Genomic DNA, 128,867 nt, shown 5'->3' with positions numbered 1-128,867 from the left:
GTAGTTGTTACCAGATTGGAAACCACAATTTGGAGTCTTACAAAAACAGTCTGTTTGGGGGGTATAAACTTTTCATTAAAAAACTGGCTTTTATTGGAAAGCAAATGTCGTTGCTGAAATGAAAACACTATTGACAGCGTCTTCCAAAGCCCTTTGAGAAAAGGTGGACAATGGATTGGTCTTTGTAGATGATATGTTTGTTTCAATAATTAATTCAAAATACAATACTCTGGCAAGAACAAAGCACAGGCTGAGTTTGCATGAGCTTTAACATTTAAGCAATTTGAGATCAGGGAATATTAAAACTGTCCTCTTTGGTCTGTTTTTGAAAGAGCTATCTACATCTGAACCCTTTACTACCTAAAGGGGTACTAGATAAAAATTATACCCTTCAGTTTTATTAAACTCGGTCAAGTTTTCTTTTTAGAATTTTTGTGCTATACAATGGCACCAACTATGCTTATGTACAAAATAAAATGTCTGAAGCTGTGTTTATAAGACAGAGACCAACACAACCTCCCAGACTGTTTGGAAGTGGGTAGGCACCTCACATCTTTACAAATCAAAATTGTCCATTTTAAATATACTTAAAAATTTTTTTAAACAAGTTACAGGTCTTACTACTAAATGTTTATGGGTGTTTTTTTCTTTACTGTTTTGCTTGAAGACCCGTAAAGTAAAGAAGTTGCCTATCTGCGTTGCCTGTTGCAGGCTGCGAGATTGTATTTTAAAGTGAGAGACGTATAGCACCTGCAGGTCTGTCTCTTTTCTGTTACAGGACAAAAGCAAAATTATTGGAAGTGCTCTGAGTACCTGTGGGAATTACTGTTTACAGTTTGGTAGTCTTAACTAATGATCATGAGTAAAGCAATTTAAATTGAGAAAAACTTCACAAGAATGTGGCCTGACCAGCTTACTGCAGAGTTTAGAAAGTGTTAAATCACTTCTAACTTGAAAAACTGACATACCACAGAAATTGATACTGCTTTCTTGGCAAGCTTTGAAAAATCTGTCTTCCTTTTCTCAGGCAAGTATTGTTAAATTCATGGTTTCCATTTGCATAATTCAACGTCTCCTATTTTCTCCCATACTTAAGTTCTGCTGTTGTGAGGATAGGCAATGTTCATGGCAGTTGTTCAATTTCATGGTTATAAAGGTATGTCTTGTATTGTTTTTTCTCTTCTTATTTCCAACAGTGTGTCCAGATAATGTGGTTTTTTTTTTTTTTTTTTTTGGTTTTGTTTTTTTTGTTGATCCAGATACCTCTTTCATTACATTTCCTTTTTAGCAGATAGGTCCATGTTAGGACACTTAAGATGAGTGACACAGAGACTTTTTTTGGTCCATTAAGATGCTAGCTTCTGGAGTTCTGAACTATAATCCTGGGCGTGGTCACAGGTGAAAATGAATTGGCCTCTGTGTAAAGGAGACTGGTTCACATCAGAAAAGCATGGCACAAGTTCATATGATAGCGATTGCTCGAGAGTGGTTTATAATTGGTAGCAGTGATGTTGCAGGTCAGGTTGCGTAGTACTACTTGAATCAGGCTTTGCTCTGTGTAGTCCTGTTAGTCTCTCGAATTCATGAGCGTGAGATTAGCATACATTTAAAAAATGTAACTTCAGCCTGTCTTAGCAGCTCATTCTATAACTGCCTATTCTAAAGCATTTACATCCACTTGCAATTATAGTTGATCCGTTTCCTAATCAAAATGAATTGCCTCTGTTCACTCAACAAATGTGAGGTGCTTAAATCTTGCACATAAATTACGTTTGACCACGTATTTTGGCCTAAAAGTTCTCCAGCTATATATATTGTACCAAATTCTGCCATTAAATCCATACATCCTCATTGTCTCCACTTGGATTGAAGTAGAGCAGAATTTGGTATATAGGCATGTCGCAGAGTATGTGTAAAACGGTATTTATTCTTTACCTATGCTTAGAATACAAAGCTTTTTTTAGATATACTAAATATCTTGTGACATAACGCCGATAGTACATTGTGCCTTTAGAAATGAAGGAAGAAAAACTATCCGTTGTAATGATGGATTAATATAAATCTCAAATAATCCAATTTGGTAGTCTTATTATAAGCAGAATGATGATTTCAGAACAGAGACATTGCCTGCATTAGTAGAAGAGCATTGTTTAGTTTTGATTTGAAAGGAAGCTAGGTCTTTTTCAACTCTGTTTGGTTATCAGTCCACATCCCTACCAGTACAGGACTACTATATTTTCTGAGATTTTTGCTCAGTCTAGTGTTAAATGACCCAAAACTGGTATGTACCATTTATGCTTTAGAATAATTTCCTCGTTGATTTTACTGTCCGGGACTCTTTCCTTACTGTCTGGGTGGGCTTTTTAGGGATGGTTTTTGTTGTGCCTCCCATCCTCCCCCAAAGTGATTGGTTGCTGGTGTTATGAAGAGGTAACTAAGGGATCTTACATTGTCACTCTGATCAAATAATAGCCTCTGAGGGCTACGCGATTATGCACAGTTTCCGTGGAAGCCATGAGAGGGACTTTGGCTCCTTGTTGGTAGACCATGGGGGTGTCAAACTCTTCTATGTAAATTCTCCTCTATTTAGTTCTTATGGATAGAATGTAACAGTAAAGGAGGCACTGGCTTGCAGAATCAAGCATACAGTTTTGGACAGCAATTTCAGAATGAGAAACAAAAAACCAAATTTCTCTTTGATAAAGCCAATCACTGATAAAATAGCATTATCTAAATCTTGATAGAGTCCAGATTCCTCAATTGTGATTGAAGTCGTGTTGCAGTAGGCACTGTACAAACACACAGAATGCAGTCCCTGCCCATAACTAGTGATCTAAGAAAGGACAAGCCAAGTAAAGGTTGGTCAGCGATATAAACCCAGTTAAAGTAGTTGTTAAAATGAATTTAAATGAGGCCCTTTTGGGAAAGTTACATTTCACCCTATTCTGAAGCATCTTGGGGATGTGGTGGATGCAGCAATTAAGAATAAAAAAGCAAGATTCAGCTAAACATGCTGTCAGTCCTCCCGCAGCTGGATTGGGGATAGAAAAGAAACTGGTTTATAAGATGGGAGGGGTGGGGCTGTGAGCCAAAGTCATGAACAGCTTGTTTGGAAGGAGTTTAATAACCTGTAATCTTATGGGCACTTGCTATTTGCAGAACATACAGGTAACTGTGTAATCTGCCGTAGTGCAGCAATGTCAGGATTAGAACACAGCACACAGTGCCATCTTGACTCACATTTATATATCTATTCGAAGGCCATAACCTATAAGGGTGAGGGTTGCACCATTTATGCATATACCCAAAGTCGGAAGTGTGTCCCATATTCATCATTTCATTTAACATAATGGGCAAAAGTTATCCCTGCTATAAGCCCCCTAAAATCAATGGAGATACCAAGATGAATTTGGCTGTGTTTTTTGTTCCTGATTGTAGTGAAATTTAAAATTTAACAATCCATAAATGTCAGAAACATTTCCTGGGGTTTTTTCTTTGAAGTATTTGTCCAGTCCAAGCAGAAATTGTGGATATGTTTTTTGTTTTTTTTTCTTGTTTAAAACAGCTGGCGAAATTATAACAGTATTTTATTGGTTGTTTTCACCAACAATTTTAGGAAAGATGAAACTACTTTTCTTTGTATATTGTAAAAACTACCTTGGGACTTACTGGTTTTATGTATCAAAGTGCATTTATTTATAAGTAGTGTAACTATATTTATAAAAGACTTTATATCTTTTCCAAATGATGTTTTAAAGAAGACTTTAATCATGGTTTTTTAAAATTAATGAACATTTGGAGACACAAGAATCCTAATTATTTCAATACTACAAAACAGAATCAATGTTTCCTTTGAATTGGAAAATACTTTAATTTGCTTTGTTTTCTGTACATGAGAAAATTATCTGAGCTGAAATTCTGTATAGTACACTGTGAAATTGCATCACAAGGTTAATCCAGAGAGAAATTGATTTAACAAAATGTTTACAGATTTAAAGGGATGCTGTCAAGTTTAAAATTACATTTGCCTGGAAATTGTGCCTACTGTAGTTACTTGTGAGACCCAAGATTACAGTAACTGAAAAGTTAGCAAAAAAAATTCTGCATTTGACAGTACTTTGTGTATAGTCATTTTCACTGTTTCCCCTATGTTGTCTCAATTTTACTTAAAAGACCCTTTTACTGGGAAACAGAATGCATCTTTCCCCACCCCACACACACTTTTTAAAAAAAAAAAAAATTCTGAACATACTGTTTAAGGGGGCTGGGATTTAAAAACGAGTCAATTTTTTTGAAAAAAGCAGACCCAATTCTTTTAATGGTGTATGGTGTGAAAAATTCACCATCATTTTGTGTTTATTTTAGAAGTTTTCACACACACTGTTTGAATTAAGACTGTAGCGCATGATAGATGCCCAACATTCGAAAAGACAGTTTCTAACTTTTGTATGCCCTTCTCCGTGGCAGTTATATGATGAATGCTGACTTTTGAACTGAGAGGCAGTGCTATGTTCTAGTTAACACAAGGCCAGGTATGGCTATGTAGATCTGTTACAGGCTGTTCTTAAATAAGGGAGAAGGGGAAAAAAAGTAGACAATTGTCCAAGGCCCAGATCTGTGAGCCCTTATTAATGTGAGTAATGTTACGCATGTGAATAGTACTATTCATTATACCTTTGTATGTGTGTGTAGGATCAAGGTCTGCATTAGCTCATTTCCTCTAAATCGTACAGATTTTTAATTGAGCAATAAAGGATTATGCAAAGTTTAAAAGCCTAAAATAAACCCTTCATTTTAACCAATGTGTGAAAAAAGGTAGCTATCTGCACATCGCACTTATTTTTTAAAAAACCCAATCGCCGCGCCCCCCCCCCTCCCCCCACTCCCACTCCACACACACACACACACTCTCTCTTTCTCTCTCTCTGCCTGAATTTCCAAGGACTCAAGAGACCAATTTACAAGTTTTGTCTTATTTTTGGATTTGCGTTTTTGGGTGGGGGAGAGAGAAATTTGACTGGCTAAAGTGCTATTTTTAACTTAATTGGTTTCTCCCCTTTTATGTTAAGATACTTTTAGGTGATTGAACAGCTATCCTAAAGGAAAAGAATTCCAGAATAGAAACAATTTAATGGGTCTGGACCCACTTACTCAAGTAGAACTCATTGAAATCATGAGATTTGCCTGAGTCCTGACTATGACCTAGGTTTCCACCTGCAATCTAGTTTAATTCGCATCTATTTAACATATTTATCATATGAAGTGAATGTGATCTGGTTGTAACTGGGATAGAAGTTGAATTGTGCCCCGATGTCTATTTCTATACTTTGGTAATTGCAAATCATTATCAATGGTTCCATTATTCTATACAGTGACTTAAACTTCACAAAACTTTTCCAAGGGAGAGGAAAAGAATGTTAATCATGTCTTGTAAACTTTAACCAACCTCTCTGTTAAAGATTCATTTAGATTTAAATAAATGCCCAATAAAAAGCTCTAAGTAATGGGAATTTTCCAGTTATAGCTATAGGGGAGTAATTGCAGCTATTCTGGTATAACTGTCCTGTGTGGACACATTTTTATTGCAGAATAGTGTCCTTGAAGGGAATTATACCAGAATAATTATTCCACTGCAGCTAAGCTGGGAAATTTCCCCATGTAGATAAGCCCTTAGGTTATGTCTACACTGTAGAGAAAGACCTGCAGCATGGCCATGGCTGACCCAGGTCAACCGACTTCGGGCTCAGGCTTCAGGGCTAAAAATTGTTGGGTATGCACCCTGGGCTGCAGCCTGAACCAAACATCTACAGGGCAGTTTTTAGCCCTACACCAAGTCCCATAAGTCTGAGTCAATTGACCCGGCTCTGACATTTGATGCTGTGGGTTTTTTGATTGCAGTGTAGACATGGCCTCAGTCACCTAAGAAAGAGCTCTTTGACTTTTCCTTTACTCTGCAACACGTTTAATGACCTGTGCAATCTGACCAGTGTTCCCAGGTTTGAGGCTTGCAGTACTCTAGATAGAAATGCTCAGATTCTGCAATCTTGCCCATATCAGATCAGAATTTCTAACATCCTAGGGGTTGTGTATATTTGTTATCAGTAAAGACAGAATCCTATTTGCCACTTCATTATAAAAACTCCATTACAAATCCAATTAGCACTGTGATTAAGCATTTGAGTGCCCAGAATTGTAAAAGATTCTTAATAGCTTTATGTACAGGATGCCTTTAGAAAGCGTAAGTATTCTTTTTATATTTAGGATAACGTTTTCAAATGTTAAATTTAAACGTGTGTGTATATATATATATATATATATATATATATATATATATATATATATATATATATATATATATATATATACACATTTTTTGTACTGTTTGTTTCTTAATAAAATGCCAAAGTCATACATACGCTTGCCTTTTTCTTTCTTACATTCAGTATGGGTCACTGTAACATTGTGTCTGCATTTGAGATTTTATCCAGCACTTTGATGATGTGATTAAAAATCCCATAGGACTTTCCCTCCTACCCTCCCCCCCCCCCCCCCCCCGGAAGTGTATTTCTGAATGTTCAGTAGAAAATGTAGTGTTGCTGTGTGCTGTTAAACAGTGTTTGTTCTACCCAAGAGGTGGCTGTATTTTCATAATGAGTAAAGCGATCCCAGATCTCTACATTCCTCTTGGACTTTCAAAGAGGAAGAAAGGGATCAAGAATCTCTGCAGTATTAAAATACACAGTCACGTGGCCACATTCTGTCCCCAGAAGGATTACAGTGCAGTGGTCAGAACTAGTGTCCTTACTGGTTGCACAAAAGGGTTGTACTTCCATGCTCCAGTCAGTGCTGGGAGAAGAGACTTATTCCATTTACCCTACCACAAAATAATCATGGTGCTACAGTCCTTTTAGGGCAGGAGTCAAGTCTTGATCCCTATTCCCTGCTCCCCCAGGGACTTGCTCGGTAAGTTTGGACTAAGTTTTTAGCCTTGTATAGAACGGGTATCTCTCACAGCTGTGCCACAAGTCTTAATTATCTGATCTCTTTATTTCTTCAAATTTTTAAAATCTTTAGCCCTCACCTTCCTCAATGGCCTTGACAAAGAATGAGGAAAGGTGGCTTGTGAAGCAGGTCAACAAATCTGGCCTCTGGGGAGACCGAAGCAGGGGAGGGGAATGAGTTACAAAATCGAGGCCCCCTCCCAGAGAATGCCTGCTCAGGTCTCTGCAGAGCTAAACTGTGGCAGTGTGCCATGTGACGAGAGGCAATCTCTCGGGACTCTCTCTTGCACCTTTTGGCTGCAGATCTAAGTATGTTCCTTACATGTGAATTTCTACATGTCCAGTGGGTGATTAACTTAAGTATGAAACTTCTGTTACATAGGTGTCAAGCTGCTAACTTTAGAGGAGTTACTCCTTGTGTTACACGGTTGTAAATTTGCAAGATCGGGCCCTGAGCTTTTCTGCGTTGGGAGGTTTATAGAAAGCAGCGACTGATCAAGAACTACTGCATCCACACAACTAACTGCCTTGCGAGGAAAGACTTCACAGAAGAGGCTGTGTAGCAGCTGGTGTGTTTTGTTTTGTTAAGAAATAGACTTCTGTGCCTCTCATTTTTCATGCACTTCCTGCTAAATGTCTGCTGATTCTCAGCGGATGGATCCATGTTGCAGAAAATAAATCTATCCCTGAAGTTCTAAATGGTGGCTTTGAGCTGATGGAGATGATTTGTTTAGTTCAGAAGAATTTAAACCCTGGGGAACCGCCTGTAGCTAGAATGCCCACATCTCTGTATTTGTTTTGGTTTCAGAGAGGCCATTTGTCAATAAGAGAACAAGAAATAATCTTTAAAATTCCAGGTGTATTCTCACTTGCAGTGAAGCATTGACTAACAACCCACATTTTCCTCATAGTTATGATGTGTTTTGCTTCTGCTGCAATCTTGATTTTATAATAGCTTAGCAGCCTCGAGTGAGAAATAATTATTTTTTCCTGAGAAACCACTGTTGAGTAGCAGATTGCTGCCAGAAAATGAAAAGCACGGGGTGGCTTATCAAGGCATTGCCTGCCTCCTCCACCATCAGTACACAGGTTAGATTACAAGGAAACAGGGCTCGCTCAGACCACTAAAATAGCCAGGACTGGACTCCATTATAGGCACCCTCAAGCAAAAAGGCTTTTGGCTTCCTGCTACCGTAGGTCTGTATACCTCTCCTCCCCAGCTGATTCATGTGGTGAAGGGAGGAGGTGGAGGAGAAGCAGGTCTGAGCCTCCTCATTTGTCACCTATAGAAAATGAGAGAAACTCAGAAAAAGGGCTACTGGACCTGCCTTTGTCCCAGCGTGCGGATTGCTACTGTTGGAGCCTGCATGGCTCTTTACCTTGGGAGAGAACCTCAGATGGGGACAGGTCCCACCCCAAACAAGCGTGAAATGGTTCCTAAAATTTTGGTCTTAACCCGTTTTTCTTCTGCAGTTCAAACGTCCATTCAACCAGAATCTGAGACCAGTCGCTAAATACAACAGGGGAGGGGAACCAAGGGACAGGGGCAGATCATCTAAAAGCTCAGGCCTGCTCCTCTTCGGCAGGGGGGCGGATTTGAAGACTTAAGTCATTTCCTGTCCCTCCTTGGACTCAGTGCAGCTGTGGAAGGGGAAAGGGATAAGGAGCCCCCTTGCCCACCCACCCAAGGCAGCCAGAATGGTGTGCTGGCAGTGGGGTGTGAACTAACTACATCTACTCCTCCCTTCCTTGGCGTGTACCTCGAAAAGGAGGGGTAAGTAGTGCTGCTGGGCCTGTTTCCCCCAGAATGCTTGGGGAGAGGAGGGGGCGTCTGCACTTCCCCAATCCCTCCCCTTTTACAAGCTACGATCACGGACTGAATGTGAATCACAGCCTACGGCAGACATCCTTTATCTTCGGGCCGGGAAGGGGAACTATTCTCCACTACTCAAACGATGACGAGGCTCCTCTGGACAGAGACAAATGCTGCCAGCTTTTAAAGGCAGCAGCCTGTGCACGATGATGAACTTGGCTGGCTCAGGTGACTGGTAATTTGTTGGGGAACCTTTCGCCTCTAAGACGTGGGTTGTATCTAAACAGTCACTGCAACAGCGTTTCCATCCCCATGCTTTCGAGAACCAGGCGTAAGGCCCTCTGCAATCATCTGTTTGGCTTTAAAATAAGATGTTAAATAACACAGAGTGGGTTCTTTTTATTTGCCTTGTGTTTTTTGTGCATGTAGGGCTCAACTTGTCCAGCATTTCTCCTGAACAAGGAGTGCTAGAAACTTCCCTTTAAAAATAAATAAATAAATAAAGCTGAGATTCCCACATAATCATCTGACTCCAGAAGCTGGGGCTTTAAGAAAAATCTCAAGAGTCATGAGAGTTTAGCATCCCAGAAAGAAATCCAGCCGTGCCATTTTCTGGGTCTAAAGCAATGTTTATTTTCCAGGGCATACTGAGATTCATACTGTAAGAGGATTGCAAATGTTGCCCACCCGTGTGCTAAGAAGCAGTTGGGGGAAATGATTGACTCAAGGGGAAAAAATAATCCCACAAATATTCAGTCATTCAGTGATTGCTCCACCAAGCCGAGTGGTTTTCAGAAATGCAAGGTAAGCAAAAATGTATTGATACCGACCAGTGATTCGGCTAGCCAGCCCCAGCCCTGCAATAGGACCCCTGCACTTGCACATGTATAACTGAGGGCACAAGATTGAAAACCATCCCTCCTCCTCTTACCCTTTATGGTATGTAATTTGTAAACCCAGAACTGGGAGCCAGGAGATCTAGGTTCAAAGCCCAGCTCTCTCTCACCGCCTGACCTGGGGCACCTCACTTTCAATCTGCGTCTCGGCTTCCCCATCCGTGAAATAACACATCACCGTGGCAGTGGAGATCCTCCTCGGAAGGGAGCTGAAACGTGTTGTTTAGAAACCAGGAAGTTCAGGGCAGCCTTACAACAGTCAGCAATGTATTGATTAAACCAGCCTTTTCGGTTTTTTAAGCATCTGGATTTGACTTTTGGTTTCAGATTTTTTTTAAAGAAAGAAAAGAGTTAAACCAGTGAGACTCAGAAAGGCAATGTTAGTCGCTGCTGACTTTCACCTGTGGTCGATAAACATCAAAAACTTGCCTTTAATTAAAAAATAACGATAAAGCATTTCACCGTGACTAGTTGGAAAAGCAAAGGTGACACCCCCTCCCCTCCCCAAGAGCAAAACACACATCACTGGGAAGAGGAAAACCAAGCCCCATTTTCTCCTGCCAGTGCAGCATGGACCCAACCTGTGGACAGAAGAAAAGGCGTCGCCTTTGGTAGTACTTTGTGGATCACCTGGGAGTGAATCGTCAAGTTACAGTGCGCAGGCGAGTGTTGCTGGTTAGCAAAGGGCGCTGCTGGGAATTTAAATGCAGAGTTGCTCCGAGACTTGCAACGAGATTGTAAACCAAATCTAGACCTTGATGACCTCAGTAGGTACCTCTGTCAGCAAGTCTGGAACCCGCTGTCTGGTTTGACTTGCTGATTCCTAGCCAATTTCTTCATCCCCGTCCATTTGATTCTGGTACAAAGACAGAGGCGGTAGGACAGAGCGTGTCTGAACTGGATGAGGTTCAAGCCTACTGGCAATCATCCCACAAGGAGGTGAGGAGTCGAGGTGACTTCTTGCTAACTGGCCAACTCCCCCATCCAGATTCCTCCACTTCTAAGATGCAGGACTGTTGGCAGGTCCCTACCTAACCTTGCACAGGACAGTGAGACTCTGCCAATGCAGCTGGCGTCCATCACGCCCCCTCAGCGCTGCGAGAGCGGCTGCCGTCACAGCCGGCACTGGGAAGGAGAAGGCAATGAGCGTGTAATGATCTCTGTAACCCGGATGGGGCCTGGAGTTCAAGCACTGTCCTGACTGAAGGACAAAGCTTCCCCTGCGCCCTGATGAGGCTTGACCAGAGCTTGCATCAGTGGTCAGAGAGCTGCTGGTCAGTGCGTGTGGCCGCATCCTTCCAGCCACTGGCACATACCTAAGGGCTTCCTTTGACCTCAGGCCAGGCACCAGTGGGGCGGGTTCCCACGGGCAGGTAGCTTGTTGCCATGGAAGGGAGAGTCCTAGCAAGCTATACAAGCTGGGACGCCTGGCTCATGGGAATCCCTCCTCTGCCCTTGCTAAAATAAGAGCCTTCAGCCCCAGCCCCGCACTCAGCTGAGGCGGTAATCAAGAGTGTCTTTCTCTATGTAGTCCGTCCAGGTGGAGGGGGGCATGCTCCGGTACGGGTCCAGCAGGATCCGGAAGCAGCGGATAATCAAGAGGCCCAGGAAGATGAAGAGGAAGAAGATGAAGACAAAGGCTGCCTTCTGCTCCAGGGTCAGGGCCAGGCCAGGCAGGGCAGCTCCCGGCATGGACAGGGTGGTGCTGATGACATCCTCTGCCATGGTGAGGAGTGATGGGCCTGGAGGGTCGACACTGGCTACTTTCTGGACCTGCAATCAGAACACCGCTTCATACCGTTAGATCCGCAGGGCTCTATGCCCAGCAACACCAGAGCAGCCTCAGCAGGTCCCCCCCAGCCAGGAGCCAGGGCAGGACTGCTGCCACCAGTCTAGTCCCCCGGCCTTTCCTCAGCCTGGTTTCAAGCATCCCATGCACTCAGGCACCCACCTTTTCCTCTGCCACCACTACCACGGGTGCGTAGCAGCCCTGAACCCAGCTCTAAGGATCACTGGCGTGGAGGGAGCCTGGCAGGGGCATCAGGACCGCTGTGCTACCTCCAATCCCAGCAGCTGGTGCAGGAGGTAGGGCTGAAGAGAGGAAATTGGGCATGGGTGGGGTTTCCTCCAGGCTCCCTCACACATCCACCCCACTGGGGTAACAACTCATCCTGGCCGTTCAGCTGGGGTCATTCAGAGCTGCCTTTGTACTCCCTCAGTTATTATCCCCAGCTCTTACCGGGCACCTTTCAGCAGCAAATTGCAAAGCACTTTGCAAGGAAGGTCAATATCATTATCCCTGTTTTTCAGGTGGGGAAACTGAGGCACAGAGAAGGGGCGTGGCAAGCCCAAGATCACCCCGGGGGCAAGAACAGAACCCAGCTCTCCCGATTCCTTGCCACCGTTCTGTCCATTAGGCCATACAGCCACCTTCTCAGCAGCGGGAGAGCACTCAGGTCTCCGAGGAGTTATGTGGCCCATTGCTGTTAATTTTATTACGTTTTGGAATGGGGGGGAAATTCCCGAAGCCTGGGAGAGTGCCGCTGTTGGAATGACCCATCTAGGCCAGTTGTTTAACCTGGCTTCAGGCCCGGGCAAAATAATGGAAAAGCTGCTAGAGGGTTCAAATGATAACAGGTTAGAGAGGATAGCCGTGCAATTAACGCCAGTCAGCGTGGCTTTATGGCAAACCGGTCATGCCAAACAAACCTGATTTCATCCTTTGTGGAGCACACGGGCTCGGCTGCTGCGAGTACCTGCGGCGACGTGATGGGCCGACTTTTGTAAGGTGATGGACTCGGTGCAGCACCACATCCTGAGTACGGAACAAGCCCCGTCCACTGTAAATCGGGCAAAAGTTCAATGGATGAAGAACTGACTCACTGACGGATCTCCAAGTCCTTGTCAAGGGGGAATCTTCATCGAATTGAGGGGGCTCTGCGGGAGGCAGCACAAGGCCCAGTGCTATTCAACAGCTTCATCAATGAGCTGGAAGCAAATATAAAATCACGGCTGATAAAATCTGCAGGACACAAAGGGCGGTGGATACTGACGAGGATGGGGCAGTCACACAGAGCAATCTGGGTCCTGGGGTAAGCTGGGCCCTTTCTAACAAGCTGTGTTTTAATACAGCCAAAGACAAAGGTATCCAGCGAGGACCAAGGAAGGCTGGCCAGGCCTTCAGAAGTGGCGGGGTGGGGGGAGGCTGTCTGTTGGAAAGGAGAGTCTGAAAGGGATCCAGGGGACGCAATGGACAAGCAACTGACTGTGTGCTCTCTCTCTCTGTCATGCTGAGGCAAAAGACGAATGCCATCCTTGGATGTATAAATGGGAGAAGTGACCAGACACAGGGAGGTCATTTTACCTCTGTACATGGCCTTAAACTGTATGAAAAAGCCCCCACCCCCTATATCTTCCGAGCTAAAGATGTTAACCCCTTATGCAGAACAGAGCTTGTCTCACACACACAGACACACTTCTCTGCACAGCTGTCGCCTGCACCCTGCATGCTAGCCCAGCCCACTGTCGCTGAGACTAAAGGAGCCTAAAGTAGTTATGCGCCCACCTCTCATGGAAATTCAGTGGATATGAGGCATGTCTCGCTCAGCTTCCTTTGACACTCTCAGTTTGTAGCTACATATCATAGACCCGCACATACACTAAACCTCTATTTTACACACACACACACACACACACACACACATCTATTACACACTCTGCATAGACACACCCTCCTAGGGCTTAAATTCTCACTCAGCATTTCCCGGGGCTTGGGGCTTCTGCCCCGTGGGTTTGAAAATATTCATTGGAGCGTGGGAATTTCTCTCCCTCACACTCACGCACAGCACACCCTGGAAGTTGGGAGGCTCGGTGCCCCTGTCCCACTCCAGAGCAGCTCTGTGCATGAATGTCTCTTAAGATTGTGCATCCAGGTCCTGCTCCATCCCGCCCCCCTGCACAAGAACCGAGTGGGGTCAGGGCTCAGGAGAGAGCCCCAGGCCCCAGAAAGAACCAGTCGCGGTCACCACTGGTACGTACCGCCGGTGCGCAGAGCTCCGTGTGTAGCACAGCCCCTCGCTGCCCCGGCCCGGGGTCCTGCATTGGCGGTGATGCCCCCCGGGGATACTCAGGAACGGTGACGGCCTGCCAGGCAGTTCCCTCTTCTACTTGTTGGTGCCTGAGCTGTGGTGTGCGGCTCCGAGACGCCCCTCACTGCTCAACCGGGGAGGGGTTTGATTCTTAGATTCACAGATTCCAAGGCCAGAAGGGCCCGTTGTGATCGTCCAGTCTCATCTCCTGCTTAGCACAGGCCAGAGAAGGTCCCCAAAGTTTAACCCTTCCCTTGGTGGACACCGGACCCCGAGTCCCCTCTGCCCATTCCTCAGAGACCATGCTTGATCGCCTCCGATCTTGTGCGCACAGCGACACCTGGGATGCTTCGAAGCAGTTGCCCGTGGCAACCAGTAGCTAGAGCAACGCAGGAGGTAACTCATTCGCTAGTAATCCAGTGATGCCTGAGCCCGGGTGCTGCCCGGCATCCCTGCCCACGCGCTGCACCAAGCGGCCAGTGCTGGAGGGAAGGGGGTGTCCTGGGCTGAGCTGAGACCTGCCAACGCCCGGGGGGTGCCGAGTGGCTGAACGTACGCAGGGCTCCAGCAGGGAATGCTGTCACACTGTACTGGTCCAGGCCATCCCCGGCTCTGCCAGCCATTGTGCAGGCTGGCACGGAGCCTCTGGCAGCATTGTCTGGGCTGGGAATATGTGGAGAGAGGGCTGGGGGTGTGGGGGGGGAGGCTGAGGACATAGGGGAGAGCCTCTGGGGAGGGGCTATTTGCGCAACAAACACACACAGCACCACAACCTCCTCACTCAAAGCCTGGCCAGCGCACACCCGCTGACAACCCCCACACGCATCCTGACCAACCCCTGGAGCTCCAGAGCCCAGCAAGTGGGGAATGCGGGGAATCCAGGGCCAGGGAGACTGGCAAATTGAAACCTGCGTTTAGCCTGACAGGGAGACCAGATTTTTAGCTCTTTGGGGCAGAGGGGGTCTCGTGGAGCTGTGTTTGTACAGCTCCTGGCACACTTGGGCCGGGACTGGGGAAGGTGCTACCCAAGTACAGCTGGTAAAAAACAACAACAGCATTCATACGAATGTATAGCTAGCTACTGCTCCGACAGCAAGATTCAAACTCGGGGTCTTCAGAACTAAGCACACGAGCCTCTACTGGTTTGTGCTGGAAGATCAGCATCTAGGAAGTGTAGGAGGCCCATCATGTGAGCAGATCAGTACTGGCCTGGCCGAGCCCTACACTATATTTTGGCTGGAGCGCCAATACAGCCTGGCTGGGGGCTACCGATTAAATGAGACCAACAGGAACAGGCTTTTCCCCAATATGAATTTTGAGCAGCAGCCTGGGCCCGCTGAGAACCCGCGGGCTGGGAGTCTTTTCCTGGCGCTGCCTGTGGCAAACCCGTCGCACCCTTTGTCTGTTTATCCTGGGAGCACGTCAGGCCAGGAGCCAGCCCTCACTCCGTGTCTGTGCAGCACCTGACACCACGGGCTCCTGAACTCGGTTCGGGGCTGGAGGGGCTACCTTAGCACTAACAAACACTGGCGAGTCCAAGCTCCGATGAGCATGTACTGAGCTCAGCTGGCCACGAGGGGGGCCTGTTGGCTTGTCCAATTCTCCCGCTAGCCGGAAAAAGTGACTGGCGTGGATTGCAGACGGGGTTTGAAGCTTCCAGCAATATCACCGGGGTGGTGAACCCTTCAGAGTCCCTCAGGGCCGTGGAGAACCCACACAGCATTAATGGGGAAGGCCCAACCACCAGGGTTAGTGTTAATCAAATACAACCGCCTCCAGAGGTGCCAAGGTGCTAGGTGCTGTACATACATACTTTCTGCGTTCACAGATCATGCCTGCCCTAAAGAGCTCACAGAATAAAGAGACAACTGGGGCACAGAGACTCACACGGTGACAGAGCTCGGATTAGAACCCAGGTGTCCTGGCGCCCAGTTGGTTGCCCTTTGGGCTAAAGCACGCTGACGCCAGCTGGCACTGTGGATGGTTTCCATCACTGCTCTCTGAACCCCTAGTTCTGTTTTTTCTAAGACAGGGGTGCGTAATAATAATGAATAAATTATCATTCACATGGGGCTGCCAGAACCCCACACAGCACTGCAGGGCGCAGCGATCCGCTGATTTCCATAATGGCATGAGACTATTGTCCTCATTTTAATCCTTCTACCGTCTAAGGCTTGGTGGCTGGACAGGGCTGGGCAGAGGTTTACATTATGCTGTCCGTAGTAACCCCCAGGTCTTTCTTCTACATCCACAGCGCATTGAAAATCCGGGATGCCACATGTCTCACTCAGCTGGTTCCTTCCAGCCGCCAGCACCGGCCGACGTGCAGTTTCGTTTGCCATCGCGCCGCCCGTTCGCCTGACCTGGGCAGGTCCCTCGGCAGTTCCGCTAGCCAGGAGGAAGCCGAATCATTTGGCAGCAGCTGTACGATTTGCCGCTTTGCCGCTCGCCCCCTGACCTAGATCATCAGCAGGTAGATGAGCCGGCGGTGGCCCTAATTCCCCAGGGGTTTCCTGTGCGGGTCCCACAGGCTGCCGCAAGTGGACGGGGAATCCAGCACATCTGGACATGGCTGTACTTCTGTGATAGGGTCTACAACGTCCTGTTCTGATCCGGGCCTCCTTCTTCCAAGCAAGGCTCCTCTAGCAGAGTCGGGAGCCCAGGACCAGGTGTTACCATAATACACCCCACTGTTAGTATTAAGTGCATTATGGAAGCACAGGCATGGACCGGGCCTCCATTGCGCTAGGTGCTGTACAGACAGAGAACAAAGAGACAGGCACGGCCCCAGACAGTTTGCAATAACTGTTCCCATATTTACATGCGCGCACACACACATGAATATAATTGTACACACAAATATGCGCACACAAACAAATATAAATGCGTGCACACCCACAAAGGCACAACCACACACACCGGCACACACAAAGGTGGACACAAACCCAAATGCACACACACACACAAATGCACGCCTCCACACACACACAAACACCTCCCTCCCCCAACATTTCCCCAAGCAGCAGTACAGATCTGCCCTCCTTCCCAGAGCCGAGCCACCTGCCCTCGCTGGCAGTGGACCGGTTGAGGAACCACAGAAAACAGACAGGAAACACGGGCAGTGAAACGTTCCAAGTCGATGCAGGGACATTCACACGGTGCACGATCGATTGATCAATAACTAAACCAGGGGTGATGAGGGCAGGGGGAGGGCCGCTCCAGCCCCTCAGGGATAATCCACACGCAGAAAAAAATCCATCCCCCATTGCCATGGTGCAACGGCTCGAATCCCCACTTGCTCAGCCAGGTTTCGCCACAAGGAGAGGCTTGTTGGCACAAGGCCGTTGCTCCTTTTCAGGCAAAACTAATTCCCAGGGCTCTGGCTCCCCTTCAGAAGTTCCCGGGTGATTCTGGCACAGCTCCCCCGCCCCTGAATGTGGTGCTGCCCCTGCATGACCCTGTGGGTGCAGAGCGGAGGCCTGGCTGCGTGAGGAACACGTGTGCGACACAAAGGGATTTGTGCGTGTGCAGGTGTACACTTGTGCGGGTGGGGGGGCCGTGCAGTTGTGTATGCAGGTGACACATAGCGACCATCGCAGGGGTCTTGCCTGAAGGGATGGCTGTATCTCGCCGGGGGGCGTGATAGGGGACAGAAGGGAGGACGGGGGAATCCAGGCAGCGGACTCCTGCCTTGGGCCCCAGGTGGCGTTTGGGGGGCAGGAAAGCAGGGGCTGCCTGAGCTAAGCTCCTGCTGTCAGATCTGTTGAGTCAGTGCCCATCAGCCCGTATCCCGGCCCAGTCCCGCAGGGACTCGGGGAGCCGGGGCAGCCACGGGCCGGGACGCCAGCCACGGTGTAATGCGGCTGAAGGCTGGCGTCACTCCAGCCGGGCGCGTGTAATACGCAGGACTCACAAACGTTTCAGTACTTCCAAAAGCATTAAAAAGAAAATGAGCCTTCGTGCTAGGAGAGGGGACCCACAAGCTTCCCCAGGCTGAAACCCAGGCTAGCCCTTCTCCCCCTCCCCCACATTGTGGCGTTACGAAGGAGCCAACAAGACAGTTCGCTGGTGCAGCCTAGGGGGTAGGGTCCTAGGACCTGGGTGGGCTGGGCTCTAATTCCTGGTTCCGGCTTGTTGGGTGACCTTGGACGAGTCATGGCCCCTCTCTGTGCCTCAGTTTCCCCAGCTGTAAAATGGCAATACACGCTGCCAAGGTAAAGCGCTTTGAGATCTATGGAGGAAGAGCCCTGTGTAAAGGGTAGGGACGGGGGCCGATGACTGTATCTATCGCTGAACGTGCCAGGCTGAGTTACACCGCTGCTCCGGCTGCTGTGAGCGCGGCCAGAGGGCTGGCAGGCTAGTTAAAGGGACACTGTCCTATTTCTCTGCATGCCATCCCTGCCCCTGCAGTCTCAGCAGGGCGCAGTATTTGTCACTTCCTGGTGTCCGTTTGTTCTCAGACACGCCTGGTTGCCGGAGGGTGGTTAGCGAGGATGCCAATAATGCTGCCCGCTTTGCATCACAGTGGGGGTTGCGCAAAGCCACCCATCCTGGTGCAACGGGCCTGACAGCGGGCCCCAGAGATCCACACCCAGCTCCGCACACACACCCCACCAACTCACACACCCCCTCTGCATCCCAGCTCCACATGCACACACAGACACACACATCCCTGCCATGTCTTCGCTGCTGTGTGCACCCGTGTGTGCAAACCTGCATGAGGAATCCTGTAGCTCCACTCCCAGACCCACCAGCATGCCTGGGAGTGGGCGTGTCTGGGTTTGTGGGTGTGAAGGGCCTGTTACACACACACACATGCACATGAATGCCTAGCTCTGCGCGGGAAGCGGATGGTTCCCATCCCACCCCATGTAACACAGCTGATGGCTGAGCCAACCCTCAGTGTATTCAGTGCATGGGGTCCAGGCACGCTGCAGCTGCATGCATCTGGGTACAGGGCTATCCCAGGCTCCCCCCACATATTCCCATTTCTCCCAGATCAGCTCTGACAATGGAGCTCAGCCTGGCCGCCCAGTGCCAGGGTCCCATTCATTGTTCCCCGTCTGGATGCATTGTTTGGAGTAGTTCCTTCCCCGGCTGGTGAATGAATGGGCCATGCCGTTCTAAATAGCTGCATTCACAAGAGAGCTTCCTGAAGGGCAGGTGGTGGCAGGGTGGGGGTCACAGGATGCTGGAGGCGGAGGGAGTTGCACAATGGCGAGTTAATGCTATTTCATCTGGGCCAGGGAGTTCATCTAGCCAGGCCATTCTCCTCTGCACTGGCATCTCTGCCGGCTGGAGGCCTCTGCTTATCCCCAGGCAGCAGCTGGGTCAGCTGCCCCACATGCTGGACCCCCTTAGTGAGGCACGAGAACAGCTAGTCTCTGGGGCCTGTTGGATCCTTGGCCTCTCTGCTGGGGCTGCCAGGGAGGGAGCCAAGTGGAGCCACCTGGAGTGACAGCCGGGCGCCATTGGCATGCATTCACCCGGAACTGGGCTGAGACCTAACAAACTCATCACAGCAGCAAGCTCATGAAGGGCCCGGTTCTCCCCTGCCCTGCGCAGTGCAATGTGGACAGCCATCTACTGGCTCTGGTGGCCTTCGCCCCCCACTAGGCTCTGGTGTAAATGACTGCACGAGCAACAGGCTGCTGGGGAATCGGGCCCCGCAGCAGAGAATCGGGCCTGGTGACTTCAAATCAAATCCAGGCCAGATTGGAAAAGCAGTGGCATAAAACTCCACACCTCATTCCCTAGGATCCTCAGGCCCTGGGAAACTCCTTGGATTTCTCCAGACAAGTATTTTACTGCTGTCGATTCTTAAAAATATAAAGGAAATGTGTATCATCCGCCCAGCCCTCCAGAGAAAAAAATGAGATGTATTACGGTAGTGCCAACTGAGATCAGGCTCCCATTGTCTCAGGCACGGCTCAGACACAGAGGGAGAGACAAAACACGTATGCCCACAGCCTCAAAGGTACATGGGAGCTAGGCACCTAAATACCTTTGAGGATCTGGGCCTTACAAGGTAAATAAAGGGTAGGAGGGGAAACAGAGGCACAGAGAAAGCAAGTGCCCGTGGTCACCCAACAGGCCAGTGGCACAGCCAGTTGTGCTACTGGAAATAAATCCCCCTGCAAGATTTTCCCACTGGAAAACACCCCTTTATTGGGGCCATTTGGAAAAGGAACATTTCACAATGTCCATTTGATACGAAGGGAGACATTTTTGGTTTTGTTTCGTCTTTAAAATGTTTCTTTTTGGGAAATCAAAAAATGCCGGTTTCCATTTTGGTTTGGGGCTTTGAGGGGGTTATACCCCCTTCTCTCTTACTTCCATGGGCAAAAGGCTGGGCGAAGTTATAAAAATGAAGAAACTAGCCCCCTCATTGGCCCTCTTACGCTCCAGGAATTATTTGTGGGTAAGTTCTCTGGCCTGTGTTACACAGGAACGTCACAGTGGGCTCTTCTGACCTTGGAATCGCTTCTTCTTCCTCATACTTTTTTCAGTTCAAAAAGGTGAAAAAGTGTAAAAAAGTGTTTCCTCTCCCCACTTTACCCTCCCCCGCCTTCCACTGGAAAAAGCAGATTAAAAAAACCCTAAAGCACCCCCAAGCGATAGGGTTAAGCCAACATTTTTCCACTTCCAAAGAGCAGAACGACGTGCCGTTTGAACGCAAAACCAAAGCAAACTGTGGTTGGACGTGTCGATTCACTACGACGCTGCTCAGGCGCCGTCTCCCCGATTGGAAAATTGAACATTTGCATTCAAATGGCTTGGGGATGATCTCGAGTTTGATGGACCCACATTTCCAGTGACAAACTGTTGGTCAGCCACGATCAGAACCCAGGCGTCCTAGTCACTAGCCTGGGTAACATTTTCCAAAGTGCCGAAGACCCGTTTTCAAAAATAACGCAGGCCAAGTTCCTCCACGGCATTTCGATGTCTATCTCTGTGTCGTTAGGTGCTCGACACCCAGCGAAATCAGTGGGAAGGAGGCGTCTGTGGGCCTTGGAGCATCCTGGCCTTAGTTACTTTTAAAACGAGGCTTGGGCACATTGGACAATTTTTACCAGACTGATCAGGTGCCAGGACCCAGGTTTATCTAGCCCCGGTTGCGCTGATGGGCTGGTTTCTTGTTTGGCAGCTGTTCCTTTGCAGACCCCTCTGAATCCCGCGCCGGGGGATCTGAATCCAGTTCGGTTATTTGAAGCGCCATTAAGTACAGAATTATGCAAGGAGCACTTAAACCGCCTTCGGAAAAACGCTGCTTAAAATATTTAAGAAGGAGCAGCGAGTCCCGGATTATTTATGAACTCGGGACGCCCCCAGGCCAGCCCTCCCGAGCCCGCTTGTTCCACTCGCAGTCCTCAGCTGTGACAGCCAGGCCTCTCGGAATAGTAATCAGCTGCGCTGGCAGAGGCGAAGGTGACGCAGAGTGAGTTGGCGCTCGGCTTTGAAACAGAACTCCAGCGAGGGAGCGGCAAAGATAGCGCTGCTGGCTGTAGTGCGTACCCTCCCGTAACAAACTGGTGCAACACTGATGACCCTACAATAACAACCCAGCATGCCCAGCCCCTGCACCGATGGACCCTACAATAACAGCCCGGCATGCCCAGCCCCTGCACCGATGGACCCTACAATAACAACCCGGCATGCCCAGCCCCTGCACCGATGGACCCTACAATAACAGCCCGGCATGCCCAGCCCCTGCACCGACGGACCCTACAATAACAGCCCAGCCTGTGCAGCGTAGCTGGTGGTACAGCTCCCCATTTAGCAGTTAGAGAACAACCCGTGCAGATACGCGCAGGAGGTTCTAGGCCAGATCTCAGCTGGCGTAACTCAGCGTGGCTCCGTGGCGGGGGGGCTGTCCTCCTTTCCACCAGCCGAGGAGCTAGCCCTCTATTCTGGCCCTGGCGGCAGGAAAGGAGAGGGGAAATTGGCGAGGCTCGCTGAGTTCCTGGCCTTATTTGGCTGCAATCCGTCCAGCAGGAACACCTGCTTTCGATTGTCGTGGCCTGGCTAATCGCCAGCGAGTCGCACTGCTGTGGATATACATTCCTCTTATTATTTTGAACTAAGCCATACAAAATCTAAGCGCGTTGGGGGGGAGGAGGGGCTCTTTATAAATAGCAGAGCTGGGAAAACAAATCAAAGCAGATCGAGGGGGGAGCTGAGTGGGGGGGGGGTTGGGAAGGAAAATACAGCCACATGCAGCCGTGTTTCACCCTCTGCTCCCCAGCCCGGGTCATGTCCTGGTGTAAGTTACAGGGGGCACGGCCAGTGTTTAGAACCGAGTGGTCCCCAGCAGCTCGCCCCTGAGAACGTGGAGGGGGAGACGCCATCCCCTGAACTCCGTGTGAGCCGGGCCCTCTGGAAAACCTGGTCCCGTGGGCCACCCTGAGCCACTGGAAACAACGTGATGCAGCAGAGACTGGGGCAGACCTGGGGGTGGCACAGCGTAGCACGTGGGGGTGATGTCAGTTGGGGTGCGAGGTGCTGATCAAACCGGATGCATGTAGGAAAAAGTCTGATGATTAGAGACGAAAAGTGTGTCACTCCTCCCTTGCAATCTGGCACATTTGTCTAGTCAGCGTCACCAGGACGATCCATGATTTCCCCCTTCTGCATGGGTCTTTGCCCAGATAGTCTGCTTTTGTGTTCCAGGTGTGCGACTTTGTGTTGGGAGGTGTGATTATGGGGGATGGGTCATGATTATGAACTAGGATCAGTGTTCTGGGGTGTGATTGTGTATTGGGAGGTCTGAGGGTCAGGCGTGTTTGGGGTGTTGTGTGTCTGTATATCAATCATGATTGTGTGTCAGTAGTGTGTGTGGACTTTGGGTTGTGATTGTGTGATGGGAGATGTGTGTGGGTTGGGATGTTTGGTGTGCATGTGTGTGCGCACGCTGGGATGTTGTGACTGTGTATCAGTTGTGATTGTGTGTCAGAGGTGTGTGTGTGACTGTATATCAATTGTGAATATGTGTCGGGGTGTGTGCTTGTGTGTGGAGAGGGTGTGTGATTGGGTCTTGGGTGTGACTGTGTGTCAGGGTGTGTGTGATTATGGAGGGGATATGGATTTGGGGGTGTGTGTGTGTGTGTATATTGGTTGTGAATACGTGTTGGGGGTGTGTGATTGTGTAGCGAGGCAGATGATTCATCTCTCACCTTTGCCCATGGGGGCTGCCCATCTCTATTGGCACTGAGTCAGACACTGCTTCTGCTACACCTGCCTGAGGCCATGGGGAAGGTGGGGCCTAGCGTGTAGCAGGAGACTGGGAAGCAGGACGTCTGGGTTCTGTTTCTGGCTCTTACTTGTCAAGTGAATCATTTCTCTGTGCTGTGCCTCAGTTTCCCATTTCCGAAAACAGGGAGACTTCCCACTCTCAGATTTGTATGGGAGGCCTGTATTATGCAGGGGGTCAGATTCCTGGCCTTAAAGCCATGAAAATATATCCCAGAGCAGACTGGATTGATCAGCTGAGAACCACACCCAGCTCACATGTCTAACCAGAGAGGAGAGAAAACAGGTTAGGAACATTTCTTCCTGACCTCCTGCTGGGGATCAGCTGATGCCCTGAAGCCTGGGATGGATGAGAGGCTTACTTGTAGTACATTATTCAGCCACTAGAGGACTCAGTATGCTGTAGAGGGTGTGAGCCCTGGTAAACAAAGGAGACAGGGTTGGAACCTGAGCTGCACAGAACCCCTTGATGTCTGTAGTTTGTATAATAGCCACGGCCTGTTCAGACTGGCTGCAAATTCCCTAGCCCATGACCATGTCTATCAGCCTAGCCAGCATCACTGCTGTTTCTTTGGATATGCCTCTCACTCCTTTCTTTTTAAACCTCGCTCGGTGATTTGTTTGTTTTATCCTGTCGCAGTGAGTTCCACAGGTTATTTATGGGCTCGCAGAAGAAGAGCTAGCTGCCTTTCCAAGTGCTCTGTCTGTAGATGGTGGCGTGGGAAGCCCACGTGCTTAGCAACATGGCTGGCATTTATGTTCATGTTAGCATAGCAGCTAGTGACCCCAGCTGAGAGCAAGGCCCCACTGCACAGTATGTTGCACAGACACAGCATGAGAGCCAGTCCCTGCCCTGAAGAGCGCACAGTCTAAGCAGACAAGGGTGGGAGGGGAAACTGAGGCACAGAGCCAGGCAGTGACTAGCCCAAGCCCACCAGCAGAGCTAGGAAGGGCGCTATCCACTAGGCCGCGCTGCCTGTTCGCTGACCCGAGGAGCATGTTCCCTGGGCTGACTCCCAGGTGCTGGAGTGTTGCTGGCAGCTGCGGTGTGGCCTAGGCTCTGTGGGTTGCAGGGGGTGTGTGTGGTCTGACTGCAGCCAGCCAGGTTTGGGAATGTGCCGGCCCTCCCCACCAGCCTGTGCCCCTCAGAGCATTCCCCTTCCCAAAGCATCACGCCTGCCCCGCTGCTCTGCTTCCACCAAGGTCACCCTGCAGCCGGGCCCGCTGCCCCCCCCACACCATCGGCACTCCCCCCCAGAGGAGATGGGCTGCTCATTTGCCATTGATTTGCGCTGCCCCGGCGGGCGTGGGCTGTGCCACGTGGAGAGGCGGGACGGCTCATGAGTGGGGCACTCGCCTGACCCTGGGTCAGTTCCCTGATCTGCTAGAGACCTGGGCATGTCGCTCCAGGCGTCTCCACTCTGCCTGGGGGGCTGCAGGTCTGTTGGTGTTTCCAAGCCTGCGCTGAGAGTCCACGCAGCAGGGTTAACCCAGGCTTCCACATGCTGCGCCTGGGTCTCCTGGCCCCGCTAACGCCTCCGTACTGCACCACGCAGTCCTTCTGCCACGGGGCTGCGTCCGCCCTGCGCTAGGCGAGGGCCTGGAATCCAGCTGCAGCAGGACGGGGGAAGCCAAGGGCCAAGGGCTGGGGCATGCTGACACCGGTCAGACTGATTTGGGTGTGGACGGACATGGGGCCGGGGCTCAAACCCGAGTCAGAGGCTAGGCTTAGTGCGCAGTGTGGACATGGCCTTCGCAGCTCTGTGCCTTAGTTTCCCCACCTGTCCCGGGCGGACAACAGCCCTGCCTCACCGGGGGGGGGGGACTGTGAGGATGAACACAGAAAAGACTGCGAGGGACCCAGATGCGACGGTGATGGGGCCGAGCGAGCCGGAATGGCCGGAGTGCTCAGAGCATAGTGCTGTGATTAGCGGAGGAAGCTGTACGATGCCTGTCAGAGCTGGCTGTGGAAGAGATCTCCCAGGATAACACTGGCCAGACAGGAAAGCCGGGGGGTGGGGGCCCTGCTCCTGTGTCTGCCAGACAGCAGAGCTGCTCTTTGCTGTGCCATGGATTCTCCACAGGATCAGGCCCTAACAGGAAGCTGCCCTGGGGCACAGAGAGATGCTGGGACAGAGCCTCAGCCAGGGTGAATTGCCGTGAAGTGCTCTCGTGGATGCCCAGGAAACATACCTTGCGTGCGACTGACGCCTGCCTGAGTCTGCAGCCAGCCTGACATGACAGCTCCCAGCGGTGTGACCTGCTGCTGAACTGCCCCCTCCTGCCCCGGAAGGGTGGGGCCACGGCCTGAAGGCAGGGCTATCGAGGGGTACTCAGTGGGGACTAAAGCCCGCTCCTCCCTGCTGTGTGCGTGTGCTGCCTCAATTCAGCCTTCTCGATGGAAACCATCAACAGCCTGCTGGAAAATTAAATCGCTGGGGCAAATGAGCTTGGCTGCCGCTGCAGTATATAATTCACTGCCTGAACAAATCTCTACCACTCTGGCTCAGTAATTTCCAGCTAACTCATTCGGCCAAGCCCAGCCAATTACGTATTCCGTGTCTCTCTCTCTCTCACACACACACACGCTTGTTTTTTTTTAAATGGCTCTGCTCTTGGAAGTAATTTCAGGTAAGAACGCTGGCGTCCCATCCGGCTTGTGCTACGTGCCCCGTATCATCGTGTAATGGGACTGGCGAATCACCCGACAACCCACTGCTGGGGAGAGCAATTGCAGGCAGCCAGGCAGGCTGCCCTCTTCGGCGAACAGCGGGGTCAAAAGGGCAAAAGGCGCCCAGCCTGACCGTGGGCTGGGAAGGTGACGTCACTGCCCCATTCCTTCCCGCACCCCATCCCGGGCAAAAACCTCTCGCTAGGGCAGGCTGTGATCACAACAAGCAGCACTCGTAGCGCTCTCTCCATGTGGCTTGTGCTACCACGATCCCCATTCTCCAGAGAGGGAAACTGAGGCACGGAGTGGCTTGCCTATGGTCACGTGGCAATTTTCCAGCAAAGCCAGGCTTAGACCCCAGCGCTACTGGCTCCCAGTCCTGCACCTCACCTGCTCGGATGGAGGAAAACTGCCCAGCAAGCTAACTGCCCCCCTTAACCCCTGCCTGCCCCCTGTAGGGTTGGGAATGCCTTCCCCCGCTGCAGCTCATTTAGCCATAATCCAAATCTCATCTGGTCTGCTTTCTCTATGGCATTGGAGCACTTTCTGGGCTTGCCCGGCCAGCATCTGCTGTGGCCACCCACTGGAGACCAGGCTGAGACCCAGCCCCCTCGTTTCACCCAGGGGCCTCCATCAGCGGGGCGTGGCTTTTAGATAAGACCAAGTGTGGCAGTACTCAAAGCAGCCACCTACCACGGTGTCTTTGTGATGCCAAGCCAGGGAGACAGGGTGGGGGTCCGACTGCGTGGTCAGCTTGGATAAGTCTTGGGTCTTGTTCCCTGCTCTGCCTTCCCCACTTGGCACCTCAGTTTCCCCTCCCAGCCATGTCTGCGGGGGTCTAGTTAACATGTGAGCGCTTTGGGGCAGGGAATGTCTCTGTGTCTGCGCAGCACCTGGCAGAACGGGGCCACAATCACAGCTGGGCCTCTAGGAGCGACCCTAATCCAGCTGTTAGTGAAGGATGTGAACACCCAAGCAGGAGCAGCAGCCTGGGCGCCCACAGGGCCGTGCTAGGAGGACGGGCATGGGAAAATGGAGCAGAACCGCAGAGAAATCTTCCTGCCCATGCTCGCTGCAGGATCATCTCCTGGGGTCGCAGTGGGAGCCCCATGGCTTGGGATGCTGATGAGGCTGGATGTGAACCAGACGATGGGAAATGCTCCTGCTCTGCCCAAGGGGGATGGAATAGATGGTGTCTTATGGGGGCTAGTCCGCCCCCTAATTCCTCTGATTCACCCTCTGGCCAGGCCCAGCACCCTCCTATGTGCCTGTGTCCGCTGGCGGGCGGTGGGATGGCAGAGACAGAAACCCTCTCGAATTCAGTGGTGCTCCTCTGAGCCCACGATGCTGGTTAACTGCCAGTCTGCACCGGGCTGATCAAACTGGTTTCACTCCGGTTCTGAGATGAGGACCACAGGTTTCTGTTTAACCTAACCCTGCTCCCAGCTGACTTCAGCCAAAACTAGAGTGTGCACCCGGCTCGCGATTGAAACTGGGCTGTGCCGAGGCCCCCCCCAGCCTGGTTCTTGCGCCGTCCTCTTCTCCGTTATTCCCAGTGGGAGCCCCCGATGTTCCCTGCGGGCAGGGAAGGGATGATCTGTTGTTTTCGACCGCGGTGTGTGTGTGTGCGATTCTCCATTGTCCTCAGTGGGGGGGGGAGGGTTCTCTGTTGGTCTCAATGGCGGGTTGCTGGGTGTCTTTGATCTTCTGGCTTTTGGGGCCTGATCCAAAGCAGGCTGAAGGTGATGGGAAACCTCTCATTGACTTCAGCGGGCTTTGGATCAGGTCCGGGTCCCAGTGCGAGGGTGGGGTCAGATGGATCAGACCTGTCTCCAAGTGGAGCATCGTGCCGCCCCTCTCCCTCCACCCCCTCCCCGCTTATACTGATGATCAGTCCAAACACCGGCTCTCATGGCGGGTGCCCCTCCTTTTTCTTTTTTAACGCTCTGGTGCAAAACGCCTTTGAGGGTAATTGACCTCCGCCCCGGACCTCCCCCCCCCCAAAAAAATGACCCACCACACTTTGGGCATGACGACATTATATAATTCAGGCATCAACGCGGGCTGTGTTTGTCCTGCCACCGCATGTACATAGCTGTGGCACGCGTGGCCTGGGCATGGTTCGCTGTCCTACACAGTAGGATAAATTTGACTTCTCTTATGCGAAGTTATGTTGAAATATATATATATATATTTATAGCTATGTACAGTATTTATAGGTATGTTCCACAAGGCTCGTAGTGCGGTCTGTCTGCGGCGTCCCAGCCCTCTGCGAGGCTGTCGAGTCGCTGGCTGGGTTAGGATCTCTCTGATCCCACCCCCCACGCCTCCCCAAGATGGTTTTTGCACCCAAGATGGGCTGTCCCAGGATGATGCTTTCACCTGCCTCTGAGAGCTCTGAAATCTTCTTGACCGGCGTGCTGGTATGCAGGCGGCCGGGATCCAGCGTGGGATGCTGCTACAGTGCGGCTTTTCCTTTTAAATTAAAAAGCAGTTTAGTCTAATAAATAAAAAACCGTGAGAGGCAGGTTACTGGGGCCTTAAATGGAGCTGGGGGGAGGCGAGACAAGGAAGAAACTGAGGCGTGATCCCCTCTTTAACCCCTTTCTCTCCCCACTCTGGCTGGTCATTGGAGTCGTTTGGAACCAAAAATCACATTGGGCATGGAAGGCTGGCCTGGCTTCCGTTCCCTCTGGCTCTGGGAAGCCACAGGCACCCATACGATGGCACAGAGGCGCGCGTGTCTCTCGGGGCTCCACCAGCCCTGCCTCCCCACAAAGCAGAACAGGTCGAGCAAGAAAGGAGGCGGCTTGTTGCGAGCGTCGTCCCCACAGCTTTTTACGCGGGGTGGATGCGGTGGCAGTGGGGGGGGGCTCGGTGCCACGTTCTCCTCCCAGGAGGGTGCCCGCTGCATGGTCTGGAAGCCGCTTTGCTCGGGCGTTAGGAGGGGATGGAGGGAGAGGACAGATGCTGAATGCCTGTTCTTTAAAAAAACGCTCTTTTAGCTGCAAAATTAAAAATCCATGGGGCAGAGGTTTTCTTTTTTTGCCTGGCTGCTGCTGATTGTTCTCCCGGCCCGCCTCCCAGAGCCACGGATGGGGCCACAGGGGAAGCCGGTAACACTGGCGGCACTGCCCCTCCACCCCCACTGATGCTGGCGAAGTCAGTACTTGAACTGGGCGGCCGGCTTGACGGGGGACGAGGGCAGGAAGAGCGGCTTGGGCGGCACGTCGGGCTTCATGGAGGCCGATCTCTTGATGCCGCCGTTCCTGGGCAGCGAGCCCTGGTCGACGAAGCCGTGCTGCCGCGGGAGGAAGACGCCGGGCCCATCCAGGGGCACCTGCGTGCCCGTGGAGTGCATGCGGGTCAGGAGCGTGGGGGGCGGGTGCTGCCGGACCACCTGGTTCAGGCTGTGCTGCCGGGAGATCAGCGCCCCGCCCACGGCTATGTTCATGAGCTTCTGTGCCGAGGACAGCGAGTGTCTCTGCGACGGGTGCCTGGGCGGCGGCTGCTTCCCTAGGCTGGACTGCGGCGTGACGTCGGGCGGTACATCCAGCCTGCGGGGCAAGCTGTCCCTGGGGAGGGTGGAGGAGCTGTAGTAGGGGGCGCTTTCGGTGTCCGGGATCTTGGGCTGCACCCTGTTGGCGAAGGACATGGGGCTGATGGCCGGCTGATGGCCGGGCGCCCCATTCAGCAGCTTCTTCGGGGAGCCGCTGGCCTCGTGGAGGTGTTTCAGCAGCTCCTCCAGTGTGGTCACCTCCGCCCCCTTGGGCAGGTAGCATTGGGAGTGGCGCACCAGCACCCGCTCCACATTGGGAATCTTCTTCTCATCCGGGTAGCCGGCCAGCGATGGGTCGTAACCTTGGAAGTTGCTAGGCAGCACCATGGCGCCGGGGAACTGGAAGACCTGGGCGCCGGAGACGGGGCTGTGGAACAGGTGGCCCTTGGCCTGCGACTCCTTGGCGTTGTTGCAATTCTGGTTCTTTTCCCATTGGTTCCTGATGGCCTTCATGTTCTTCAAGGGCAACTCCGGGGTGGACTCAGGCGTGGGCAAACCGGACAGCTCCGGGTGCTCCTTCACGCCGGCCTTGGTCATCCTGTTGTGCGGCTCCTTCTCACTGGGCAGCAGCGTGGTGTAAAGTTTCGGCGAGGAGGTCTCCATCAGCCCGTCCTTGGATGGGTTGTCCAGTAGCCCATTCATCTTGGCCAAGCTCCGGAGGGACAGGGGGCGCTGGATTGTGTTCTCGGGGTCCTTGCTGACGTGCTTGGTCTTTTGGAACATGTGGCTGCAGTAGCAGGAGACGAACAAGCCGGAAAAGAAGGCCCCCAGGACAAACGCCACAAAGACGCAGCCAATGAGGAAGGTGAAATGGACGCTCTTGGAGCTGTCTTTGCCTTCAGATTCCTGCCGCACGCCTACAAACACAACACACACGCACAAAAATTAATCAATCCGTCCATCAACATCATCAATAGCTTCCGAGGAACTGGCTGGGGGCAGGAACGTCCCTTTCGTGGGCTGGATCTGAGTTAAATACCCTTCCCAGGTTGGGACCCATTTTGGAAGGGCCAGAGACTTTAGCTCACAGCTTCTTTTCTCTCCTGTTTTCTGTTCAGAATGAAACAGGGAAAAGTCAAGGAAATGCCAGAATTTTTGCTCTTGCTGACTGATTTCTGGAACTGCAGACAGGGAACTGCACGGCACTGACATGGAATGGAGAATGGAACATGGGAGATGGAATCTGATGGCCAGTATGGAGTCAATGAAGATGCAACATGGAAGATTCACACCTGAACTATCTCCTTTGATCTAGCCCAGGGGTAAAATTGGGCCCAGTGGCTACTGTCTCTGCATGGAAAGCGATGTCAGTTCTGCGGAGCCAGTGCGAAACTGCAAGGATGCCCCGGGGTGGGTGTGTTATTTCTAGCACTGGGCAAGCCAAGAAGGCCCCGTTGGGAAGCAACTTCTTTAAAGTCAATAGAGTCTCAGGCCTTGTTTACTTATGACGGCAAAACGTTTGTCGCTCAGGGGTGTGAAAAAACCACCCCCCTGAGGGACATCAATTCTGCCGGCATAAGCGCTTGTGTGGACAGCGCTATGTGGGCAGGAGACGCTCTCCTCCTGACATAGCTACCGCTGCTCGTTTAGGTGGTTTTATTAGGTCGGCGGGAGAACTCTCTCCCCTCGACATAACGTGGCTACACAAGCGCTCTTACAGCAGCCCGCTTGCACCGATACTGCTGTGCCGCTGTAAATTTTAAGTGTAGACCAGCCCACAGGGATGTAATAAAGAGGAGATTCAGGCTGGGGGTCAGATGGAGCATCTGAAGACAGATTCAGAGATGTTCAGAGCAGAAGGGACCATTAGATCATGCAGCCTGACCTCCTGTATGATTACAGGCTGGACAATTTCACCCCATTACCCCTGCATGAGCCAAAAATGTACGCTTCACTAAAGGTTTGGATGTTGATCCAAGTCTTAGCTGTTGCTTTGAACGAACGGAACCTCTTGGGATCACAAACAATGGAGGAGGAAGTCTTAGGAGAACACAGAGGATGTTGAACAATGCCTGCTTCTGGTTGAGGCAGAAATCCTGCCGAGAGAAAATGAAAAACAGAAGCGGGGAGAGGCAGGAAGAACCCCAGTGGGTTCTGCTGGAAGTTGGGGTGACTGGTCCTAACCAGTTTACCCAGTTACTCCAGTCAGGAAATGCGACGTGTCAGTTTCCTCTGGGAAAATCCCTTGAAATTCAATCATCCCGTTAGCCAGGGAGTGCAGCTGTTTCTGCTCTTTATTCTTTTTCTCCCCTTTGCGAGCCGCTCAGGCATTATCCTAATGACACTGTGTGGAGGGAGCCTGATTGATTTCAAAGCTGCGTGCTGCAAACACGGAATGGAGCAGCGGAGCGCAAGGCTGCCAGAAGGCAGGCGGCTGTGAAGAGCAGGGCACAAGCCCTCCTTTCTAGAGCACAGAGCGGCAGGTAAAGCAATCAGGCCTGCCTGATGGCTAATTGTGGAAGCTCACAGCAGAGGGCGAGAAGAGGAGAGAAAGAGACAAAGACCAGACAGAGGGATGGAAAACTGGAGACAAGAGAGAGCTGGAAACATGGACGTGGAGAGAGAGACAAAGGACTCTCTTCCACCCCACTCGAGGCCTTTGAGGGGGGACTCAGGAGTGGGTCGCCACTGAGCCCCAAGAAAACATGGAGCTAAGAGAAAAAGGCAAGGCGATAAAGGGCCAGAAAAAGAGAGACGAGATTAGCCAGCTAGCCAGACGGGGAGGATGAGATTAGATAGATAGATAGATAGATAATGTTGCCCTTTGGGACTTTCCAAATTCTACATCTGCTCCCTAGCCTGTTACAGTCAACGGGAGTTTGTCCATTGGCTCGGGCCGCTCTGCGTAACTTGCCCTGAGCCCCTGGGGCTGGCTGGGTGGCCAATGCGCATCTTTGCTGATCTAGCTCTTTCTCTGGGTGCGGGGCAGCGAAGGGCGATGGCGAGCGGGGCAGCAGGGAGGGACCTGCAGGATTCAACTGGAGGAGCCGCCACTGGACCCTGCCCATCCGTGCAGCAGTGTGGAGAGCCCCAAGCAGGCCCTGCTGGGGAGACGGGTGCAGGGAAGGGAGGAGTCAGGACACAGAAGCAGGAGAAAGCCTCCAGCTTCAGAGCATGATCCAGCCGCTCACTCCTGGGGTCAGGAGGGAACATGCCCTGGGGCCAGGTTCTCCCATCACTGCAGGAACCTGGCTTGTCACTGACGCAGCTGGTAGCAGCCCCCTGCGTGCGAGGAGGTTGCAGCTAGACGGCGCCCTGTTCTGACTCCCTCTGGAGAGTCCCATGGGAAGGCAGTAGGGGAACGGAGCCCGGAGACCCAGCTGGTGCTGATGAGACGGCAGGGGGCTCTGAGAGTCAGTGGCAGGTTGTTTTGCAGTTATCCCAAAGGGCATGTGATGAGCACAGGCCTGTCCCGAGATGGCACAAGACACGACAGCCAGGCTGAGGGCACGGACACAGCATGCTGCCCAGACAGACGCCCCTCCCTTCCCGCCCTCCCGACTGGGGTTAGCCACCAGGGATTAATCACGCGCCGTGCAGTTAGTGATGAAGTGAGAAGCAATTGTGCCGTTGGGGGGAACTGAAGCTGCAGGGGGATCTGCTCAGCCGGCCACGGCAGTAAAGCGTGTGTGGTTGACAGCGACAAGCAATGCGTTCCATGCACCGGCACCGGCTGTGCTGGGGGGATGATGCCCACGTGGAAGGGCTGTAGTGCCAGGGGCAGGGGTGGCGCATGCCACAGGATCGGGGGGAGCTGCCCCCAGAACTCACACTCACCCAACAGCTGGTCAGTCGACCAAGGAAACAAAGGGCCATGAGCCATGTTTCCTCCTCCTAAAAATACCCTCTTTTCCTCCCCAGACCACACACACTCCAGAGCCACCAGTGGAAGCCAGGAGTCCTGGATTCCAGACCCCCACACTAACCATGAGGCCACATGCCTTCCCAGAGCCAGGAAAGGAACCCAGGAGTCCTGCCTTCTATTCCCTTGCTCTTACAACTAGGGAACACTTCCTCTCAGCGCCACAAACAGAACCTCGGGTCCTGCCTTCCATTCCCCCAAGCCTCGAAGCGGGGAACAGAACCTAGGTGTCCTGATTCCATGGCTCTGCCTCCCAAGCTCCAGCTGGGTTCAGATGAACCTCGGGTGGATCTTGACGCTAAGTCACGTGGTCGTCCGTGGTCCCCCACAGCTCGGCCAGACAATTGGCATTTTATGTTATCCGCAGGGCTCAGGCAAAAAGGCACCGTCTTCCCATTCATGCCTTGAATTTTTCACACACGGCGTGAGCAATGAAAGAGCCGGGAGGGGGCTGATTATTGTGACCGGGTACAAAACCCTATTACTCAGTCAAGGGGAAAAAAGGGCTTTTTTTCCATGCAAAAGAAAAAGGGTAATAAAGTATCCATGGAAACGGGCCATTTCTTTCTACTCAGACCGGGAGAGTTGGACATCTGTGGTTCTTTCATCCAAGCGACTGGGAGGGAAGGGGGACTGGAACTGGGTCAGTCCAGAATCTGCCAAAAGCAAACTTCGCCTCAGAGCAAAGCCATCAGAATAACTCCTGTGCACCCTAGTTTTGGGGAGTTAAAACGCCCAACCCAGCCCCTCTTGAAATCAGCCTTTCCACTGGAGTGAGGCTGAAAACTTAACCATCCCAGACGAGGGGGAAGGGGGAAGCGGCTGGAAGAAAATTGGATTTTTTCCCTCTTCTTCTTTTCAGCTCCACAGAGCAGGAATTTGCTCCCTGGCTGGGAAAACACTAGAGCACCACATCACAGGCTGGAACCAGTCCACATTCAACCCCACAGCCCCTTAGCCACAGACTTTTAACCCACTGGTACCTCGGCGCCCTGTCGCTGCAACGCCTTTCATTTTGGGGGCTTTGAGTTTATTGTTTGCTTTGTGCTTCCGTCATTTAACCGCCCCCCCCCCCTCCCAGCACTGAAAGGAGGAGACACGGGGGGGTCACAGTTGTTAACTAAACTGGGTCATTGTTGGGCTCACGTTAATCCCTCTTACCATACCTGCAGCTCCCAGATTATGAGAGACACCCCGCCCGCCCCCGCCAGATACTTTTTTCACGCTGCGTTGAGCGCTGCCCTCCACCCTGGCTGTGTGCGGCTCACTTTACAAAAGCCAAGCCATGCTAGGCCTTTAAAAAAAAAGCCCGTGTATATATTAAATCCGCTATGTTTCATCGCAGGGAGCACGGCACAGGGCCGCTGGACGCAGGGACCCTCTTAATATTTTTTTTAATGGCGCTTGACTAATGACACAGAAAACCCACGTCTGTGCAGAACAAATCTGTTATTCAGCTAACGTTCAAGGGAATCTGCACTTTAAAATTCCCTTGAGGTCTGATTACCCCCCCTCCCCTTCCCCCGGCTGTTCAGAAGTCCAGCCCTGCAGCTGGGGGGAGCGTAATTTACGAGCGAAAGGTCTTTTTTATGAGCCTTGCGAGCGTCTCTCCGGCCTGCTGGCGACAGGCTGGAAGGGGCCAAGCTTGTCTCCCTGTGCTCCACAGGGCCAGATCCTCAGCTGGTGTAACGGGGTGTTGCTCCATCGGAATCCACAGTGCTATGTAAACTGAGAATCTGGCCTCTTGATTCCAATGGAGCGATGCCCATTCAGACCTGAAAATCTGGCCCATTGACGTGTCCCGTAGGGCGGAGGCATGGGAGTGGGGGGCAGGATACCATGGTAACCATAGATGCTCTAGGATGTTACAGCCCCCACATGGGCATCAGGCTAATGTCTAAGCTCCCCCAGCCCCGATAAACTCCATGCTGCTGTGAGCGGTGCAGGGGGCACATAAAGCGCTCTGGGGCGCCCATGTTTCTCAGAAGGGTGGCGGGGGAGCTCAGCGCCCGTCCCTTTCCCTCCTCTCACAGCTCAAGGCAGAGCAATGCGAAATCCTGGGCGGTGGAAGCAAGGCAGCGAGAGCGCTGCTGATGGAAAGTCTCTGGCTCATCTGGGGGGCCGGGGCTGGCACAGGCTGCAGGCAGCTGGGCCGCCTGGCGCTGGGGTCTCCTGCAGGGATTGCCGGCTCCGCAGGGCTGGGGCACTTGGTGCTTGGAGAGGAGCCCCCCAAGGCAAAGAGCCTGGTGGATACACTGAAGGCGCTGATCCCAGCGTCCAAGGGAGCTGAGATATGCCAGGGGAGGCTTAACCCCTTGTGGCTGGTGACGAGCCTGAGGCGCTTTCTGTGAGTGTCAGGGGTTTAGCCTCCCTCTCCAGGCTGAAGTCGAACCTGCGTAATTAGCCTCTACCCTCCCACTGCACTTTCGCTTCTCCCTCACAGCCTGGTCTGCCTAGCTGTTAAACAGCTGCCACGGTCCAAGCAGTGAGTACATGGGCCCTATATAAACGGCTGCTGCGTTCCACCCCAGAGGTGGCTGCATGTTAGTGGTGAGTGAATGAGCCCTATATAAACAGCTGTTGTGTTCCACCCCAGATGTGACTATATGTCAGCGTTCAGTGAATTAGCCCTATTTAAACAGCTGCTGTGTTCCACCCCAGAGGCTGCTGCATGTCAGAGCGGTCAGAAGTAAAAAGAGATGTAGGAGTAAAGTCACTCTTGGAGATTTCGAGAGCACTGGGTTTGGTTATTAATAATACTGGGCTCTGCTCAGACTCCCTAGAATGACACCAAACACCCTCCTACTTTTGCTCTGCACTTGGCTTGGGGATGGGCCCCATGCTGGGGAAAGCTCACTGGGAGCCATGTTATGTGCCTGGCTTGGGGAGCAGTGATTGATCCTGGACTGGCTCCTGGTTACAACGGCACATTAGCAACAATACACCCGGGAACCACACACACACACACACACACCCCAGAGCTCCTCACCCCGCTGCTCTGGCCCTGCCAGCCCCTGTTCATGTGAATTCAGCCTCATGGGCTGACCTGCGAGGCAGAGGCGTGCAGGGTCACAGTCAGATCTCCGCTCGCTCCATCGCTTACACCTGGGACAGAGTCGGCCCAGTCTCCTCACTCGGCGGCCGGAGAAGCAAAAGTGTGGAGGGCGGCAGGGACCTGGCCACACACGGAGTCAGGGCTGCGTCACATGGGATAGTTATCCGGGGGTTGGGGCTTGTCCACAGGACGGGTGCTAGCGTGGCCCAGCAGTGGTGCTGTAGCTCTGACACTGTAGCCCCGCAGTGTGGACATTTCCTACACCTGCGTCCCTGAGCGGCGGTAGCCAGTCGACTGACGCACCCTGCCATCGACTGGCCCTGGGTACACGGGGCGAGGTTAGCACAGCTGCAGAGCTCAGGACTGTGAATTTTTCACACCCCTGAGCAATGAAGCTACGGCGACCTGCATTTTACGTGCAGCCCAGGCCTGATCTAAGGTGTGAATTCAAACCTCTCTAGCTATCGTGGTATAACCCCCGGGGGGACACTTTATTCCAGGGCAAGAGGGGCTTTTTTTGGGTTTAGCATAAACTTTTTTCAAAGTGATATATGCTAAGCCTAAAGAAACCCTCTGGACAGGGATACAGTGTTCTCCCCGAGGTTATCCTAGTATAACTAGCGTGGTTTCAATTCTCATCTTCGCCTATACTGGTATAACCGTCCCATGCAGACAAGCCCTTCGCAGCAGTCAGGAAGAGAATCCAGGAGTCCTGACTCCCTGCTCTAATCACTAGACCACACTCCCCTCCCAGAACCAAGACGAGACCCCCAGGAGTCTGGACTCCCAGCGCTTTCTGCTCTAACCATTACAGACCACTGCCTCCTCCTCACGCCAGTTGGGAACAGAACCCAGGACTCCTTACCACCATTTCTCTGCTCTAACCACTAGAGAACACTCCCCTCCTAGAACCAACGAGTCTCACATCCTAGTCCCGGGCTCTAACCATTAGACCACAACCCCACCACTGATTTTCTTTATTGCTGAAGAAATCCGGCCATGCAAGAGGTGCTTTTGCCCCCAGGCAGTGTCTATAAGGGGTGTGTGTGATGAGTGGTGTTTTTTGTGGAGGGGGGGACGGGGTTCCCCTGAAATCATCCCCTCAGATCCTCCAGTACCTGCTGGGTGGTGATCTGGGGCCCTTACCCCTGCCCGTCCCGGTGCCAGCGCTGACTAGATGATGCCAGACAAGCCTTTCATCTGCGGGCGGATAATTTGCCTGCTTTTCGGGACCCATTTGCACGTCTCTGTCCACTCACTCCACAACTCTCTTCAGCACATTGGCTGCAATTTGATGGCGATTTTCCCTCCTTCCCTCCTGCCAGGAGCATCACCGGCGCACTGCTTTACTTTGTGTTCACAGCTAGCTGGGCAGCTGGGTTGTTGTTTCAAAAACACATTAGTCCTAATGGCCCAGTCGGCTTGGCTCTGAAAAGCCATTTCAGCTTTGACCCTTCATCCCTCTCCCCCTCGAAGGGTCTTTGTTCCTTCCCTCGCTAAATATTTGGCCTCATTTTTTTGTCTTCGGCATCTGAATTCAGCGTGGGGCAGGAGGGCCGGATCGACAGCCCTGGAGCCTGGCACAGCACAAGCCTCAGGACGCCTGGGTTCCGTTCTGGGCACTGGGTCAGAGGAATTCTGCCCCCAGGGGTCTGCTCCAGGTCATTGTGTTGGGTTAGTGGTTACAGCGGAGCCAGGACTCCTGGGTTCTCTCCCAGGTTCTAGTGGCGGAGGGGTGGGGGACTGGACACCCCAGTTTTCACCAGCTGCAGATATGGCTGTGCAGAGCAACTCCCAGCCCCAGCACCCGCTGCCTGAATCCTGATGGCTCCTTCCCTCTTGGCACCAAGAGAGCAGTGGCAAGGGCCAAGCGCTCGCTCCTAGATATGTGGGGCTGAGTTCAGAGGGCAGAGGGGAGGACACTGGGGCAGAGGGGCCAAAGGTTCCACTGACTGCAGCAGGGACACCGTGCAGGCCGCCTGTTCTGACCACACACACCTCGCCTCCCCAGCGCTGGAATAGAACCCAGGAGTCCTGACTCGTGCTGGGGTAAGGTGTGGGACTGGCTCTGCTACCGATTTCCTCTGGGACCCTGGGCAAGTCACAGCCCCTCTTTGGGCCTGTTTTCCCAGCTGTAAAACCAGGATCATGACCCTGGCTCTGCTGCATACGGCCTGTGGGATCGAGGAAAGATGATCTGCTCCATGACACATTCGTATTCACACCCCTCCCCACACGTGCACGCCTTCCATAGACACACAGCATCCTGTGCATATGCCTCACACACACACACACAACACCTTGTGCACACAGTTCTCTCTCACACACACACAGCACTACAGCGGGCTGGGCAATGTCTCTCCCATCCTCCGGCAATTTTCAGGATTTCAGAACTACCCCTGTGTGGGCTGGGGCCAAACTTGGGCCCTTTTGACATCCTTCACAAAACACCAGCGAGAGGACACCGTCCTTCCCCAGAACAGCCAGCAGCCCCGGTGGTCGGGCCATCACCTGGGATGCAGGTGACCTAGGTTCAGAGCAGGGACTTGACCGTAGCTCTCCCCATGCCGGGTGACTGCGGTGGGCACTGGGCTGTTGGCTATTCAGGGGTGGAGTGTCGTCGCTTTCTCTGTGAATTTCTCTCTCCCCGCTAGCGAAATCCCAGCCTGGTCCAGAGAACGTGTCCTCCTCGCACCCTCTGGCGCACACCAGGGTTTATGCACTGCAGGGAAGCTGCCCCCGGGCACGCCCCCCCTTCGAACACCACTGAAAGGGAGAGAGCTGGTTATTCTCTGCTAGCAAACAGGTGCCATGCTCCCGTGGGTTAATCCTCGCCCTGAGGAAGTGCAGCCACCACAGCCCTTGGGCCTGAGTTAATGGTGCCGGGAACAGCCGTCGTGTAGCTCTGTGCGGTGCAGGCACATTCCCTCTTACCCTGAGAGTTTACAGCCACGCGTAAGGTGGAGCGCGGGTCCCCGGCGCCAGGGGCGGGGTGGGCATCTTGGGCCGTGCCCGCCTGGGTACGGCCCGTGGGCGCCGGGAAGGGAGCGGCACTGGTGGTGGGGTTGGCGGGTCGGACTTGCCCTGCATTACCGGCGACAAAGAAAAAGATCAGGAGGAGACAACAGGCTAGTGATGGCAGCGTGAGGTCACACCCTCTGCAGGACCCAGGCAGGGTCCCCCACAACCTGCTGGTGGATTGATCACCCCCCTCCACCTATTGTATTATCACCAGTGATTCCCAACGCCAGCCCAAGGGGCCAGAGGACCCCGGCAAACCGGGTTAGCCAGCACCCCCTTCTGGATGGTAAAATACCTGTTCCCGCTCCCGAATCCATCCCACTGGTGGCTGCATCAGGAACCCTACAGACCAGCGCCAGCTAGCCACACAGCATACGCAGGAGGAGTTTCCCCCACATGCTGCCATGCTGCCCCTAGGTGGGCCCTGCCCTGGACAGAGGAGCTCCCTTGCTGTGCTCCATTTAGTCCTGGCCTCATTGATAATTGCAGGGTGGGCCTAGGTGCAGAAGCCCTGCCCATGTGACAACCCAGCTGGCTCCATCCAGCACCCTTTGAGCCCAAACATTTCAATCCCTGGGCCCAGATCCTCTAAGGTGCCTAAATCCCCTTGGATCTGTGCCTAGGGAACTCCAAGTTCCAGGCACATTAGCGCTACTGGGCTTTAGAGGAGGGGGCTGATACAAAGGTGAGGGGGCATGACCAAGCCCTAATGGCATCACAGCTACTGAGCATGCAGGGCCTCCCTGGCGTGGTGCCACTGCCTGGGCAGGGCTGTAGGTCAGAACTGAGGCATGCTGGCAGAGCTGGGGGGCAGCTCAGGGCTGGGACAGCAGGGGGCTGCGGGTCAGGATTGAGGGGCATCGGCAGAGCTGGGGGTGGGGTGGGGGAAAGCCGAGCACTGTCTACGAGGAGTTTGCATGGTACCCACCCATGCTGTGCCCGGCTCTGTGTACGGAGCAACCAGCGTGAGCTGCATGCTCAGAGCCTGGCGGCAGGGTTGGGATGTGCTGGCCCAGTACCTCACTTACTACAGGGCTGCACGGCTGGCCCTGGCTCCTCACCCCTGCTCTGAGGGGCGAGTAGATGAGAAAGGGAGAAACCAACCCCGCGCTTCGCCCCATGCTGTGGCTCCCTGAGGGCACCAGGACTCCTCTGTGGCTATGTTAACAAAGCCTCTCCCCTCGTTTCCTCTCCTATGTCTGAGCGGTTCTGCAGCCAGGTCTGAGCTCCGACCCACAGCTCCCCCGGCCCCACCAGCCCCGCTGGCTCTGCCGTCTCTGTTTAATGCCAGGTGAGGCAGCTGGGCTTGATCTGGCCTCCAAGGCTCATCCCGCCATGGTGTGATTGATAACCTCCCTGTGGGGCATCTCTATAGGGACGACAGGCAAGATGCGTGTGTGTATGTGGGGCGTGGAGTAACTCCCCGAATAATCAACCCTCCCACCCCAGGAAGAGCCACTCCACACCGCTCCCTGCTAGCCCCATACGGAGCAATCGCGGGGGATTTTCAAGCCATGAAGCCCAGTAGGGATGGAAGAAGTGGGAGGGGAAAGCGGTTCCAAACCTGCGCACTGGCCCTTTAAGGAAACTGCCCTGCCATGGGGCAGCGTCTGCTCTCCTGTTCCCTGGTGTGAAGCCAGGGGACTCAGCAGGGATCACCCCAGGGGAAGAGGAATCAGAACCTGGTGCCCTCCCTCCAACGAGTCCCATCCTGCCTCATCTGGCAACAGCAGCGTCCTCCAGACCAGCCGTCAGCTTTGGGCAGCCGCCTAGGCGGCCCAGCCGCTGCACCAGGCCCGTTTGCCCTACCGCTCCTGCTGTCGCTGCCCAGGCTGGCGGGCAACGGGAAGGAAGCCAGCCCAGCCCAGCCCCGGAGCGCTGGGCCTCCTGGCTTAGGGGCTGTGTGCATTGCGGCTTATTGTTCCGCTGGTGTGCAAGGGAGGGACTCTTTTTGCGACTTTCCAAAGGGCAGATTCAGCCCTCACGCCACGCCAAGGGGGCACCGCCTGCTGCAAACTAACCCCTCTTTTCAATGACCCCAGCTGTCAGTTCTGCTCCCTCCTGACTGCTGGAGAACCGTGGCTACGCACACGCAGCTGCCTGCCCCCTGCTTTCTCCTCCAGCCCCAGCCCTCGCTGCATCCTGGTCGCCTGGGGGCTCTGAGGAATTCTGGTGCAGCCCACAGAACCCGGATCTGGCCTGCTGGATTCACACCACGACCTTATGGGTGAGGGCCACCATCTCGGGGCCTGGCTCCAGCCGTGCGGCATGGCCAATGAGGGAAGCGCCCGTCCCTAGCCAGGGTGGAGCTGTTGGGCTCCCTACTTCTCTCTAGAGCCCTGGTGGTTGGCGGCTCTGTCCCTGCCCTGGTGGGTAGAGACGTGGGATGCTAAGTGGAGATGGTGGGTGGGGTGATGAGAGATGGCTGGGTTAGCAGCGGCGGCTATGGGACGTGGTTAGTGTTGGTGTGGAAGGGGATGGGCTCCTGACACAACCTGGCACCCATGCACCCTCTGCCATCAGTTCTGCTCAGGGGAACGGCTGCTTCCCTCCCCAGCACCCCAATTGTCCACTTTGCACAGCCTCGCTGGCTGGTGAGATCTTTGTCTGCACATGGTCGGGCGTGGTGGGAGCGATCTTTGGACACCTGACCCTGACTCCCATAGCAGGGACACCAGGCCTGGTCCTCAGGGAGCCTACTGCTGTCCCAGTAGGACGGTGAGGGGGATTCTCAGAGGGTGTACCCAGCAGGAAGCAATGGTGCTACTGCAGACAGGGGGTTTTAGCCAGTGGCACAATGCTAACACTCTGGCAGGTCAGGGGATTCCCAAGATAGCACCCTCATGGCGTAATCCATCATGGCGTCCCCCAGGGGCACCCCAACATGGCATCCCCATAACCTGTCCCGACACGGCGTCCCAATGTGGTGTCGCCAAGGGTTATCCCCAGGAGGTGTCCCAACGCGGCGTCCCAACATGGGATCCCACAACATGGTGTCACCAAGGATTAGCGCATGAGGTGTGCCAACGGGACAGTCCAATGGAAAGTCCCCCTGGGGCAGCCCAATACGGCATCCGCATGGGCTGTCTCAATATGGCGTCCCAGCACGGCGTGCCCATGGGACAAGTGGAACTGGGACAAGCCCTCCGTGTAACCCATCCTCCAACTCTTCCCAGCCCTGGGCTGAGGACAGACGAGCGATGAGTAGCAACCACGTAGGCTTTGGGAGGAGACGTCACAGAGGGTTGGGGGTGCAGGATTCTGGGGATAGCGGGGTTGGAGGGAGGGTGAAAGCGAGGGGGGGAGGAGGTCACTGACCATATGCTGAGTCGCTGGCACCGTTGTGATTCCCCGTGGAGGTCACAGCGTCTAGGGAAAGGAGCAGAGAGAAGGAGCTAGATATCAACGATGAACAAAGTGGGGAGAGGGGGCAGGAATGGGGAGACCACAGCAGAGCTGGGGGGGGAGGAAATGTCAGGGTGGGGAACCACAGGGCAGGGGAACGGGGGGTCAGGGATTCATCCGGCCAGGCCAGCACCAAAGGTCCACCCGCTCCCTGCGTCTGCTCGACACCCAGCTCCTGTAACGGCACCGGAGCGACGCCGCTGACGCCGTGCACCAGCCTCGCAGGGAGACCTGGAGTTCGGTTTGCAAACCAGGCCCCTGGGGTTCAGCTGCCCCAGACTTCACGAGGCTTTTAGCAAGGCCTGCCCCCATGGTAACCGCTCTGGGTCATCGTGGAGCCTGGGAGGTGTCAGGCCCCTGACCTGGGGCTGGATTGGAACCAGCACCCTAGAAAGGGAAGTCCCCATAGTCCAGCCAGTCCTCCAGCTGCGGCCCCGCTCGGAGCTGGCACCCTAGTGGCGAAAGGCCCCATATCCCATTCCTTGCCTCCCTGATCCCTCCAGCACCCCACGAATGAAAGACGGGCATTTTCCCCCTAGAAACCAGCTCCAAATTTTGCATCTCTCCATAACAGGCTGACCCCGGCCCCCTGCCGTCCCCACACCTGGGATACGGGGAGGGGGAGGCTGCAAACCGGATGAGGATTTTTCCTTTTTGCAATTTAAAGAGGCTCAATGATGAAGAAACCATGACCGCTGCTGCCTCCTCCTCCCTCAGATGAAGTTCGCAATCCCACGCAACAGCTATTCACCCGCCGCCAGGCTGTCAGAGCCAGGCCTCTGGGGGCACATGGCCACTTTTGTTCTGCTTGGCCAGAGGTGTTTTATGGGCAACCTGGGATGCTGACTCATCCCATTCCTCCTCCGCGGAGACCCCCAGCGCTTCCTGCCTCTGCAGCTGCGGCTGCCAGAGGGCAACTCTGGCCCCACTTACCTTGACAGCTCCCGGACTGCTTGGCCGCGCTCTCCACATCTTGTTCGAATCCGGCCCTGGAAAGAAACCAAGGGAGACTGCGGTGAAGGAGCCTGTCGCCTCGATTAAACCCTCCGCTCGTCAATCAGGGCTCCAAAAATATCACACAGAGATCAAACTAAAACTAGAGGCAAGGGGCTGGGCCCCCTCCCTCAAAGCACCCTCCCCCCCACTCCTTGTGACGTGCAAAGGGCTGTATTGTAACGTCGTCCCTTGGCTGGTGACTTGGTTGATGTCAGATGCAATTTACTTCAGGGATGTTTTGTGTCTTAGTCTCCTGCCAAAGGGAGGAGGGGGTCAGGGGGGGAGCGGGGCCGGCCGCCAGGAAGGCGCTAGAGAGAAGAACCCAGGAGATCAGGAATTCAAAAGATAGGCAGTTGGCCGAGGGCTCTGCCAACCTGCCCCCTACAACCCTGGGCTCAGAGGCAAATGAGGGACAATAAAAGGACTCTCCCCGCACATGCTGCTTGTAACAGACAATCGCCTCCCCGCCCCAACCAATCTGGATGCAGCATCACCGTATGGCCGAGCCGGACTGCTTGTGGATCCACTTCTCTCCCTCCTCCTGCCCCACACACCAGCATTAAGGGCTCCACTACTCTTCAAGCAACATCCAGCCAGTGGGGTCATAAAACTCCCTGTATGGAACATATAGCGACTTCACGGAAGTGTGGTGTAGTGCCTAGAGCAGCGGGGACTGGGAGCCAGGACTCCTAGGTTCAATTCTCTCCATTCATTTCACGCCCTCCATGCCTCAGTTTCCCCATCTGTTGGATGAGGGAGCTTTCGCAGACCTAGCTCACTAGGGGAAGGGCGTGGGGCTTAGAGTACGTGTGAGGTGGGGAGTGAGCTAGACTCAAAGACGTTAAGTCCGGAAGACACCATCCTCATCATCTAGTTTGTCCTCCTGGCTGAACACACACCATGGGACTTCCCTGAATTAACTCCTGGTCCAAGCTGAATTAGAGCAGATCTTTTAGAAAAGCAGCCAATCTGGATCTGAAAATTTCCAGCGAAGGAGAGTCCCCCACTCCCCGAGCTCAGCTGTGCCAAAGATGAATAACCCTCGCTGGTAAGAAATCCAGTCCCAATGTATCTAGCTTGAACTCCCAGCCATTGGATCGTGGTGCTTTGAGGAGCCCCCTGTGATCAAATTTCTGTTCCCCTGTAGGTACCTCTACACTGTGATCAAGTCACCCCTTAGCCTGCTCTTTGTTAAGCTAAATAGGTTGAGCTCCTTGAGTCTATCACTATGAGGCAGGTTTTCCAATCCCCAATTGAATCTATCTTGTGGCACTTTCTGTGACCCCTCTCCACGAGGGAAGGGGTGAATGTAAGACAGGGCCACAAAAGAAGGGTGTGATTCAGGCGGCCCCTGAGCAGACAACCGAGGGCCGGATGGACCAAATCTGAGAGCGTGGCGTTGCTACCTAGCACACGGGGTCACATCACTCAAACGTACTGCCCTGTCCTTAGCAAAATTCTGGTTGTGCGTCTGGCAGAGCTCCCAGTCCAAAGAGTGTATCGAGGGGAGCAGTCTCTGAGGCCTGGTCTATACTAAGAAGTCAGCTTGACCCAGCCACATTGCTCAGGGGTGGGACCAATCCAGTGTAGACAGCGCTAGGTCCACAGAAGAATTCTCCCCTCGACCTAGCTACAGCCTCTCAGGGAGATGGATTAACGACAGGGATGGGAGACCCCCCTTGCATCGGCATAGGCAGTGTTTCAAGTGTAGACAAGTCCTACGTCTTCCTCCCGCAGCACTGCAAAGCATTTAACACCCCATGCACGCGGTGATCCCAGGCACTGACAAACCGGCAGCCTGGATTTCTGTCTTTCCCCCTCCCATCAAACTGCTCGGACCCTTTCTCTACAGCGGCCCAGACAAGGCACTTTCGCGGCAGCTTTTGAGGCTTGGAAATGTGTCGTCGTCCCACCTGGGACGGGAGCCAAGGCTCCCCAACCGAAGGAAGGAGTCCAAGTGTCCGAGGGGCTGTGGGCAATGGGCAGGGCCGTGGGAGCCCCTGCTCTGCCTGGGTCAAAGCTGAGTTTTTTGACCCCGAGCACGCTGCTTCACACAGGATCTGTCTCGCTCCCAGGCTACTGAGCTGACTCTCCCCCGCTCTCAAAACCCGTTTTGACCCTGTCTTCCTCAAAACATTTCAGCTTCAGCGACATTTCAGGGACTAGAAAATATTCCAACCAAAAGATTCCTTTCGACCACCCAGATCTACAACGGCAGGCCAAGGACCCAGGAGTCCGGGAGCCACGGGCGTCACCGCGGTTGCTCTGTGGGTGAGCCCTGCCCAGGTGAGCTTGCGTAGCTGGGTCTGTCCTGAGCTTTCTCAGGGACGGAGCCTTTCATGAGTACCCCAGCCGGCCGAGGGGCGCCGTGTGACGCAGCTTCAGCAGGCGGCATGTTGGGAAGCCCTCTGGCTAGTGCCACCGTGTCTCTGGCTCCGTGCTGCCGACTTCCCTGCGTGTTCCGAGACGGAACCAAACCCAGAGCCCGTTATTTCCCAGGCAGCTGATCCCCAGCACAAGATCCTAATTAGCTGCAGCTGGGAGGGCCGGCTGCCATGCTCCACACAGGCTGGAAGCCGGCAGTGGGGTTTATTTGTGCTGCAGCCCTAATGAGGTTAATTACAGGTTCCGCGCCTTGTGCTTTCCTCATGGCCCCGGCACAGGCGTCTTCTCCAGCAGAGGGCGTTTTGGAGCACGTGCATCCTGGGTCCTGCCCCGCCAAGGGGGGCCAGGGAAGGGAAGGGAACAGCTGACACAGGGCAGGGCCCCAGGGAAGTAGCTGTACCGACACATGCACAATGCTCCCGGATTGGCACGCGGTTGGCTCTGCCGTGGTACAGTGGCACTCAGATTGCTCCGGCCATACGCCAGCGTGGTGCATGCGTCTCCCTCTCCCTCTAATGGTCAGCCTGGCAACCGGGCCAGCTCACAGAGAAAGGCGCGACTGCCCCCGGGTGGGTCGAGTGTGGACGGTTTTAGTGTCCGTTGGCACCCAGGATCCTGTGCATTACACTCCCAGAGGGGACCCCGGCCGCTGGGCCTTCCAAGGGGAGGGTGAGATCTGCTAACCGTCTTCCCCAGCACACGGGTGGAGGAGAGACAGGGCCTCGGGCCTGATTCTCCAGTCAGACCTTTACACAGAGCACAACGCTATCACCTGGCAAAGGCAGCCTGCCACACCCTCTGTGCGCTGGGGTAAACGACTGCTCAGTCAGGGAACGTGAGAACTGGGTCTATCACACTCACTACGGCTCCGTGTGTGCACGTGCGCGTGTGACCTTGCCGTGCAAACTGTATTGCCAAGCTCCATGGGGGTTTCTGGAGCCGAGGAAGAGGCCAAGTCGGAAGGTGAAAGAGAGACTCAAACTGAGCCAGAGAGTTGGCAGTGGCAGAGAGCCTGTCCCCGCCGGCAGGAGATGCAGAGGAGTGAGACTGGTGCAGAGAGGTGGGGAGAGGACAGGAGAATCTGAGCCTGATTCTCTGCTGCCCTGAGCCTCTTGCAGGCGTTTACACTAGCATGAAGAGGGCGCGAAAGGGCACTGTCCTGATATGCACTGGTGTGAATGACCGCACACAAGGAGGCAGGCAAAGTGTAACAGGCTCAGAGGGTGGTAGAGTCGGTCGAGGGTCGGGCAGCTAGTCAGGGACATACGGTAAATTCTTCAATACCCCAGCTGAGTTGTGTCAGGGCACATTTGAAACCGGCATCTGGTTTGCTTCACCAGCCGGCTCCCGGGCTGTGCGCAGACACTGATCCCAGATACTGCAGACCTCTGAGAAATCCCCCGCCCTGGCCCCTCCTGATCTCTCACCAGAGTCACTCACCTGATTTCACGTCCAAAAGCCACGCACGCTCCTGTCCGGAGCCAGACGCAGTATGGATCGCGGGAGGCCAAGCAAGTCCTGGGACAGAGTGGGGAGCAGATCAGGCAGAGAATCTCAGAAATGCAGGGCTGGACAGGACCTTGATAGGTCACCTGGTCCAGTCCCCTGCACTAAGGCAGGACTAAATGTTATCTAGACCATCCCTGAGAGGTTTTTGTCTAACGTGCTCCTAACAAACCTCCAACCACGGAGATTCCACCACCTCCCTGGATAATTTGTTCGCAGGCTTAACCAGCCTTACAGTTAAGAAGTTTTTCCTAATGTCTGACCTAAATCTCTCTTGCTGCAATTTAAGCCCATTACTTCTTGTCTTGTCCTCAGAGGTTACAGAGAGGAATTTATCACCCTCCTTTTTATCACAACCTGTTACCTACTTGAAGGCTGTTATCATGTCCCCACCTCAGTCTCCTCTTCTCCAGACTAAACAAACCCAGTTTTTTTAATCTTCCCTCACAGGCCATGGTTTCTAGACCTTTAAACATTTTTGTTGCTTTTCTCTGGACTTTCTCCAATTTGTCCACATCTGTCCTGAAATGTGGCGCCCAGAACTGGACACAATCCCCCAGGGGAGACATTATCAGCGGAAGATTTACTTCTCGCATCTTGCTTACAACACTCCGGTGAATGCAGACTGATGTTCGCTTTTTTTGCAAGTGTTACATTGCTGACTCATATTTATCAGTGATCCACTCTAGCCCCCAGATCCTTTCCTGCAGTACTCCTTCCTAGGCACTCATTTCCCATGTTGTATTTGTGTGGCTGATTGTTCCTTCCTAGAGTAATACGTTGGATTTGTCCGTATTGAATTTCATCCTATTTAATTCAGACCATTTCTCCAGTTTGCCAAGATCATTTTGAATTCTAACCCTGTCCTCCAAAGCACTTGCAACCCTTCCCCACTTGGTATCATCCACCAACTTTGTAAGTGTATGCTCTGTGTAATTATCCAAACCAGGTATGAAGATATTGACTAGAACCAGACCCAGGGGAGATCCCAGCGGGACGTCCCCACACAGAAGATGTCCTTCCAACTTGACTGTGACCCATTGATAACTACTCTCAGAGTACACTTTTCCAGCCAGCTGTGCCCCCACCTCATAGTAGGGTCATCTCTAAGCTATGTTTCGCTAGCTCATTAACGAGAAGGTCATGTGAGACAGTATCAAAAGCCGTAAGGAGGTCGAGATATATCCCATCTACAGCTTCCCCCCTTTCCACAGGCTTGTTACTCTGTCAATGAAGGACATTCGGTTGGTTTGACGTGATTTGTTCTTGACAAATCCATGTTGACTGTTACTTATCATCTTATTTTCCTCCAGCTGCTTACAAATTGATTGTTTGATTATTTACTCCATTATCTTTCCAGGTATCAAAGTTAAGCTGACTGGTCTGTAATTCCCTGGGTTGTCCTTAGTCAGCTAGGTACAGTACAGGCCCAATTCCAGGCCTCTGGCATCTCTCCCGTCCCCCACGAGTTCTCAAAGATCATCGCTAATGACTCAGATCTCTTCAGCCATCTATGTAAGTAACATGAATCGTAGCAGCCTGGACAGGGCTAGCCAGTCTTATGCTCCAGGGCAAAAGCAGATCATCCTCTAAGGGCCAGGAAGGAATCTCCCAGTCCTGGCCCCCCAGGTAGTTAATGCACAGGGGTGGGGTGGAGGGTTACTGGCTTTGGCCACTGTCAGGAAACCAGACAAGTGGGATCACTGGTGCGTTCTGGTCTAGTGAATCCAACGGGCCTGTGAAGTCAATGTGGCGGAACGTCCATTGGCTTCTCTGGGCGTCGGTTTGATGCCCATGTCCACGGAGGACTGCCCCCGGCACACGCGGGCGTGAGAGTGGGCCAGGATGGACATATCCAGGGAAAGCTTAAGGGGAGCATGTCCCTTTAGCTCCTCCCGCCCAGCGGTGGAGGGGTGCTGCCAGGGCTGGCAGGCTGCACAGGGCGGGGGAATTGTGAATGCGAGGCAGCATGGGACTCGGAGCAGGCAAGGGCTGGCTTCTGCTCCCGGCTCCCCTCTCTGTGCAATGAGGCTGCTGACACTGCCCTGCTGAGCTGGGAGCCGCAGGGGTCAGGCAGTTAAGAGGTGCTAAGGATCAGAGCGCTGAGCTGCAGTGAATAGTCAGTGTGGAGATGCCGCAGCAGGGAACATGCGCTGCAGAGTCACCCGCCCCACAGGGCAGCCCTGCCAGAGCTGGGAATGGAACCCAGGAGTCCTGACTCTCACGCCCCCTGCTCCAACCACTAGGCTCCACTCTCCTCCCAGAGCTGGGAATGGAACCCAGGAGTCCTGACTCCTCCTCCCCCGCTCCAACCACTAGACAAGCCCCCATGCTTTTAATGCCAGCGTAGTTCTGCTCTGTGTGGTTATCCCCTCTCCAGGCGGCAGGGAGGGGGGCTGCGCAGGGCTTGGCCAGGGGCTTTTTATAGGTGGTTTCAATTACCAGTTAAAGGACGTGGAAAGGTCAGCGAGGGATTGCGGGAGATTGCGGGGGGCTCTGGGTTTCCTGGAACTGGCTGGGGTCGGACATCCACACCTGTCGGGGCTGGGACACGGGCCAGGCCGGGACACTGGGGGAGCCAATGGCTGCTTACAGCACGCGCACACACACACACACGCTCCCTAAACACACACGCTCCCTAAACACACACACGCAAATGCACACACACACACACACACACTGCTTGCACACACAGCTTGCACACACACCCACACACACCCTACACACATGCTTCTCCTGACACAGCTACACATGCTGGACACCCCCCACATCCTGCACACACACACACACACACACACACACAGACACTTCCCCCAATATACACACCCTACATGCACACACACGCACGTACACACTTCCCCAACCCACACCCACAGTTCCCCCTGACACACACACACGGTATACTCCACCCACATCCTGCACACACACAGCTTTCCCCCAACACACCCCCCTGACACACATGCATGTGCACACTTCCCCCAACACACACACACACTTTCCTCAACACACATACACATGCTGTACACCCCCCCACAAAACACAGACTTCCCCCAACACACACACCCATGCGCATACTTCCCTGACACACACCCATGCTGTACGCTCCCCATACCCTGCACACACACACACAAACTTCCCCCAATACACACACCCTTCGTGCACAGACAAATACAGACTCTCCCCCACCCGGCTGGACTCTGCTGGGAAGGGTCCCTCCAGGTTCAGGGCAGCAGCACCGAGAAGTGCCAGGGCAGACGGCCCCCGCCCAACCCACGGCCCATCCCCCACTCACTTGCGGCAGCTCCCATAGGCGTCGCAGCGGCTGAGCGGCACGCGCACCACGCAGCTGGAGAAGGCCACGTACAGGCTCTGGTGGGCCTTGTCCAGCTCCAGGCCCACAACCCGCCTGTCCTCCCTTTTCGCGTTGCACCTGCCGTCGAGCACAGAGAACCAGAGTCAAAACCAAGCCAGCGCCCCCGCTCCCCGTGACAGTCTGAGCTCCCCTTCCTCCCCTCCACAAGAGCACAGGGCTGGCAGAATCGCTCTCCCCATTTTATAAGTGGGGAAACTGAGGCATGGAGCGGGGCGGGCAAGACTCCCAGGCTAAGCAGCTCATCAGTGGCCCACCCAGGAGTCCGGACTCCCAGTCCCCTTCTCTAATCACTCAGCCACTCTCCCCCAGCTCCAAGCACAGTTGTGGAGTCGTGATCCCCCTCCCCCTTGCTCTAACCACTAGACCCTGCTCCCCCAAAATGGAGGCTAGAACCCAGGCATCCTGCTCTAACCACTAGATCCCGCTCTCTCTAGTAACAGCTTTGCTCGGTCTCCATCTCTCCATCCAGGCGCCCCTTCTGCAGGGCCTGGAAGTGACCTGTTCGAGATCACGCAAATCACTGGCAGAGCTGGCAGAGCTGCCCGGGCCACACTCACTGGGACGGGCTGTAGATGCTGATTTCCTCCAGGAGCAGGGTCTCCACGCTGGAGTTCTCCTTGGTCCCGGTAAGAACCTTCAGCACCTTCCCGTCCTCCGAGCCGAGGAAGAGCACCGTGTAGTTCCTGTGCGGGCCGGCGGTCGTGTCGACTGCCAGCTGGGTCAGCCTGTACCTGACGGGGGGTGGCAGGGAGTGAGGTCAGGACACAAGCCTGGCGTGTCAGCCCAGGGGACTCCATGTTGGACACACGCCATTGGACACGCGCGCACACGAACACACACGTGCATCCACACACACATGTCTACACATGAACACACGCACAGGCATGGCCCTGCCCCTGCACTATTGCACTGAGAAAAGCATACAGCTGCGTGCATATGCCCATGCACACGTGATCACACCTACGACTGCACGCCCGCGTGCGCGAGAGACGCACACAGAAACATATCCAGGCACGGCGCGCACACAAACACACCTGCAAATGCACACACCCGAGCATGCAGGCACGTGCACCGTTGCACACACACGCGCCATGCATGTGAACACACCAACACAAACACGTCCCCATTGGCACACATGGGCACACGCGCAGAGGCTGGTCTGTTCCCAGGGTCCGGGTGGTTTTCTTCTCACTGTGCAGTGGCCAAAGACCATTTGCTGGGAACAGCTGATTGGCCCAAAGTCTCCCAGCCCCGGGGTCAACTGCTCTGCCATTGATGGCTGCCCCTCCATCCCAGGCAAAGCCTGGTGCGGTTCCCCCTTCCCTGACCCCTGGCAGGCGGCAGGATCAGGCCGCTTGGAGCTGTTTTGCTTGAGCCAGCAGGGACTGGGACGGACGGACGGAAACGCAGCCAGAGGACGATTTAGCCGGGAAGACGTCCTGACAGCATCAGCTCCCGGGGAAAGGGCTGGGAGCCCCCACCCTATAGGATGGGACAGTGCCTTGGAGGGCAGAGCGCAGGGGACGAGCTCGAGGGAGATGGGCGCGCCTGGGGCTTTCCCAGCTCCGGCAGGCAGGAACTGTAGAGAGAACCCAGCTCTGGGTGACGGGCTCGGTGGCTCCCCATCTCCCCCATCTATTGGCTGCCAAGGAGGCATCGCCCTCCCTTCTCTCCTCCCTCTGGAAGAGGGTGCCCGGCTGCCCCTCCAGCCCCCGCGCCCACGTGATACCTGCTGGTGGTCTTGGTGAACCAGGGCCGGCCGGTGGCGGAGGGAACGGCCTCGTCCAGCAGCGGGTAGGACTTGATGAAGGCCAGCGTCTCGTCGGGGAACTCGTTGGAGGTTTGGTAGCCGGCCGCTTGGCCAATGCTGGCGCAGGAGCCCGGCCTGGAGGGAGGGAGAGAATCCAGACGCGGGTGTGGGCAGCTCAGGCATGGCACCTCATCTGGCTGCGGGTGGGGCGGCAGAGCTGCCGCCCACCCCCCACATGCCACACCCCCAACTTCCATCCAGTCCACAGGGTTGTGGGAGTTGGACTGGGGAGCTCCCAAGGACCGGATCTCTTGACATAGTTTGGGTGCCGGGGGTAGAACCCCTGACCCCACTTCCCCCCCACGGCTTAGAAGAGGCGCCCAGCCCTGCTCCAACCACTCGACCATACTCCCCTCCAAGAGCCGGGAGAAGAACCTGGGAGTCCTGGTTCTCAGCTCCCTGCTCTGATGCCCAAGCCACGGTTCTAGCCCTTAGTCCCAGGGCTGGAAATAGAACCCAGGAGTCCTGGCTTCCAGCCCCTCACCCTGACCGCCAGGCCAGGGTTTCTGTCCAGTAACCGCCCCTACATGTCCCGCTCCGCTGGTTACCTGGGTTTAGGCACCTTCTCCTCCGGGACCGGGGTCCAGGCGGAATCTGCGTTCTTCTGCTCCTTGAACTTCCTGTTGAACACCCGCTCGATGTCGTCCAGGTAGAAGGCGCAGACGGCCGAGCCGGTGATGCTGGCGGGTGGGTTGGCAGAGAGGAGGGGAGGCATGATTCGGGCTGCCAGTGGCCCCCACCTCTGCTCAGACTCAGCCTCCCCACAGCCCCCCCCTCTCCCCAGGTGACCTTCAGGCCCCTCCCTCCCGAAGGGACTGTGGGAATCGAGGAGGGCTGCGGAAGGGCTGCCGGCGTCAGAGGCTGTGACACGAGGGGTCACGGACACTGTACAGGCTACGGATGCACCCATGGGGTGGCACTGAGCAAGGAGGGGTTAGGACCCCATTGCTCCTACCCCCAACACCCCTGGTCCCGGCATCTCAGTCCACGTAGACCCTCCGCGTGTCCCCCCTGCACCTCATTCGTCTCCTACGACCCGAACTCTCCTCCTGTTCTCCCCGCACCCCCTCCAGGCCCCGTGCAGCACCCCCTCCTCCAGCCAGGGTCCTCTTCCCTTCAGTCCCTGCCCCACACATTTCCCCCTACCTCCCAGACCTCCTGCCCAGCAACCCCCCACCCCCGATTCCCTCTCCACACTCCCCCGTCACCCTCTAGTCTCTTTACACCCACCCCGCATGGCACGCAGCGGGCCGACAGCAGACACGATCCAGCCCCCCCAGGCTCCTGGGAAATGGCCCCCGCAGCGGTGGGGTAGGCAAGTGTGTGTGTGGGGTGGCTGATCTCGTGTGGCGTCTGGCGTTTTTGCTTCCCAGCCTTGGAGATTTTATTGCCTCACTGAGCATGGCTCTAAATCCCCAGCAGGGGCCGTTCAATCTCTGGGCTACCGTCCACAGCTCCTGGGGTGTCCCGGCATCCCCCCCCCCCCCCCCCGTCCCATCCTGGATTCAATCAGACTTCATTTCCCTTTCACCCTCTGCTGCGTTTGAGCCGGAAGGCACCCCCCCGCGCACCCCCCACCCCCATATATCTCCACCACGTGGCGCACGGGGGGCCGGGGCCATTCGGAAGTGATCCCATTACAGAGGCACCGGGCTGAGCGATCAAATCCAAGGGATGGCAGTGGGGGTGCAGGGGGAGGGAGGCGTATTTCTTCTGATCAGAAAGGCCGCGGTGGCTAAACGAAGAAAACAGCAGAGGCAGCACCTGGCTTGGCGTCTGCCTGTTCCCTGCTAATAAAGCCTGTTGCACCCAGGCTCCTGCTGGAAAAGGTCCAGGGGCCCTTGACACGTTCCTCCCATTGCAGCACCTGGTTTTATCACAATTAACCGCTCCCCACCCCGGTAATTGGCAAAGGAAATCAGCTCCTTCCTCAGAGCCATGCGAACGCCAGCTCCTTCTTGTAGAGTCTCCTGTGAGCACTAGGGCTGCGCATGCTGGTTTGTTATTGTAGGGTCTCTCGGGGGGCTGGACTCTGCACACTGGTTTGTTATTGTAGGGTCTCTCAGGACAGCTGGGGCTGCACATTTCCCTTTGTTACTGTGGGTCTCTGGGCTGTGCACGCCACTTGTTGTCGAAGGGCCACTTATTAAGAATCCCGTGGGCTTTGCAGGCAGGAAGTGACAGGAAGGTGGGGGAGGCATGGCCCCCTCCCACACCTCTGCCCCTGCCCCTTTCATCTTTTTCTAGCTGGCTCCTCATCGGAGCCTGTAACCGACAGGAATGGATTGATCCCCCCAGCCGCCGGTGAGGCAGGGACGTTTCATGATCCCCACTGTACCAATGGGGAAACTGAGGCACGGTGCGATCAAGCCACTTGTTCGTGGTCACATGGGAAGTCAGCAGCGGAGCCCAGCTCCCCGCCAGGCTGGGGAGTGTATCCCAACTCATCCCCTCCTGCCAGCACCCTCAGCTCCCCCCCCCTCCTCCTTCTCCCCACCATCCCCAAGAGGTCCCGGAAGGTGTGAGACGCCTCGCAGACACATGGCATCCCAGCGCCATGCTCCAGGGCCTGGCACCCCAGAAGGGCGCAGAGCGAGCCGGAAGGGCTGGAGGGGGGCTGCGGTACCTGTTGGACTGGGTGGCGAACACCCCCAAGACGGCGGGGCGCCCGTTGACCTGGAAAACGTCGGTGACGGCCTGCAGCACGTCGAAGTAGAAGAAGGCGTCTCCGGGCACGGAGCAGTTGAGCCGGGCCTTGAGGAAGGAGGTCCAGTACTTCTCCAGCACCCGGGGCGAGCCCCCCATGTCGTTCTTACACACCCGGCCCACGCGCGAGAAGATCACCTGCGGGGGCAGGGCGCTGGTCACGGGGAGGGGCCAGGCAAGGATGCACGCCTTTGCCTTCGGGCTGAGCGTTTACACTGCCTGGGGTTAGGACCCTAGGAAGGGGGGGTATTTCCTTCCTGTTGTGAGGCTCAACTGAAGCATGGCCAGGCCAGAGGCCGCAGTGATGGGCTCACAGCGTGCGCCGAGCCCAATGGGTGGACTGTCCAAAGCTGCTCAGTGTTCAGCAGCTCCCACTGAGAATTACCCACCAGCCCAAGCAATGGGGAACCCTCCCATCTCCTCATCCAGCACAGTGGTGAATCCCCCCCTCCTCCTGGCAGCAAGGGGACTGGGAATTTAAAAGTGGCCTAAGGGCTTCAGGGACCTCCCCTTTCCTGTCTATGGGATTTAGGTGCCAGTTGCCTTCGGCCCCTTTGCAAAGCCCAGCCTGGGAGGTGCTGGGTGCAGGCCCCACTGGCCGTCAGGGTGTTACCATCTCCGGACATCAGGGCATAGTCGCCCTGGATCGTGGGTGCCACCAGGAGGCAGCCCCAGAGGGCATGGTGCCCCCGACTGTCCGCATGCCAACCCCTGGCCCCCATGGCTGCACCCCATCCTTGGGGGCCGGCCACGCCAAGCCTCCTCCTGCCCCCCCACTCAACACTCACCCTGCCCAGCGTGGTGTATTCCATGGAGATCTCCCGGAAGAAGAAGTAGACGTAGTTCCCGTACTCCAGCGCGTGGAGGAAATGAGGCTCTGGGGGAAGGGAGAGGGGTGAAGTGGGGAGAAGCCGCTATGAGAGACGTATTCGTTTCAGGTCCCGGTGACATAAGGAGCTCAAAGCGCTTGGCAGGTGTTAATTCAGGAAGCCTCGGAGCCCCGCCCCCTGAGGGATGGGTCAATGTGATCTCCACTGTACATGGGGGAAACTGAGGCAAAGGGTGGGGAAAGGGGCTTTCCCGAGCTAGTAGCAGAGTCGGGGACAGAGCCCAGAAGTCCAGTCGCATCTGCTCTAACCGCCCAGACCCCACTCCCCTCTCAGAACTGAGAATAGAACCCAGGAGTCCTGGCACCCAGCCCCCTGCTCTAACCACTAGTCTATGCTCCCTGCTAGACCTAAGGCTCTTGCTAGTTCCCTCCCTAAGAGTTATTTGCTTCCCGGGGACAGCTCCAAACAGATTCTGGACCGGGGGCAAACAGCCCCTCCCCCCCCTTCGGCTCCCGAATGCAGCGTATTCCTGCTGCTCCCCTCCCGGTCCTCCCCCACCCCCGGCTGGGGCTTCCCCGCGGCTTCTGGCCCCCTCACCTCGCAGCCATTTGGAGTCATACTTGACGGTGCGGAGCACAGGACTCCTCTCGCCCAGGCTGCGGTAAATCACCGTGTCGCTGGCCTGGAAGTCTGCCACGGTGGCTGAGTACAGGTTCCCGTCTGGGAGGGAGAGAAAGAAAAAGGAAGATTAGACAGATAGACAGACAGACAGACAGATAGATGGATAGATAGATAGAGGGGGTGTTTGGGAATGGAAGGACAGACAGATCAGAGAGATAGACATGTATGCAGAAAGCAAGCAAGAAAGGAAGCATGAGAGGGGCTCAGAGAGGTATCTGGTGTAATGTAGACAGGCTTGTCCCGGGGCTGCCCCGTCCCGTAACCCTGGGGCAAGGACTGAGCTGGTCACCGTCAGGGATTTATCCTGAGCCAACAAGCTGCTTCCGCCCCTCTCAGCGGGACGCTGTGGCCAGGCATGGTCCTGAGGCCTTCGAGTGCAAACACTCCTGGGTGTCAATGCACATGGCTCAGAGATGGGCCCCAACTTCAGGGTGTGGGAGTGCGAAGCCCAGTGCGGGTCGGAAGTGTGTACGACCTTCCCGGCAGCCCCAGACTGACCCCCAGGTCCAGATACCCTGCGGGAGACCAGGAGGGCTGAACCCCAAGGAATAAGCAATTGGATTACCATGTGCACTGATGTTACGCTTTAAAGTCTGTGACCAACCAAAGGGAGAATCAGGTTTTCCCCAGACAGGCTGGTGTGTCAGGGGTGGACGCTCAGCTTAGCGAAGCGTCACCACTCTGCCCGTGCCATTCTGTGGGGATGAGACCCCCTGGCCTCCCCATGGACCCTGCTTGTCACCCCCCCCCATCCCTGCACTGAGCAGCCTGCACCCCATCACCCACCCTGGGCGTGGCAGCATACCTGCAAAGAGGGCTACGTTGGTCTGCTTGGCATCGAAGGGGCAGCGGGCCTGGCCGTTCAGCTCCTCCCCTTCCTGCTCCAGGCTGCTGATCTGGGAACCGAGGGCCAAAGTTAACTCCTGGGCCATGCAAAGAGCAGCCCGGGCCCCTCCAGGAGAGCTTGCCACAGCGATTCCTGGGGCCCCGTCAAGGGAGGGCTGGGCTGGGCTGAGCTGGACTGGCCCTCACAGGTCCCGGGTGGCCCAAGCACGGCCCCCAGAGCTGTACAGCTCACGGCCACCCATCATCTCTGATCGGGAGACGCAGCCCACGGGGCCTCCTGCTCCCAGCAGGCACTGCCCCACCCTGATTGGCGCAGGCCCTGGGGGAACTGGTTGGCGGACAGGGTACACCCACATCTGACCCAGGGGAGACTCTGGTCTGTGGGGTCCATTCACTTCTTGGCCTCTCTGCTGAGGTTGCCCACCAGGGGGTTTCTGAGACCTGGACACCTGCCTGGGGGGGGGAGGAAACTGGGGCTGAGACCTAGCAAACTCATTTCACCCGGGGGGTTACCCAGCAGCCACCCGCCGGCCTGGCCTTTGAGCCCCTTGCCTGGATTGGAACCTAAAAGCCCTGCTCAGCCAGGCCGGCCCCTGCAGCCCGGTGGTTCAAAGTTCATTGGAGGCTAACAGGCTTCGGCCAGCCACGTGGAGCACCAGGGACAGCCCTCAGGATCTGCAGGGCGCTAAGTGAGAAGGGATCCAGCAGCAGCCAGTGCCCTTCCACCCCCACCCCCACCGCCTGAGCCCCTGCACCCCAGCGGCATCAGCAGGAGCTGCATGAGTTCAGCAGGGCCGGGGGCTTGGTCCCACGGGGGTCTGGGGTGCTGCGGGGGGATGGGTGGGGGGGTGCCCTTACCTTGTAGACCCGGCACATGGGATTGAAGGAGTTCGTCCCGCAGGCAAAGAGGGTCTGATCATTCCTGGGCACCAGCACCTTGATGTAGTTGTAGCATTCGTCCTGCCGGGGGGTTAGTCATGATCCAAATTAAAGGGGCACCCTACCCCACGCCGGGGATTGTGGGAACCCCAGTATTGGAGAGGAGGGGGTGTGGGTCACCTGGCAACTGGTATTGGGGGGGCATGGGGGTGCCTAGCACTGGGAAGGAGGGACTTGGTCACTTGGTACAGGGGAAGTGTGATCCCGTGGCATGGAGGGGCAAAGAAGGGGGCGTGGTCAGCTGGCACTGCTGGGGGTAGGGAGCGGGTCCCCTGGGGTGCAGCCGGTGTGCCGATCAGCCGGCGCCAGAGCCCGGGTTAACCGATGAGCGAAGAGGAAAGGAGACGGGAATAATGAGACATCACATTTCTCTAGCCCCTTCCAGCACGGAGGATCTCAAAGCACGTTGGAAGTTTGAGCCTAGAGCACCACTGGAATGCAGCCACCTCTGGGGTGGAGGGCAACGTCTGACGGGCACACGGGACACGGCACAGCTCTCAAGAACCCGGGGGGCTGGGAGGGTGAGTCTCCCAGGCACCCAGAACCATCCCCTGCTACAGGAGCTCAGAGACCCACAGGGGAGTGAGAGTCTCCCGGGGTGAACATCTGTATGGGAACATTTGGAGGCAGAGCCGCATTTCTTACCTGCAACTTCCCACGCATGGCGCAGTTCTCCATGTCCTGGGTCTTCCAGGTGAGATGCTAGAGAAGGGTGGAGGAGGCAAAGGAAGGGGGTTAGGCGGGGAACATCTCAGGCACGAAGGTGATCTGGGCGGAGCGTGGGACCATGCAGGCCTCCGGCTAAGGAAGGGAAGGGCAGGACCACAGCGGAGCGCACAGGATGCTCTGTGGACAGCCCCAAACACCAGCCTTTAATTCTGAACGGGGCGGGCCAAGAATGGCCAGGCCACTGTTCTAACCCCTCGACCCAGCGGTGAAATGGAACCCAGGAGTCCTGGCTCCCAGCCCCCTGCTCTAACCACTGCACCCCACTCCCATAGGAGAGACAATTTCCAGACGTGCCCCGCCCTCCCACGGCAGCGACTCCCCTTCCTCCTCACCCTGTCGGGATAGAAGTCCTCGGCCGCCCGGCTGAGATCAAAGGCATAAACGTGGTCCCTGCGGAGAGAGAGCAGGGACGTAAGAATCTCCCGCGCATGTGAGTGGGCAAAAGGACCACAGCAGGGGGGCCGGTCGGGGGGGCCGGTGATGGTGTCCGTGCGTCGGTGTGCTGTGGGCGTGTGAACGGGCTCTGGTTGTGTGAACGGTGTGCAGGGACCTGACGGGGGATGGGACAGGCGTGGGCTGTGGCAGTGGGGTAGGCGAGGCCGTGTGCGCACTGTGATTGAGCGAGGACTGTGTGAGGTGGGTGCTGTGGATGTGAGGGAGTGTGTACGCGTGGCTGGGCGTGGGCGTGTGCACATGTGGCCGGGAGAAGGGCAGGAGGCCCGGGTTGCACGCAGGGCGCCCGGGCGCCAGGCCCCGAACCAGCGATCTCTCTCCCCACTCACCGCGCGGCGATGAAGAGGGTCTGATTGAGCCGCAGCATCTTCTGGAAGTCCAGGCCGAGCTGGGCCGTGTCGTTGTCGCCGGCGAGGCCTCGGAACCAGGGGTACTGGGACGTGGCTGGCGGCAGAGAGAGGCAGGGAGGCCGTTACGCGCTTCCACTTCCCCACCACGGGGTCCCCCCTCAGCAGGACAGGCCCCGGGACTCCACTGCCAACACCGTCACCATGGCCACCAGTGACGTCCCAGCACTGCAGGGGTTAATTCAATCGCTGGGCTGGGGACAGTGGCTCAGGGGCCCCCCAGTGACCCACAGCGTCCTTCACATCAGACCCCCCTGCACCCCACGGATAGACCCCGTTCCGTTCCCAGGGGTTCATTCCAGACTTGGGGAGACATTTCCAGTGGTGGGGGACACCCCCTTTGCTCTCCCTCTGGTGGAAGCGGGGGAGACATTGTGGTCCCAGCAGCAGGCCACGTGGTCTAGCAGCCACGGCCAAGGCCACTACGTGGTTCGCCCAGCATCCTGTCCTGCAGGTGGCTGCCTTGGGCGACACGAGTTTGGCAGGTCTCAGCCCTAGCCCCCTGGCTCGACTGCCGTGGATTCCCTGCTCCGTGGGGTGGCATGGAGGGAGCGGCCTGGCTCGCTTACTCGGCAGGCCCACGGTGCTGAGGGGAGCGAGGTCTTTGGGGAAGGAGAGTGCAGACAGCAGCAGGCATCGGCCCAGCAGGAGAAGGAGAGCGGCCACAGCAGGGCAGGAGAGGGGCATCCTCGTGGCCTTCCCAGCCGGAGAGCAGAGCGGAACTGGCTGGGACCTAGGACTGGCCCATCCTTCACTCGCCCATCAGCAGGCCCTGCAAAGACAGGCGGGGTGGCTGTCACTGGCTCCGCGCAGCTCCTCCTCCTCCTCTCCGTAACACGGCGCCTACCTTCCAGCCACGCTCCTGCAGTGCTAAACAAGCACTCGTTAAACCCCAGAGCCAGGGATAGAGCCCAGGAGTCCTGTCTCCCAGCCCTCCTCCACCCTAACCACTAGGGTACACTGCCCCCACCCAGTGTCAACAGCCCCCCCTCACACACACACTAACCACTAGGGTACATTCCTTCCACCCAGAGCCGGGGATAGAACCCAGGAATCCTGCCTCCCAGCCCCCACAGTGCTGTAACCACCAGACTCCACTCCCTCCAAACCCAGGAACAGGAGGCAGGAGTCGTGATTTCCAACCCTCTGCTCTAACCTCCAGGGCGTACTCACCTCCCAGTCTCGGGAATAGGACCCAAACATCCTGGCCCGCAGACATCTCTCATCTCTAATCACTAAACTCTCTCTGCCCCCTGCCCTCCCCCGAGCAGGGAACGGGACCCATCAGTCCTGACTCCCAACCTGGCTCCTCTAGCCATTGGACCATACTCCCTGCCCAGTATTACTGGGAACCAGCTGAAGAATAAAGGACCCCAAACAATTCGTCAATAATTCAGGGCAGACGAGGAGCAGATGTGATTTCCGCCCAGGCTGTTGGGAGCTGTCGATCTGGTTCTGTGTGTCACTCTGACAGGCCATTTCCCATAGGTTTGGCCTCAGGGTCACAATGACCTGGGCGATGGGAACAGACCCATCCCAGCCTTCGCTAGTGTACAGCGAACTGTGAGTTCTCTGGGGCAGGGACTGTCTCTTTGTTCTGTGTCGACAGCACCTAGACCTGGGCCAGGACTGGGGCTCCTAGGTGTTACCATACTACACCTCGCAGATAATGTACAGCACCTAGCACACTGGAGTCCTGGGCCAGGACTGGGGCTCCTAAGTGCTACCATATTACACCTAATAGATAATGTACAGCGCCTAGCACACTGGAGTCCTGGGCCAGGACTGGGGCTCCTAGGAGCTACTATATTACATCTAATAGATAATGTACAGCGCCTAGCACACTGGAGTCCTGGAGTTCCCCCCCCCCCCCCCCCACTCCCTGTCCCTCAATCTCTGTTGGTGCCAGATAATTTTACATGGCACAAAATGGTGCTGTCCGGCCAACAGGGGAAAATCCCAGCTCAACTCCCACTCCCCATCCCCACGTTGTCCTGTAGACTGGAGCCCTCCCTGTCCAGGTTATAAATAGCCCTCGGGTGAGTTGCGTTAGTAAACAGGGTCCAGGACCCCCACCCTGCCTGGCTCACACATGGGGCTGGCACGCATCAGGGAGCACCAGCTGGTGCAGGGGGTAGAGTTACAGTGGGAGCTGCAGCTGTGGGGGGAAGGGAGAGATTAGAGGGGGAAGGGTTAGGGGTTGGGGGGAGGCCGAGGAGAAGGGGGGAGAGTGGGTGACCTAACTTTTGTATACCTGGGTGTGTGTAAGGAGCATGTCTGCGTGTGTGTGTGTGTGTTTGTATACCTGTGTGCATGAGAGAGTGTGGGTGTGTGCTATGTAGACCTCTCTGTATGGGTAACGTTGTGTATGTGTATACCTGTGTGTGTGTATCTGCATGGGAGCAGGTGTGGGAGGTACATAAGACGTGTGTGTGAGGTTTGTGTGTGTGTTTATCTGTGTGTGTGAGGGCTGTGGGAGATGTATAAGGTGTATGTGTGTCTCTGTAAACCTGTGTGTGTAAGGATTGTGTCTGTATACTTGTGGGAGGTGGTGTATAAGGGTGTGTGTGTGAGGAGGTGTGGGGTGTTTATAAAGATGTGTGTGTGAGGGTATATAAGGGGTGTGTAAGAGGCATGTGGGGGTGTGTACAGACTGTATGTACGGCGGTGTATAAGGGTGTGTGTGTGAGGGGGTGTATGATATGTAGCAGATGACAGAACAAGGAGCAATGGTCTCAAGTTGCAGTTGGGGAGGTCTAGGTTGGATATTAGGAAAAAGTTTTTCCCTAGGAGGGTGGTGAAGCACTGGAATGGGTTACCTAGGGAGGTGGGGGAATCGCCATCTTTAGAGGTTTTTAAGCCGCGGCTTGACAAAGCCCTGGTTGGGATGATTTAGCTGAGGTAGGTCCTTCTTTGAGCAGGGGGTTGGACTAGATGCCTCCTGAGGTCCCTTCCAACCCTCATCTTCTGTGATTCTATGTGAGGGGTGTGTATTCAGGCTGTGTATAGGGGGGTTTATAGGGCGCTGTGTGGTGTGGGGGTGTGCGAGGGATGTGTGTGCGAGCTGTATATAACGGTGTGGGGGAATGTATAATGGGTGTGTGTGAACAGTGTGTGTACAGGCTGTGTGTGAGGGGGGGGGTGTATAATGGGTGTGTGTACAGGCTGTGTGTGAGGGGGTGTAAAATTGGTGTGTGAAGGGGTGTGGGGTGTATAATGGGTGTGTGTATGGGCTGTGTTTGTAAGGGGGTGTTTAATGGGTGTGTGTGAAGAGTGTGTGTATGAGCTGTGTGTGAAGGGGTGTATAATGGGTGTGTATGAAGGGTGTGTGTACAGGCTGTCTGAGTAGTGAGGGGGTGTACAATGGGTGTGTGTATGGGTTGTGTGTGTGAGGGGGTGTACAATGGGTGTGTGTATGGGTTGTGTGTGTGAGGGGGTGTACAATGGGTGTGTACGGGCTGTGTGTGAGGGGTTGTATAATGGGGGTGTGTACGGGCTGTGTGTGAGGGGGTGCAGTGGAGCCTCTCCCCGTCTACACACCCCAGGAGAGCCATCCTCTGGGCTGCCAATTAGCAGCCCCCTCTCCCCCCCCGGGTGCAGTGGGCAGTCGGGGCCCCGGAGCGGAGGCAGGCGATGGCGTCAGCGTGGTGCTGCGCTGATGCAGGCTGACGTGGGTTGGCTCCTGCGGGAGCCTCAGGAAATCTCCCCGGTAATTCCACCATGGAGCTCGGCACCCCCGGAAAGTCACCGGGGTGAACCTGAGACGATTCCCCCCCCCGGCTGAGCAGTTCCCACATGGGCAGGATGTGGGCTGGTCCCCTCGAGAGCGCCACAGGCCATGGGCAAGGAGGTTTAGAGACCAGCCCACTGGGGGGGGCCTGGGCATGCTATCGCAAAGCCCCATCACCAGCAGTTTGGAGCTGAGCCCCAGACAGACGGACGGACGGACAGACCTGTTTTAAAAGGAAAAACGCAAAAACAAATTCTGTTCCGGACGAGTGTTTCAAACTTGCCCCTCCTGCTCTGACCACTAGACCCAGCTCCCCTCCTGAAGCTCCTTCCCAGCACCGAAAACAGAACCCAGGAGTCCTGACTCTGGGTCCCCTCCCCCTGCTCAAACCAGGAGAAAACGCTCCCTTCGCAGAGCTAGGCGTATGAAACCAGGCGTTCTGACTGCCAGTCGCCCGCCCTAACCACTGCACCACGCCACCCGCTCTCTGTGCGCTGTTCCCCTTTCCACTTGGGCCATGGTAGGGGTCGGAGAGCTGCCCTGGGAAGGGGAAATCACTGTCAAAGGTCAACCAATGCCTGAACGACAATTACAGTGAGGCTTGTGGGGTGGACTGGGGGGGGGACCCCATTCCAGGGCCGTTTTCCAGCCTGGAGCCAAGTGCCGGGCTTTCTAAATAACCTGGCGCAATCAGGCCGGAGTGGTGAGCCGTGATTAGCCGCGGACAGTAATCTGTGCTGCTGGATTTATGGAGAGGGGTCACGCGGGGAGCAGAGAGGCGGGGGTCCCGGCTCGGGGCAGCGGAGGTTAGCCGGGGGCGGGGGAGACAGCACTGGGGAAGGAAGGAAGGAGAGGAAAGGGGAAGGAAATAAGGCACTAGGGACGGAGAGATGGAGGGCGGCTGGGCTGTGTGTGACAGAGAGGAGTGAGGGGGGAGAGACAGAGAGGGAGAGAAAGCGGGAGAGAGCTGGGGGGGGGGGGTGAAAATGACAGTGAATGAGAGGGTCTGACACAGCCATGGCTGACACGCAGCCTTCCCCTTCCACTCCTGTGCCACACACCCCTCCATCCCTCCTGTGCCGGACCTACCCCTCCAGGCATCCCTGCGTCCCCTTCATCCCCACACACACCCCCTCCATCCCTCCATCCATCCTGTGCCGGACCTACCCCTCCAGGGATCATCCCCACACCCCACACACACCCCCTCCATCCATCAAGGGCCATCCATTACCCTTGTACCTGTTCATCATGACTCTCCTTCCATCTATCTATCTGGTAACCTGTCTCTCAGGACCCCCACTTCTCTGCCGCCCTGTCCACCCACCCAGTGCCATGCACGCGCCGCTCTCCAACCACCCATCTAGTATCCTACACACGTCTCTGCCGAAGGGTTTTGCTGGCAGCAGGATCGGGCTCCTGTGTCTTCACAGCAACCTCAGTTTTGCTCCTACAAGGAGCTGGTGCATGCGTGTGTGTGTGTGTGTGTGTGCATGGGGGGAGAAGAGCGGCTGGGAAGCTGAGCTCGTCAACAGGTTTGCTGGTCCCAGCGCCCCACCCCCTCCCATCAGCCTGAACTCCCTGCTGCACTGCTAATTAGGAGGAGCTGCGCCATCCCAATCACCAGCTAATTGGAAGTTGGGACTGATTAGCCGGGAGCTGCAATTTGAATGTGCGGAGGCACCGGGTTAGAGCCGTGACAGGCCGGCACGCCGCCCCGCGGGGCACTTTCCCGGACGATAGCCAGGAGGGGCTGGAGGAAGAATCTGGCAGCCTGAAGACACCCCTAATGTCAGGTGTGGTTCTCAGCCACGCCCTGCCACTCCTGGCCATTTACTCAACGGGTCCAGCCCGCAGGGAAACCGACGCACGCTCCCCCAAAGTGAGGCAGGAGGGCGGGGGCCATCAGGTACATGGACTTGATCGTGAAGGATGCTCGAGCGATGCAAGGACAGAAGCACGAAGCGGCGCCAGGAGCCCTTTGCCACTTCGGATAAAAAAACCTGGGAAACACCCCGGCCCAATTCAAAAACTCCATTAGGTTGCTCACTCAGACATATCACCCCCCCCACACACACACACACAGAGCCATCAAGAGGCCCCCGTCTCCCCTTGGATGCTGCTGGATAACTTTTGGGCAAGTCCCTGCCTCTCTCTATGCCTCACTTTCCCCTCCCCTGCGTCTGTCCAGCCTGTCCAGCGCAGGAAGGCTTTGGGGCAGGGAGTGTCTCTCGCTCCATGTCTGTGAAATGCCTGGCACACTGGGGTCCCTTTCCCGGTTGCTACCATAATGCAGCTGAGTCATTGTAAAAGCCAGGACATCGCTGGTTTCAGTCACGACTGACCCTGGCGACCACCAGCTGTAATTTCTCCAGATCCCTGTTAATTGCCCTGCATCCACGCTAGCCCCACTGAAATGGAGGCGCTGCGGCCTCAGGCCTGGCCGTAAGCAGACCACAGGGCCCGCTGGGGCGATAGCTCCTAAATTGGCAGTTGATCGGCCTTTTCCAGGAGGTCTCAGCAGGTCCTGCGGGAGGCTCCCTGCATTTTGGCTTTTCGTGGCTCCCAGCGCTTGTCACTGGTGATTGAGTTACAATGAAAACACAGCCGGCGCCCGGGCTGATCATATGTTTCACTCGTGAGTGACTGAGTGAGGATTCGGTCCCCCCGCCGCCACTCTCGCTGCCTGTCAACAGCCAGGACGCAGGTTCAGAGTCAATCAACGTGCCAGAGAACACCAGTTGTGAACTTTCAGACAGCACCGAATGAAAGGGGAGTAAAATTACTCCTGTGACGTGGCTCACTAGCTTAGCTGGCCAGCGCTGCCTTGAGACAACCGACGGCTGAGCTTCAAATCCTGCAGGAGCTTTGGTACGGGTTGGACGGCTGGAATGTTAACCTTCAGCAGTGATGCCTAGTGGGTGGATCACTGCCCTGGGACGCAGGAGACCTGAGTTCTACGCCCACCTCTGCCTCTAGCCTGCTGGGTGACCTTGGGCAAAGCCCCGTCCCTTCCCCATGCCTCAGTTTCTCCTTCTGTAAAACAGGGATAACAATACTGACCTCCTTTGTGAAGTGTTTTGAGATCTGCGGATGAAAAGCAGCAGATAAAGAGCTAGCTAGGGGTTGCTACAGGGTGTCACAGACGGCACGCTGTACCCCCAGCAGAATGCACAGAGCTCGTCCTGGAGTGGAGTGCAAGGATCCAGCCTTGCACCTTCTGATTTCTTTTATGGGTAGCATCAAAAGGCCCCAGCTGAGATCAGAGCCCCATTGTGCCAGGCGTTGCACAGACAGGGCGGAGAGCATCCCTGCACCAGAGGGCGGCTCCCAGCCGAAACAGATAAAGGGACAGGAAAAGCAGGATTTTTATCTCCGTTTGACAAATGGGATCTGAAGCCTTGGATGCACAGTAACTGCAGCTTGTCCAGACACACCCGAGCTCGCTTTAATGGAGCGAGATCGAGTGCCGAGCGAAGCGGTGTCAGCCTGCGCTCCTCTGCCCCGGGACCCGAGCCTGAGGAAATCTAGCGTGGGTGCGTCTACACACGCGGCAATCGCACCCCACGACTGCAGCGTCGCCACAGCCTAAGACAAGAGATAGCCAGGAGAGACAGACAGACAGACGGGGGGTACAAGGAAGGAAGGAGACGATATTGGGCCAGCATGCCGGGCAGCGAGATTTTCTGCAGCGCTGTCCAGATCACTGCGCTATCTTCCCTGGATCTCATACGGGTGGAAGGTGCTGCAAAGCCAGGAACGTTACCCAGGAAGCAATGAGCGTTGCAGGGGGGCGGGGGAAACAGACAGCAAAGGCAGGTTTTGAATATAGACCGAAAATTAATTTCTTCCAAGAGCTGCGTGCCTCAACCGACAAAATTCCCAGAACCCCAGCGGGGCGCGCTCCCTGCTCTTCTTTGTCAGCGCGACTGAGGAGGCTAGGAGGGTGTCGGGGCAGATTTGTTTGCACTTGATCAACTGACATTCCAGCCGATTTATAATTAGACTGATGGAGAAGGGGCCTTTTTTTTTGGTTGTGGTTTTCAACACCTTTTAAAAATAGATTGTGAGTAACGTGACGGGGAGGCTCCTTTTTACCCCAGGGCAGAGAGTAGCCAGGCCTCCGCTCTTGCTTCCCCGGCCGGCCCAGGCTGCGGTTTATAGAGCGATACACCCGGGGGGGGGGTGGGGGGGACTACCAAGGTGGGTGAGTATCGATATTCACACTTGACAGATGGAGAAAGATGAGGCAGAGAGATGGGAAATGTCTTACCCACCCAGCAAGGCATTAGCACAGCTGGGTAGGGAGCCCTGGAGGGTTGAGCCACCCTTCTGTGCTAACTACTAGACGACACTGCCTTCTCTGGCTGGGAATAGAACCCAGCAGTCCTGGCTCCCAGTCCTCTACGCTACAAGCCCCAGGGGTGGCCAAAGGGCACAGGACTCATACCAGTCCCACCAGTTCCACTCCGAGGGCTTTGTGCCAGTCAGCCCCGGTGTACCATTAGCCCCCGTTCCAGAAGCTCAACCATGGTGTGGGGGGGGGACTAGCTCCCTCCCAACACCTGTGATCTGGAGCAAACTGGACAGGCCTATGGCTCATTGCTGCTGCTGGGGGGGGGGGGAGTCCCACTGTTTGGGGGCCGTATAACCCTGGGCAACGCAAAGCACTGGAGAGGCAGAGGGAACAATCCTGGGCCAGATCCTGACCCTGTTGGGCCTGATCCGTGGCCAGTGCAGCTTTCCTCTATTGCCTCGAGTATTGGGGAGTGGGGGGCTTGGGCTAGTCTCCACGTCACCAAACACTCCCACCGGATTCCTCACCCAACCGTCCCCCCGATGGGTGGACTCAGCCGAGGGGCCATGGACTGGATGGTTCACGGCAACCAAACCGTCTCCTCAGCCCGAGGGGGCAACGCTTCCAGGATGAGAGGCACTGGGCGGAGAGTGCAGAAGCTTCCCCTTCTGCTGCTGCCCTTCCTGCTCCTCCCTCCTGGCCTGCAGCCCCACTCGCCCCCGCCCCCAGTCTCTGCCTGTCCCCCCAGCCAAAACCCTCCCCCACCAAAAGGCTTTAAATAACATGACTGAACCCAAAGATCCCTAGCGGCGCTACCATGCCACCTGCCCCGCTCACGCCGCACGTCCGCTCTACCCCTTCCCCCCCTCGCCCGGTGACTGTCTTGTCTCTTTAGCCTGCCAGCTCGTTGGGGCAGGGGCTATTTGGTACGTACAGCGCCTGGCACAACGAGGCCCTGTTCTCGGCTGGAAACCAGGCGCTCCCGTAACAAACAAGCTCAATAAATGCTCCCCGTGGATAAACAGTCGTTAAGCTGGAAGCTTTCCTAGCAATGACTAGCTGTAGCCTGCAGCTGCCAGTGACCGGTACCAGCTGGAAAAGGCTGGGGTAAAAAGCCCTGCCGGAGGAAGGGCCGGGGTGAGTCAGAAATGGAGACAGTTTTCCTCTTCTAAGCAAAGGCCACCCTGCTTTAGTTCTTCCCCACTGAATTCGCTCCCCGTCCCTGGGGAGGGGCGTGAATCGATCTCAGTCGAGATCTGCGGGGAGAGTGGTGTTGGGTTTTTTCCCCCCTGTTGTGCAATAAAAAACGTATAACAGCTCTAAAGCTCAGGCGGAGGGAAGGGCGGGGAAAAGCACAAACGCGAAGGATGAACCCCCCATCGGCTGAGCAACTGCCGACAGGACGGCGTCTCCAAGCCATCTGTCTGGGAGAAAGACACCTGCCCGGGTGGCGCTATAAATACCCCGGGAACAAGCCTGGCGCGACGGCCAGCAAGCTGCTGTGATTAATGATTTTCCCCTCCTGGCTGTGTCTATTTTGACTGCAAGCTCTTTGGGGCAAGGGCCATCTCTGTGTTTGCACAGGGCCAGGCACAATGCCCCCCCCCCCCCCCGATGCTTCTGCAATACAAACAACAAGGGCCTGATTTTTCAGACAGGCTAAGCCCCCACGACGCCAGCAGGTGACAATCCGGCTCTGACTGTACCCCCTGGTTGGCAGCTGCCGCAGAGAGGCCTAGGACGGAACGGGCCATGGGGTCTGAGCTCTTCTCCCTGCGTCACAGGGGGACTCGCTGGGGCACAGCTAGGATCCACACACAGCCCCTAGGAGCTGCCTGACCAGATCAGACCCCAGGGCAGTAGTTTAGCACCCCCGTCTCCAGTCACACGAGCGGGTCTTTTCACCAGTCGGGCCTATATCGCAACGTACCCTGACCCAGCCGGATGAACATCCCCCCCCGTCTTCCAGCACAGAGCACCAGCCTGAGCTGGCAAACAATAAATCACCATGCTCCAGGGCCAGCCGGCCCAGGTGAGAGATAGGTTAGGGCAGCCCCGGATACACAACTGACAGCAACGCTCGTCTGTTCTCTGGGATATCTGCACAGCACCAGCCACGCTGTGCGACGTCTGAGCGCAGTAGAGATATTTACCATCTCGGGCCACGCGTCAGGGGTTTAAAGCGGCGGCACAAGCTGCTATGCTGGAGCGAAGGCTCCCGAGATGGGACTAGAAGAGACTCAGAGCTGCGCCAGATCAGGCACAAAGCGAGGACTTGCAACACCCTCACCCGCCCCAGGGGGTTGTGCACGCCCCTCTTTGCACCACGGCAGTGCACGGGGAGAGCCACAGCGGTGCAACAATCCCACTGCTTACCTGAAGTCTGAGCTCCAGCCCTGCCCCCCGGGGGCGCCGGCGAGCCAGCTTCCCAAAGCGGGAGAGTTGGTTCAGGCCCGCCTGAGATGGCCACGTTAGTTCAGGGCGGGCCAATGCCTGTGTCGCCCCAGGGGTCAGACGAGACGATGCCAAGGGTCCCTTCAGGCCATGGAACCCAGGGCTCTGGTTGCCTTCGGAAACGGGGAACGAGTGACGGAGGGCGGCTGCGTGGGCAGGTTGTGGGTGCGCCGGGGCGTGTCACAGACGTGTCACAGGCCCCGCAGGGCTAGAGACACGACCTGTAGCAAGTGGTCACTTAACCTGGGAGGGCTCGATTAACCCCCTTATTAGGACATCACTTGTGAACGCTTTACAAAGAGGACCTTAATGGGAAGGTTTTCCCGTGCCCGACGGCACACGCCTGCCACGGCCCCTGTTGGCATAAGCTGGCAAAGCTCCATTGCCTTCAGCTCTGCCCCCCCACCCTGTCACGCTGTCTTGCCTTCCTGGTGCTCCTGTCCTCAGGAGAGACAATGAGGGGCTCCAGGCAGCTGGCGCGGTGGCAGGGACGGGGGCAGGGAAGGCGTCAAAGCTGGGAGAGGGGGGCTGAGCAGAGGGGATGGGTGGGGGTGGAGGATGCCAACGTACGGCTGGATTCGCTGCTCTGCCGCCTTGGGCTGGGCAGGTCCAGGACTAAAATAGGAAGCCACAGATCAAAACCCTCCACGTGCCGAGGGTTCAGGAGCGCTGGCCTCATTCCGGCTCCTTTGCCCTGGCAGCTCTCCCACGGCCAGGCGGGAACCGCCGGGTCAGAGCCGCAGAGAGCACCCAGGAGTCCTGGCTTACCCCTCCGCTGCCAGCCTCTCCCTTCCCCCACCTCACCCCCCCCCCCTCTCTCTCTCTCTCAATCCAGCCGTTCTTTTTCCGCTCTATTATTTTTAAAGAAAGGTCCCAGCGCTGCTGCGGCTGCCACACGCGTCATTAGCGCAGTTAATTACACTGCCGCTGAAAAACCAGGCTCAGGAGGGAGCCCCCAGCCGCTCCCACCCTCGCCCCGGCCGCCCCCAGCCCCTCACCGGCATTGCACAGCGCTCCTGGAACGGGCTGTGCGCGTGTGGGGAGGGGGCTTTTGGCCTCTAGTGGTTATAGGCTAGGGACTGGGGTCTACTCCCAGCTCTGGAAGGGGAGTGGGGACTAATGGTTAGAGCAGGGGCAGAGGGGCAGGACTCCTGGATTCTATTCCCAGCTCTGGGAGAGGAATGGGGTCTAGTGGTTAGAAGAGGGAGGTGGGACTTCCAGGTTCTAGTCCCAACTCTGGGAGGGGAGTGGTGACTAGTGGTTTGAGCCGGGGGGGGGATAGCCAGGACTCCTGGGTTCTATTTCCTCGCTCTGCTGGCGTGTCCCTAGGTGAGTTGCTTCCCTCTCTCTGCCCCGCCTCTCCCACCAAACCAAGGCTGCTGAAACACAAACACCCTCTCGAGGGTCCTCTCCCCACATCACCACGGTTCAGCAACCAAGAAAGGCGGCTGAAGAACGACTAGGCAGGGGCATGGCTAGCGGACCTGGGGGTCTGGCCCCTGGTGTTCGTGACCAGGGGGTAACCACCTGTCTGCTGCCACAGCAAGGTGCATGCACGGTAACAAACAGCCCCCAGGAGCTGTTCCCCCTCCCGCCTTCCAACTACTCCCGTCTCCGGAGGCAACGGTTCCCATCCAAAGGAGCTCTCACCCTTGGCGTGGGAACACAGGGGAGACAAAGGGCTTGGCCCCGCAGAGGGAAGATTCATCTCCTGTCCCGCACCTGAATCCCCCTGGCTCCCCTATCACCCCCAGGGAAGGAGAGGGGAGACGGGAGCCCTGGACTGCGGTTTTCCAGGCCCGACTCTTGGGGGACCCCATTCCTGCATGTGGGGCAGGGACGCTGGGGTGGGAAGCAGCTTTGAGCTCCCTTTGCATCCTCTGTAGACCAGCTGGGGTGTATGTTAGAGCAGTCCCGAGGTGGCTCTAACTTACTCTCCACTTCTCATGATCCCCTCGGGGACAGCGAATAGCCAGAGCACAGTGTGTTTTGACCTTATCCCCAAAGCTGGGGAGCTGGGATCAGGGGGTAGGAGCATGGCTGGTGCATGGGGGAAGCTGTTTCCACCCACTCCATGGCCCTTTTATGCTGCCAGGGTGGGGCAAAAGAGCCTGAAAGTCACCAACCCCCCCCCCCCCACACACACACACACCTTATCTCTCATTCCGCAACATTTTGTGGTTTAATGCAAATTTAATGGCAGACAATTAAGCTCTGCGTCAAAGAGGATCCAGCCAGTAACAACCGCTCCCGCAGGCCCGCTCAGCGGTAATTTGTGTCAGCCTCAAATTGGTGCTTCGCTGCAATTTAAATATCATCTCTAACTGCATATGCATAGCCTGGCCCTGGGCGGGGGACTTGTAGAGAAATCGATGTCCCATCGGGACAGGCAGGGAGGTGGGTCACGTGTCTGGGTGGGGCGCTGAGCCGGCTGCCACCGCCATGGCGGTAAACAAGTGGAGAGTTTAGGGGTTTATCAGCTAAGGTCCTCTTTGTCCCTGTTTAGCTGGTGGGGAACTGAGGTATATCACGATTTTTTTAAAATTATTTGGGGGTGGGAATGGAAACGGGTCTTCCAGTTCACAGAGACATGTCCGACCAACAAGGCTACCCCTTTTCTGCTTTTGCTTACAGCCCAACTGAAAGATACCCGATCAAACGAGGCAGCAGGGTAACCAGCTCCTTACACACCTGTCTACAAAATGTAGCCAAAAAAACAAAAACAAAACTGCACGAACATGGGAGACTTCAGTTTGAGTGACACAGGCTGGAGGTCTCACGCTGCCAGCTCTGAAACATCCTTAGAATTTCTAACCATTGTAGATGACAATTTCCTAACTCAAAACATGTTGCAACCGACATGGGGGAAATTCTATATTTGACCTTGTGTTGACAGATAAAGAGGAACTGATCACAGAACTAAAAATGAATGGTCATTTAGGTATAAGTGATCAAGACTCGATCACATTTAGGAATTGCAATCAGAATAAAGCTGACAACAGTTATGAGCCGAATCAGCTGGAAGAATTTAAGCCGAAAAGTGTGAATGATAATTGGGAATTGTTTATGAACGCTTTAGTGGATGCCCAAGAAAATACAATCCCACAATCGAGGGAGAAGGCTGTTTTGGTTTTAAAAAAATCCAACGATCTGGCTCAGAGGGGAAGTGAAGGCCACTGTAAAAAATAAATATATATATATATATATATATATATATATAACAAATGGAAAAAAGGGGGAAATTGATAGTAACAAAAATAAATCAGAAGCTATGAACTGTAGAAAATTGATAAGGGAAGCAAAGGACACAAGGAGAATTCTACATCCAGCAGTGTTAAGGACAATAAGGAGCTTTTTAAAGTATATTAGAAAAAAAGAATCCAACAATGGCATTGGTCCATTACCAGATGGAAAGGGTAGAATTATCAAAAACAATGCAGAAAAGGCGGATGTGTTCAATTCATATTTCTACTCTGTATTTGGTACAGAAACAGCTGATGTAGTCATGTCAAATGGTAAGACTCTTTCTATTCCACTAGTATCTCAGGAGGATAAATGGCAGCTACTAAAGTCTGACATTTTTAAATCAGCGAGTCTGGATAACTTGCATCCAAGAGATTTAAAAGATCTGGCTGAGGAGCTTTCCAATAAGTCTTGGAACATAGGGGAAGTTCCAGAGGACTAGAAGAAATGTTGTGCTAATATTCAGAAAAGGTAAATGGGATGATCGGGTAATTATAGGCCCTGTCTGTCTGACATTGAACCCTGGCAAGATAATGCAGCAGCTGATATGGGATTTGATTAATAAAGAATTAAAGGGGGGGTGATATAATTAATGCCAATCAACATGGGCTTATGGAAAATAAATCTTATCTAACTTGATCTTTTTTTGATGAGATGACAAGATTGATTGATACAGATAATAGTGTTGAAGTAATATACTTACACTTCTGCACGGCATTTGACTTGCTACTGCATGGCATTTTGATTAAAAGCCTTGAAAGATATAAAATTCCCATGGCCCAGATTAAATGGATGAACAGCTGGCTAACTGATAGGTGGCCAATGTACCTGAAGTCTGCAGATGACACCAAAACTGGGGGAGCGGCAAGTACCAAAGAGGACAGGTCACTGCCACAGAGCGATCCGGATCGCCGGGTAAGCCGAGTGCAGGCAAACAACGTGTGTTTAACACGGCTAAATGGACGTGCGCACACCTAGGAACAAAGAACGCAGGCCATACTTACGGGATGGGGGTCTCTCTCCCAGGAAGCCGTGGCTCTGAACAAGATTTGGGGGGTGGGGGGGTCGTGGTGGATAATCTGCTCATCACGAGCTCCCGGTGTGATGCTGTCATCAAAAGGGCGAATGCGATCCTGGGATGCATAAACAGGGGACTCAGACGTAGGAGCAGAGAGGTTATTTTACCGCTGCTGGAATCCTGGGCTGAGTTCTGCTGCCCACAATTCACCAAGGATACTGAAAAATTGGAGAGGGGTCAGAGAAGACCCACAAGGGTGATTAAAGGGTTAGAAAACCTGCCTTATAGTGACAGACTCAAGGAGCTCAATCTATTGAGCGTAACAAAGAGAAGGTTAAGAGTGACTTGATCACAGGCTATCAACACCTAGATGGGGAACAAATATTTAATAATGGGCTCTTCCATCTAGCCGAGAAAGGTCCAACACCATCCAATGGCTGGAGACTGAAGCTAGACAAATTCAGACTGGAAATAGGACATACATTTTTAACAGTGAGTGTAATTAACTACCGGAACAGTTTCCCAAGGGTTGTGATGGATTCTCCATCACTGACAATTTTTAAATAAAGATTGGCTGTTTCTCTAAAAAATCTGCTCTAGGAATTCCTTTAGGAGCAGTTCTCTGGCCTGTGTTATCCAGGAGGCCAGAGTAAATGATCACAAATGATCCCTTCTGACCGTGGACTCTATAAAGATCCAGGCCCTTTATGCCAGGTGCTGTACAAACATATAGTGAGAGATAGAGTGTAGACTCTTCAGGGCAGGGCCTAACTACACAAGAGTGGGAGGGGAAATGGAGGCACTGAGAGGGAAAGTGACTTGCTCAAGATCACACAGCTGATCAGTGACAGAGCAGGGAAAAGAACCAAGGTGTCCTGCCCACTAGGTCGCATTGCCTCTTCTACAGGCTGGTCTTCCAAGACAGAGAATTAGACCAGCAAGGCTCCCGGGAGGGGAAATGGCTGAATACAAAAGCATCCAAGGGTGACCCGAGATGGGTCTGAAATTGGGCTGCCCGGGGCGGATTATGGAGATGCAGACCTGGGGAAACCCTGCCCCTGGCTTAGCACAGAGGCAGCAGGAGGGCATGGGGGCAGTCTCTAGGGCAGAGGTGGGGTGGAGCAGAAGTTTAGCTGTAGCTTGAGCTAAAGCAATAATCCTGCCTCTCCGGAGCCCTGAATTCAAATCCTGCCTGAGTTCTCTGAGCCACAGGCAGGAGCACAACTGAGGGGCATCGGCAGAGGGGACACCCAGCGGGGATCCCTCGAGTCAGGGCTGGAGCTGGCAGGGACAGCAGCTCCCCCTGGCTCTAACCCTGCCCCATCCATCCCTGGCTTCCACGGCCCTTAAAATCTCCTCGCTGACAAAAAGAACGAGGGGGGACACAGCCCCCACAGCCCAAGAGGCTGCGGCTGGGGCTGGGGAGGCACGTGTCGCCCTGTGCTTCGCAGACTGCAGCAGCCTGTGGGGCGGAAGAGCCTCTCAAACTGGCCTGCCAGGATTGGGGAGCGGGGGGGGGGGGGAGCCCTGGGCCAGGGGACTGAGCCCCCCCCCCCCCCCTGCCAGCTGTGCTGCTGTTTATTCTTCCGCCATCTTTCTCCCCCTGGAGGAGGAAGACACAAGATGCCCACCTGAGCAGGGGGTGACGGTGTGACCAGCCCCCACGGCCCCCCGGCAGGCCCGTGGGTGCAGGCAGGTCCCGGAGAAGGGAGCTGGCCCGGGAGCCCCATTTCTGAGCGTCCCGCAACGCCTCCCCCCTTCCTTCTATGGTGCTTTGTTCCCAGCGCTGCGATCCCTCCACCACTAGGCTCTCTCCGGTAGGGCGGGGAACCCGGTGTGGGTCTAGGTGCCAACCTGGAGTTGCTCCCTGGCACCAGCCTTCCCCCATCGGGGCTGCCTTGCCCGTCCCACACACCCCTCCCACTTCCAGCTCCTCGCCCGCCTCCTCCTTCCCAGCTATTGCGCAGCAGCTGGGGCCTGGCCAAGTCCTCCAGAGGCCGCTCGATTTCCCAAGGCTTTTCCAGGAACAGCTCAGCCCCCGAACGAACCATTTGGCACCGTGGCCTCACGCCGACCCAGCCGGGCAGGGCACAGCGCCGACAACGCCAAGGAGATGGGCAAGGCGGGGCTGCCTGATGCTGCCAGCTGCCCACGGAGACGCACGGAGCAGCCTTGGGCCGGTGCTAGGTGCAGGAGAGCAAGGCATGCCACAGCCAGGGTGCAGGGTGTGTAAAGGGGCTCCGCTGCAGGGGGATTCAGACCAGCTTCTTGGTGCCTCTACCCTGGCAGGGAGCGGAGCCTAGTGGCTACAGCAGGGGGACTGGGTGCTAAGACTCCTGGGTTCCAGCCCCAGCTCTGGGGAGGGAGTGGAGCCGAGCAGGCAGGACTCCTGGGTTCTATTCCCCACTCATTTTAAATATGCGTGAGAAGAAGAAATAAACCTTTTAAATGTTCTTATTTACAGATCAAGGCCCAGTGCCAGTAGCTGGAGGCAAGTGCGGAGGAGGGGAGGCACGGGGAGCTGGAGGGAGGAAAGGGGGCCCGTGCCTCTCCTGTCTGCAAGGCCATTGCCCCCAAAGCCCAGCTTACAGCCTTTGCAATTAAACACATTCCTGCTGGAAAAGGCAGCTCCTTAGCGGAGAAAGCCCCCCTCCCTCCGCAGGGCCAGGAGAACCAGGGCCACTGCCTTCAAGCAACGGCCTGGGCTGGGGCGCTGGTGAACAAAGTCTGTTTGGACTCCAGAGAGAGGAGGAGAAGCAAAATCCCTCTGCTGGATGGACACAAAACTGCTTGCCTGTGTGTCATGTTCCCTACACTGCTAATGAGGAGTCTCCTTCAGCTTAGCAGCAGAGGCTGGGGCTTTTCAACCCTAATTCAAACCTTGCAGTCACCAGGAAGCTCTCAGCAGCTCATCCATGGAACTCAAGGTGCTAAAAAAAAACACCCAGGGGGCAGGTCTAAACCCAATAGGGAGGCTGGTATAATTAACCCCGTATTACAGAGGGGGGAACTGAGTCACAGGAGGGAAGGATCACACAGCAAGACAGTGACTGAGCTGGGAATAGAAGCTAGGAGTCCTAGCTCCCAGGCCCCTGGTCTAAGCAGTAACCTGCACTCCCCTCCTAAAGCTGGGAGCAGACCCCAGGAGCCCTAGCCAGTTGCCTGATCTACCCACGACACCCCACTCCCATTGAGATCGTTCTCTGCTCCCAGTTCTACCCCACTCCACTTTCTCTTTCTTTTATTATTGGTGGTACAGCAGCACCACGCCGAGATGAGGGCCCTGTTGCATCAGGCACTGCACACACGCTTAGCGAGAGGCAGTTGACGAGCTCTGTCTCAATACACCAGAGAGACAAAAGGTGGGAGGGGAAACCGAGTCACAGAGCCGTGACATGACTTGTTACGGTCACCCAGCAGGCAGAGCTGGGAATCAAACCTAGCTGTTCTGGCTCCCAGCCCGCTGCTCCAGCCACTAGGTCACACGGGGCGGGGTCTAAATCCAACCCCCCACCCCGTGCCCTGACCAGACAAGCAGGCACCAAGCAGTTAAAGGAGCTAATGCTGAATTAATGGCACAGATCTAATGGTGCTCATCATTTCCTTTGAATTACCATTGAAGACCTGCGCCGGGCGTCTGAAATAGACAATGTAATTAAATGAAATATTACGCCAATTAAAATCCAGGTCCCCCCACGCCAATATAATTCTTACCCAGGGCCATTCTAAATGTAAATGTAATGTATGACGTCTCATCAGTCCCGCATTATATTCCGCTGCCTCGGAGCAATGGCTAATTTTAACTTGCGCTCCGGCCGGCTGTTCTGCTTCCTCCAGACCACTGAAGCAGGGTCGAGGCATCAAAATAATCAGGTCTATTACAACGCAGTAGAGCCTCGTTCTGTTAGCTTCACTTCTGCTTCCAACCTCTAGTTCATGGGAGCTGGGAATGGAACCCAGGAGTCCTGACCCCCGCCCCCCAGCCCTCGATCAGCTCTGTGCCCTATGGGTGAAATGCACCCCTTCCCCCCCAGCATTAATGTCTCCCTTAGATCGTGGGGTGGGGAGATGCACTGGGGCTGGATTCAGCCTCTCTCTCTTCACGGGAGAGACGAAAGAAGTTAAAAGGCAACTAATGCACAGCACGAGGAAAGGAAACGCTTTCTAATGCCACGTGGGAGTAACCTGTGGAACTCCCCGCCACAGGACGTCCTTGAGGCCAAGGACTAAGCAGGATTCACAGCTGATGGGAACAGCCACTGTTGAGTTAGAGAAAAGAAGGGGTCTATAAAGGGCTATGGACCTCCTGCTTCAGGTCATGAGCTCAACACTAACCGAACCTCTGGGCAGGTTATTAATGAGGCTAATGATGAGCTTGGGGATAGTGGAAGGGTGGCTAATGGGAATGAGGATATGGAGGTAGACATTGCCACATCTGAAGCAGAAGCCAAATTTGAACAGCTTAATGGGACTAAATTGGGGGGTTGGATAATCTCCATCCAAGAATATTAAAGGAACTAACACATGAAATTCCAAGCCCATTAGCAAGGATTTTTAATGAATCTGCAAACTCAAGGGCTGTACCGTATGACTGGAGAATTGCTAACATAGTTCCTATTTTTAAGAAAGGGAAAAAAAGTGATCCGGGTAACTACAGGCCTGTTAGTTTGACCTCAGTACTATGCAAGGTCTTGGAAAACATTTTGAAAGAGAAAGTTGTTAAGGACATCGAAGTTAACTGTAATTGGGCTAAAATACAACATGGCTTTACAAAAGGTAGGTCATGCCAGACCAACCTGATCTCCTTTTTTGAGAAGATAACAGATTTTTTAGACAAAGGGAATGGAGTGGATCTAATTTACCTAGATTTCAGTAAGACATTCAATATGCTTCCACAGGGGGAATTATTAGTTAAATTGGAAAAGATGGGGATTAATATGAAAATTGAAAGGTGGCTAAGGAACTGATTAAAAGGGAGACTACAGTGGGTCATGCTGAAAGGTGAACTGTCAGGCTGGAGGGATGTTACTAGTGGAAATAGGATGAAATTTAATAGTGGAAAGTGCAAGGTCCTGCATTTAGGGACTAATGACAAGAATTTCTGCTATAAGCTGGGGACGCAGCAGTTGGAAGTGACAGAGGAGGAGAAAGACCTGGGCGTATTGGTTGATCACAGGATGACTATGAGCCGCCAATGTGATGTGGCCATGAGAAAAGCTAATGTGGTCCTTGGATGCATCAGAGGAGGTATTTCCAGTAGAGATAGGGAGGTGTCAGTACCATTATACAAGGCGCTGGTGAGACCCCATCTGGAATACTGTGTGCAGTTCTGGTCCCCCATGTTTGAGAAAGATGAATTCAAACTGGAACAGGTGCAGAGAAGGGCTACTAGGATGATCTGCGGAATAGAAAACCTGCCTTATGAGAGGAGACTCAAAGAGCTTGGTTTGTTTAGCCTAACCAAAAGAAGGTTGAGGGGAGATATGATTGCTGTCTATAAATACATCAGAGGGATAAATAGCAGGGAGGGAGAGGAATTATTTCAGTTCAGCGCCAATGTGGACACAAGAATTAATGGATATCAACTGGCCATCAGGAAGTTTAGACTTGAAGTTAAACGCAGGTTACTAATCATAAGAGAAGTAAAGTTCTGGAACAGCCTTCCAAGGGGAGCAATGGGGGCAAAAAACCTAGCTGGCTTCAAAACCGAGCTTGATAAATGTATGGAGAGGGTGGTATGATGGGACGGCTAGTTTGGTAATTGACTGATTTTTGACTACCGGTGGTAGATACGCCAATGGCCTGGGATGGGGTGTTAGATGTGGGGGGTTCTGAGTTACCACCGAGAATTCTTTCTTGGGTGTCTGGCTGGTGAGTCTTGCCCACATGTTCAGGGTTTAGCTCATCGCCATATTTGGGGTCGGGAAGGAATATTCCCCCAGGGCAGCTTGGCAGAGGCCCTGGAGGTTTTTCACCTTCCTCTGCAGCACGGGGCATGGGTCACTTGCTGGTGGATTCTCTGTATCTTAACATCTTTAAGCCATGATTTGAGGACTTTAATAACTCAGTCATAGGTTAGAGGTTTATCACAGGACTGGGTGGGTGAGGTTCTGTGGCCTGCGTCGTGCAGGAGGTCGGACTAGATGGTCATATTGATCCCTTCTGACCTTAGAGTCTATGAGTGTATGAGTCTATTCCACCAGGATCCACTAGGGAAATTTCCTTGGAAGCAGGACCAATTACACCCTGTCCCCCGGTGCTGTGCCTCAGTTTCCCTTCCCACCCACTGTCTGTCTGGTCTATTCAGCCTGTGAGCTCTTCAGGACGGGGACTGTCTCTTGCTCCGGCTGTGCAGTGCCTGGCGCAGTAGGGCCCTGGTCTTGGCAGTGGTCCCCACATGCTGCCGGAATAATAGCAATAAAGCCACTGGGCTAGAGCAGACAGATCCAGCGGCAGCTCTTAGGGGAGCCCAGCCAGTCCGCTGCACCACACCATCCCTTCTCACCTCCGTAGAGCCCTGCTCCAGCAGGAAAGCTGGGAGTTCCTGCAGGCTACATCCGCCCTGCCGCCAGACTCGGTTACCTACCCCTCCCCTGCTTTGCTTGCTCTCTGCCTGGGATTGAACCCACAACTTCTGGAGCTAAGACCCTCTGGCTGGGGGGCTAAGCAACCCTCCACCTATACAGCTACACGTGAGCCGGCCACTGGAGGGGGACACTCGGCGTGAGTGGGGCTGGTCTGCAGCGGTCCCCCTTGGGGAAGTTTGATGAGCAGATCAGGCACGGAAGCCCCCCCCCCCATGTGATTTCAGCTTCCCCCACCCTCATCCCTCCTTGGCACAGCCATCCCCGCTCTGCTCCCAAAGCACAGCTCTTCCCAGCTGCTAAACGAAAATCCCCGCCAGCTGCTAGCAGGGCAGGGGCTATGGTACACACCACTGAGCAGCTGAGACCCCATTCAGCAGCAGCCAGCGGCACCCTGGCCTGCTACCCAGACTCGGCTGCCCCGGGTGCCCATCCATCCCTCCCCTCGGCCCTCGACCGGCTGCACTGGAAATTAAAATATAAATAATTCAGCCCCCGCCGCCTTTCTGAATAAGAATCGGAACCTGACAGAAAGTGCCCGGGAGTAATTGATGCAGGGGGAGAAGTGACTCTGCTTTCACATCCGTTTGTGAGCAGGAGGGAGCTGGCTGCGGGCAGGGGTGGGGGGTAAAGTGGGGGACCAGGAAGGGGAGTCAGGAGGGACTCGTTAGTTTCAATCCGAGCCGGGGTGTAATTGCTCCTGATGGGCGCACAGGCTGAGTCTTTGGCGAGCATCAATGTCCTGGGGACGCTGCTGCAGGGGGAGGTCGCCTCTGGGGCGGGAGGCGGCCGCTGACAAAAGAATCGGGGGCCCAGATCTGTGGAAGGTGTAAACGGGCGAAGTGCTGTGTGGAGTTTCATGGAGCTGATTTACATCAGCGCAGGATCTGGGCCCCCGTCTCCAGCCGCAGCTCCTGGGAAGAGGTGCAGGGGCATTTTGAAAGAGAGACGCAACCCGCAGGTGGAATTCGGCCGGGACACTAAGGGTTAACGCCTGTAGGAAGGGTAGTGAGAGATCCCAGAGGTCAGGACCTCGTTGCTTCCATCTTTTCAGGCACAGCGCCCCCTGCGCCAGTTTAGCACCGGCAGGGACATGCACCCTGGCCCAGCTTTCCCAGCTGTGTGTTCAACAGCCCAGACTCTGCTCCGCTAGGCCAAATCACTGTCACCCCAAAGCAAGCTAGTATCAACAGCACCTGGGGCCAGTCACTCCATGCCAGCCCCCACACCCTGGACTAGTTGATGCCGGCCACCCACCGCCCTGGACCTGTCCGCACCCGGTATCCCCTGCCCTGGACCAGTACATGCTGGGCACCAGCCTGGGGCCAGTCTACACTGGGTACCAGCAGCCCCACGTTTCTTTTGGAAGCTGGAATGGGTTCCAGTTACGAGCCGGCGTGCCAGGGCCGGGGCTGGGGAAGAGGAGGTAGGTATCATTTTAATTTATTTTAGGGAAAAGCGGGGTGGGGGGGAAACAACAATCTGACTTGTTTAAAAAGCTGCTGCCCATTTCCTAAGGGCATCTCTGTGCTGTGTCTGCCGGCGCCAGCCGTGTTATGGCTGCAGAGTCCCTGCCCCTGCACGTTGGCCTTGGCTGAATAAATACAGCGATAGACAAGCCTCCATCCTGCCACAGCCAAGGACACAGCAGACAGGGGAGTAGCAGAGGGATTCTTCTTTATCGGGGTTGTCTGACGTGCTGGAGCAGCTAAGTGGGTAAAACGCTAGCCTGGAAGGTTGTTGGGTTGAATCCCCCCATGCCCAGAACGTATCCCACGTCAGACTAAAAGAGAGATGAGCTGCACACGGCCGAACTCCAGGGCTGTGGGACGATCTGAACCCGGACCACAAGATCACAGCTCTGCCGGGCTCCCCTCCCCCCCGATGAATAACTGGGAACTGCCATGTCCCCTCTGCTTCCGCCTTGAACTGCCAACCCCGCCCCGTTCCGGCAGCATGCTCGGAATCAGCCCAAGATCCCGGCTTGGACCCTGTGCTGGGGAGGGGGCATCAGATTGCAACAGAAATGCTGCCCCCTATCCAGCAGCCAGTGGAAGCCATTGGCACCAAGCACACAACCCCTCCAAGAGGCTCTGATTTTGCAAACCCCGGAAGCTGGGGTCCACGTTCGGAAGGTGCCTGCAGCTGGCACCGTATCTCTTAACTATTGACCTATATAGATGCCCAGAGCACTCCTGGGACACCATAGAGTCCAGCCTCCTCCCCTTTGCAGCCCATATACTTGCGGGAGGGAGAGACCCCCTGCTGGTCAGGAGGAGGTATTGCAGAGCACAAGGAGAGAGCACCCCCCTTTACACCCTCAACACACACACACACCCCTCCCCTCTACTGCCGGCCATGACCTTACCTCAGTTTCCAGGGTCCGCAGGGCAGCTGTACACGGCCGGGGCTGGCCAGGCACTTGGGCGAGTCTGGGGGTCCGGCAAGGCTGGGAGGAGACACAATTAAAAGAGGGAGAGAGGTGAGATATAAAGTTAGATCCTCGCGGGCAAGCGGGCAGTGCAGAGAGGGTGTTGAGGAACTGTGTTAAGCCAGCAACAGGGGGAGGGCACAGAGCCAGGAGCATGGCACTTCCAGGGGCACGGTGCCCCAGCCCTGCCTCCTGCTCCACAGTTAATTGGTCCCCAAGATAATTAGCTGCTAACGACCCAGAGCATTCTAGCGAGAGAGAGAGACAGGCTGGGCTCGGCCGAGTGAGGGGGGAGCAGCGTCTGCCCGATGGCATCTGGGAGGGGCACCACGGGGCCGTGCCGCTCAGCTTCGGCAGTGGGCGGCACGCAGAACCCGCTGGGCATGGGTCCCCGTGGGTCGGGTGCCACTGATCGGAGAGGGCGAGGCTGGGAGCTTGCGGCCGACAAACGTGCCCACAGGAATGCCCGCGCACCCCACGCACGCTCACATGCACACACAAAAGCGACCCCCAAAGGCAGAGGAAGCAAAGTGGACGGCTCGTCCGGGGCTGCAGGCGGGACAGCCTGATCCAGAGGGGAAATCCCGACTCCCCCAAAGCCGCCGAGATAAACCTGGGAACTGGGCGTGATCGGACGGGTCACGGCCCAGGGCTGGGCGCGGTGAGGGGCACACATCGGGGCTATGCTCGGGCTCACTTCCTTCATGGGCTCCCCTGGCCCTCGCCCTGCCCCATAGGCTGGGCACCCCTGGTCTCCCTCATCTGCCACCCTTTCACCTCGCTCTGGCTGGCACCTCTGAGCCAGAGACTCAGCACCATCCCCCGGCACAGCCCCCCAGCGTGTGCCCGTGTTCCCAGGGGGGACACGGCCCTGGGAGGAGGATCCTGCCGGACACTCCCCGGGGGGTTATTTTTAGCCAGACGGTCACTCCGGGGGAAGCAAAATCAGCAGCGCGTCAGGTACAGCCCTGCTGGAGATGTCTGCCTCGATGGATATAGATGCCTGTGGCGGGCAGGGCGGGGTGGGGCGGGGGGTCTCCAGCTAGCCGGGCTCGGTGGGGAGCAGGGACCAAACACTTGTGCTGCGATCCGGCTGCAGACGTGCCGCTGACCAACAGGGTTATAAATATCCCCCTCCCCACGCCCCCGCCCCGTCACACCCACCCCGCCCCGACATGTGCTCTCTCTCCAGGAGGTGGCGATCGCTGGCGGGGCTTCCCCAGATGGCCTTGGTGCTGCACTTAGGGGCGCTGACAAAGGGGCCGGTGGGGAGAGGGGACGGATCGCCCCATCTTGCCCCGAAATGATGGAGGGCTAGTGGCAGGTCTGGGCGGGAAGGGTGCAGAGCAGACCGGCAGTGAAAGGGTTACAGGGTTGAGAAGAGGGGCTAGAAATCGGCTGGGGGAGGAGAAGGGGGCATCTGCATAAGCCGCCCAGCCCTGACTGCGTAACCCCACCCATGGAGGGCCAGGGCCAACAGGACAGAGGAGGCAGGTGCCGCCAGCCGTGCCAGCCGTGCAACACAAGCCACTTTGCCAGCTGGGCGATGACACCGGGCAGGGCCCTGCTTGCCCCAGCTGCTCCCCATCAGTTGGGCGCAGCCCTGGCATGGAGAGGGGGCTGCCCCAAAGAGCCCTGCCTGGGGAGACAGCAAGAGCCGATCTACGGACACGCCCCAGGAGGGACGGACAGACAGACAGGCAGGGTGTATGGGGCAGACACACACACAGCACACGCAGGGATATTGGGGCAGTCCCAGCCACAGGAGGGGTGTCTGGCTCCAGATGGAGCCCTTAGGGACCCTCCCTTCCTCCGGGTGCTGCCACCCACCCATGCCCACTGAACAGGAGCCCCAGACCAGCCCCAGGTGTCAGCCACGGAGCCACGAGCAGCTTCCCCCATCGAGATTCCATCTGGGGCTTCCCGTGGGACGCGTCGTGCTGCTCCGGCCTTCTAGGCGGGCAAGGGTGTGAACCAAAACCTGATCCGCCCTGCGCTCCCCGGGCCTGCCCCCAGCTCCTCTCTCCCTCGTCTGGCTGCTGAGATCAAGGCTGCGTGATGCTACCAGGCCGCCTTCGGAGAGGCCCTGAGCCGCAGAGCGATTCATTTCATCCCCTCCCAGCCCCAGCCCACGTGGGCCCTAAAGAGGCGCATTATCTGAGCCGGGGATCAGCCGACCGGCATGGGACAGCACCCTGTGTGAGAGGCAATTTTGGGATGAATCAGAGGATTCACTGGGGAGTCAGAGAGGCCTTTTGTTTCCCTTATTGAAGGTTGCCCGAATGCCCGAGGAGCTGTCCCAGGAGCAGCCCCGCTTCATGTGCCTGGCGCAGAGAAACTCCAGGAAGCCAGGTGGGCGTTTTCCCGCGGTGCCGGGTGCCCAAGGCAGATGCGCCAAGCCCAGCTTCCTGGTTTAACAGCCAGCACCTGAATCCAGATTGTGCCCGCTTCGGGGAACAGCTTCCTGACTGGTCAGAGAACACGCTGGGTCAGCCGTGCCCATGCCTGTGTGCTCGGGGGCAGTGCCGGCCGTGGGGCAGGCAGGGGCAGTGCCTGACCAAACTGCCCAGGCCCCTCAATCCTGACCCACAGCATCGCCGCTATCCCAGCTCCCCCCGGGCGGCTAGATCCCGTTCTCCCAGCCTGCACCAACGGGCTGGTTCCTGGGCAGGGCGTGGGGCTGGGTGGGGATCCACGGGGCACACAGCTGCTCCCCGGCGCTGGTCATGCAGTTAGCCAGCCACGGCGGAGGAGCCGCCAGAGCTTTTTTGCCCACAGCCTCTTTTCCAGTCAATTTCCCTTGCACATCAGTCCGGGGGCTCCTGCCTCCCTGAGGGACCAGGGATATTTCCCAGCCCCGCTGTAAAAACAAGATTGCCGGGCTTTGCTCGGCTGCACGGAAAGGGAAGGGAAGCAGATCAGAGCCACGGAGGAAACATGGCACTTTGACTGGGCTCAGCGGAGAGGAAATGAAGCGCGGGGGGGGGGGGGGGGGGACGGAGGTCCCTCATGGAAAGAGCTGGGGCGGGGGCAGAAGGGGATGGTAATTGCAGCACTTTCCACTCCAGCTCCCTCAGGAAGGTCGGATCGGCCTTGATTGCTAACATGTGCTGGAAATCCTGAGGAGGGAACCAGCCTCTCTCTGTGCGGAGCAGGGAGCGGGCAGCAGACGGCCCCTGCGCTCGCCGTGCCCTGCCTGCTCCGCGCAGCTCAGCTGCGAGAAAGTCCAGGGCACCGACTGTTCTTACACGTGGTACGGGAGTGCCAACGGAGCTCGGGGGGCCCTGTTCTGCCAGGCATTGCACAGACACTCACCAAGATCAGAGCCCCCCATCGTGCCAGGCGCTGCACGGACCCCAGCCAAGATCAGAGCCCCCCATCGTGCCAGGCGCTGCATGGAGCCCAGCCAAGATCAGAGCCCCCCATCGTGCCAGGCGCTGCACGGACCCCAGTCAAGATCAGGGCCCCCCATCGTGCCAGGCGCTGCACGGACCCCGGCCAAGATCAGAGCCCCCCATTGTGCCAGGCGCTGCACGGACCCCGGCCATGATCAACAGCAATGGCCTCCATTGCGCTGGGCACTGAGCCGACCTGAACGAGGAGAGAATCCCTGCCACAAAGAGCTTGGAGATCTGTCCCCCATCCTTTGTCTGCTCTGCTCAGGCTGTGGGCTCTCTGGGGCAGGGACCATCTCTCACTCTGCATCCGTGCAGACCCTGACCTCGGCTGGTGCTTCCGCAGCGCCCCCGAACAGCCATCAGCTGGTCCCGAGTCAGAGGGTGCAATAGGAAGGTTCCAGAGCACGGTGAGGAAACTGACAGAGCCCGAGTTTGGGGACCGTCCGGGCTTTAACTCGGAACCGCACTGCAGAACCACCCAGGGGCTTTCCTGGAAGCACACCCTGGCAGGAGAAGCCATCCGGTGCCTCGCTCCTGCCCTACGTTCTGCACCGGCGTGTCAGCGTTTAAGCTCCAATTGCAGCTGCTGGGGGGGAGCGAAAGATGCCCTGGGCTTGGCTCTCTGGCTAGGCTGCCTCCCTCCTCATGTTCTTCCCTGCTCCCTTGGCTGGTCTCCAGGGCACGGCAGACATCAATTGCCTCCCGTAGAGTTTGCTGCATGTAGCGTGACCCCACGTGCGAGTGCCAAGACCAGCCTGTTGAAAGTCCCCGGGAGCTGGCCAGCCCACGGCCAGGGAGCGTGGGGCCAATCTGCATCCACAGCCGCTGCAGTGAAATCCAGCGCGCCGGCTGTTGATTACGTGCAATTTCAGTAGCTGTGGTTGAGATCAGGACCCCTGTCAAGCCAGGCGCTGCACAGATCCCACAGCAGGGCAGGGCCCCGTTGTTCCAGGCTACCTGTTCTCACTGACAGCCGAGCCTCCTGTTCTCCCAGACCTGAGCCAGCAGCCCCCAGTGCAATAAGTGGGGCATTCTCGGGGCCCACGCTCTGTGTGTTTGGACTGGAAGGAAACACAGGAACTTCCAGATTGGATCAGACCAGGGTCCATCCCCCTGCCACCTCCCACCTCGACCACAGTCACACAACAGGGCAAAGCGGAGCCAGAAATAGAACCCAGGCGTCCTGACGTCCAGCCCACTGCTGGAAATGAAGCTCTGGGAGAGTGGGGTCTAGTGGTTAGAGCAGGAGAGAAGGGGAGTCAGGATTCCTGGGTTCTGTTCCCAGCTCTGGGAAGGGAGTGGGGCCTAATGGTCCCAGTGGAGGGGCTGGAAGCCAGGAATCGTGACTCCTGTCAAATACCGCGTGGTCGATTCCTGCGGTAGCAGCCCTTGTCCTGGCCTGGCTCCCCAGCCAAAGCCAACAACAGGCTGCTGCTGAGAAGGAGAACCGGCCACGTTAACTCTTTGGAGTCTGGTGTTTCCCAGCACCAGGCTGGGGGCATCGGTGGAGCGCCGGCAGCTGGCAGCGCTGACCCGACGCCCCGGTGTGGTGCTGGGGGCAGGTGGGGAATAGTGCAGCTGCTCTTCTCCATTCCAGTGCAGTCCCCCAGCAGGGGCGTGGAGCTGTAGGAGCTGGGAGGAGGCGTTTCAGGATGAGGTGCCCCTGCCTTTGAGCATCACTGAGGCAGGACACCTGGGTTCTCTTCCCAGCTCTCGGAGGGGAGGGGGGCTTAGTGGTTAAAGCAGCGTGGGGGATGGGAGCCCGGAGTCCTGGGTTCAAAGGCAATAAATTCTGGCCACAGCACAGGCTTCAGTTAAATGAGGACACAGGAGCTGCACCCAGACCCCAGAGACCCATGGCAAGTGCTCCCCACCCACCTAGCTCAGACGTCTGCCCACCCTCTCCCCCAGCTGGGCAGTCAAGGTGCCCAGAGCCTGGAGCTGCCCGGGGGAGGCGAGCGGCTCAAATGCACTATTCGGATTCCATGCAATTGTATCGACTGGATTATTAATGAGGGCAGGGCTTCTAAGGGTGCCTTTATTACTTTAAATGTAAATAATTCAATTAAATCCCTCTTAATGCCAAAGGTCAGGGCAGGGACCAGTGTGAGTGGGATGGGGGGAGGGGAGTGCATCTCTTTGCCTCATTAGGAGACCCTACAATAATAAACCAAAGAGAGTTCCACTGTGTCTGTGAAGGATCCTACGACAGCAGCCCCGAGAGACCCTACAATAACAAACCACAGGGAGCCCAGCCTAGCATCCATGAGAGATGCTACAGTAACAGGGCTTCTGAGAGACCCTATAATCACGCTTTACAAACAATGGCTTGTTGTGAAGTGGGCACTATCAGACCCATGCTACAGGGGGGGAAACTGAGGCAAGGTGGGGCAAAGTAACTTGCTTCAGGACACATGGCAGGGAATCAAATCCAGGAGCCCTGGCTCTCAGGCCAGTGCTCTAATCACTAACCCACGCTGTCTGATGACCTCCCCATTGGCAGCCCCTTTCCCTAATGGAAACGCTGTGTCCCTCCCCCCTCCCCCCCCCCCAGCCCCGACAAATCGCCAGGCTGCCACGGCAGCTGCCCATTCTGCACCAAACTTCAGCTACTCATAGCAGGCTGGGAACAGCTGACACCGCCACGGGTGTCACGCAGCCCATGGCTGGCAAGGGCACCACTACGGAGACGGAAGCCAGCCTGGCTTTCCACAACATGGTGGAAGAGGGAAGGGTTTCTGCACGGGAGAGGTGGGCTTGTGCGTGCGTGCAAATGCACGTGCTTGTCTGTGTGCACATGCATGCACAGGTGTAGGCACGTGTGCATGGACATCGGTGTGCCTACATGCGTGCGCACTCAGGTGCACGCGTGTGCACGAGCACGCACGTGGGGGCCTGCGCACGGGCGCATGCGGGCGCCTGAGCATTCCTGTAGGTGCGTGCACGCACCTGTCGGTGGATGCACATTTGCGTGTGCTGTGCGTGCACGTCTGCATGTTTGTGTCCGTGCGCGTGCACAGGAGGGTGTGAGTGGCGGTCGGCACGGGGGAGCCGCCACAGAAGAGACTGAAGTTACCTCTTCTAAGGAGGTGAAGTAAAACGCCGCCCCAGCGTGAATCCCAGCGCAGGCGGGGAGAGATTTTAAGGGCTGCCAACTTTCTTCTTAATTATTAAAGAGCTCACAATGTATCACAGCTAACTGCTCTTGGCGGGGAAAGTAAACAACGGGGTAAGTTATGCCTCGGCACCAGAACTACACCGGGCTGCAGGCTGCGCCACGGCCCAGACCCGGAGGCCAAAGCCAGACCGGAGGCTCTGAGCTGCACTGATCACGGAGGCGCACGCCCTCACAGCACCAGCTGCACGCACACCGGTGCACACGGAGCACCCACCTCGCTGCACGTCTCCTCGCATGCTCGCGCACCTGCCCCTCCGCCCCGAATCTTCAGCCCCCCCGAGCAAGGCGCAGCGGGTCCAATTCTCTATCGCCCTGGGGTCGGGCAGTCGTTTGTATCAAGGCAAAGCGAGTTTCCCACCCGTTTCGCGCTGGTGCAGGCGACTGCCCGAGGCGAATCGGGCCCTCCACACTCGTTATTTCTGTTCCGCTCGTGTCTCAGAGCCCCGAGAGATGCGGAGCCCTCCAGGTAACTGAGCCCACGCTTGAAGACACACGCAGGTGCTTGAAGCACGTGCAGCTCCACTGACTTTCATGGCACGGATCAGAGCCAGATCCTGTCGCAGGCACGCATAGCTCCATTGACTTCACTGATTTACACCAGCCGGGGATCTGGCCCCAGGACTCCAATGGAGTAACACCCATTTACACCAGCCAGGGATCTGGCCCCAGGACTCCAATGGAGTGATCTGACCCCACTCCAATGGAGTAACACCCATTTACACCAGCCGGGGATCTGGCCCCAGGACTCCAATGGAGTGACACCCATTTACACCAGCCGGGGATCTGGGCCACACTCCTTGCGGCTGAGCCATGCAATGGCACCGAGGGTTTCCCAGGCAGGAGGGTGGACCAGCTGGGGGAGTTTGCAGGGGGGTGTCCCTGAGGCAGCCCCCCCTCCCCCCGGGGGCGACTCACTGACGGTCTGACTGTGGCTGGAGCCCTGGGCCCTCCTGACCCTCCTTCAATCTGACCAGCTGCTTCCACTCTCCTGAGGAATTCAAGCATCCCCAGGGGGGCAATGACCTGCTCTGGGCAGCCCCCAAGCTGGCTCCAGCCCAAAGCAGAGCCGCCCGTGCTAGCTCCTCGCCCGCCCCAGCCAAGAGCCGTGCAGATGATGAGCAGGAGAAGCCACATGCGACCCCGGGTGTCCCAACCTTCGCTCAGCTCTAACTCGCTGGGAGGGGGCAGAAATGGGCCTGGCTTCTCCCTGGGCTCAGGGCCAGGGGGCCCAGTGCACAGAGCCCCCAACAGGGGCCGGATGTTCAGAAGGGGTGTGCACAGATGTGCACGTGCGTTCACACACGCGACACTTGTGAAAATACTGACCGAAGCCTGGGGGTTGAGCTGGCGTGGGAAATCGAAGCGTGCAGAGCTGTGGGAGACCAATGGGCAGAGCAGCGGGCTGGCTGGGTTCAAGACGCCTGGGTTCTATCCCCCAGCTCCGGAAAGGGAGTGATGTGTAATGGTTAGAGCAGGGCCCTCAGGACCAACACCCCCTCCCACCCAATCATTCTTGAATTTGGGGGCAGGTTTTGTGAATTTAACACCATTTTCCCGGGGGGGGAGGGGGGGGCTGAAGACAGAAATTCTCTGATGATCTCCAGGGCAGGACCAGTCTGGATCGTAGCTGTGGGCGCTCTCCCCACCCCACAGATATTCCTTTCGCCTCCAGCTCGCCTTTCCTCCCGCCCAAGTGGCCTCGGTGCCCTGGGCCTCTGTCACCTCTGGGCTGGGCCCCACTAACTCCATCTATCTGCGGCTGACCGCAGAGACGATGCACAGGCTGGTACGGCACGCAGCTGCCCGCCTCCTCCGTGGCTCAGGCCACCGTGCACCAGGCCCAGCCCTGGTCCCACTCAGCTTCCCAGGCCCGTTTGAGGTCCTAATTCTCCCAGCAACAAACACCTCACACCCTCTAGGAGTCCCTCTAGGAGTGCCTGCCACAGGGACGCCCACAGGACAAACACTCCTTCTACTCCCAAACCTTATCCATCCCTTCCCCCTGCTCCAGACACTGCCTGCCCTTAAGAACTAACAATCCAGATAGATGAGACTGACTAAGGGCAGGAGGGGAAACTGAGGCAGAAAGAGGGGTACTGAGCTGCCCAAGGTCTGCCAGAGCCGGGCCTAAAACCCAGGTCCCTAACGCCCAGTGCATTAGCTGGCGGCTAACTCAGCACGGCTGTTCAGGACTCATCTACAAAGCAGCAGCAGCAGCCCCCCTTCCTGCAGGATCCGGGTGCCCGAGTCTCTAGCATTAGCATCATCCCCGAGTGCCCATCCCCGAGTTCTTCCTGACGCAGCCACAACTGCCATATTGATTAATCCGTTAGCCCGCTCACTGATAAATAGCTTCTAATTTGTTGCCTCTGGGCACGGCAGCCGATGCAGACAAACCGCAGGTGACAGAGATTAATAGGTTGCTGGGTGGTAATTTGATTTGATTGGGGCTCGGAGTCGGTCCCACGCTGGCAATTTAAACCCCGTCACCGGCGCCTCTGCCAGCACCCGGGAAGCGGCGGCTTCTCCAAGGGCTGGGTGGCAATAGGGATTCCTCCCGGCTAACTTCCACGGGCTTTCAAGGGTTAAATCATGCCGCAGGGGGGATAAAATCCTAGTGGCTCCAGAGGCAAGACACCTGAATTCTATTCCTGCTGACCCTGGGTAAGCCACTTCCTCACTCTGTGCCTCAGTTTCCCCTCCCACTCCTGGTCTATTTAGCCTGTGAGGCCCAGATCCTCAAAGGCATTTAGGTGTCTAACTCCCCTAGGTATCTAGGTGTACGCTTTTCAGGCCAGGGGCCATCTCCCACTCTCTGCCTATGCAACGCCCTGCACGACGGAAGCCCCCATCTCAGCTGGGTCATCTCGGCGCTACCGTAACACACCGAACGTTATCACCAGCTGGGGACGACGCCAGAGGTCTTGTCTGCACACAGGGCTGTTTTAGGGGCCCTCGTCGATCTGCACCTGCGGGCACACAGGGGTCTGGTGGGTTAGTAGCAGGGCCCTACCAAATTCACAGCTGTGAAAAACACGCCATGGACCGTGAAGTCTGGTCTCCTCCGTGAAGTCTGCCAGGGAGGGGCAGGGCTGGGAGCGCCCCAGCCAGGGCTTCTACCATGCACCAGGCTCCAGCAGCTGGTCTTCTCCTGCAGCCAGATCAGACCCGCCTCGGGCAACCTCCCCGGCTCCGCACCCCCCCCCCACCCTACTTCCTACCCCCACCTCTCCCTAACTCGGCTGGGACTAGAAGCTGGAGCCCGGCGGACAGTAGCAGCCCCCAGTTGGGGCACCCCCAGCCAGCTGCACTGGTGGTCCCCCACTTCTACAAAGGTGCCGGCACCCTTGCCCCCAGCCCTGCCTTTCCCTGGCTCCGGTTCCAGCGCTCAGGGGTTAAAGGGGCCTTAGACTGGTGCGGGGGGAGGAGAAGACCCCAGCGACTCCCTGCCCACGGGGCTCTGGGTGGTCGCCCACCCGTAAAGCCCCCCCTGCCCCCGCCCCCCCAAAAAATGATGACTCCTCCCGTACCACGAGACCCTCATTCCCACACAGCCCAGCCTCTGTCGGCAGCAGCGCAGAAGTCAGGGGGGCAATACCGCGACACCCTCCCCCCCCCCGCTCTCTTTTGGGTCGGGACCCCCATGGCAACCACACCCTGAAACTTCAGGTGTCAATTTCTGAAACTGTGAAATTGGCGATTTTTAAAATCCTATGGCCGTGAAATTGACCCAAACGGACCCTGAATTTGGTAGGCCCCTAGTTATCGGGGCCTGTGAGGAAGTGGGGAATTTCCAGAATATCATTCTGAAGCGCTTACGTGCCTCAGTTTCCCTTACACTTTGCATTGCTGCCCAGTGGGTACAAAGGGGTTAACGGTGTTCTTGGAGCATAGCCGGACAGGTAGGGGGTGGGGGGTAGCCTCGCTGTCTGGGCGGACTGAAGGAGCCAATAGAAAATCCAAAACGGGCCAGGGGAAGCCCCAGGACACAGAACATTCACTCCCAGCAAACAGATTTTCCCCCAGGGAAGCCGAGCCGTGGGGCCCCGCTCCCTCGAGGACAAAGGGGGCAAGGTGCCAGCTCAGCCGGCTAATCACACCGGCTTAGCCGGGATGGACCATGGCATCACCTTTGCCTCTCTTTACTGACCTGAGGACTTGCCGATTCTGTAGCCAGGCCCAGGCGACTAATAAACCCTCCTTGGCTGAGAGAAGGCGCCTGCTATTGCTACATCTACCCCCCAAGAGCTCTCTGTCCCTTCCGCAGGGGTCTGGCTGGGCTGGATTCACGGCAGGGAGCCCTGGAGTGAGAGAGGCATTGCTGGTGCCCAAAGGGACAGCCTCAGCGTCTTAGAAGTCCCGGGCCTGCTCCTGTGGAACTGTGGGTCCTGGGGGCCCAGCCCACTGAAGGGGTCACTCCCAAGGGACTGGTTACAGGCCAGGACATAGGAGCCCCTGTGGGTCCATGCCAGCGGGGGGGAGGGAGCCTGTATAACTTCCCTAGAAAGGGCTAACGGGTGCAGATCCCAGCACCACCCCACAGCGAGGGAAGCGCGCAGGCCTGTTTGCATTCTGCTGCGTGTGTCGATTGCGTTTTGCAGGCCATAGATTTCATTGAACGTCTTAATTATTAAATGCAGAGCACCTGCTGTTCCACCATGGCACCAGACACCCCCTTTCCCCCGGCACAGCCAGCCGCCTGCAAACCCAGCCCCGAACGCTCGATCCCTGGAGGGAAATCAAACCTCACTGGGCGGCCCAGTTTCTCAAATGAACTGGGCCGTGGGAACCTGCCTCACCCCAGGGGCGGCTGCCTGCTCCCTCTGCTTGTCAGGAAGCTGAGCTGGGGCAGCCACTGGGATGCTCCCAATGCAGGCGTCCGGGGCGGGGGAAATCGGAGCAGGCGGGGCTGGGGGAAGGCAGGATGGCTCCAGGGGCACAGCTCAGGGCTGGGAGTTGGGACTGCAGGATTCTGTTTCCCGGTGCTGGGAAGGGAGTGGGGTGCAATGGTTAGAGCGGAGGGCGGAGGAGGGACTGGGAGTCAGGACTCTTGGGTTCAATCCCAGGGAAGGGCGCAGGGTGCAGGTTAGAGCTGGAGGGGGCAGGCTGGGAGTCAGGACTCCTGGGAAGGGATTGGGGTGCAGTGGTTAGAGCCAGGTCAGGGCTGGGAGTCAGGTTCGATCCCTGGCTCTGGGAGGGGAGTGGTTTGAACCGGAGTGGAGGGGGCAGTCAGGACTCGCAGGGCGGCGCTCACACACTATATGGATGGCTACAGACAGCTGTCTATGGAAATCGGGCTGCTGACCTCCATGGGAGCAGGATCAGGCTCACAGGAGACGGGCCGGGAGGAGGAGGCAGGGTGGCTGGCCTGGCTTTCTCATACAGACCCACCCTTTCATGGCCTTAGTTAGCAGGGTGGCTTAGTCGGCCACAACCACCCCCAACGTGCTGCCATGCGGCCATCTCTGGGCCGGAGCTGAACAGGAACTGTTCCTGGAGCCACAGGCGCTTCAGATCAAGGCTCTAATTCCAGCTCAGGCTGGTTTAATGGGGGGTCCTCGCCCCCTTTGAAAGGCTTCCCCAAGGGCATGGGGCGGGAGGCAGAGCAGCTGCTGGAACAAATCCAGGGCTTCCCCGCTGTCTGACCCATAGGGCTGGATTTCAGATCCTCCTGTCACCTGAGCCAAAGGAGGATTCCCCACAGGCTCTTTGCAGTTTAGGGCTTATGACACACAGTTGAGCAGTTCCGATTCCATCCACCAAGCAGCAGCAGTGATGCACATATGCTAGATAGACTGATACGGTATTCTAGCAGCCAAGTGGTGAGCTCTCTCTCGTGCTTATATACTGCTCTTTTCATCCTGATGGAGCCCAGCATGGGAACCTATGGGGATCACCTCCCCTGCCACAGAAATGCAGCCCCCTCTGGGGTGGAGCGCAGCAGCTGGTTAACAGCCACACAGCAATGCTGCACTGGGATTGCTCACCCAGCGCTGAAATGTTGCTATCTCTGGGGTGGGGCACAGCGGCATGTTAAGAGCTCCATGGGAAGCATGCACAGGGATTGCTTTCCCAGCGCTGAAATGCGGCCACCTCTGAGGAGGGGTGCGTCAGCGGTTTAGCAGTCGCCCAACAACGCGGGACACACAGGGAAGACAGCGGCCAACTGAAGCTGGATCAGGCTAGCAAATTAGCCCTTTGCAGCTGGGACCCTGGTCGTGCCCAACAAGTGGGATGAGTTTCCGGGGCTCTCAGCCCAGCTCCTGGGAGGCATTGGTGCAGAGCGGCTGGCAGGGTCTGATTGCTCTGCGGAGGCCTGGCTCTAAATCATCCTAGCAGATGTCAAGTGCCATGGACTCCTTTAATCTGCCTCTGGCCTGGCTCTGAGGAGGGAAGGGAGGAACCCGAGAGCCTGAACAGTGTCTGTGACAATAGCAAGAAGCAAACAACAGTGCGGGACATCCTGATTCAGGCAGTGCCGTGGCTCCGAGAACAGCAGCTCCGACCCATTGCATCAGCCTGGCTCCACAACCCTTCATCCCAGGGAGAGGACCAGAGGGGTGGATGGAGCAGGGGAAGGCCGGTCTGCCCGGGGGTAGGTAGCAAACCTCTGGCTCCCAGACAGCTCCAGCATTGGGCTCTGCAACTCTTGCAAGTTGGATGCTGCCGGCTAGGATCCTGTGGTTTGTTACAGGGGCAAATGCCCCTCCCCACACAGCCCTGCCCCTTCCACTGCCCTCCGCATCCTGCCCTGCCCCCCCAGGGCGGCTGGGGTGGGGGGAGGTGATTTCAGGCAGCTCCTCTGTTTGCACAGTCCCTGCATTGAAAGCAGGAGGGCTCCTGGCAGAGGCTCAGCCCTAATTAAAGTGAGCAGTCAGCATGAGGTAATGGCTGGCAGGAGACAGAGCCAAATCTAAGGACACCAGGACCATAAACAATGGGCTCGAGCCGGGCGGCTCGCAGGGCCGAAGTGCTGGTATCCCCCTGCCACTGGCCGAGGGTTCAGGCCAAGCCAGAGTCCCCGGGAGGAGAAGGCACAAATCAGTTGCTCTTAATTTCCCTTCCCGCCCCCCCTGCAAGGTTCCCCACCTCTCCCAGCTAGAAATGGGGTGCAGATCAGGGCCCCGTCACGCCAGGCGCTCCATGGACACAGAATAACTGAGATCGGGGCCCCGTCGTGCCGGGTGCTGCCTGTGGTGGGTGAGAGCCCAGTCCCGGCCCTGAAGAGCTCCCAGTCTCTACAGACCAAGGAAGAGCTCTTGTCCCACCAGTGGGGCCCAGCGTGACCGAGCAACTCCCCCAAGGCCACAATTAGAGTCAGCGGCCGCAGCCGGAACAGGCCCCGATCTCCTGAGTCCCAGCCCAGATCTTTGTCCACACGCCCATTTTCTGGGCACTGGTCCACTGTGCAGGCTCTGGGCTCTCTCTGTCGGGGCCTCGGAGCAGGGACTCAGTCGCGGGTGTCAGGACACCATCCCCGCCGTGGCTGGGACACCCTCCCTGCTAGCCCCCACCAGCGACAGACGGAGCCCGATTTCCCCCCGTGCCTCCAAGCAGTCACTCACCCCAGGGCAAAGCAGGCTTGAAACACTGGCGGGGCAGAGCCGCCAGGACTCAGGCGCACCATCTCTGGGGACCAGCAAGGCTCAACGGGGGGGCTGGAGCCTCAGGGCTGCAGGGTGATGGGAAGGGGTAGGGGCTCTGATCAGACCCCTCATGGTGCCTTCTCCCAGATGCCAGCCTGGAGAGACCCTCTGCCCACACAGCCGTGTCTCCTCCATGCAGCATTGGGGGTCCTTCCCCCCACCTCGTCCGGCGCCTCGCTCCACCCGTCCCTCTGCCCCAGCCCTTGGCAAAACCAAGTACCAGGTTTGTTCCAGTCGCCCCTTGTCCTCTCTAGGCAGGACTGCCTAGGCAGGCAGGACTCCTGGGTTCTACCGCAGGCTTCGGGAGGAGAGGGGGGTCTAGTGGGTTAGAGCAGGGGGGCTGGGAGTCAGGACTCCTGGGTTCTATCCCTGGCTCTGGGAGGGGCCTGCGTTCTAGTGGTTAAAGCAGACTTCTCTGATTTCCTGTGTGACTGGGAACAAGTCTTTTCCCCTCTGTAAACACAGACTAACCCACCCCGGCCCCTGGCGCTCCAGGTGCCAGATAATCAAAGCCCAGCCGGTCCCCACGGGACAGGGGGAGGTGCTCAAGGTCATGCTGGCACAACTCCACAGAGCCTGTTGTCAGCCTGGCCCGCTCGCTCTGCCCCCACGCTCTGTCCAAGGGCAGCCAACGCCAACCGCGGGGGTTTCACAGCAGGGATGGCTCTGGCAACAGGGCCCTGCTCCCACAAAGTACGCTGCAAGAAAAGGCCTGCGGCGCCGAGTCCCTCAGCCCAGGTCAATGGACGCCGGATCACGGGCCAAATAATAGCAGTGTGGATGTCTGGGGGTGGGCGGGAGCCTGGGCTAGGAGACCCTTCCCCTTCGCGGGATGTCAAAGACTTGCTGCCGGGGGGGTTTGATTGCAACGTAGACCTCCCCACAGACACAGGGCCCACAGTAACTAACCAGCGCTGCCCTGCCCAGGGCTGGATCAGGGACAATAACCGGAGTTGTCTGACCACAGGGAAAGACTGTGCAACTTCAATGCAAATTATTACCCTGGGGATCGATCCTCCCTGCTCCTCAGGGCCCCACAGCAGGCGCCCACGTTCCCCAGGTGGAGCCTATGTTAAGGGGAAATTAGCCTAACTTACCCCAAGCGTGGAGGAGCGTGGGAAACGGAGGTCGGCAGCATGGGAAAGGTGAAGATTAACTGGAGCCAATAAGGTGAGAAAACGGAAATTTGCAAGGACAAGACGTCATGGCGACGTTTGGTTATAACTGGTCTCAGCAGGGCTTTGAAGGAGTGTTTCTAAGAACTGTGGATGTTTTATTAAAGCGCTCTCCGTACTGACAGTATGGGAAAGACTCGGGTGCCGATGGACAAGGTGGCTGAGGGAATATCATTTATCGGACCCAGCTTCCATTGACGAGAGAGACAAGCTTTCAGGAGGAACAGCTAGTTTAGCTAAGCACTTCACATGTATTTCTGGACAAATGCCCCACGAAACCAAGGATACACCTGAGACATACCGATGATATTTTCATCCTCTGGACAGATGACCTAAACTCCCTCCCAGATTTCCACCACAGCTTCAACCACCATCACCCGTCCCTTGAAAACTCCCAGGCCATCCACTTCCCAGACACCACCATCAGGTTCAACACTGGAGCCCAGGGATCACCACATCTACCCTCACAGGTCTAGTAACCACCCCACACGCACCGAGAAATCTGTTATCTACAGCCAAGCTCCCCGATATCACACACCATGCTCCGAGGAGACAGTTCGGGATACACACCTTAACTCACGCAAAGCTGCCTTCGTCAAACAAGGACACTCCACCAGGGAGTCAATCACATCCTGGAACGAGCCACCTAAATGCTCCAAGAGAACTGCTTCAGTACAGAAATAAAACCCCCGCCCGCCACACATCCCTAGCGGTCAACAACTACAACCCAGACTCGACGGGGACCCCAGCCTGAAAGAAACCTTTCCTGAACCCCCCTCTCCTGGCCTTCAGGTAACCTCTGCAAACTCATCGTCAGAAGTAAGGACCCACCAACGCCAAGTGGCACCAGACCCTGCCAGAAAAACAGATGCAAAACCTGTAGACACTGCTACAACGATCAGCACCCCCCACAACACCCCTGGGTCCTGCACGTGCCTATCACACCATGTGGGGTGTATCTCATCCAGCGCACTACATGCCTCAACAGCGACCAGGATGAAACCAGCCAATCACTACGCTCCCGAATGAACTCACACAGGCAAATGACAAATGACAACCTCCACCAAAACACCCGGCACCTGTGGGTGAACGCTTTTCTCTCTGCATCTGACCTATCAGTCCTCAACCTCAAAGGAAACCTGCACAACACCTTCAAAAGACAAGCCTGACAGCTTAAAGTCAGAAGTCTGCTAGACACTAAAAAGCATGGACTGAACAGACGCTGAATTTCTGGCTTATCACAACAATCTGTGCCCCAGCTGCTTTCCTCCCTCCTCTTTCTATCCCCCCTATGATTGGAGGGGTGTTAACGGGCCACTTCACCTCGAATGGTCCCTCGAAATAGGCGTTAACTCTTTCTGCTAGACAATCTGTTCCATCGTGGATTTAGCTGTGACACGCGGCACCTTTCCCAGCCCTGAAGAGCTTCTGCGTGAGCGTGAAAGCTTCTCTCTCTCACAACAGAAACCGCTCCAATAAAAGCTATTCCCTCCGCCACCTTGTCTTTCTAATACCCTGGGACCCACACAGCTACACACACACACCCCGCCTACAACTGGGGCAGATGCTGATCTGAATACCGTGTCAGGTAAAGCACGCACAAGGAAGTGTGGAAATGGCAATACGGTAACGGGTCAGCTTACTGTTAATGAGCGTGATAATGGCTGATCACAGGAGTCGTTTTGTTAAAACAGGGGGAAGCTCCGATGAACATCCGACGGGCCCGGCCCGGCCACCACCGGTCACTCCGTTGTCACCCACTGATCCGCTACACCCTCTTGGGGTGTAAAGGCAAATCTACAGCTCGATCTCCGTACACGGACAGTACTGCGTGCGGGGTAACGGGGGGCCTGTGCGCCGACCCCCTGAATAAAGCGTCGCTCGGCGTCCCCTGCTAAACACACCTCGTGTGACCCGGCTCCTTGAACGACTTCAAATTCATCAGGAACATTTCAACGTCAAGGGCCTGATCCTGCATTGCCCCCTCCCCCCAGCCGCCGACTGCCCTGGCGTCCAATCCCCCTCGAGCTTCAGGGCCTGACCTCTGCTGATGCCCCCTGGCACCTCGAGCCCAATTCTCCTCCCTCCCCCCAGTAAGTGCGACCCACGTCTGTCCTGCTTGGGCCACATTTTGGACTGGTGCAAACGATGACACCACGAGGCGCAGGCCTGCCCAGTGTGAATCGGCATTTCACCGGCGCCCTCTCCCCACGCTCCGCGACAGCCAGTGATGGATTGCTGGGGTAGCTGCGATTGCTCAGTTCCCGCCAGCGAAAGCCACCCCCCCCCCCCCCCGCAGCGCGTTCCGCCGGCCATTTCCCAGGGGGGAAGGGATGCGGCAGGGGCTGGGAAAGTGCAAGATTGGGAAAGATTTCCCCCTTCTCCTGCAGTCGGCCGGACTGTTCCCATGACTCTTAACACAAACATCCCGTCCCTGGCGTGCTCACAGGCGTCGGGGCTTGGTGTGTTACAATCTCTCATTCCCCCCTTCATCCCCCGGCTTTGCACGGGGAAGCTGGGAACCGAAAGCTGCTGTTTCTGTCACGCACGCTGGCTGGCTGTGGTATGCTTGCACGTCTCCCCCCGTTGTTATTGTAGGGTTGTGCACACAACCGTTTGTTATTGTTGGGTCGCGCATGTCTGCCAGCGTTCTGGTAGGTTGCGCACAGACAGCGGTTTGTTATTGTAGGGTTGCACACCTACACAGCCTTTACGGAGGATCGTGCACATGATGATTTGCTCGTGTAGGGTTGCACCCGGCCTCCGATTGTTAGGGTAGGGTTGTACACAGAGAGGTTTGTTATTGTAGGGTCAAACACAAACGGGTTGTTATGGGTGGGTTGTGTATGTGCCAGTCTGCTATTGGCAGGGTTATGCCCAGGCAAGCTGGTTACAGAAGCAAAGCAGGCACCAGGTTGTTCTTGTAAATGCAACAGGCCCCTTTATTGGAGGGCAGTGTGCATGCCAGTTTGTTATTGTAGGGTTGCATGTTTGCCCATTTGTTATGGTCCCCTTCTCTAGCCACCGGACCACAACTCTTTCCACACGTAGGAATAGAGCTCAGGGGTCTTGATCCCCGCCAGCTCCAACTGGCAGACTCCCCTCCCCTTCCAGAGCTGGGAACAGAACCCAGGAGTCCTGACAGCCCTTCCCCCACTCTCACCACTAAATTCATTCGGACACCGGAGGGGCGGGGGAGAGGAAAGCAGGGGTGTGTCCTATCAAATAGCAAAGCAGCCCTGTTGTGAAGGCTGGGGGAGGGTGGGGCTTACTGGGTTCTCATCACCCCCACCCCAAATCCTGGCCCTCCCCCAACACACCCACAGATATTTAGATGCACATTTGCTTATTTACATTTCCCATGGCTCAGGGCAGGCTGCCCCAAGGCCAGGTGTCCTCATTCATCTCCATGCCAACGCCAGAGCAGGGAATGCAGACTGCCAGAGGGGCACAGTGCCAGGGCTCCCCCCCTTGCACTGCCCCTCTGGCTGGGGCAAGGGGTCAAAGACAGCGGGACTCACAGCGCCTCCTGCTGGTGAGAGGACAGACTACAGCGCGAGACACTGCAGCTCCAGGAGCATCTTCGGGGGTGCTAGCGCAACAGTCTAACCCACATGCAGGCCACACTGGGGGTTAAAAAACAGAAGGCCGGGGGGACAGCCAATGGCTCTTCCAGCGCCCCCTACTGGTGGAGGGGTGCTGGGACCATCCCAGAGCCCTGGGGCCTGGGGAACAAGGAGAAATGGGGGGCACACAGGCAGGGCAGTGGGAGGATGGGAACCCCAAGCCAGCTCAGCCCCTGCAGTCACGCCCCCCCCTCCCCGCATTACTCTGCCCACAGTGTTCACCCCACTCCTGTCTTCCGCTGCCCACGTGGGGCTGCAGGGAGGCCCCGGGCCACTCCCCTAGATCTCAGCCTCTGCACAGGCACTCCCCCTTCCCTTGCTGGTTCAGCACCTGACCGGGGGCTGCTGCCCCCTCCCTGGGATACAGATGCTGCCCCAGAGCAAGCACAACGGAGCAGGGCAGCGGCTGACCAAGGCTGCACCAGGGCTCAGCTACCCGCCTCCCGGGTTCTAGTGCTGACTCGCTTACGAGCGGGGGCTGGGAGCCAGGAGAGGACTCCTAGGTTCTGGGAGGGGAGTGGGGTCCAGTGGTTAGAGGAGGGGGTACTGGGAGGGAGCCAGGACTCCTGGGTTCTAATCCCCAGCTCTGGGAGGGGAGCGTGGGACCAATGGGCGGAGCATGGGGACTGGGAGTCAGGACCATACACAAGGATCTCTCTCCCTCACCTCCACGCTTTCTTGGTCTCTTTGTGCCATTGTTCCTGGGAGCAGGGGGGAATTACTGGACATCCATTCGACCCACAGCCTTCATCCCTGCATGGCCGTATTTGGGTCCCTCATGACTCCTTTTTCCCCCAGCACCCTGGCCACTCCCCTGTTCCATTCCTACCCTATAGTGCAGTGCTAGAATTAACCGGCCCCATTACAATGCAAACTATTTGTATTCACTCCCAGTGCAAACCCCAGAGGGCAGGGGGGAGGGGGAAATCAATGGGGTGAAATTACCCTCCCCGGGAGCCCCCCGCCGGTCTGCAGACGCTGCTACCCGTGAGCACATTTGTATTGCACCTAGCACTCTGCCATCTCCCCGAAAAGGTCACCCTGATAAGGCTGGAAACGGGAGCATAATTGTAACCCATGGAGCTGCTGGCTCCAGAATAGAGAGCTGTATTTATACGCTGTTTGTTAAAGCCGAAGTGGGTGGCATGAGGAGGAGAGAGTCCAGCCGCTGCAGCAGGTAACTAGGGCTGGGGGGAATAATCAATCCACTTAGTTTATTTTTTTGTTGTTTTTAAAGGGTTGTAAATATCAGAAAAGGATCAAAGCAGCGACTGAGCGAGCAGCACGGAGCCGGGAGGCGGGGGCCGCTCACGGGAGGCAACTTTTGTTCATTTAAAAGCTTAAAGGTGCCAAGACAATTCGACTCTATTTTTTGCAACCCAGGATCGGGCCGGTCATAACATCCCCAGCCTGCGTCCGAGTGCACCAGCCTTTAAAAGAGGCAATAGCTCAGTGGGGTGGGGGGTCACGTTTCATCCCACATGGTGTGCGGGCATGGACCCTGCTGCCAGCGAGTACACGGCGCGTAGCGGCCCCAACACGACAAAGCGGCCCCCAGGGCCCACGAGAGACCCCCACAATCACAAACCAGAATCATGGCTGCGAGCAGCCCTACAATAAGAAACTGGCACCACAGCCCCAGACCCACGCGAGTACCCTACCACGCAGTGTCTGGCACTCTGCACGAACGCCAATGACTGCGCATGATGCCAGGCGAAAGAGCCCCCAAACGTTGCTCCATTTCCCCCTGCATTTCATACGGGCCCGGGGTTCCTCTACCCCCCCCGATTCGGGGAGGTGACGGCAAAGGGCAGCTCCCCCAGCGCTCGTCACAGGTCTGGAGAGGCTAAACCAGGGCCAATCTCCGAGGTCCTTTCATCAGCATTTGCTCCAAGCTCAAAGACCCTACAAAAACGAACAATTGGTTGCAGGACAACACTCAGCGAAGCGGTGCATGCCGGCCGGCATTCACCAGCCGCCCTGCAACAACAAACCAGCGCTCCCGGCCTCAGGGTCAAACAATAACTGTGGTTTGCACTTGCACCAGCATTTGCAAAGGGCCCTACAATAACAACGCCAGCGGGTGCTGCAAAGCGCTAGAGGCCCTGCGACAACCTAGCAGGATGCCCAGCCCGGCACCCTGGAGCCACCCAACAACAATCGGATACGTAGAGCTCCAGTGATTCAGTGCAAATCTCGACTGGAGGCTCTTTGGAGCAAGGACCGTCTCTTTGTTCTGTGTTCGTATAGGGCCATAGGGTCCAGGACTGGGCTCTTCGGTGCTACCGTAATACTCCTAATAAATTATGTACAGCACCTTGCACAATGGGGTCCTAGGCACGACCGTAATACACCTTAGAGCAATTAAAAAGGAGAGGGTCCAGCATAATGCAGTCCTGGTCCCTGCCTGGAGCTACCATAATACACCTAATACAAATGTACAACACCTAGCATAATGGGGTCCTGGCTCATGACTGGGGCTCCTAGATGCTACCGTAATATACCTAATAAATAATAACAATAGTTAAGGAAAACTGGCATGTACTGCAAAGCAGTCACAGACAACCCTACAGAAACAAACCAGCCCAGAGAGCCCCAGTTTTACCGGCACCACCCTACGCTAAAATTCTGGGGCATGCTGCACAGCAGCTGCATGCGACCCTACAATAACAAACCAGCATGTAAAGGAAAGACAGAGAGGAGCAATCATTTCAGTGTGATCAGTTTCCAGCTATAAATAACAGACAAAGGGAAATATATTATATAAACACTAGAAATAGACACTAGATCTTGTGCCAGGGCCCTGGGAGGAGGAACTAACCCAGACTTTTCCAGAGGAAGAAGAGAACGCATCTCTTGCAGATGGAAATAACCGCTCAGCTCTTTCCATCCTTGAAGTCCAAGCGCCAGGGGATTTAACCCCGCAACAGACACCCTGGGGGAATAAAGGCCAGGCCTGGTTATTGACCAAAGCTCTGTCACCTGGCAAACATGACAGGGCACTGGGTCGATCCCGTGTTTCCTTGGGCTAGAGAAGCTGCAGTTCTCTCTGGCAGGGGAGAGACAGGCAGACACACACACACACCCCTACCTCCGCAGGGCGGCAAGGAACTGGGTTTGTGGCTTCCCAACACACCTCACTGTCTTGTTAGCATGCTGGTAATCAGCACTCATAAGAGACAATAACAAACCAGCTTGCATGGCCCAACAGCCCATGAGCAACCCTATCATAACAAACCAGCATATGCAGGGAATTGCCAGGTGGGATCAGAGTTGGGTCCATCTGGCCCAGTATAGCCAGTGACCAGAACCAGCTGCATCGAAGCAAGGTGAAGCCCTGGGATAGCCTGTCCCCAGGGAAAGGCCCCTTGTGATGCAACCAAAAAACAAGCTCACCCTACAAAAAACAAACCAGCACACGCAGCCCCAGGGCTCACAGGGGCCCTACAACAGCGCAACATATGGCCCCACCTATACGATGAGCTATGTTTCATAAATCGCTCTTGGTACATACACAGATCAGTTCCTCAATCACTGATGTGCAACCACTTCTGGGGTGGAACACGGCCAATGCTTAAAACACCAAGGGCGCTAACAGCTCTCAGGGGGCATTTTTCATCCTTCCATCTCAAAATGCTTTGCCTGGGAGGGTAAGTATCATTACGTTCCTTTCACAGGTGGGGAAACCGAGGCAGAGCGAAGGGAACTCACTTACCTGAGGTCACAAGGCAGGTTTAAGACCAGGGACAGAACCCAGAAGTCTAGTGCCTCAACTACTGCACCACATCACCTTCCCCTCCGCTCCTCCAGATCTGCCCTGATGATTCCTCGCCTGCCCGTTTGCGATAGGAAGTGAAGAAAAACGCCATCTCTAATGGAAACCACAAAGGGGTTGGGTGGGGGATTCACACAGGAGAATTTAATTCCCTTTGCTGGAGCAGGGAGGGCTCAGAGTTTATGTCAAAGGCACCTATACACTAAGCCGGGCAGCGTTCAGATGCACAAGGGTTTTGGGCCGCAGGCTAAGATCCTGCACTGCTTGGATGGGAGGGTCCACGTGATGCTGTTTATGATCCTGGTAAAGAAGCAATCACGGGGCAAGAGCGTTGGTGAAATCAGTAGCGGCCGGGCATGTCAACCCCTTCCTGCATGCACACACGGCTGTGTCAGCCCTATCCTGCCGGGGCGGAGGCCCCAAGTGCTGCAGGGAGATTCTGCCCAAGGGGCCAGGGACAACTGGCTGGGCTGAGCACGGGAGATGCAGCCCCCCCTCAACCATCAAGAGAGGTGGCAGTTCTGCACCCGCCTGCGTGAAATGAATTTGTTGGGTCTCAGTACCGGTCCCAATGAGCAGCGCGATCAGATGGACGGCAACCGACGCCACCCTGCTTGGTGCTCACCGGTCTCCTGGGTGAAAGGCCCAGGGCAGAATGGGTCCCACAGCCTGACTCCCCTCTAGAGAGGGGGTCTCTTCAGGGCAGGGCAAAGGGGGTGGGAGAGAGATGCTTCCTGGGCTGTTCCCGATTGGGGGGGGTCTCTAAAATCCAGCATCCTCTAGGACTGCCAATCCGGTAGTCACCCCAACTTCACAGGGGGAGAAGGGGGAGGGCAAGGCTGTTAAACCGGCTTGTTCTAGTCTGGCTGCTAACAAATGACAGCTGATTTCCGCAGCTCTAATTGCCAATCAAGCGATTGAACGGCCCCCCTGGCAGGGAGATGGGGCTGGCAAGACGGAGAGCGTCTCAGGGGGTCTCTCAGCCAATCCCCCACCGGGGCATAATCCCGAACAGGCTTTGGGGGCAGAGAGGAGATATTTCAGGCTCCCCACACCCCACTCCCAGCATCAATACACAAGGAGCTGGGATATTAGGGAGACGGAGGGGGGAGGATCTCCATCCCCCCGCCCCCCCAAACCCTGGGCTGCGGGAGGCAGTGGCGCCTCAGCAATCCAGCGCCTCACCTGCTGCTCCAGAGCCTCTTCCCAGCATTTATTGTTAATAATAATTAAAGGGAAGCTGGGGGAGGAGCAGCCTGCACGTCCTGAATTTCCAATGAAAGAGAGAGAGAGAGAGACAATGCAAGAGCCGGAATCCGGGGCTGCGGCCCTCAGCCTGCCATCATGCTTCCAACGCCCCGTCAGCCCAAGCTGCACCTCCCAGCCCTTCAGCAATGGCGGGGATGGGGGGGGGGCAGCTTTGTGCCAACGGGGCAGCAGGACTTGGTCCTCACACAGCCCTGCGGCGCGACCCATGGCAAGTCTGTGCTGGGATCTATCTGCCTCTGAGCAGCGGGTGGAATCTGTGAGCCAAAGAAAGCAGATCTCCCCTCCCCTTTCCCACTGGGATGGGGAGGGGTTACACACACACACACTCCCAGGAGCCGGCTAGGGGACACTATGATTTCCCAGCCCCTTATGCCCCCCCACCAATGGTAACGCCACACAAAATTAATGTAACCTCAGAGCTTTTCCACAGAAGGGGGCGAGTTCCCTCACCCTACACCTCACCTCTTAGTTGTTACTCAGGCTCCCAACAGATCAAGATCTAGAAGGCCCTTATGCTCAGGCTAAGCTCCCACTGACCCTCCATAGCAGCTCCGCCGTGAGCAATACGGGGCCCATGACACACAAGTCAAGCTGTTCCCATTCCATCCAGCAGAGGGCAGTTTCCCCACCAGTTCATAACAAGGGATTATTCTCCTCTCTCCAGTGTCCGCTAGAATACATTTCATACCTCCACGGGCTAATAGGATTTGGGAGCCGCGTAATAGGATTCAGAGTCACAGCATAACCTGCTTCCTACTGACATGGTGCAAAATGCCTCACAGTTAGAGATGCTCTAACTTAATATTGGCTATTCCATGTAAGAGAGCAGCGTTTAAAGGCCCAATCTGAAATCAGGGCCCCATTGTGTCAGGGGCTGCACAGACAGTCCCTGCCCTCAAAGGGCTCACAGTCTGAACAGACAAAGGGCAGGAGGAGAAACTGAGGCACAGAAAGTGACTTATCTGAAGTCACCCAGCAAGGCTGGTGGAAAGCCAGGACTAGAACCCCGGTGTCCTGAGTCCCTGGCCAGCATCCTACCCCGAAGGCTAGGCTGCCCCCCAGTGTGGTTATGAATAGAGCCGGTCAGTGAAGTTTAGATGGGACTATATTCCATCAGAAGACATAATTCCATCAAAACTGAAACTCTTCACGAAATGGAGTCAATTTCACTGGAATTTTACGTCAACCCCAAACTGGTAATGGGGGGGTGATGGAGGGACAGGATTCTGACCATGCTGAAACACCCCGTTTTAACATTTTGGGGCCAGAACGTTTCAATGTTTTGTCAGGACGATGTTTTGGTGCCAATTTTTTTTTTTTTTTTTTAAACGGTGGCATTCTAGGTCTACCCTTCAGAATCAAAAACGGTAGAAATCGAAACTGAACCTTTCCACCGACCCCAAGGGAATTTGGTTTGGGGAATTTTCCTTCGTGGAGAAATTTGAAGCGTTTGGGTTTCGTCCCGATTCGGAACAAAACCCCCTTTCAACATCTCAAACCTTCGCGGAAGGGAATGCCTGCCCCCGCACAGCGACTAGCCATGAATCTCGTCCCCCTTTGGGCTCGCGACCTGTCCCGGGTTGTTCTTCATCAGCAAATTGCTTTGGTTTGGACAAACCATTTTTGGCCACCAGCCTTGCTCTCAGAGGGTTCTCTTCAACCTATTGCCATTCGAGGTGTGACGCTGGTCACCTCTGAATCACATGGTGTCGCGGCTCCTCCCTGATTGGAAGACAAACACCTGGGACACCTGGGACACTCCTAGATGGTACCATAATACATCTAATAGCAATAGAAACATACAGCCCCTTGCACAATGTAATCCTGGTCCACGTCTGGGGCTAGTAGTTGGTACGCCTAGTAGCAATACAGCACCCGGTACAATGGGGTCCTGATCCGTGTCTGCGGGCTCTGACATGCTACCACAATCCAGATAGTCAATAACAATAATGATAGCCTGACGGCTCACAGTGAAACATACATGGTGCTTGTGTTTACACTTCACAGGCCAAACCTGGGGCATAGCCTGATACATGGGGCTGGCGAAGAGAGCTGGGTGTGACACCCAGGGCAGTCAGGAGCGCCAGGCGGCTAATTCAGTTTGACTGCCCCATCGGAAGCAGCCCCACAATGGGAGGTTTCACTCTCCGATTCCTCTTAAACAGGAGTAACTGAGGCTGGAGGGCACGGTGCTGTACGAATTCAGTCCTAAGAAATCTCCTGTTCCATTGTGCCAGGGCCACAGGCGCGCCAGCCATGGCATTATCCTCACAGAACAGCTTTCGAATTTGACACTGCGGCCCGCCTCCACCAAGTTATTAAGGACACGAGCGAGGGTCTGTTCCAGCCATCGCCTCTGACACAACAACCACGGCCCTTTCATGCGATGAGTCCTCTCCATTCTGGGCCCCACAGGCCCGCTAGCAATGTCACAGGTGTCATCACCAACATTGCCGGACGGCCAACACTAGCACAGCGGCTGGCGGGAGGGGAAAGACGGTGGGAAAGGGTTAAAAAAAACCAGAAGAGAATGTGTGTGTTTTTCCAGGACATATTTCCACACGCACCACTCAGCTGATCTGAAATTAAATCTGAGCCTGTCCCGAGAGGAGTTTTATTGCGCCTTAGGGTTGTAATCTGGGAGCAAATCCATAATTCTGGAATTTGGGGGGGAGGGAAACAATCAGTTCCATGTTTGATTTCAGAATCCCCCAAAATACACCCCCCCACACACACACACACACCAGTCGAGACCAATGGGAACAGGGCACAAAATGAATTTCAGCCCAGGCAGCATTTTGCCTTCCAAGGTTTCCAAAGCAGCAATCAGACCTCAAACGGATTTTGCTGAGCCCCCTCGATTCCAGGAGCAGCTACCCTGCAAGCCTCGGGGTGTCATACCCCCCGTTATGGGAGGAAACCCAGATTGCTCCGTCCACAGCAGCAACCTCACCGGTAGAGCACGCGGAGCCTCATTAGCTGCCCGAATGGGCGCAGGTCCGAGCCAGGGCAATGGATTAAAATAAACTTTTGCTTGCAAAACACGAGGGGGATTAAATTCCCCTCCCTCTCCGGCCCCAAGCAGTGGTGCCAACCCCAGCTGCTATTTTCACCCCCATGCCATAGTGTCAAACAGCAGCACCAGGGGAATAAAAATAATACATAAATAGCAAACTTTCCAGCGAGCTCCCCTGCCTGCGAGTCAGACTTCTGCCCCCGCGGCTCGCCAGCGCTCGTGGTGGGTGGGGGCGATGGCGGCGGGGAAACGTGCAGTCACCACAAGTCACGAGGGTTTCCTGTATTTCTTTCCGCTCCGTCCGGCTGGGAAGGAATTTGGGGGACAGCCTGGTGCGAAGTGTGGTACCCTAGACAGCTTGAGTCCGTGTGTGGGGGTGTGTGTGTGTGTGTGTGTGTGTCTGTACCCTATCAACCAACCGTCTCCTACCTAATAGCATTGGTGCTTAACTCTGTGTGATGTAAAGTTCCCTGCCCCTTCGCCCGGGCGGGGGGGGCTCACAAACCCCAGTGGGACCTCAGGGATCACGGACCCCCCCAGCTTCCTGGGAGGAAAAACAGTATCTCCTCTTCCTTCCCCATAAAGAAGAGGAGTGTGCCCTGCACCCCCTGGCGAGAAGCCGGCTTGACACCACTAGCAGGGGGCAGGTTGCTGTCTGCAGATTCAGGACCATCAGCAGACGCTCACTCCCCCCCCCCCCCAGATCTCCACTCAGAGCAGGCTCTGTGACAGCCTCCCAGCTGTGTGAGCTTTGGCTGCGCCGCTGTTTTCCAAACAAGACTTCTTGGACACAGGATGCGAGGCGCAAAGTCGCTGCCCAGGCAACCCCACCCCCCACCCCATTTAGCTGGCGATCTCCAGAGACCTCCCCTCCGCACCCCACTGCTGGGCCAGGGATCGCCCCACGCGTTGGAGCAACACAACACCTCCCCCCCCCCACACACACACACACACAAAAAGAGGCTTCAGTTGGCAGCGTCAGTGCACACGGGGGGGGGGGGGGGGGGGCTGGAACCATATGTGCGGGGGGGAACGAGAGCCACTGAACCAAAGTGTAAACCCTGCATAAGATGGAAACCACTTCAAGCCAGGGGGTGCAGGGCAGAACCCTCCCCCCCCCGCACCCCTAGTTCCAGCACCTATGTACACGCACACACCCCATTCAGTTGTCTCCACACACGCACCCCAGTGGGTTGCATCTACACACATACCCCCGTCCTGTGGGTTGCCTCTACACATACACACCCCTTGGCAGAACCGAGGGAGACACACATACACACACACAGAGCCCTTGGCAGAACCGAGGGAGACACACACACACACACACCCCAGTAGGTTGTCTCCACACACAGCCCTTGGCAGAACCGAGGGAGAGAAAGACACACACACAGACAGACAGGCTGAGCCGAAGCTGCCCTTCGCTCCGATTTCCTCCGCCGCTCCGCGGAGCGGATTCGGAGTCGGGCCCCTTCGCCTCCCTGCCTTTGATTGCGAGAAGTTTCACGCCCCGGAGCGAGTCGAAGCCACGACTCGGGACAAAGCCCCCCCAACCCCGGCCCCGGCCCCAGCCGCGGGCGAGCCCCCAGCCCCCGACTCCCGCCCGCGGCCGGTCCCCCCCCCCTTACCTCCGATCCCTGCAGCCGCGGCTGAGCCAGCCCCGCCGGGGCCCCGATCCCAGGGGCGGGGGCCGAGCGCGCCCCGCGGCGGAGTTAGAATCCGTCCCTGCGCCCCGACGGCCGAGGCTGGGGGAGCTGCGGGGAGCGGGGGGGCTGGTAACAAAGCCCTGCATGCCAAGGGCTCGCAGCTCGACGCCCAGCCCGCCCTCCCCCTGCAACCAGCGCCAATCTCCGCGCACAGCCCCTGCCTCTCCCCTCCTCCCGCCCAGCCCAGGGTCCGCCCCCTGCCCTACCCTGCCCTGCCTCGCCTGCCCCGGGCCCGGCCAGGCGGCGGCGGGCTGCGCTTCTTCCCGGCAGCCGGGAGGAGAAGGAAAAGAGGCCGGCGAGGGAAGGGAAAGTGACGGGAGCGGGCCGGCCAGCGTCCCCCTGGCTGTAGGCCCGTCCTCCGGGAACCCCCCGCTTGTGCCCAGTGCCCCGAGGGAGGGATGGGAGGAAAGGAAAGGAAAGCGGGGGAGGAGGAGGAGGGGAAAGAAAGGGGAGGAGAAGGGAAAGAGAAAGAGGAGAAGGGAGGAGAGGAAAGACAAGAGAGACGGAAAGGCAGCAGCAGGGGTGTCCTCCTCCGGTTAAACCCTGTGCAAAGTTCTCCCTGGCCCTGGAACAACTGGCAAAAGCCACCCCGGAAAGCTCCAAATTTCCGCTCCCTGGCATTTCAAAATGTCCTCGAGTCCCGAATCGGAGCGAAAGGCGGACATGGGTCCCTGGAAGCGGAAATTCCCTGGACGGTTTTGGACCCGGCGACGCGCCCGTCAAGGCCGGGAGCCCTTGGGCCTGAAGGAAACGAAGCTTTTCCCATGGGTTCTTCCGGCGAAAGTGGCAAGGAAACGGCTCCGGTCCCGCCGGGCTGGTCTGGTGGGGGAAATGCCAACCGGCTGTGCTGAGCGGGGAGCGGCTGGAACTCCTGGAGGCGCTGAGCGATGGCCCAGGCTGGCTCTGAGCTACTCTTAGCATGTGGGGGTCAATCCAGCCCTTTCCCATGCATTAAATGCAATCTCCCCTGTGTATGCTAGGCTGCTGACACAGGTTTCAAACAGCTTTTATCCCAGGGCCTTGTCTTCCCTAGGAAACGGGGCATTTTAACCCATGTTAAAACCCCAGTGTAGACAAGCCATATTTTCCCACGTTATTGTACGGTGTTAAACCACTTGGAGCCAGCCCTAGAAGGGAGCCATGACCAGCTGATGTGGTAATGCTACAGCTTGCCTTCTCTACACTCGGGCTAAAATTCTGGCTGTAATGAGTATGGGTGAGGTTTGCCATTGACCACAATGAGGTTAGGATTTTAACATGTGTTAAAGTGTGTTAACACCAGCTAACGTGTTAATGAATGTCAGGTGCCGTGTTAATACATGCCAGCTAACACGCATTAGTGAATACTTGCCAGCTAACACATGTTAAAACCAACCTTCTTCCCAGTGTAAACATGATTGTAGTGAAGACACACACACACACACACTCTTTCTCTCGCCTATGTGCGCGTGCACACATACACACTTTCTAGCTCCAGTTAGCCTGGAGGCCTTGCCAGCCAGAAAGCAACTTGTTGAAGGGCTCAGTCTCTCTCCGGAGAAATGGGCAAGTGGCAGGGGATGTGTGGAAGCTCAGCCCCTCCCCACGCTGCTTTAAAAGGACAAGAAGGCAAGGCTGCCGTGGGCTGGTTTGGCAAGATGCTGGCACTGCCCAAGCCCTTCTGCAGAGAGACACCTGCCCAGGTAGCAAGGAAACGCATTGCTAGAATGTGAACCAGCACAGCTCTTCCTGGTGCATGGAGGAGTCCCGGCTTAGTGCCACGCGACGGGAGACCACAAATGGTGCACTTGTGGGGGAAAATAAACACACGACAAATCTTGTGCTAAGTAAAACATCTGTCACTCCAAGAAGCACTTGGGTGCTAATTAGCCAATTACTTCTCTCTTTATCTCTCTTTTTTTTTAATGTAGCATCAGTAACGGGGGCGGGTGGGCGGGGGTGGGGGGGAGAGGAATGAAATAAATAAAAATACATGAACTCCCTACCCCCAATAAATAAATCTAGGAGCCAACTATTTTCCTTTAGAAGAACTGAAGCCACGGCACCATTTTCTCGATATCTTTTAAAAACAGAAAGCGCTAAGATGACGAATACGTCTGGGTTTTGTGTGTGCGTGTTTGTGTGTGTGCCCGGTTAGAAAGCATCGGTGTAATTAGCAACACAGCAGCCTCGGATGATGAGAAGAAACGAGAAGAAAGTTAAAAAAAGATCAGCCATTTTTTTATGATTGTGTGATTGTCGCTGCAAGTTTAAAGGCCTGCTGCCGTGCGTACTCAGCTGCAAGGATAGATGGATAGGTAGATCTGAGTAATTCTTACTTGTATGAGTATGTGAATGCCACGAGATGAGTTAATGCTAATATTAATAAGTAAAATAATAAAGATCATAGTAAAAAGGCCTTGGGCAAGTCACATGATCTCTCTGGGCCATTGTTCTCCATCCGTGATCCTTCCTTTGTCTGTCTGGTCTACCAGAGGGTGAGATCTCAGGAAAGGGGCTGTCTCTCTCTCCGTGTCTGGGCAGCGCCTGGCATGATGGGGCTCCAGTCTCAGTCATTCCGTGTCTGGGCAGCCCCCCGGCACAACGGGCTCTGATCTTGGCTGAGCCCTCCAGCACTATGGTAACACACCTGAGAACACTAATAACGTAAGAGAGAGAAAGTGCCAAGATAACAATAGTCTAGTCCCTATTTTCTACAACGGATTGACCTGGGATTGTTCAGCCAGACAGGCCCCGAACCCTCTGATTTCCTTCCCACCAGGGTCTCTCCTTGTGGGTTAACTTTCTGCATGTCTCTCAGCAGAGGCAATGAAAGGAGCCTGGCCCCTGTTCACGTTCTGTTTCTAGTCAGTTTTGCTTTCTAGCTGGAGGGTCTGATCCAAACCCTGTTGAAGTCCAGGCCAGTCTTTCCCATTGACTGTGGTGGGCTTTGAATCAGGCCCCTAATGATTTACACTGAAACTAGGGCGGCTAAAGTAGCTTCGCTTCAGAGGAGCGGAGCTTAGTGGATAGAGCGCTGGACAGGGCCTCAGGAGACCTGGCTTTTAATCTCAGATCTGCCACTGGCCTACTGGGTGACCTTGGGCAAGTCATGTCCCTGCTCTGTGCCTCAGTTTCCCCATCTATACACTGGCTGAATAATACCACCTGGTTTTGTAAAGCGCTGTGAGCTCTGTGGATGGGAAGGTGATAATATCACTGAGGGAGGGGTGCACACACTTTATAGCATCTATTGGCCAAGTTCATTGCACGCACACACAGGGACTCTCCCTTACCAGGGGTGCTGTGTGCCCCCCATACCAGGCTCTCCCATTCTCTTCCCTCCCCTCCCGCTCCAGATCAGGGGCGGTGTGCACATCCCCATCATAGTTATTTCTCTCTTTCTGTCGGGGAGATAAGCCATTCATGGTGTCAACCTGTTCAGCTCTGTTGGGCGGAATGCAGGATGGGCAGAAATAAGCCGGGGTCTTGCGCTGCTGGAAGGTGTTAATAGGTGCTAGCAACCAGTTGTCTGATCTAGAGATAATCCCGGAGGTGCTAGAGACAGGGCTGTAATAAATAGATGACAGGAGCTCCCCCTGTCTCCCATTCCCCCCTTTCGGTTTTCCCATTTCCCTTCAGTTTAGCAGGGTTCTGCCTGGCGAGGCCCAGATCTTTCCTGGAGTTTTAGACTTGATTGGATCCAGGCCGGCGTTCCAGACAAACAGAGAAAGGGCACCCAGCGGACAGCGAAGCCATGGGAAACCTGGCTCATTACCGTTAGCAGCAGCTGGACAGTTTAGACCCAAGGATTATGGTTTGGAAGAAATAAAATTGTGGGCGCCCTGCGTCAGGGAGCGGGGTGCTGGGTTACCCCACTCTCACGTGAACAGAGGCACATCGGATTCTGAGTGCTTGTGAGAATCTGGCCTCAAGCATCCCACTGAGCATTGCTGCTTTTGGGGTCCCCAGCTGATGCCCAGAAATGGAAGCGCTAGCAATTAGAGGCTACTTTTGAACATAAGAATGGCCAGACTGGAATCAGGATGCCTGGACTGTATCCCAGCTCATGGTGGGAGAGCTGTCTAGTAGTTACAGCCAGCAGGACTGGGCGTCAAGACTCCCATCCCCAGCCCGGCCTCTATTTTACTGTGCGTCCTTGGACAAAACACTCTCCTCCCGTGCCTCAGTTTCCCCACCGTAAGACACCTGCTACGCAGCAAAGCTCCATAAATCAATGCTCGCCGTGCTTTGAGATCCCTGACTGAAAGGAGCTGTAGCCGGTTGCACCCATCTCCTTCTGACCCACCCTGGGGGCTCCACAGCCCAGCCCTGGGTCTCAGGCAGGAACCTCACATCCTTGGACTGTGCAACTCTCTCTAGGATCTGGAACAAGCTGGGGGGAGGGGGAGCGGTAACTGACCCTGGCCTCCCTGCGGGCCTGGTGGGAGAGATGCAAAATCTCATGTAACACTGCAAAGGGACCAGATAGGCCTGACGCCTCCCCCCAGCAGCTCAGACCCATCTCCCCAGGGCCTGCCTGCATCATAATCCACCTGCCTTATTTATTTATTGACTTGGAAAAACTTTGTGTTGATTAGGACGCCGGGGTCCTCAGGGGATTCAGCGTCTCGTTTGCAAGCGGCGGGGCGGGCATCCTGGGGAAGTGCAGCGTGTGCTCCTGCCACACAAGATTTCCCTGCCACGCTAATTACCAGCGGCGCTAATGGAAGCGCCTGGCGGAACTAATGAGCTCGAAGCAGGGTGGGCGCCGAGCCGGGCGCTGGGGACGACTCCTTGTTTGTTGATTTCCTTGATCTTCTCCCTTCCTCGCCTTCCCACTCCCAAAAAATTCAGGATCAAAATATCGCCAGCCCCCTTGAGGGCGCGTGGATGGGGAGCTCTGGGATGACGAGGCCCCACCCCTGGTCCTTGGGACAGCATCATAATACGGGCGTGGGAAGGTCTATTTGAACAGCTGGGGCACCTCCCTCCGCTGCAACGCGGAATAACGTCTGGAGTGAAGGGGGCTGCCACAGCCGCCCCTCGGCCGGCAATGCTGAGATCTCACCGCTGGCCTCGGTTTGCCTTTGCCCTGTGCCTCCGTAGAGGAGCTGGATAGGCCGGCATGGGGAGAGGAGGGATGGTCTTGGAGTGACGGTGCTGGTCTGAGACTCCGGAGAGCTGGGTCCAGGACCTGCTACAGCCCAGTACCGGGCCGCCATGGGGCTGGCTGCTGTACCAGCACGGAACAAACACAGTCCCTGCCCCAAACAGCTTCCAAAGGATAAGACCAGAGACACCAGGTGGGCACAGACAGATGAGCCCGGGAGTGTAAATTCATCACTTTAGACACTAAAAATCCTGGGCTCCGTAGAGTCGCTGACGGCACGTCTCGTTCCAACATTCTAACCCGCGAACCTTCCTCCGGCCTGTAACTGCCGACGTGTCAATTGCGCACGTCGCCTGGATTGGACTCTTGCAACGTGCGTTAACTGCTTACACTTAACAACCTCTTCCACTGGGTATGTAGCTGCAAGGCGCTGAGTCCCTCTGCCAGCCCTGAAGAAGAATCTGGTGCAATAAAAGCTCTGACCTGACTCCTTTCATCTCTCTCGTACCCTGGGACCAACCTGGCTCCAACAACCCTGCACACTGACAGACGGGGGAAGCCCAAAGGAGACGAGAAAGCTACAGACTCCCAGTCTGACACTGGGCAAGTCATTTAGGGCCAGACTTTCTGAAGAGCTCAGCTGCCGTATTCATAGAGTTCTAGACCGGAAGGCCAGAAGGGACCACGGTGATCATCTACGCTGACCCCCTTGATAACAGAGAACTGCCCCCAGATAATTCCTGGAGCAGATCTTTGAGCAAAACATCCAGTCGTCTGGGCATCGATGTAAATGACCTGCTGTGCAGAGGAAAGCAGGATGTCTGGGGATGGACTCTTCAGGTCACAGCTGCTCCTGTGGGAGATTGGTTTTTTTTTTCAGGGTGTAAAAACTTTAATAAATACATGTATACCAGCAGCACTGTGGAGTCCAGCCCGCCTGCGTCACACGAGACAGGGCTCTGTTAAAATACAAGGGAAGCCGGGCACGGTGGCTTCCCGACACTAGGCGCATCGCATGGCTACAGTGCATCCCCAGAGCATCCATTGCCATCTGCCAGCTTCAGCCCAAGGTGTCCCAGCGGGCTCTGCAAGTCCTGGGAGCTGGGCACTATGGAAAGTCTGGCTCTTTTCCGAAGTGCCTCACGGGAAGGGGAGCTCTGGGCAATCTGACCCCACTGGGGGTGTCAAGATCTGGCCCTGAGTTTCTTTGGAAATCTAACGCTCACGTCTCTGGGCTCCGGTCGCTGCCGCCTTGAATCTCACGCCTGATTCCGTTGCCTGCACCCCTTGCTCGCACCGGAGGGTGAATCGCTGCCCATCAGAATGGCAGCACGTTGCATGAGGGCAAATGGCTGTGCAAAGCTCAGGGCCACGGCAAGACGACCCGCCTGTGCCTCATTTTCACCAGCTGTAAAACGGGGATAATTATCTTCCCGAGGAACGCTGAGACAATAGTTTGCCCCGAACATGCTTTCATTCAGACACCAGATCCATGGTGCTGGGGGGAGGGGGACATAGAGGAACCGAGCTAGGTGACCCATTGCGCGTCCCGTCGGTAGACATTACGTTCCCACAAATAAATTAGTTTAAAACCCCCCATGTGCAAAAGGCCTAGCCCTGTCCCGCTGCATGAATGGGGCGGGGCCTTCCACCCTCGATGAAGAGCGCTTTCCAGACCGAACCTGGTTCTCCTGTTGCCCTGGGATCAATCCATGGGGCGTGGCTGGTGTAAATGGCAGGCAGACTGGCTCTCCCACTAGCCAGAGCTGTGAAATGAGCCAGTCTGCCTTTGATTAGTGTTTATTTGTATTGCAGTAGCTACTAGCACTTAGGAGTCCCAGTCATGGATCCCATTCTGCCAGACCCTGTATATTAGTTATTAGGTGTATCACAGTACCACAGAGGAGCCCCAGCCACAGACCTGGACCCCATTGTGTCAGGTGCTGTATATTAGTTATTAGGTGTATTATGATAGCACAGAGGAGCCCCAGCCACAGACCTGGACCCCATCGTGTCAGGCGCTGTACATTATTTATTAGGTGTATTACAGCAGTGCCTAGGAGCTTCAGCCATGGACTACTTGTGCCAGACACTGTATAAATGCAGAACAACCAGACGGTGCCTTAAAGAGCTTCCAATTGGAGGGATATTTGTCAGCCCCCAGCCACACCCCCCTCTGCAGGAGATAATGAGCAAGCAAACCTCACCTGGCGAAGGTGTAGTTATGGGGCTTACTGCCCGACGGGGGGGTGCTCAGATACCCCGGTGAGGAGCGTGGTATAAAAACCTGCATGGAACAGACCAGCCAGCTGGCTCAGCCAAGCCCCCGAGTGAGCATTGGCAAACCAGCCTCATTTCCTTATGGCTTACGAGCTGCCCCACCCAGTTCTACCAGGCTTTGCTCCCAGGTGATTGTTATTCCGCCCACCCAAGCCCTGGGCCCTTGTCATTATTACACATCCCTGTGTCAACAAATTGAGCAAGCAGGGCGAGGAGGAGGAGGGGGAGCCGGGGTGAGTTGGTGGGGGATGTGTCATTCCCAAGCCTGGGCTTGCTCAAGATATCCCTGCTCACGGAAACCCCCCCTCCCTCTCTTCGCCCATGGCACATAGCTCGTGGCAGGCATGGCTGCGTATCTGCAAGGGAGGGTGACCATGTTGCAGGATCTAGCAAGAGAGAGCGTGTGTTAAGGGCTCTCCATCTCAGCCACTTCCCTTCAATTCCCCCAGCGGCTCCGAGTCCTTGAGAACAACAGAGAGACACTTGAACGTTGCTGCTGCCAGGGGGCTCGATGGCCAGCTCCTCTCCCCTTTGCCCCCCCGAAGTCTCGTGATTTGCAGCGTATTTCTTAAACCCACAGTACCCAGGGGCAGGTGAGACCCCGTCTTTCCTTTGCACTCAGATACTGCAGGGACAGGGGCCAGGAGAGCGATAAGCCCTAGTTTTTACCTAGTGTATTTCACCAATTGGTCGGAAGTTGGTATCATGGCCTCCACACGTCAGATGGGGGAAACTGAGGCACTGGGGGGAGGGGGAGGGACCGGGACTCTAAAATAGTCTCCAGCCCTTGTGGTGGCAGAGAAGAGCTTGAAAACATGACTTGGGTATGACCAAAAGGCTTAGAAAAAAGAGGGCAAATAAAAAAGAATCCAGTATTTATGTCTGCCGCGTGGTAGCCGTGTTGGTCCCAGGATAGGAGAGAGCCAAGGCAGGTGAGGTTGGGCCAATAAAAGATAGTCCCTCACTTACCTTGTCTGGCCAGTGTTTTTATAGAGGTATGTATTAGGAATTTCATGATTTTTTGGAGCCAGTCTCATGATCTGGGGGGTCCTGGCGCGTGACTGTTGGTGACACCGGTCGTGCTCACAAAAAGGCGGGTTGGAAAATATTTTCTGGGGGGAAAAAATTCGAACGAGATAGGGAGAAAAATAATTTTTTAAAAAATCTTTCCCTCGTAATCTTCAATTTTTTGGTCAAATCAAAAGGAAATCATTTCTTCTTTTGTGGGCAGGGGGTTCTTCGTTCACCCGGCCTCTCTCTCCTTTTCCTCCCCCCACACTGGGAAAAAGGGGGAGGAAAAAGAAGAAATGGGATAGAACCCCCCCCAAAAAACCCAACTAAGGTCCCCTCCGATCCCAGGAGTCAGAGGTGGGCTCATGCCCTGACGCTTGAGGGTTTATAGCCCTGCTAAACTCTAGCTTTAGGCTCACATTTTTAAAGCAGCCCAGAGGAACAGGCACCTAAATACCCGTGGCTACCCCCGTGCAGAGATGGGAAGCTGCCTGCAGCACCGGTGCCAACAGCAACTTTGCCTTTCTACGATGGCCACGGCTGTCCCGGGCTGGCTTCAAACCGGTGCCCTGCACCTGTCACCAGCAGCATCTCGGTCACTCACAGGCAGCCTCTGGGCTTCGGCTTTGCACCTGCCCCCTTCCGTGACGGGCCGTGGCCGCAGCCCGGGCGATTCCCAGGAGAGGCGTGCGTGTTTCCCTTCAAACCTTGATTTACAGCCTGGCCTGGATGTCAGCGGCGAGAGCAACCTGCTGGCCTGGCTCGGAGCACCCGGCAGCCACGGCGAAATGTTTGCAGCTGGCACTTATAAGCAGAACAAAACAGCGGCGAGGAAGGAGCTGGCCCAGCATGCCAGGCAGCGGCACTTACCTGTGTCGGCGCGGGGCAGGGGGCGCCGGCAGTTTTGAGTCATTAATAAACACAGCAGTGGAAAAGATTATCTCCATCCTCCAGGAACCCCTGGAACTAACCCGATGGAGCGAGCCCTGCCGTGCGGCAGGTCAGCAAGTGATCCAAGGCAGCTGTCCTCGCGTCCCCATCGGAGCGGCGCGATCACCCCGGCGCTGCTTCCAGGACTCCAGCGCTCTCTCTACCACGATGCTGCACTTACCCTCTGCCCCAGGGCTGCTCTGAACTTGTCACGCCTCACAACTCCTTGGAGGGGCCAAGTGGCATTATCCTCTTTGGACTGGGGAGGGAAACTGAGGCACAGAGGGGGAGGAGACTTGTCCAAGGTCTCATGGTTGAGCACAGACAGAGCAAGGAAATAAAGCCAGGTCTCCTGAGTCCCGGCCCCTCTGCTTCGCTCTGACCAGTAGACTCCACTCCCCCCCTCCCCCAGCTGAGAATAGAACCCAGGAATCCTGACTCCCAGGCCACCTGCAGCCCCGCTTTACCCACGAGGTGCCCTTCCTCTCCTGTGCACAGAGCCCAGGCGTTCTGACTCCCAGCACCTCTGCTCTAACTACTAGACTCCACAGCTGAGAATAGAACCCAGGAGTCCCGGCTGCCAGCCCCTTGCGCTACCAGACCGCCCGTGTGTAGCTGCCAGCGCCCAGACCCTGCTATCAGTGGTGTACCGTGGATCTCCAGGGTCCGGGGGCCATACGTACATTGGTGATGCCCAGAGGCAGCGCCTTGCGGGAAGGGGGTGTCTGCGGCCTGTATCCCGCTCTCCCCCCGCTGTGCGGGTGGCGGGGGCTGTCTGGAGGTGGGGGGTGGCCGTGACGGGCTCTGGTCCCCACAGCTCCCTCCTTGAGCCCAGTGCAGGGGCGGAGGGGCTGGGAGGACACCCTGGCTCCCACCTGCGACACGGGGCGGCTCCGCCAAGGAGGGCCTGGCTGGCGCCCCTCCCCAGGCCAGCGCCCAGGGGCATGGCATGCCCGGCCCCCGTCAGTATGCCACTGCCTGCCATGGGACCTGCTGTAAAGCCCCCTTTCCCCCCACCTCCTATTCCATTAACAGAGACACTGGGCAAGGTCTCAGTTCTGGCACTGCCTGGCTGCGTAGATGCAGGGGGGTCCCCCGGCATGAGGGAGTTTCTGAGGGGCAGAAAGACATTCTATATCATCCCCCCCCCCCGCAGCCCAGGAGCGGGGATGTCATTATTACGAGTGTTACGGCAGCACATGGGGGGGCCTAGACCCATCCTGCCGGCTGCGGCAGGCCCACGGAGCGAGGGGCAGCAGCTCACGGGGTGGCTCGACCATTCTCACCATTCGGCCCAGGCAGATGGAGCGACTCACCCACGGGACCAGTGGCAGGGCTGAGAATTGAACCCCCCCTCAGCCCTGGGTTACACGCTTCCGCCCCGCTGTGGAGATGGCTGGGGGTGGTGATACACCCGGGGCCTTGGTGTGCTCCAGCCCCCCTGGCTCAGCACCAGCGGCTCTCAGGGGTCCCATCACTGATGGGTGTCCTTTACATTGGACCCCCCCGCCCTCCCCCGAGGCAGGTTTAAACCCAATTATTTCCATCCCAGTCTGCAAGAGGAGGCCTGATCTGTTTGGGAAACAAGGCTACTCTCCTGCACTCAGGCTCCACCGTGACCTTCCATTGCGGTGACCTCAAATGAATTAAACTGTCAGATCAATACCCAGCCCACATCCATCTGCCAGCTCCACATTATTACCTCTCCATTCATTCGCTACCTGTCCACCTAGTCAGCCGTTCCCCCTCGTCCCCCATTATCTCACTGTCCATTATCTGTGTATCTAGTCATTATTTGCCTCCCCCACCAGTGCTGATCTCACTCTTCCCTCCACCCCTATCTCACGCTGGCTCTGTATCTATCTGTCTTGCCTTGTCTGTGCACTATGGATCTGGGCAACGCTGGGAATACAAATTAAATTCCTTTAAGCGGATTATATTACTGCTTTTCTTAATGCACCGCCAGATTTTTGGCTGGGGGTATGGGGGGGGGTCCTTGCAGATTTTAAGCGCCTGATACTTTTCCTTCCCCGCCCTGAGCTGTATGCAGGGCTTGATCCTTTTTTGACTCCAATGCAGTGACACGGATGCAATGCGGCGATCTGGCCCGTTGACTCCGTTGGCCATTTGCACCCACTGGGGATGTGATCCGTCTCTCCTCCCTGGAACTGATCCGGGAGAACCGCCTGGAATGCGAGGCTGGGGCGAAGGCAATGAAATGAACGGCCCCGTCTGATTTCAGGGGGCATCGGGTCTTCGAAGCTCGCTGTGTGTGGTTAGCATAACGAAGGAGGGTTTGCCCGAGCTCTTGATCACTCATCGGCGGGGAATGCCAGCCGTCCGTTAGCGTGGAGGTACTCCTCGCCCGCCTCATCCCCCCTGCTTGGTGGTTTGTGGCCAGATTGTCGCATGAGTAGCGCCTGGTTGGGTCCCTTGGCCGACACCGCACAGGGTCAGGCTGGCTGGGATTGTCTGAGGAGCTAACTGATCTACTGGACACCGTACGTCTACATACAGAGCAGGGCAATGAACGAAATGAGCTCCGTTGCAGACGGAAGCAGGCGTGGAGGGAGCTCCGTGACATTTGGGAGCGGCCTCTGTTCAGCGTCTGCCAGGGCCGTGAGCGGATGGAGCACATTGGCTTTTCCCACTGCCCTGGATCGGTGCAATCAATGCCCTTGGGATCCCCAGTGGGGCCTTACACCCACCTGTGACGCTGGTCTATTGGTTAAAGTAGGCTGTGGGGGTTTAGAAGATGTGAGTTCTAATCCTGGCTGTGGGTGATGTGAGGCAAATCATTTACCTGCTCTGTGCCTCAGTTTCCCGTCTGTAAAAAGCAGGTGAGAATTCTTCACTGTTGTATTACAAACCCTGTGGGCTCAGAGGCTGTCTCTCGCCATAGCCGTGTCTAGGCCAGGATTAAAGCGCTGTTAGCAGCATGTTTGAAAAGTCCACTGTAGACAAGTCACAATGCCTGTAACATAGCCTAAGACAGGCTCTCCCCATGACTTTAGCTCAACCAGTTTAATAATAATAATCCCTAGCTCTTGTCATCAGCAGATCTCAAAGCACTTTACAGAGGAGGGCAGGATCATTATTGCCATTTTACAGATGGGGAAACTGAGGCACGGGGAGGGGAAGGGATTGGCTCTAGGCCAGCCAGAGCCCCATGCCCAGGCTGCAGCTGAGCACACAAAAGCTGGATTGTGGATGGGTGCTTTTTTAAAAAAAAATTAATCCCCTTTCCTGACCCCTTGGGAGGCTGGAGCTGGAGATTTTCTTAATGCCAGGGTCTGTGAGTCGCAGGCAGGTCAGCCAGTCGTGTCGGCTCACGCCCGGGCTGTCACTGCAGAAAGACAGTGGGGGGGCTACACTGGTGCGAATCTGGAGGGACCCCTTTGATGTCAATGAGGCTACTGTGGCTTCCCACACTGGGACTGAGAGTCTCTGCTCTCTAATATAGAGAGTTCACCATGATCTCAGTTACACTGGTGTAAATGGAGAATCAATGGAGACGGAGTCACTCCAGATTACTCTGGATTTACACCAGGGAGCAGAAGCTGAATGCATAAGTGTGTAGCCCCCTGGTCATCCTGCGTTCCATGCTCTTGCTGCCAGATCCACCAGGGAGGTGAGCCTGGGGCTGGCGGCAGGTTGAGAGTGGCTGGCGTCTTAGCCACTGAACCTTTGGCTGTAGCTGTTGCTGGTTCAATCCAGGTTAGTGGCTTGCGCGGGCACTTCTTGTCTGTTTTAAAGCAGCACCGGCAAGGTCTGGCATTGGAAACTGTCAAAGGGGAAGGGAAAAGATCACGCGGCTCCTGTAACTCCTGGCATTTCTAAAGCAGCTGTGACGGGAGGATCCCACAGTGCTAAACTGCGAAGACCCCCCCCCCCCCCCAACGTCAGCATTAGGGCTCTTTTACAGATGTGGAAATTGAGGCAGAGAGAGGGAAAGTGACTTGCTTAAAAACAGCTGCTGGCAGAGCTGGCCCTTGACCCTAGGAATCCTGACTCTCAGCCCACTGTTTAACCACTGGACCGGGCCCAGCTGGCTAAGGATTATTCAGGGAACAGTTGCTGGTTTCCCCAATGGGTTGCTTTTAAACACCGATGTCCTCACACACAGTTGCATCTTGTACTGTCTGGTAGCAGCCGGCATTCCAAGGTCCATTCCTAGCTCTGGGCCCAATTTGCTGGGTGGGCCCTGTGCCTCAGTTTCCCCCTTATCCGTAAAAGAAGGCTAATGAACGCCATGCCACTTGCACTACTTGCCTACTTCCCCAGAGTGTGCCAGGATCCGCTAAAGTCTGTAAAGTGCTGTGAAGATGCAAAGATGCTCTCACCTACCTCCCCCGGGGGCTGTGAGGACTAATTAGTTGATGTTTGTGCTGCGCTTTGAGCGCGTAAAGCGCCGTAAGTGCCGAGCATCGTTATGACTGTTTAGAGGCACTGGGTGGTATGTTGCAGGTGGTGATCGGGAGTCGGGGCTCTCGGGTTCCATTCCCAGATCCCCGGGGCCCTTTCTCGGTGCAGATTCCCAGTGAGTTGTGCAGGGGTAGGTTCTGAGCAAAATCCCTTGGGGGATCGGCTCCCAGTGCGTGAGAAACAAAACAGTCAGTCTTCCAGGCCCACCTTGCACTGGTGTAACGGACTGTGCGAGTGGCAGAGGAACAAGCAAGCAGGCGTTAAAATGGGACCAGCAGTGACACTGACAAGGACAATATTAACATACTGTGTCTCTAGGCCCCTGCGTAACAAGCCGGGACCTCTGCTCCCATGAGCTTCTACAGAAACAGCCTCAAAGAACCACCGCCGCTCTCCCTGGCCTCAACCCAGCTTCCCTATTGCCTCCTGCGGTGCCCAGTTCCTCAGCTCGCCCAGCAGAGCTCCGCTGAAGTCAGCGGGAACGCCGTACGCAAAGGAGCCAGAGGCTTCCCAGAGGGCAGATTTTCTCACCAGCCTCTGCACGGCTCAGGAGCTCAGTCTGCCCATGCGAATGCCAGGACGCTCGCTGTCCAGAGGCAGCGGCTGCGGTGGTGTGGGGAGGATGTATTGCTTGCGTGGAGATAGCTGAAGGGAGGAGATTACTAGCAGGGACTGATGGCTCTCGAAGCCTCTCACTTCTAATCTCTAGCAGAAGGGAAACGTGCGTTTTTGGACATGTCCACATGCCGCCCTCCTCTCTGCTGCCAAGGCCCATCCATCGACCACCCGCACGCGGCTGGCTTCCTATCAAAGGGCGTTAGAGGCTCGCTGGTGATGGATGGGCCCCAGAAGGTTGGCAGGCTCAATGCACTGGGAGCTGACTGGAAACACCCAAGTCCTGGGTTTGAAACAGCCTCAGGATTTTCCTTGGCCAGAGCTGGGGGGGTCTGCCAATCGGGGTGGAGAAGACAAGGGGTCCGATTCGCCGCCTTCCCACGCTTTGCACAGTGGTGCGTTGCATATCCACTTCGCACTGGGGCAGATGATTGTGCAAGGGGCGGGCTGATGGCAAATCAGGCCCAAAGGCCAGGGCAGGGGAGAACCGGGCCATATGAGAACAGAACCGCCTCGGAGGGAATATTTCTAATCTCAACCAGGAGCCAGAGCAGGGGATGGGAGGGAGGGTCCCCACATCGCTCCCCTGGTCTCTAATTAGTCATTCGTGTTTTCTCCATGCGCCATTGTGCTGATCTGAGAGGCACTGAACAGCTCTCTGCCCGGAGGAGTTTACAGCTAGCCCAGACAGGACGGAAGAGACGCACGTGCTGATTGCGTGACTTGTGTCTGTTAAATCCCGGGGAAATGATGCAATATCCATCTTTGGTTGGTTCAGGTTATTTTTAGCATTAAAATCTCGGGGGAGCGGGGCAGCCTGGCAGGGGCATCGGAGCTGATTATTCCAGGGGGAGCTGGGTGGGACCCCTATATTTCAATTGCCAAACTTGCTCCATTCTAAAGGCTTCTCGCAAGCTTTCCTTTAGAAACCTCTCCTTCCTCCGTGGTTGGCAGCAGGCGTTTGAGAGCTGGCTCTGGGAAAGCCCCTGGGCTAAGGAAGTGCCTTTTCCTAACCCCATGCAATTCCCTTCATCTTTTGCGGAGATATAAACCAACAGAAATTACCATTGCCCTTCCCTGCTTAGCTTCCTCGGGGGAAATGTTGGCAGCCTGGAAAAATAACAGCCCATTCTAAGGCTGGGTTGGCGTCGACGCTGCAGCAGCTGCTGTACTGAACATACAGGAATAGCAGTAGCAGGCTGGGCCCAGCTGGCCATTGCCCCAGCTGGGATAACAACCTTCTCCCGCTGCTAGCCGCCAGACATGCTGGGGCTTGGGTAGTAGCAGCCCGTTGTGAGAGCTCAGGGCTCAAACTCCCCAACTCCGTGTTTCTCAGCAACTTCTGTGGGCCGGGGCCGGTCCCTGAGATCTCCCTGACGTGGTTGAGGAAGGCAGCAAGCCGGTTCCTGGCATCAAAAAGACTGAGACCCACTAACACAGAACCTGGGGGGAGGGATGCTTTCCAGTGCACACAATAAAGTTTGGGGCTTTTTCTTAATAAAAAAGCCTATATACCAAAAAAGGTCTACAAAAAAGGTCCATTATTTATGTTGCAAAGCCAAGTACTCGAAAGCCAGGAGACGCCAGATGTACGATTGATTACACACCTCTGGTGCGTGTGCATTACAGTTTTTCATTGCAGAGTCTGTCCAGGTTTTTTTTTTCCCCCACAGGGCCCCCTGCCTCGTTCAAA

At 55.8% G+C, this 128,867-nt stretch overlaps 1 protein-coding gene and 1 long non-coding RNA gene across 3 annotated transcripts; both read right to left on the bottom strand.

The window, feature by feature from the left end:
• Positions 1–27,757: 27,757 nt before the first annotated feature.
• On the bottom strand, positions 27,758–112,865 carry SEMA6C (semaphorin 6C). Of its 2 annotated transcripts, XM_067569549.1 has the most exons (20): positions 112,744–112,865; positions 83,973–84,053; positions 60,851–61,053; positions 60,204–60,318; positions 59,754–59,811; positions 59,338–59,394; positions 58,612–58,713; positions 57,713–57,803; positions 56,824–56,946; positions 56,185–56,273; positions 55,317–55,534; positions 53,239–53,370; positions 52,610–52,765; positions 51,438–51,611; positions 50,800–50,937; positions 47,442–47,519; positions 43,554–43,609; positions 42,534–42,584; positions 39,129–39,278; positions 27,758–30,134 (listed from the first exon to the last, which is right to left on the bottom strand). In XM_067569549.1, exons 3-20 carry the CDS (start codon positions 60,966–60,968, stop codon positions 28,882–28,884), a joined length of 3,159 nt encoding a protein of 1,052 aa, XP_067425650.1. In that variant the 5' UTR covers positions 60,969–61,053; positions 83,973–84,053; positions 112,744–112,865; the 3' UTR covers positions 27,758–28,881. The 2 variants fall into 2 exon arrangements, with proteins under 2 accessions (XP_067425650.1, XP_067425651.1); XM_067569550.1 differs by lacking the exon at positions 39,129–39,278.
• A 6,352-nt stretch (positions 112,866–119,217) lies between these two features.
• On the bottom strand, positions 119,218–120,242 carry LOC137167458 (uncharacterized). The gene is made up of 2 exons (XR_010924115.1): positions 120,121–120,242; positions 119,218–119,321 (listed from the first exon to the last, which is right to left on the bottom strand). It is a non-coding gene; the product is annotated as an uncharacterized lncRNA (long non-coding RNA).
• Positions 120,243–128,867: the final 8,625 nt, after the last annotated feature.

This window comes from Emydura macquarii, unplaced genomic scaffold, assembly GCF_026122565.2.
Source record: "Emydura macquarii macquarii isolate MOO-44397 ecotype Brisbane River unplaced genomic scaffold, CSIRO-AGI_Emac_v2 contig_2924, whole genome shotgun sequence".
NCBI classification, from domain to species: Eukaryota; Metazoa; Chordata; order Testudines; family Chelidae; genus Emydura; species Emydura macquarii.
The sequence above is the reverse complement of the archived record's forward strand: the minus strand, read 5'-3'. Positions and strand labels throughout refer to the sequence as shown.

Coding starts and splice junctions, on each gene's coding strand:
- SEMA6C (XM_067569549.1), bottom strand. CDS start 60,968: ATGCCCCTCTCCTGCCCTGCTGTGGCCGCTCTCCTTCTCCTGCTGGGC. Junction 59,395..59,753: donor AGGACTTCTATCCCGACAGG/GTGAGGAGGAAG, acceptor ACCCTTCTCTAG/CATCTCACCTGGAAGACCCA. Junction 42,585..43,553: donor GCAGTCCGGGAGCTGTCAAG/GTAAGTGGGGCC, acceptor TCCTTTCCCTAG/ACGCTGTGACCTCCACGGGG.